Source organism: Xenopus laevis, chromosome 2S, assembly GCF_017654675.1.
Source record: "Xenopus laevis strain J_2021 chromosome 2S, Xenopus_laevis_v10.1, whole genome shotgun sequence".
NCBI lineage: Eukaryota > Metazoa > Chordata > Amphibia > Anura > Pipidae > Xenopus > Xenopus laevis.
The window spans coordinates 124852053-124996231 of NC_054374.1; the positions used below are offsets into that span (position 1 = coordinate 124852053).

The following is a 144179-nucleotide window of genomic DNA, read 5'->3' on the forward strand; positions in this document are numbered from 1 at the left end:
ATAATCCCTTAAGGGCAGATTTACTTATGGTCGAATATCGAGGGTTAATTAACCCTTGTTATTTGACTGCTGAATTGAAATCCTTCGACTTCGAATATCGAAGTCGAAGGATTTACCGCAATTCGTTCGATCGAATGAAAAATCGTTTGATCGAACGATTAAATCCTTCGATTCGAACGATTTTAATCCATCGATCGAACGATTTTTCTTCGACCTAAAGATTGTTCAAAAGCCTATGGGGACCTTCCCCATAGGCTAACATTGACTTCGGTAGGTTTTAGGTGGCAAACTAGTTTTTTCTTAAAGACACAGTACTTCGACTATCGAATGGTCGAATAGTTGAACGATTTTTAGTTTGAATCGTTTGATTCCAAGTCGTAGTCGAAGGTAGGAAAACTCTCATATTATTTTCAGTACCATGTGGTAACCCTTTGATATCAACTAATTTCCATATACTATGGAAATTGCTTGGTTCATCAATAGGAATGTTTGAAAATCTAATTGCTGATGTCCTATATCTGCCAGTAAATAGACTGATAATTGTTCTAGGAACTCCTGGCAAAGGTAAGAAAGATGGCAACACAATGCTGCACTCCATAGTTTTTTAGCTGGCGATTTTGTTTCCTAAAAGGGACTGAATTCACTGGCAGGTGCACCTTTTTGGCTTTAGTGTCTTATTTAGAGTTCATTGACCTGCCTTTTCTCTGTAATAACATAGCAGAACCTTGTACTGGATGTGAAAGCATAAGCATAACTCTTTGTTGATGGTTAAACAATTCTATTTGGGCTTATTAGTGTCTAAATGTTGAAAAATTTAAATTACATGTAATTTTTGTTTACAATTCTATTAAGAGAGTTTCATTTTATAAATGTATATAGTTTATAAAGTTAAAACATCTTATATTATTGGCCCCCACTTTTTCTTTTTTTTTAGGCCCCCAAATAGCTCCTTAAACACCCAGAAGTTGCAGGGTTTGCTGCCGCTATAGTTCTGCCTCTAGAAATAGTAACAGTTAGTAACAGGAATAGTAACACATTGTGTTCTGACAACAGTATCCCTCTAATGGGGGCATTGACCTGAATAAGTTAATGCTAAGGAATTATCTATAAACAGACATGTCAACTTACTGGATTTTTTGGTTGCCCCCACCCCTTACTTGGTCAGCCAATAACACAGCATAGGTGCCAGCTCCTTTAATTTCAACCTGAATTGAAAAGTACTGAAACACACCCAAATATGCCTGAAAAACAACAGCATTGGGCGGACCAGGGAACATATTCTGGACAGGCCGGGGGGAGGGTGCTTGGCTGAGTTGCACCTGAAATATAAAATGCCAGAGTTGTTTTTCTTGCAAACCATGACAGTATATTTACAGATCCTGAGCTTCTTCCTCTTTTCTGTATAAATTCTGTTTTTCAATGTATTTATTTAATATCTTTTATTTATATAGTACAGCAGTTAGAAAGTTCATTCATCATTCCCATCAGTCCCAGTGGAGCTCCAATCTAAGGTCCCTATTGCATTCAGTAAGGTCAGTTTAATCAGAGGCCAATTAACCTGTGTGGATATTTCAGGAGTGTGGGATGGAACACATGTAGACACAGGTAAAAAACAAAATTCTGCCTGAAAAACTACTGGGGGATACTGGAGCAAACTTTGCACTGGTGTCTACAGGACAATAGTTATATAACTAGTTATGCTAATGTACATTAAAAAGGGTTAAGATATTATTGCAGCCATTTAAAAAAAACTGTTGCCATACTTTCTTATGAAAACATTTCTTTTGTTACATGTGAACACAAACTACTGATCAGGTAATGGCAATGCCACCGGGACAAATATAATAGATGCATTTCTTGATTCACTCTAAACTTTTAAGGGCATACTGGGATAAAGCAGCATTTCAGTGGTAGTAAAACATAAAACATTCAACCTCGAAACAATAACTTGTGTGGCATTAACGGCTTTCAATCTTCAATCGTCTGGTCAAAGAAAGCCAGAAAGCAATGAAACAGAACATCGGGTCTGCATACTAATGGCTGCTAGTGACAAGGACTCATTGAATGTCACCACTTCACGCACTGCACACTGTTCACTTATCTTATCTGCATGACCTCCCCCTTCATGTAACTGATGGAAAACTTCGGAATTAGCATCTCTGCTTTTGGGCCACTGACACCAGGAAGGATGCTCAGTCACATACACTTTAACAAAGAAATACTTTAACAGTGTGATGAAGGTTAGGGATGTGTTTTGAAAGAATATACAGTAAATATACTTGACTTTCAGGCTGTCTGGGATGTTAAACCTTCTGTCCTCCAGCTGCTGTTGAGTCTAATACCTAAATATAATACCTAATACAACTCCTGATACTGGAAGGATGCTGGGATTTGTACAGTATGTCTGAAATTGTACATGGGGTAGTTTTCGTTAACTTGATTGTTGACTTGAATGGAAAAAGTCTGAAGATAGCAGAAAATTATTGTGTTGGCTTTTTTAGGTGATTCCTGTGCCTATCAATAGTTGGCTTTTAAGGCCATTTTAGTATACTTAAAAACATGGGGGAAAATTTACTAAAGGGCGAAAGTGACTAACACTGGTGAAAATTCGCCAGCGTGGCGTAATTGTGGTACTTTGGTCGCTGGCGTAACTTCATTAGCAAAGGAGATAGACTCTAGCACTACTTCACACTCTAACGCCAGGCGAAGTTTCGCTCTGGTGAAAGGGCATTACTTTGCAAATTCACTAAGATGAGCATTATACTGAACATTACCTCTTGCGCCAGACTTGCCTTTGCCACCTCAAACCAGGCGAAGTGCAATAGAGTAGATGGGAGTTCCTCAAAAAAAAGTTGAACATTTTTCTAAATCCCAAAAAACGCTGGCGACTTTTCAGTTTTTCAGGGTGATCGGCTGCAAAAGATTGTTTTTTTAGGGTACCTGGCTTCCCTCCCTACATTTCCTTACATATGACACATAAACTATACACTGGGCTCATGTGTAGGGTTTATAACAACTCTATTTTCTGTTATTAAGGTTCCCTGGGCTTGTGTGGTGTAATATATTTGCTACAACGCTGTCAACGTTAGCGCAACTTCGCTTTGATTGCCGAATTAATGCTAGAGAAACTTCGCTTCGTCGCCCTCTAGACGCAACTTCGAATTTTCGCCTGGCGAAGTGTTGCGATGTGATCAAAGCCATTGCTGGCGAATTTTCGCTGTTTAGTGAAATTGCCCCAAGGTGTCTAAAGTGCAAATCACTAATAAGGTAGTTGTATAAGGTAATTCATACTCCTTAACCATTAAGTTTAAATCAAGATTATTACGTTTTTCGGGAATTTAAAGAACTAGTAACACTAAAAGGCATACAATTTCTTTCTACTTTGGAACTTCAAGTGGTTTCTTAATAGCCAAACTCTTGTATTGTAATGTAATTTCCAGCTCTTCTATATTCAGCCATCTTTTAACTGTTATCTCAACTCTTTACAAGTCTCACCTGGTCAATGGAACCTTGGGCTGATGTCTCACTAGGAGTGTTCTCCACATCACTAATGTATAAACATGCATGGATATGTTTGAATTCTGGCCCTATGTGGTTACGTTTGAAGGCACTCTCATTTTCAGACATTTTCAGTTCAAGACCTCCCTTGTAAGTTTAACCTTTGGTCAGAGCCCCCTGGGTTCATAACAAAGTAACAGATATAGAAAAACACTGGCGTATTAGTCATTCAGCCATAAACTTTCATGAATGCTGTATACATCAAATATGTTTAGCCCCATATGAAATTCTAATTAACTTTCTAACTGGGCTTTCCGGTGTATCGAGAAGAACAAATATGCATTGGCCTTCAGGTTGAGCGGCCTGCCAATTATCCAAAGCCCCCAGCACACCATGCGTTATGTACTAATGCCTGAAATCACTGTCTTACACTCAAAGGATTAAATAGCAATCTGAAAAGTCATTTACTACCTGATGCACACAGCACTTTCAGAGGGCAACAATACTTTGAGAGGTCAATTGGCTGATATGCACCAGTGCAATACAATTTCGCTTTCTATCATGCACCAAAAGACACGGCAAGCAAAAAGTCTGCAAATCTGCCTCTGATCTAAATTATACAGTTGATTTAGGGAAGCCACATTTCCAGTCCAGATTAAAACACCTTGGAATCAATTCCACAAACATTTAATCTCCAAGCACTCTCTCTAATAAAAGGGGATGGAATCTCGAAAAAAATGGACCAATGCTTACAGAATGAACAGAAAAGTCTATACATTTTTGTGTGCAATGACTTATAATTAGCAACAATAATAAAGCAAGAATGCACTAAAATTATCTGAACGCTCTCCACTCTACGTTTCTATAAATAGTGCACTGCGTGTTTACAATCTGCAGATTGAACAGTTTTGCTTTTGCCAACCAAGTTCTGCACTTACAGATCCTATTGACTCTTTAAAAATGGAACGATTTTAGTAAATCAATTACCATAATAAGTAGTTGTGTTAAAGGGGTGGTTCACCCTTGGGTTAACGTTTAGCATGTTATAGAATTGTTAAGTCTAAGTAACTTTTTAATTGTCCTTCATTATTTATTTTTTTATATGGTTTTTGAATTATTTGCCTTCTTCTTTTGACTCATTCTAGCTTTCAAATGGGGGTCACTGACCCCATCTAAACAACAAATGCTCTGTAAGGCTACACATTTATTATTATTGCTACTTTTTATTACTCCTTTTTCTATTTAGGCCTCTCCTGTTCAGGCATAAAATCTAAATAACTCTAAATAATAAAAAATGAAAACCAATTGAAAATTGGATATCACTCTCTACATCATATACAAAGTTCATTTGAAGGTGAACAACCCCTTTAGGGAAATTCTATGGTACTTGCATATTTTATGCTTGTGTTATGGTGCAAAAATTAACGCAACATGCATACAATGCAGCAATCAATAAAATGTGCCATAAACCATTTCGCTTTCAAAATTTGTAGTTCTAAAGCGAGAAAGATTCAAAGTAAATCAAAGACTCACTGGAGATTCTCGTTGTACAGGTATGGGATCCGTTATCCGTAAACCCATTATCTGGAAAGTTTCGAATTACGCAAAGGCTGTCTCCCATAGACTCCATTATAAACAAATAATTTTTAAAAATAATTTCCTTTTTCTCTGTAATAATAAAACAGTACCTTGTACTTGATCAAAACTAATATATAATTAATCTTTATTGGAAGCAGAGACAGCCTATTGGGTTTATTTAATGTTTACATGATTTTCTAGTAGATTTAAGGTATGTAGATCCAAATTACAGAAAGACCCATTATCCGGAAAACCCCAGGTCCTGAGCATTCTGGATAATAGGTCCTATACCTGTACTTCCAAAGGCTAAAAGCAGTAAGCAAATAAAACCTTTACTGTATACAGAACAGCTGTAAAACCGTACCAACTCCTCTCACCCCCAGTAATTGTTTATATGTCCTTGCCTATACTTGCATACTGTTCTATGTAGGGCAAACTTAAAAACTATTGGAGTAAACATTGCCCTGACTGAGCTGCTAAAGTATCAGTCTTTCATCCTAGGCCTATTCCTCACTCAGCCCTGTATCATAAAAGCTAACAATCAACCCATTTGTTTCTAAAAAGGAAAATTCCTATAACACATGGACAATAGCTCATTGGTTGCCACTATGGCATGCATAACTGGGGCTGTATTTCATTCTGATCAGGGCACTATCTACAAGAAGTGGATATTCTCCCCATGTCAAAGACACCAAGCTGGATCCCTTTCGATTAGTCATGGGCAAATTTGTCCCGTTTCGTCAAAAAAAATCGCAAAACGCACTAAAGTAAAAATTATTATTTTGACGATGCCGCATTTTTGATGCCGCGGATTTTTTGCTGGAGGTCAAATGCAGAAATTCACACCTGCTGAATTTATTCTCCATCACTACTTCCGATATGTGTGGGTGTTAACAACACCCCAATTCTGTACAGGCCACATCTCTGTTGCACTATAAATAATGAACACTGACAAAAAATACCAAATAAGTGGTTTAATGATAAAGCAATACTTTCCACGTATAGTAAATCCAAATATGTGTCAATAATATTATCATTACAAATAACAATTAATGAATAATCTCTGTGAGGTGATGCAGAATCTGTCAATACTATAGGCATACCAGGTATGGGATCTATTATCCGGAATGCTTTTGAGGTTTCCCACATGAAGGGTTTTTCTTTATTCTGAATCACAAAACTGTGCTTCTACTAAAAAACAGAAATAAACAGGATTGTTTTGCCACCAATATGGATTGATGCTTCTTAGTTACCATTTGAATTCAGAGCTTTCTGGATATCAAGTTTCAGAGATATAAAACCTCAAAAAATAGAACTTTGTCTAGATATACAGCCTTCTTTGCAACAATGATCATTTCTGTTAGCAACAAATGAATTTATGTTTTCTTCCTGCTTATACAAGTGGGGTTAAGGGTATTGATTCATCCATTAAGTAGAATGGTTATTAGAGCACTGCAGTATCTCATTGTAGAAAATGGCTCCTCTCTCTCACCATTGCTAATAATGCTGTGCTACATCTGCAGCCTTAAATAGATCACATACCAAATGAGTTCCAATAATTTTTTGAAACAGTAAAGGCCACATCAACGGTAGGGAATATTTCAGAGCTAAAGCAATAATGAAGAGCACATTTATTAGAATGTAAACATGTCTGATATTTGTAAAGCCCAAGTGTACTGACCTTTGCAAATGTATGCACAAAAAGAGCCAGAAAGCTGTCCCTGCTTCTTATGTACATATTTAATATGTTGTGGAGCTCATAATAAAATGATTACAGTATAAAATACAGACCCCCTTATCTATCAAAACTTTATCTCGAAAAATTCCAGTGCTGGAAAAAACTTGGAAAATCATGAAAATCTTACAGAAAACTTTTTTTTTTGCCTGAAAACCAAAAAAAACTCAAATTTTTCCATGAAACCCAGCGCAGATCAGGATATCTTGGGGACTTTGGAACTGGAACCTCGGCAGGTTTGAGATGCTGGATTTTTGGATTCTGACTTTTTCCATCCTCGGGGTATAATAAATCACGAAAAATTCAAGGTTTTTTTTCACTAATAATTCAGATTTCATAGTAAAAAAAACTTGAATTATACAAGTTTTTGGCATTTGGACTTTAATAAATAACCCCCTAAGTATGTAATTATAAACAATTTTAAAAACTGGTAGAAAGTGGGGTCAAATGATTTCCCTTCTACTCCCAGAAGTGGCCAGTAAAGTATTGTTACATTGTTACTCCCTTTCTCAGCTGGGCCCTCAGGGAAATTCAGCCTGTCCAGTGGAAGCCTCCCAGTATGGTCCTTACATTCAGAAAGATATAACATAGCCACTCCACCTTTCTCCCCAGTGGAGGAAAATACTACCCTTTCTAAACTGGCCTGTCTAATATTCTCCTAGCCTTGTGCTATAACAAACCAATACCTTCACCTGGTTCATGAGATCTCTGCTCCCCAAGTTTTTTAAGGTCCTTGGTAATCCTCTGCTCAAGGCTCCCCTGCATAAGGCTCTACTGCACATCCACCACTGCTACTAGGTGGAGAGGCCAAGCTTCCTCCCTTAAGGCATAGGTTACAGATTTCTATAGTAGTAGAGGAAATAAAGTAATAACTGTCTAATTAAGAATATTATGCCACAAAATAAAAATTTCTTATTTGTGCAAAAATGTTCCAGTATTTTACATTTATTTACGCCTGATAATACAGAACCAAGGCTCTTCAACTTTGAATATCGAAGTGGAAGTTTTTTTTACCCAATTTGACCGTTTTTCGGTTGAAGTAAAATCGTTTGATCGATTAAATCTATCAAATCAAACGGTCAGAAAGATTTGGAAGATTTCAGCGATCGATCGAACGATTTTACTTCAACTACAAAATTAGAAGGTCCCCATAGGCTAACATAGCACTTCAGCAGGTTTAATTTGGCGAAGTATTGAAGTCGACGTTTTTTTAAAGAGACAGTACTTCGATTATCGAATGGTTGAATATTCGTACGATTTTACTTCGACTCGAAGTCGTAGTAGTCTAATTGATGGTCGAAGTACCCAAAAATTTACTTTGAAATTCAAACTTTTCGAACTTAGAAAATTCACTCTAATCCACTTCGACCCTTGATAAATCTGCCCCTAAATAACAGAAATACAAATAAACCACATAATTATTTTTCTCTCTTATAAAAACGACAAACAAAGGATAAAGTCCATGATACTCTATGTCTCTCTCATCTGTCAATAAATATTGATAATCAAAGTAACAAGAAGAGATAGGCAGCCTGAGTACTGTTGTTCTTCTGAAACCTGCGTTAAGTAATGATTAGAGAATGCTTCTTTCCTTTCTAAGCAGAATGATTGCTATACTAAATCCTCAACAGCATCTAACAAGCTGTCTTGTGTCATTGTGATTCACTGAGAGAGAGAGAGAGAAGGATGATCTCATGTAAGAGGGAGAAAAAAATATCTATTCAGCAACTCTATAAAGATCAAATTTTAACTGGAGAATTAATGATACTTTACTACTGCATCCAATATGCACTTCAGCACCGGTACAGAACAAAGGCAAACTAGCCCTTCTTATAGAAAATTGTGCAGAACTTTGCACACTTAGGGCAGAGATACACATAAAGATTCGGGGAGATCGCCTCTTCTTCGGGGCGACTAATCTTCCCACAATGCCTGCCCGCTGGATAGAATCTAAATCGCCGTCGGGATGAGTGATGTGTTTTCCAAGGTCTCCCAAAACTTCCTTGTGAGGCAACTTCAGGTGACTTCAGAAAACAAAGCTCTCCAAGTGCCATACCACCGGCGATTTAGATTCTAGCCAGTGGAAAGGCAGTTCGGGGAGATTAGTCATCCAAAGAAGAGGCGATTTGTCCCCGGGTGACTGAATCTTCCCGAATCTCCATGTGTGTCTCTGCCCTTAGGGTGGTGGCAGAAAGGGAGATTAGTCATCCATCGACAAATCTCCTCTACTGCAGGTGACTAATCTCCCCGCACTGCCTTCCTGCCGGCAAGAATATGAATTGTTGCAACTTTGAGTGTTATTCTTGCTGGCGGGAAGGCAGTGCGGGGAGTTGCCCGCAGTAGAAGAGAGTTCTCACTGGGAAATTAATCTCCCCGTCTGCCACCACCCTTAAGGTAAATGTCCCACTAGAATTCAGAGGGAATGTGCCCAGGCTATGATAAATTATACCTTTGTTTTAAAGGAGAACTACAGATACAGAAGAAGAGGAGCTACTCTTTATCCATATACATTGTAAGCTCTTCAGTGAAGGGGCCTCCTGCCATCTGTGTACTAAAACTAGCAAACACATTTTTATTTTCACTGCTAATGTATAACTATACTACTGTTTGTGGTTATGGCTAGTAAAGCACAGAATACATTTGTGATGCTATATAAATACATACAGAAAACCTTAGAAGAGGTACACACAGAGCATATACACCTGCATTTTTAAATGCATATAAATGAAGTCACAAATATTTTCACAGCCCCAGTATTAATTAGAATATGCTGTACACAAATAACACAAATGCAAATGACTGAAAATACATGAATAAGTATTGGTTGGTGCCATGTGAATAAATGAACCATAGGAGATTGCATCTGAGTCTTGCTGAAAAGGAAGCTTTTGGCATGTTGAATGCTTCAAGCTTTGTCAAGCATTTAGTGTCTAAAAACTACTTGGAGAGCTAGTGACAGCAACAGTTACTTAAGGAAAATGAAAATACTTATGTTTAACCCAACCTAGGATGAAAATGTGTCCTGCTTTATTGTTTTATAGATCATTCTTAGCTTTTATCCTTATTACTTAAAGCTCCCGGAAATTAGCATAATTAATGTAATTAGATATAATGCACATTGTATCAGAATAATTTCCCTTTGTCTTGTTGCTGTGTCCCAGGCTTACAAGTAAGAAGAATCAAATGAAATACCTTCTGCTCCTTCCACAATTGCTCCGGAGAAACACAGCGATGTAGAATATGACAGTGTTCTTCAGTTCCACTCTTCTGCTAAAAAAATAATATAAATATTCATATTTTAAATACAAAACAAGCAATACAGCATTTCCAATACAAGCTTACAACTGCTCTAGGGGTCATTTATAAAATGCATAAAATGTGCGCCATCTACCATTGCATCTTCCACTTTGTTTGGGGTGTTAAGGTGGGCAACAACAACAAACTGTAAATTTGTGACAAAAAATATAAAAGGGTTATAAGTCAGTAGTGTCCCACTCCTAGTCATTAAGAACAACATATATTAAGAGTGGATGCTGTCGTCCCACATAGAGGGAAGACTTTTTATGAGATAGAGATGGAAAGCCCTAATCATATTTTCCATTCTCTCACCACTGTTCCACCCATTTGCTAATGAATCTTAAGATTGCAGGCAAGAGCATTTTACTTGTTTCTCCTCAATATCACATCACTTGAAAAATGTGAGAAATAAATAAAAGTATAAAAAAAAAACAGGTAGTACTAATAGGCTCAGTACAGGGATGCTAACAAGGATACATTTGTTGCATAGTACAAACTTGCACTAGTCTGCCTTTGATTTGTGTTAATAAAATAATTCATGCTGAAATTATATTTTATAATTGTGTCTGAAAAACGATTGCGCTACTGTTCATGAAAGTCAAAACCAATGCAAATCTGCAAAAAATCTGAAAATACAGAAAGATTTTACAATTGGAAAAGGACTTCTACATGATCTTGCCAGATTTGCAGAGAATAGAGATGTAGTAGGCATGCAAGGTGACTGTGCTTCTGCACACGTACATTGCAGCTGCTCATTCCCATTCTCTAAATTCCAGTTTATTTTTAAGCCGACACAGAATGTAATCAAATGATAGCACTGCTTTACATTATGGGGTGGTTCACACCCATAAGCTTGTCCTTTTCCATTAAATATCTAATAGGAAATCGAATTTAAAAAGAACGAGCTAATAATGTAAGTTTTATTCATTCCATAAATAATATTCCATTACTGTGTTTGGATGAATGTGATCCCCACAGTTCAACACAGTTTGATGCCAAATATAAAATAATTTTTTTTGTCCAATTAGTAATGCAAGGCTATCCAATGGCAGAGCAGCCGGCACTACACACCATCAGTTATTCAGATCTTCCTTTCTGGCTATTGTGAAGCACTGGGGTTTGGTTACCATAGCAGTGATGCCCAAAGCGAACGTGTTTTATCTAAGGATGGCTGACTGGAGGGTACTGCTGCTCTAATGTGACCCATTTTTCTTTTACTTGCAGTGCAATAAAGGGAAGATTGTTTTGAAACGCAAAACTTTAAGTATTTCACGTTGGCTGCTGTTTGTGTTTCTATACAGCAAAGGAAGGAAAACATGGGACTTATCAGTCCATGAATTGTCGCTAACATTCACTCAGCTGAAATGACATCAATAAAAAGCAAAGTAGCCAAAGGCAATGATTACATCCACTTTTCTGAACACGCTGTAAGCTGAATCTGTTCCAGTACGTAAAGGCTCAGGAATAGGGTAGACGGCTAAATGTTGCCTCTAAAAAAGAGGAATTGCTGCTGTTAACAGAAATGTACTCGTGTTCCCATGGTCCCCAATGTCAAACTTTAAATGGTAATCATAATACCTTAGTGGGATGTTTAGTATTCTAAAATGGCTCAAAAACGCTTACATTTATTTAAAGCACACCTTTTCCAACAATGGGGCAGATTTACTAAAGGGGGAAGTGGCCATCGCTAGCGAAAATTCGCCAGAAATACCATCTGAAGTTTATCAGAGTGCAAGTCACATTACTGGGGGTACCTAGAAAACAGACAATTTGTCTAGCCCCATGTCAGATTTCAAAATGAAACATTAAAAAATCAGCTTTTTGAAAAACTGATTTCAGTGCAGATTTCTGCTGGAGCAACACTATTAACTGATGTCTTTTGTTCTTAGTCTGATCCAGATGCACAGAAGACAAGCATCATTTCAGCTGTGCAAATAGCAAGCATCTCAGCCTTAGGAATCCTGTTTCATAGTTCATTTGATAATTGTCAATATTAAAGAGGATGTCCACCTTATAATTAATTTTATAATGACGTACAGTATTTGACAACTTGCATTTGTGTTTGCTTTGTTTTTGTTCTTTTTTTTAGATTTACAATTTCCAATTAATTCAAGTTAAATCTGGTTGCTAGAGTGACGGGCCATACACAGAGAGATCCGCTCGTTTGGCGATGTTGCCAAACATTGAGGTGGGCGATATCAGGCTGATCTGATCGTGGGCACCTATGGATGGTAGCATCGCTGGACCGCATCACTGAAAAGATGCGGTCCACGATCTGGCTGGATTGTTACCACTGCCCGATCGTCCTCTGGCCGACCGAAGATGGCGCCCTTGACATCTGGCCAACCGAAGATGGCGCCCTTGAGCTCTGCTGAGCTAGAAATGTGTGATTTAGAGTCAGGATAACAAGCAGGTACCACTTCTTTATCTACTCTTGTTCTTCTGAAATAAACTTAGTTAGTCTAGCATAGGAACATCCTTTTGTCAGCCATGGATTCTTTTCATAATAGATTTTATAATACAACCAATAGGAGGGGGGAGGCATTCAGCCAGACACGATACAGTCTAATTACTCACAAGAGGGACTGAATTCCTGGCACAAAGCAGATGTCAGAGAAAAGATTGGAAGAACCCTTACCAGATGGAATATTGGGAAGACATCTTGCCGCTGACTTTTTTATTGCTTTCATTAGACTGACCCCTTTCACAAGAAAAAAAAAAATCTCAGCCAAACAATGGCAAATAGAACAAGATTTACACAGCAAATACAATGTGAAATAGCGAACAATAAAAATGGCCCCTGGAAAGGTTAAGGGACTTAATCCTACCTTGCGCTAAAATGGAATTTAGTATTGGCTGATTCTTGCTCTTATTATGATACATTTTGTGTAAAAGCTTGATGACTGAAGAAGAGACCTACAGAAAGCAAATTACATGTGATTAAAATGATACTGCTATATTTAGACTTTGCATCTGGGACACCCAACTAGCCCTTTGGCTGCTATTCAACAGCAACAATAACCATGCTGGGAGTTGTACTTCAGGAGCATCTCCTGCCAGCCTCACAAACAGTATTTATAATGTTCCTTTAGCTGCTTCTAACTGCTGTGACTCAAGTTTACTTTTGCTAATGCTTCTAATTTTCACTTGAAAAAAGAAAAGCCTCCAAAAAGAATTCCAAACTAATCGTACTTTAATAAACCTAGCTGGACAGCAACAAAAGATCAATAGAGATTAACCTCCCCAAATATAGATCATCTATAATGAAGTGCTGTCAAATCTTCCCTATACAGTGGCCCAACTGTCTGACATACTAAACATTCATGGGCCTAATTATATCATATAGATGTTGTTATACACAGTTGTCCATAGTCAAGCAAGCAGTCCTAAACTTACGTGGGGGGGGGTCACATCAAGTAATTGTAAGCTGAAGTTCCTAAACCTGACTGTTTTGCCAACCTGACTGTCCCATCTCAGCCTTTCTAATGCTGCACAAATATGGCAACTCCCTCATACAGTAACATGGGGCATCAGACAGGTAATGTAAAAGCATCCTGCAAATACTTTATGACAAAGTTATAAGTAGCTTTCAAAGGCAATATTATGATAGATGTAAAAAAGATTTTAATTTCTGGTGTCAGTATCTCTTTAACCCAGTGCTCCCCAACCAGTGGCTTATCAACCCCTTGAATGTTGCTTCCACTGATCCTAAAGCAGGTGCTTATTTTTGAGTTCCTGGTTTGAAGGCAAGTTTTAGTTGCATAAAAGCAAGATGTACTGTCAAACAGAGCCTCCTGTAGGCTGCCAGTCCACATAGGGGCTACTAAATAGCCATTATTTGGCACCCCCCAGGAACTTTTTTTCACGCTTGGGTTGCTCAACAACACTTTAACATCTGAATGTTGCTCACGGGTAAAAAAAGTTGGGGAACCCTAGCTTAACCAAACGCATATTCACTATCCTCCTGGATTTGCAAAATCAATTAAATATATTATAAATAACTTTCATATCCATCTTCATATTCATTTATTACACCTACAGAATGATGGCCAATGTTCATCTGCTGGGGAAACAGAGGAAAATTGATTGGTACAATATCAAGCCATCGTGTGTGCAGTATAAAACAAAAGAAAGCATCTGCCTTGGAAAATTACTTCCATGACGTTCACAACAGTTTTAAAGCTTCTGCTATCAAACGGTATATAAATTCAACAGAACCAAAAAAAACAAAACCCACGATAATATTTTGTTGTCTAAGCCACATACAGCAGAGATAAATAAAAGGCAGGCTTCATCAAAGCACAGTTCCTCCTGTTCCTGTCATTAGCTTCCATTGCCAGCATCATACAATCTCGGTTTGATACAGGAGTCGTGCTTTGATCCCTGCCAAGGTTCTTTGCCCTAAAACCAAAAACCAGCCTGGCATTTGTATTCAAACACAGTTTCACAGCATTCACAAACTATAACAGCAATCTGCAATATACTATATCACATTTACTTCTTGTCTTTTCTTAAACATCATTTGTTTTTTAATGTTAAGTGAAGGTTAAGTAAGGTTTCTATGTACCCCCGATTCTAAAATATAAGGATATTAAGTTACCATGGCAGTTGACAGACAATGCAAATATAACTCACAGTCCAAACGTTTATGCCACCTAGCTGAGTAATTGGTACTAGACTAAAAAACACGATCTCATTGAAAAATAAAAAAAGCTTTATCTAGCATTAGCAAAACTGCTATATTTTCTCATGTGCTGGAAACACATTAAGGGGCAGATTTATTAAGGGTCGAATTTCGAATTCATGTGAGTTATTCAAAACTCCCATAAACTCAAAATTCGACTAAATCGAAATGTATTAATAAAATCAAGTTTTCTCAGCTCGGACTAATTTAATCGACCCAAAAAACTAGAATCAACCCCGATTCGAATTAGCAAAACTTGAATCGAATTAAAAAAAACTTGATTCAAATTTTTTTCTCCGAAAAGGAAGGCTGCAAACATTACCAAAATGATCCCTTTGACCTATACAGCAATTTGGCAGGTTTTAGGTGGCGAATAGTCAAATTTGAGTTCTTAAAGGGCCAGAATTTGATACATCTCGAAATTTGAATTCGAATTAAAACTCAAATCGAGTTTGGATAATTCGCAATTCGAATTTTTCCTTTGACCCTTAATAAATCTGCCCATAAATGTTTCAACAATGTCATACACTTATGAAAGAGCTTTGTCCAAATATTAAGTGTGTTAACAATACATAAAATACACAACATTTTTACTAATACTGCAGAAATCTGTCAAATTCTAAAATGTGTGTAAATTGTAAAGGCTTTTACATTAAAAGAGATACAACGATAATGCATACCTATCACCTCTGCATATTGAGCAAGCCAATAGCAGAGGTGAAAGGTGCATTGGCATGCTGTCATAGTGCCATAGGAGCTCAAAATAGTGCCAACAGAGAGGTGTTGCTGCTTTGATGGTGAGTTTTTGTGATGTCCAGGGTGCAGGGGTTAGCAGTGCTGCAAGTGAAACTTGTAGGGAAGTAAGGGTCTGGCTGGTGCTGAGTTACCCAAAACAACCATGTCAATAGAAAAGACTCCAGCAACTGCCTGCTGCCTCCCAGTGCTGCACTGACAGGCTGAGACCAGCAAAAACGATTTACTTACTGTTGGGACCCCAAATTAAACAGCTGACTCCTTAAGTAGCTCACAGCTATGTGGCTGTCTAACTGACTGATCATGTTTTCATATATGTGAGTCCCTGCATGTTCATTCCAGATAATATAATAAATATTACATTATTAAACTATAGTTGATCAGTCAATAATCCCACAAACCTGGTTTTAGAGTGATTCAGAAAGCTGCTCCTTAAGCAACAGTTCTTTTAATCCTCAAAACACATGACTAAAATATGTGGCCGCTAACATAAGCCAAAAGCAAACACAATTGGCCTGTGATTGGTCCTACCTTCATACCTGATGTAAGAACAACTCTGCTTTAGCCCTTTCTATTGTGATATGGAATACAGACTCTCTAAACATATATCAATATACATAAAACATATAGTCACTAATAAATATTCAAGGAGAAATACCTGAATAAAACATAAGCTTTTAGGGAATAATTGATTTTATAGGGGCTGGACAGGTTCAGACTATATTTGTGTGTGAAAAATGATCTTATGCTATTGCATTTTACAGATACTTCATTTAACATGCTTTTAATTTTAAATGATACAGTAATATAATTCTCTGCCTTTTTGAGATAGAATATTAATAATTAATAAAGGTACCTATCATAATTAAACCCTCGGTGGAAATTTAGATGCCCAACTTCCCATGAATTTTACACAAAGCCTAAGGTATTATTAAAGTCCAGAGCTGGTATTGTAATTTGATTAAATTAAATCTAATTAAATTTCTCTGCACAGGCAGAGTGCTATCTATATTTTTGGATAATATGTAAAGGCTAATGCAAGGCACTACCGAATTAAGAGCAAGAGAAAGATTAGCATGCCTGTCAGTTGCTATCATCTGTTGACTGCTGCTCATTTTCAATAATGTATGATTAGACTAAATGAACAGATATTGCTGCATGGAAACAACTAGTAATTTTCTTGTTGTCTTCCAGTCATGTGTCTTGTCCTCAAAGCAATGTTTATGGGGTTGTTCAATCAACATATTTGTATATACATGAGGAGAGACACGTGTACTCATAAAAAAACATGGTGGCATATCTGCTGTTCTCGTTTTGTGGTTCCAAAAATGCCTCTGTATGGTTTGCATAAAAGTTTCCAAAACCACATCTAGAAGAATCAGTTGGGCTGGAAAGGGCAGAAACATAGATTTACTAATTGTTTCCCTATGAAGATATGCTGTTTATAGTAGTGTCTCATCACATGTGCTCTTTAATTAAAGTGTTCCATGTTATTAATAGGATTGGGAAAGAATCCTAAAAAGGTACTGTCATAAGTGCCCTGTTAATGCTATTTGAATACTCAGTTACAACCCACTAAAATGATCTATGTATAAAACACTACAATGCATTGCACTATCCAAAGTCTGTCACTGATAAGATTTATGTCACAGGCTTAAAAATGTCTAAGAGAGAAATATCGATCATAAATAAAACTGCAATATTTGCTTACACGAAGAAGGACAGCTTGGTGAGCTTTAGCCTGGGATGAGTGAAGCTCCCCAAACCCAATGCATTTTACTTATGGTGTTTATTAAAATATGTTTATAAACTAATTAAAAACTGTTTATCTTTACTTTTCTGTGTCTCTTTATTCTATAAAAGGAACTGCTGGCTTAGAATCAACGATGCTGACATAAATGTATTTTTTGGCACTGGGCTGAACCAAAGGGATAAAAAAGGGATATTATTGCCCAAGAATAAGCATTGGAAGAATGTGCAATGTTTTGTCAATAGTATTAAAATTGAATATAGCAGAACATTTTGTATGATCAATGGTTTACAGACTGATTAATGTATTGCAAACCTGCAGCCTGGGGAGATAAGCGAAGGCTGAGAGGCAATGGCAGGGCAAATTAGTTTCAATCATCTAATTTAATTTTGTATACACAATTAAACAGTGATGTGAATATTTTTGTTAGTTATGATACAGGCTGGAAGAAAATAGATGCAGGAAGTGGCATAAATTTAGACCACTGGATTCACCCCCCCCCCCCATTGCCTGTGGTCTCCCACAATCACCAAGCCTGATGTAAAAGCGGGGGTGGGGTCCTAAAGGGGATTGCAGGCTTCAGTGTGGCTGGGATAAAGGTTTGTATCCCTTGAGAGGGTGTGAGTTACAGGTCCTCACAGACCTCTCTGGCTGTGGTTCCCCTAGCAGGCTTAAGGTGGCCCTACATGGGCCGTTATAAGCTGCCGACAATCTAAGTCAGCAGTTTATTGGGCAGTGTATGGGGCCCTCCGACAGGCTTCCCGGATTGATATCTAGCTGAACATTGGTTTAAAAATACCATTGGTTCATTAATGCAGTCCCCGGTCTGACCGCCTATATTCTCTGCGTTGTGATCCAACCATTGGGCCCACAATCAGATCAGCCCCATTTTGCCCATCTAGGGTCTGCTGGTAATACAATAAAAGATACATGCAGCCTGCGCCCACTAGTTCTCCATAACTAATGCGTCCAAATGACACACAAGTTACAATTTCAGTGCTGCCTGTATTCAGTGCAGATTCTCCTTCTCCAGTGGGAGCTCACACACAGGAAAGGGTGTGATAAGATGTGGATTAGGTCAATGAATAGTGATCTTGCTGAAGTATACAGCAGATAAATGAGCAGTTTCCAATTGTATGAATCTGTTCAGCTAGACTTTATGGAAGAACTACATGGAGAAAACATTTACAGAAGGGAAAAGAAAGGCTTGTACACATTTGTCATTTTGCATCTCAGTGACACTTTGCATCACATTTTATGACAAGGTGAAACTAGGATTTTGATATATGGTTATGCTCATCATTGTTGTGTCTGGTTTAAATGTGAGGCTCATGCTAAGAATAAAATGATGCCCTCTATGTAACAAGTAGGTGGGAAACCAGTTTAGCTCTGGTATTGTAGAGCATCTTCTGCCCTTTTTAGCATTAAAGTGAGGGCACACTGGGTGTATGGCCTGTTTTTCTCCACTTTTTTTTTGTAGGCAGGCTGAAAGAAGGGGATCCACCCCTAATGCATGTTTTTTGGGCTGATCCTTGCTCCGTGTAAAAGCATTAAGCCTAATGCTGTTTCGTTCAGTACAGCCACAAACAGAAGAGTAGGAGCGGATCCACTTCTCTCTGTGCGCCTACAAAGGCCGGTGGGTCATACGCCTAGGGGGTCATTTTTTAAGGTTCAACTTTGAATTTTTGCCACGAATCAACATTTTTTGAACAAAAACTCACAAATTCAAATTATATTTTCAAGACTCGAATGTCTGGTTTTTATTAAGCAAAGACTTGGTAACTCGAATTTAAAAAAAACGACCGGCAAGTCCATATAGAAGTCAATAGGAGTTGTCCTAGGCAAAATTCAAGCCATTTTTTAAAATTTTCATGAAAGCCTATAAACTCTCACTATTGTATTGTATTATATTACATTCTAATTTTTTTCATAAAAATAGCAAAAAGGTAGTATACAGGTGATACATTTATTTACTTGAAAAAGGAACTAAAATGTTCTGAAAGCTTGCTATAATTATCTTAGTTAGCCAATAAATGTATCACCTATATACCACTTTTTTGTTATTTTTTTGCGCTGTGACTTGCTAACATGGTACAACAACTTTAGCTTGATTCATAAAAACCAAACAAGTTTTTTTTTTAAATCGTGAGTTTATTCGAAGTAGAAAAAACTCTAAACTTCATAAACTCTAATTTTGATAAATAGGCCTCCTAGTGTGCCCAAACCTTAAAGGAATTGTTCAGTGTAAAAATAAAAACTGAGTAAATAGATAGGCTGTGCAAAATAAAAAATGTTTCTAATATAGTTAGTTAGCCAAAAATGTAATGTATAAAGGCTGGAGTGATTTGATGTATATTATGTCAGTCAGAACACTACTTCCTGCTTTTCAGCTCTCTTGGTTTACACTGACTGGTTACCCTGGTTACCAGGCAGTAACCAATCACAGACTTGAGGGGGGGGCACATGGGTCATAACTGTTGCTTTTGAATCTGAGCTGAATGCTGAGAATCAATTGTAAACTCACTGAACAGAAATGTACCATGTGGCCCCCCTTCAAGTCGCTGACTAACTCAGAGTTAGTCCAGCCTTTATACATTCCATTTTTGGCTAACTAACTATATTAGAAACATTTTTTATTTTGCACAGCCTATCTATTTACCCAGTTTTTATTTTCACACTGAACTATTCCTTTAAGGGTTCAAACAATCAGGCATGCATCTGGACATGATGGACAAGCTCTTTTGAAAAACAGAATCTAAAATGTTGAAATAATTGGCTTCTTGGACAAAAAACACTCCCAGGAATCGCTCACGATTTCCAAAATATAGGAAATATACGAGATTTATGGTATAATAACAATACATTTGTCAAAAATAATCCAGAACAATAAATTTGTAGTTGCAGATGATGTTTTATTCCCATCTGCTATTGGTGAACAATTCTTAGGAGAAGAGGTATACCATTACAGGCATATACTTCTTGTAAAATGCAAATAGAGGGAAAGTAATACTTAATGCATGGCTCTGTTCAGTTCTGATCAATATGTCAATATATTTTATAAGATATAAGTATTTTTTACACAAAACTGAAAAGAATATTTATCTTTTATTTAAATTCTAATGGTACTTAGTACTAGAAATTAGAATCATGTACAACAAAATAAGTAAAATTAATGTAATTTGGACACAAATCCCCTAGCTAAAATTCCTCATCAGGTTTAAGGGTTTCCTCAAATGCGACTTCATATCTAAAACAGGGTGGATAGTGTTGCTAACATATTAAATATATCTGATTAATTTTTGTTTGGAGAGACTTACAAGATAGGTTTTCTACCGCAGAACATATAAAATGATGAACTAATATAAAGCAGCTGATTTCTCTTTTGGGAGGCTAAGCCTAATATTCTTCGCCTATGGCAATAGATCAAGACTATGTGCCACTTTATCTTCAAAGCTATGGTGATCTCAACGAAAATGAATCCATCTCATCAAGATATTCTACATAGTCAAGGGACCCCGCTGAAGTCGCCAACATCTCTGCTTCACATATACAGTTAAGCATACGTCAACTGTACCATGTCATCTAAAGTTAGTACTATCATTGTTGTAGCTCGTCTCTTTCCCACTTCTGACAGAGTGTCTGGAGGGGGGGAGGATGAGCTCGTTTCATTATCTTTCTCTCTTCTCTGTTTTCCTCTGTTTGAAAATACCTGACGACACTGCTTGATTGTATAACCTTTTTCTTTTCTTGGAAAATCAATAAAAAACTATTGAAAAGAAAGCTATGGTGATCTATGGTGAGTTTAGTGCTGCCCTGTGGTGCCTTTAACTCACTTCGTTTAATGGGGTGCACTTTGGACAAAAGGATGAGTAGCATAAACTCCAATGTACATTTCCCTTACTGTCAGAAATGACTAGGTAATGACTGCTCCTTTGCCAGATCTAGGAATTAATGTCATTGAACTCCTGAACTCTAGATCTCAATGACAAGTGTACATAAAATGGAATTTTGATGGGCACATACACTAAATGGGCTTTCTACTAATACAGCACATACAAAAAACTTTTATAAGGTAGAAGACACTTTGCATTGCAAGGTTATTGTGTTTGCTGCATTATATATAAGCTGGCCTATCAAGGTGGCACAATTGAGACTGATGCAAGAGACCTGGCAAACTTTAGGGTTAAGACATCTGAAAGAAAGATTTTTAGCAGCAGCCACTTAGGAAATCCTACCTCTAACAGGCAACGCAAAACCAGGGCTCAGTAAATATAGCCTGATGTCCTGGTCATGGAGTGGCCCCATTTTTTAGTTATAATAAGGCACCAAGATTTCCGATGGATATACAGTAACTGGCAAAATTGTTACCTTGGACATATTTCCAGCCAGATAAACTATGGATAACTAGTGCACTACGGGAATAACAGCCAGTCACCAATGCAGCTCATTCACTAATACTAAGCCAATGTGACTTAGGAAAGTTTGCAATAACCCATGGCACCAATTACAGATTTACATTCACTATTCTGTTTGCAGCAGATGAACAAAGGTAATTGCTAAATAGCTACTAGGTGTTACTATACTGGGACAATAACACAGAAACCCAATTCCCACTAACAGCTAAAGACTTCAGAGAAATGCTGGGAGTTGTGGTTCAATAATACCTGAGGGCCTGCAAGTTGAGAGTCCCCAATCTCAAACTTGAGGCCTCCCTTACTGGGGGTACTCTTGTCCATAACTGTGGATTATTTAGCATGTTTTCAAATCAAATAACAAATATGAAGAAGCAGGTCTTATTTCTTAGTTAAAATTATAATGCAATATAAATAGTCTATTCATGGTATTACCCTTCACAACACACACATTAAATCCATTTGTTTTAGAATCCTGTACGATATAAACATTTAGCTTTTCTGCACCCAAGCCTAGATTACACTTTCAGACAAGATTATGACAGCTATTCCCTGGCAATACATATCCTGCAGCCAAGTTCCCTCTGCCGATTCAGTACAAAGGGAAAAACTCTTGTGAGTCATTATGTTGTTTTCTTGGGTTGTCATTTTTCTTCCAACTAGACATAACAATGACTTTATTTCTATATAGAAAGGCCTTCCTGCAGCAAATCTCCCATTGCACACTCCCTCCTTACAATGAATGGAAAACACATATGCATCCAAGTACACTCTGTGACGGAGAAGGAAAGACAAATCTGGGTAATATCTACAGATAGATTTTACCTCTAGACCGGGGACTGAGCATTCCTACAACACTAAAGCTGCAATCCATTCATACTAAAATCCATCATTTGTAATAATGCCATGCACAATGACATTTAGGCAAGTGCTTGACTAATGGAATGAAAGAAAAGCACAATACCATTAGTCTATGATACCCTAAAGGGAAAATACTATAATGATTCATTATACCTTAGCTGCGCTTGCTTCCCATCCTTCAGTTGTACACATTCACAGTTTCAAGCAGGAAAACTATAACTGTGTGTTCAAAGTAAGAACACGTTTGATAATACAAATACCTGCCTAAAGGTGGGAGCACACCAACACAGACTAGCTAAAAATTCCCATACAGGCAGATCAGAATCTTAGTCAGGGTCTGACCAGTGGTGAGCAGCACAGGGCTGAGCACTATCACCTGTACAAATCCTTGCTCTCCCATGCGTATCACAAATGCAGGAAAAAAAAGTTTTGTTTGCATCTAAGAGCAGGGTCTGGCTGGTCTGCCAGAGACCCCAGTGGATCCCAGACAAATATTTCTCTTTCCAAATGTCAACTCCTTCTTATTTCCACCATTGGTCTACATGACATTTATTAAACGTAGAACTGCCTAGAGCTCTTTGTTATAAGACTAATGTTGGTTTCTGGTTCTACCTAAAGGCCCAATCTGACACTGTTTAAAAGGCTCAATGGCAATTTTCAGTAACAGTTACCAGGCTATAATAAATTGCAGTTCTTAACTTCAAGATTAACTGAAAGTTTTTCATCTTTCTGTGTGAGGGTTCCAGTCCATATACTACAGGCAGCATATTGCTTAGATTCCTAGACACTGCATGGGAAACCTTCTCTCTATTATCTCAGCTGAATGAGTGGATTTTGCATAAATGTAGGCATTCTGCCCCTGCTACTAAGTAAGTATCATTACAGTGAAACCTCAATTTTACATACCCTGATTTTTAGTTTTCCTGCATTTTAAAAGGTTTTTCAGTGGTCCACTATATAAAATTCATAATACATTTTCCTGGGGTTTTCACTGTTTTTCTTTTGGTTCCCTAAAAACATAAAATGGGGTTCTACTGTATTAATTTATTTACTCAAATTAAAGGGAAAACTTACCCTATCATTATTTGCCTAATTATTGAGTATATCCTAGCCCCATTGCAAAACTCAAAAAAGTATTGACCATAAAAATTGTGGAAAGTCTGTTTTTGTCAAGAAATAACATAGGGACAAAAATATCAAACGGGGCCATTCCCAAAGGTTTCTGAACCCACTGTTAACATTTTAGCAAATAGTAACCATTGGCATTTAAGTGTCTTGTAGACATGGCAGTTCACTTTTTTTATTTAATGTCTTAATTGTCATACTTCACTTTACAACAGAGCAGAAGAGGAGTCAGATGCTTCTGTTTGGAGTGCCAAATTCTATGGCCTTTTGTTTGATGGGAGACGTAATATAAACCAAGCTTAGTCCTTCATAGAACCTTCATTATTCTTCTCCTGTGCAGATTTCTATACCTAAAGCTCTTTCACTCGTGTAACAGATATTTATATATTATTCAAAAAGTAAGATGTTGAAGAGCTTCCAGCCAGTATGGGTAGTATCACATCATTTATTTAATTTCTGCATTTGCTTTCTTCTAAAAATCTTAGTTTTAGGTGTAACAAACTGCATACACAGATGTGCACATCTAATTTTTCACTTCCAAAAACTGAAAGTCCAACTTGTTACAAAGTACCAACACCTTGACTGTTTCATCTCTGATGGATGATCTTTAAAGGGTTGGTTCACCTTCAAACAACTAGATGTTTTCAGATAGATCACCAGAAATAACAACTTTTTCCAATGACTTTCTATTTTCTATGTGTGACCTTTTTCCTAATATTGAAGAGTAAAGTGTCATTTTTAACTTTCTGCAGCAACTCTGGGAGGGAGGGTCGCCGACCCTGTAAACTGTTCTAAATGGATACATTTAGTAGCTACATTTCTTATCTTTGTCCCTGCTGAGCAGAATCTCTGGATTTCATTACAGGCAGCTGTTAGAATAGATACTAATACTCCAGAGATGCTGCTGAGAAATGTATCAACTCAATGTTGCAAAATTGTAACGCCTGAATTACCAGAAGGGCAAAATTTAATAATAACAGGCTTACTACAGAACCACCTAACTACACTGGCATCAGTCTATGATCCCAACACCTCCAAAAAAGCCTTTTTCAGAGGCTTCTTTACTAAACTTTCTCAGAAGGCAGAGTCATAGTAGGCAGAGATTTTAATACTACACTATATAACAACATAGACAGGTCACAAGGTGTGTTGGAAACTAGAACCCCTAACACCCAGGACCAAGACTCCAAAAACCTAGCTGCTGAGACCTTAGTGGATATATGGAGAGAAAAACACAACCATTGACAGGGACTATTCATACTACTCCGCCATCCATGCCTCATATTGAAATTGATTTCATATTCACCAAAATTACGTTTGTGGATTATGGCCACTCGACTACAATTCATGATATCACATGGTCTGATCATGGAATGATGGAAACTGTGTTCACCCAAATGAGATGAAATAAGAGGACATGGATGCTGGAGACTGAATGAATCTCTACTAAATCTCCAAAACACTTACACAATATTTCAAAACAAACACCCTAGCGGACACATCCACAGCCATCAGATGGGAAGCCCATAAAGCTGTGATATGGGGGATATTTAGCAAACATGCTACACAAAGAAAAGCAAGGAAGAGAAAACCCTGCAACTTTCACAAAGACTATATGACCTAGCCACCACCCACAAACTGAAACCAACCCCAAATAGCTAACTATACAAGACACAAGAGTTCAGCTAATCCAAGTGCTCACAGACAATGCGGCATATACCATGCAGAAAACTAAACATTTATATTACGTATATACCAATAAGCCACATACAATGTTAGTTCGCAAATTAAAATCGCTACATACCTCACAAACTATCCATGCTAGATGTACTACCATGAGAATAATAACAAGTGATACCAAACAAATACTTAAATTTAGAACTTTCTACACAGAACCATATGCAGCAGACAAAGCCCCCGAGGCAGCCCAGGCAAGCAAATCTGAATTTCTAACCAAGTGGACGCCCCCCAACATAACAAGGGAAAAACCAGGAGATGCTAGCTGCACCAATAGCCATAGAAGAAATTGAAAAAGGTGATTAAAGACTCTAAATTGGGTAAAGCACCTGGCCCAGATGACTATACATCAAAATACTACACACGATGCTTCCTAGCTTCATCCATCATGACCAAGTGGGATTTGTGCCAAGACACCAAGTGGCGGACATTGTCTGTAAAGCAATAGACTTAGTTTGTAAAGCACCTAAATTGACCTCACCTTCCCTTCTCCTGTCACTAGATGTGCAAAAAGCATTTAAAAGACTAGACTGGAATTATACGTTAGCTGTATAAGATAAAATAAATATACTTAAACCATTCCTCATAGGTATCAAACAACTCTATACAGCACCCTCAGCACAGATACTTAGCATGGGACTTCTCTCCAAACTGCTACAACTCAACTTTGACTACAGATGGGAAAGAGATTCAGTTCATATCTAGGAATATACCTTACCCCCTCATATGACAATCTATAGAAGGCCAGCTACTCTACACTAATAGATAAGCTGAAAAAGGAACTAATCAAATGGCATTCCTATCACCTTTCTTGGTTTGGCAGAATAGCAGCTGTCAAAATGACACTATTACCTCGACTGTTATACTTATTCCGGACACTGTCAATACATTTCCCCAAAACAATAGCCTCTTCACTCGAAAAAGCTATATCAGACTTCATCGGGGGGGGGGGATCTAGGATTAAAGCAGTAATTATGACTAAACCGAAATCATTAGGAGGATTGGGAGTACCCCATCTATACAGATATTATCTGGTACAGTAATGGTACATATACATGCCCCAACAAGGGAATCCTGGAAAGAAATTTAAAACAACTTTGCAGCCCCACTACACTTAGCTCACCTATTCTAGATACCTAAGGCATCTAGAGACACCCCACCAGATCTCCTACCCCAATCACAACAAGCACTAGATCTCTGGGATGCCATAGCAATCAAAATGAAACAAACTACCCCCACCACCAGATACAACAGAACTTTATTTTACAACAAAGATTTCACACCAGGATGCATACCCACAGAATTTAGACCATGGATAGCAGCAAACCTACTAACCTTACTTGACTTCGCATCTGGTCAGGAAGAACATAACATTCCACATACACAACTCTTTCAGTAGTTACAAATAAGGCATTATGTAGAAACCTCTTTTAAAACTCAAATGAATCAGGCCCTTTCCTACTTTGAAACAATGTGCCACAATCACTGATACCCAACACACTTGATTTCACTATTATACACGCTTCTTGCATCATACAATACAGACATACACCAGCCCTACATGACAAAATGGGAAGAGGCTCTAGATCTCACAATCTCTGAAAAGACCTGGTCAACAATCTGGGACATAGCTAAAAAAAATCCCTATTCACAGTTTCTAGTGAAAGAGCATACAAAATTCCACTGGTACTACACCCCTACACACATCAGCGGACTTAGTTGCAACCCAGATCACTCTAGATGCTTCAGAGGGTGTGGAGAAAGGGGATCCTTCTTGCACAATAGCTCAAGAATTCTGGAGATGCCTATTAGCAGCAAAGTGTAAACAATCCAAAATTACAGGGTAGCAATCATTGATATCGAATATAAACTGGATTAGAGCAATGGAATCCATAAGAGACAAACTACAAGACAGAAGCTAAAAGGGGGAGTGGCATCCGTGGGCCCAGCACCTGGATAACCTGCAATCTAGAGATACCATACGCTGAACACAAGATGTTCCAACCTCTTATTTATCCAGGACCTTACAACGTTCTCCTTTCTCTTTTCACTTTTTCCCCCTACTCTTCTGTTTCTCCTCTCTTTTCTCTCCACTATACCTGAGTCCTCACACCCACTCCAATCTAACCCCCCCCAAATGTATGCTGACTCAGGAATATCATGACAAGGGGAGACTCACTAGATGTATAATAATAAATGGGTAACACACCATCATGTTAACTGGTGATGCAATTAGAACACAGTTATGTATGTTTTATTCAGCAAAGTTAATCCCTTGTTACATTTTTCAAAATTAGTCTTTGCTCTGAAAATTGAAAATAAATAAAAACTTTAAATATCAAAAATATAGACTTGTAAACATACACTATTGCTTATTTTAAAAGCAATGGGCTCTTACACAAGTGTTGTTGCTCACATACTTAATTTTTTATTAAAAGCAAACAGACGCAATCTCATTGCTCTGTTTGTCAGCTGACATCTTTTACCCTGTTTATGCAAAGAAACACTACAAAATGCATTTTTCCCACAGAAACTAAACTGAATGTGTTTTTTCCTATCCACGTTATAATAAAAGCAAAGAGCCTGAAAATATTATTATTCTCTAGGAGATATATGGTTATTTTAATAGAGTATTATGTCAATGTTTATTTATTCATTGCACCGAAATACATTTTTCAATGTGAAGTGTGTTTGTTAATAGCAGTTGGTAAAGACATTTCCTTAATCTTAACAAAAAAAGATATTAAAGATACCATTTTAATATCAGAAAACAAGAATCATTCAAGGATTATTCAATTGACTGGTCTATTGCCAAATGCATATATCATAGAACTAATAAAGATCTAATTTAATTAATTATTCCATTCATAGACTTCTGCTGTAGCAGTATTTTAGCTGCCTGTTCTCTATTTTGTCAGACAGATTAATAAATAAGTATATAGGGCCAGGAGAACATGGTATATTTTCTACACTGGCTGCTCAAAATAAGGTTAATGTCACTTAGGACAATGGAAGTGAATGAAAACATTTGAAAAAACACACTGTTTTAACTACTTGGCTAATTACATCCAAAATTGCTCTATACACACTGCACTTACATTCAAATATAAGCCCCAAAGCATTTTTCTTAAATAATAAACCAAAAAATATATATGAATAACCTTTACATCTTGCTTGCAATGCAGAAAAACAACACCCTAAAAAAATACAATTTGAAAATTAAACATCCCTTGACAATACCATATAGCTATAAACAAGATTCATGAGTATCCTGTAAATTATATCCATACTAGACATTAAGCCCGTTAAATTAACGGGCGCTAGAACATATGTCGTCACATACCTCCCAACATTTCAGAATGGGTAACATTAGTAGGCAGGGCCCCCTTTGTAGCACTGGTGGCCAGGGGGTTAATGCTGGTGCCCAGGGGGTGTTAACATTGGTGGCCAGGGGGGGTTAACATTGGTGAGGTGCTTAGAATTGCATTTTCTTTATTTATTTGGGTGGCGGTGCCTTTCAGTCGGAATGCCAGCAGAGTAGATGCGATTTCCACTGTGTGGCCTGTGCAACTGTCAGACGTGTGATTAGAATGGTCAGTGTGAAGCCTGGGGAAGAAGTGGCAGTTGGATGGTATGTGGCCAGTGTAAGGGGGTAGAACGGGAGGGAGAGTTATGGGGATCAGTCTGGTGGTGGGATTTACCTCTCAGCGTGTTGCCTTCCTTCACTTCGGGGTCAAACTCAGCAGATAAGATCCGATGGATGCCGAACTTGAGGTCTTTGCTGGAGGGCGCTGGCTGGCTGCTCCCGTGCATTCTCGCTCTGCTAGAGACTCCGTAGCCGGTGCGGTTGGTAGTGGGGCAGAGGGGACAGTCTGTGGTGGAAGCCGGACTCAGGGGTGACCGGGGTGGGTCTGAGTGGGGAGCCAGCAGCAGACTGGTATTGGGCCGGGTACATGACCCCCACAGTCAGGGCTGAGGAGCATGGGGGGCTGTCGGGGTCGCCAGCGTGTAAAATGTCAGCGATACAGAAGGAGGGTTTCTTGGCAGTGTCCAGAGTTGCGAATCCCACGGCCCCACTCGCGGCTGCGCCAATGCAATACGCCGGCCACAGGTTCAAGTGGTAAGAGGCGTAAAACGGGGCCAATCCAGTGGCGTACATCTCTGCCCCCGACCCCGGGGAACACTGGGCACCCGATTATCTCTCACTTTGCAGGGGTCGCCGATCAGCTCGGGGCAATTAGATCTGTGGCCAAGTTGCTCTGGGCTGAGACCCCACAGATTCTCTATCCTCAGACTCCGCTAGACTTTGCAGGAACCGGCAAGAAGACAGGCCGTGGGGCACATGCGCAGTAGCGCATTGGCACATGCGCAGTAGCGCATTTCCACGGACACAGGGGCACATGCGCAGTAGCGCATTGGCACATGCGCAGTAGCGCATTGGCACATGCGCAGTAGCGCATTTCCACGGACACAGGGACGGACTGGACGCAGAGACACTTGGATTTTATTATATAGGATGAATGGTGCGTAGTGATGTCATCAGTTATAATTGAGTTCCGTGACCTGTATAAAAACACTTGGCCTGTGGTATTCTGCCTTTATATGATCATGGAACTCTTTGGTGACTTATAATATCCTTATAATTGACAACAAGGGGGCACATTATTCCCCTCATAATACTAAATATTCGAAACAGAAATCAATTAGAGCTTTAGGGATGCTATCCAAGGTTTGTTAATTGTGTTTGTATTAAAGCAGTTGGCTTTAGCAGTCTCAATTTTGTTTTAAAAATGAGTCATTATTGACCTGATAACCAATAAATATCTATCCATGCTCCTTATTTATGATGGAAATTAGTGAATAACAGATACATGAATATTTTGATAAATACTTAGAAATAATAGAAAATTATTTATTCTGATTTTATAGCAGGGCATCTATAACAACTCTTTCAAAGCTAGTTTGCCTAAAAGTTATGATATTTACATAAAAATAGCTAAATGTTTCCTGGTTTAATGACATAAACTATATCTGACTGAATATTTCTGCTTTGTTAAACGTCTTAGTTAAACTGCAATATTAAACTTTATAGTCAGTGTCGTAAAAAGGCCAACTAAACTAAGAATATCCCAAATATGCTGAAAAAAACTGGGAAACATCAACAAAAGCACAGATATAACATATCAGAATTATGAATATTAATGTTGATATGATAAAAAGCCTTTAAAAGTTGCCTTAGTTAATTCAATGATTAGACCTTGATTTTTTTTCTCCCACCACACCTGAAAGGAAAACTATACTCCCAAACAATGTAGGTCTCTATAAATATATATTGCATAACCATATTGCATATGTAAAACCCACTTCATGTAAATAAACCCTCTTCATAGTAATAATAGTAAAAAAATATAGTAATATGCACACAAACTATACATGTTAGGTCAGCTCAACTCTTCCTGTTAGAGCTGCAGCATTTCTGGTCAGGTGATCTCTGAGGGAGCACACAGGCCATTACAAAATGGTAGCTCAATGTGAAAGAGCAATATTTATAATATATATATTCCAGTTTGGTAAAACTATTTAATATGCCACTTAATTTAATGTAAACTATCTGTTACTTAAGTATTCATTTTCAAGTATTCGTTTTTGTTTAATATCTTTCTTCTGGCCTTGAGCAACCAAAAGGTTCCAGGTTAGTGGTGGAAGTTTCTCTGCATATAGCATGTAGGGTAATGTTTAACTCTAGTAAAAAAAGAGAAATTGCAATACAAGCACAACAATGCCAAAGAAAGGAACATTCTACCCAACCTGCACTTCTGCTTGCTGTGTGACAAAAAAAGGTTAAAAAATAAATACTATGAAAACGAGAGTGAGGAACAGGCACCATATACTGTATCTAGGTAACTTTGCCATTGTCCATTACCTATTGTATTCTAGTTTTTTTATGCCCTTCTGCTCTGGTCTGCTAAATACATATATTAATACAAACTTGTGTGTGTGTCTTTTGACTTTCCTTTGTCATTGATCCCGTTTTCTTTCTATTCCTGATATTCTTTAGACAGAATACACATCACAGTATTGTGTCATTTATAGCTGCACAGGATACAGAAAGGTTTGTTTTAAGCCAATGACAGCAGCAATATCAAACATATAATTCATATAAAACAAGCAATCAATAGGAAAAATCTATGCATTTTAAAAGCACACAAGTCAGGCCAAAATATTCACCAAGAAATCTTTCAGTCATACCTTATGGACGGCAAGGATATGAGCAACACCATGGCTTAAACATATGTTCACTGCATAATTTGTGATCTACAATATACATAATATCAATATTAATGTGAGAGCTGTGCAGTTTCCATTTCACAGTCAAAATGAATGTCTGTGTACTGAAAGTGGTCAAGGTCAAGCAACCAATATATCAGTTTTCCTATGTGCAGTCTCTGTATTTTCTCTGGGTTACAAAGGGAATACTGGTAAAAGTAAAACAAATGTTATTACCAGTTATAATGTGTGGTGTGACCCCTATGTCACACCACACATGAATGCCCTTGTGACAAACAAAGTTAAAGGGCTTGTTCACTTTTAAATGAACTGTTAGTATGATATAGAGAGTGATATTCAATTTGCAATTGGTTTTCCTTTTTTATTATTTGTTTTTTTTTTGAGTTATTTAGCTTTTAATTCAGCAGCTCTCCAGTTTGTAGTTTCAGACATCTGGGGGCACATTTACCTAAGGTCGAATATCGAGGGTTAATTAACCCTCAATATTCGACCGTCGAAGTAAAATCCTTTGATTTCGAATATCGAAGTCGAAGGATTTACCGATATTCCTACGATCGAAGGAATAATCGTTCGAATCGAACGATTAAATCCTTCAAATCGAACGATTGAAAGGATTTTAATCCATCGATTGAAGGATATTCCTTTGATCAGGAAATTGTTAGGAAGCCTATGGGGAACTACCCCATAGGCTAACATGGGCCTCAGTAGGTTTTAGGTGGCGAACTAGGGGGTTGAAGACATTTTTAAACAGTACTTCGACTATCGAATGGTCAAATAGTCGAACGATTTTTAGTTTGAAACGTTCAAATCGAAGTCGAAGGTCGTAGTCGAAGGTCGAAGTAGCCCATCCGATGGTCGAAGTAGCCATATTCGACCATTTGAAATTCGAACTTTTTTTCCTCTATTCCTTCACTCGAACTAAGTAAATGGGCCCCCTGGTTGCTAGGGTCCACATTACCCTAGCAACCAAGAATGGATATGAATAAAAGACTGGAATATGAATAGAAGAGGGCTGAACAGAAAGACAAGTAATAAAAAGTAGCATTAATAATACAATTGTAGCCTTACAGAGCGTTTGTTTTTAGATGGGGTCAGTGACCCCCCCATTTGAAACCTGGAAAGAGTCAGAAGAAGAAGGCAAATAATTTAAATACTATAAAAAAGAAAAACTGAAGTCCAATTGAAAAGTTGCTTAGAATTGGCCATTCTGTGACATACAAAAACTCAAAGGTGAACCACCCCTTTAACATTTTTTATTTAATAAATGTGTCTACCGAGTGGCAGACACAGATTAGAGGTTATCTGAATGGCACTTAGAATTTTAAATTTATATAAATAATTTACCTACCCATGGCCTGTATTCATGAACAAGAACAAAATAGTTTCAGACTAGTTAATTTACTATAATTGTGTACCTTAAAGGAACAGTTCCGTGTAAATATAAAAACGGAGTAAATAGATGTGCAAAATAAAAAATGTTTCAAATATAGTTAGTTAGCCAAAAATGTAATGTATAAAGGCTGGAGTGAGCAGAAACATTTTTAATTTTGCACAGACTATTTACCCAGTTTTTATTTATAGACTGAACAATTCCTTTAAGGACATATTAGGTCATAGCCAGTAATGGCATACATATTATGGCCTGACCATCTCCCATAAACCATCTCCATCCAAATTAGGTTTTGGAGAGAGACTAATATCTAGTATTCTAGTACAGGTATGGGATCCATTATCTGTAAATCCGTTATCCAGACAGCTCCAAATTACTTAAAGGCTGTGTCCCAAAGACTCCCTTTTATTATAATAATTAAACTTTTTAAAAATGATTTCCTTTTCTTTGTAGTAATAAAACAGTATCTTGTACTTGATCCTAACTAATTTATAATTAATCCTTATTGGAAGCAAAACCAGCCTATTGGGTTTAATTAAAGTCTACATCATTTTCTAGTAGCCTAGTAGGTATGAAGATCCAAATTATGGAAAGCTAAGTTATCTGTAAAACCCCAGGTCTCGAGCATTCTGAATAACAGATCCCATACCTGTATAGGAAAATAATGTGTTTTCCATAGCAAGACAAAAGATGAAGTGAAGTAGAAAACAAACAGTAACTTTGCACAGACTGTATACATATTCTCTCTGGCTTTCTTTGCCTTTAGAGTAGCTGTCAGATTGCACTAAAAGAAGATAAAAAAAGCAAATCCTGACATTTTCAGGGTTGAACAGTCCAGCCAATTGCAATTGACATGCATGAATTCTGACATTTTCCCTTCAAAATTCTGTTTACTTTGTAAAATAACCTCACCTGCCATTTTTAGTTAGACTTTGCTTTCCCTCCTATAAACCAGCTCTCTGCCCTTCATAACTAATTATCATTCAAAATTCTCTTTTAAATTGATGGCAACTTTGAAAATGTTTAGTATTCCAAAGTACAGAACAAAAATGTGTCTGCCCTCATTCAGAATGATGCAGTTAAGAAAAGTATGTTTAAAAACACAATATACAGTACATGATCTGAACTAAAACTGACACACCTGTTATGTTTTGAGTAGCCGAGGATGAGTACAGTATAACAGTGCTTTATTAGCAGGCTCTCATGCAGGCATTACACAACAGTAACTTTCACTTTTAAGCTGTCAGGAAGTATGCACAGTATAAGTCTGAGCACAGTGACATCTACAGGCCATTTGTATAAACACCACATATTCCCCCTATAGTAGGAAAGCATTTGGGCAAATGTAATAAACAACAACAATGCATCTTAAAGCAATAATATACATTATTCACATCACATAGTCCTGGGTCCATGCAGGTAGTTTTCTGATTCTCTCAGTACGCCTTAGGTTCACTTTCTTCAGGTCTATTGCATTTGACATCAGGAGTAGGAAAATGTCCTTCATCAAATGGAGCTTCTCCAAAGTCATATCTAACAGGAGCAAGATGACTTGCATTCCATATGCGTCCATCAGACAGTTCATATGTGTATGGTCCTCGCTGGCGTCTCACTTCAAGTGGTTTAGTAAATTTAGATTGTCCTTGTTTCAGTATTCCTGGTTTCTTAATTCTGGCTAAAGATCCAGGCTGAAAGTGCACTTCTCTTGCACCATGTTTTCTGTCAGTATAAGCCTTGCATTTGGCTTGTTGACGTTTCACAATGTCAGCAGTAGATGATTTTGTAGGCACAGTATTTTGTGGAAGTTTGATGTCTGCAACATGTAACTTAATGCGCATCTGTCTGCCATGTAATAATTCAGCTGGAGATGATTGGGTTGTTGCATGGCACGTTGCTCAGTAGTTATATAGGAACTCTGTTGTAAATACTTTCCAAGATTTCCCAGTAAGATTTGCTGTCTGTAGTGCTTCTTTCAGACTTCTGTTGAATTGCTCGATTTCTCCATTTGCTTGTGGGTAATACACTGTAGATTTCTTATGCACAATATTCCTCTCTCTCAGAAAGGATTCAAACTATGAGACAAACTGTGGTCTGTTGTCTGATATTAAATCCTTTGGATTACCTTCTCTGCTGAAGACTGTAGACAGAAATGTTATTACTGTAGCTGATGTTATATGAGAAACAATGCAATTTCAGACCATTTACTGTAATAGTCTATCAAGGTTATAGCAAATCTACAATCTATAGGAGCATCTGTAAAAGGACCCACAATATCAATAGCAAGTTTTTCCCATGCTGAATCAGGGAATGGTACTGGTTTTACAGCTGGTCTCAACTTAACTTTATGTACAAAGTTCTTTGCACAACCCAGTGAAGTGAAGCTTTGTGGTGAAATTTTAGACACTGGCTGTGTGTCAGGCACTGGTGCTGTAGTAATGAGACCATCAACTAATTGTAGGTTTAATGCAGCAAATAGATCCCTTCCAAGTATAGCAGTACCCTTATTCACAATGTAAAAGTCACCTTTTGCAGTATTTGATTCAAATTGTACAGTCACTGGCAAGCAACCAAGCACAGGGATTGGATCCTTTAAGTAACTGACCAGTTTCAGGGCAGGTGCAACAAGCGGATCTTTTGCAAAGTATTTCAAGCAAATATCCTTTGGTTGTATAGAAACAGCTGCACCTGTATCAAGCATCAGGTTAATGGAGTGTCCCTTGTCAGCAGAAGCAGTACTGACACTGACAGTGCCTATAAACTTGTCTGGAATAAATGTACCAGCTTTATCCACACTTAATACTGTAACATTTGTAGTAGTGACTTCATGAACATCTTTAGCAGAACTACGGCAGATCTTAGCAAAATGTGCTACTTTTGTGCATTTGTGGCACCGTTTATCTTTTGCAGGACATGCAACATGATTTGCAGTGTGTTGTGTTGAACCACAGCGAAAGCAATATTTTCTATTTGTATTTGCTGTATGGTTTTTCAGTGTAGGTGAATCCCTTTCCTTAGCACTGTATTTTGCCTGTGACTGTGCATTATTAGGCCACAGTGCTGAATTCACAATCTGTACATTCCCAGCATTTCCCCGACTGAGAGTTCTGCCACTGCTGTTTCAATGTGGCTAGCAACTGTAATAACTTTTGCAAGGGTTAAATCCTGCTCTAGGAGCAGTCTCTCTCTAATACGAGGTGAATTTTTTTCCACTATTTGGTCTCTTAGCATTTCATCTGTTAGAGTCCCAAACTCACAGGTAACAACCTGTGGATTCGCCATTACGTTGTCCACGTTGAAGGAATTTATATCTTTCAGCAACCACATTTACTCTTGGCACGAAAAAGTTCTTTATAGCAGTAAGTGCAGTTTCATAAGTCTCATCAGGTAATGGTAATGTATAGAATATACACTGTCCCTCTGCTCCCAGGCAGTGAATAGGTAAAGCACGCTTTCTAGCAGCAGAAATCTCCCCTTGGTCAGCAGCAATAATGTAATTTTCAAACATACGGATCCAAGCAGTAAAAGGTATGGTAGGCTCACCAGGGTGTGCAAGAAAAGGTGAAGGCTGCTGCAGAGGTAGAAGATCCATCTCTTTGTCAATCTGTTATGTTTTGGGTAGCCAAGGATGAGTAGAGTATAACAGTGCTTTATTAGCAGGCTCTCGTGCAGCACAGTGAGCACAGTGACATCTACAGGCCATTTGTATAAACACCACAACACCAGTGACCAGCTTGAATACCCTCTATCCCCCTACAAAACCTTAACTGATACACATCAATAACTGTATCCATAACACTTCCAAATTCACATTTTCCCCATGATATAGTATATATTTTGCCATCATGTTATAGACTCATAACTCTCTCCAAAGCAAACTAAACATTTGTTGCACTAAAAGTAAGCCTCAGCTGGTTCCTTCATGGATTCCATTTGTAACTGCTACCTGAATGCTATATGAGATGGGCCAGACATTGTTTGTGCAACTGACACAAATGGCACACACACATATACAGTACATCATTAATTTTAGTGGAGAAAACAGTGTGGCTATGTGTTATATATCATATTTGCTCTATTTATACACCCATACTGATACTGCTAAATGTATATTTTTACACACACACACACACACACACACATATATACACCCCTATTTATCAATAAAAAATTTCACTACATTTTTTGTGCAACCCAATAAAATTTTGAACAAATCCAAATTGTGCAGGTTTTTTTTCGGATTTGATGCAAAAATTCAACAGCACATCTACCATTTACTTCTACATAATCTTGGCAGATCTGAGTTGGAGTAATTTTTAATTCGTACTTTTAACACTATCAAAGTCTAATGAATCATGAAAAAAACTATTTCCTTTAAAAGTCCTACCACAAAAAAACAGACTTTAATAAATAAACCCCTTAAATATCCAGTTGCCGTTGACATATTTCATACATATAGTTATTTGCCTTTTTCTTCTGGCTCTTTGCAGCTTTCAAATGTTCGTCGCTGACTCCCTTCTAAGACTACAAATGTATTGTTATTGTTACTTTTTATTACTTGTCCTTCTATTCTGGCCTCTCCTATTCATATTCCAGTCTCTTATTCAAATCAATGCATGGTCCCTAGATACCAGATTGTAAATTGAAGAGCTGCTGAATAAAAAGCTAAATAACTCAAAAACTTTCACTAATAAAAAAATGAAAACAAATTGCAAATTGTCTCAGAATATCACTCTCTACATCATACTAAAAGTTATCTCAAAGGTGAACAACCAATTTAACTGATGCATTTTGTAGAAAAAAACATGTTTTCCCATGACAGAATCCCTTTAATTGAGCTCAAAGATGGGCTGCTTGTCCAGCTAATTCCCAGCAAAGACCTTGGCCAAAAATGAAGACTGTCCAGCAAATGATTGGAGCCCATTAGTACTAGCATCATTGCTCAGCAAGAGACTCTAATGGATCTCACATATTTCACTTCAACCCAAGCTTGTCTGGAATATTTAAGATAGTTCACTGGGTATCTACTATTCCTGGCATCTCTAGACAGACATATCTTGAGGTCCCTTTGAAATGCCATTTGAAATGGCAGTCATTTATTTATAAGTGTAATTTTGTTTAATTTATTTTGTTTGATTTAATTTATTTATAACTGTAATTTTGTTTAACATTTCAGTTATAAAGTTTAAACATTTACTATAAACAATGCATAACTGACCTACTCTTCTTGCGCCTCAGGCAACAGAAATTTGATTGTAAACTTGGTCCTGGATTCATGTTCCTGAATAATTCTGTGTATAGCACTGCATATAAATAGCAGCACCATGTAAAAATAGCATAATAAATTTGGCTTCAATAAAATAGTGTTAAATGTCTTCTAGTTAGGCACAGTGATGGGAATTCATCCTGAAATAAAAGAGAATATATACTCGTTGGGAAAACAGGAAAGTCAGATGACTGGAGCCTACAGCAAAGCTTTTTTACTTCTCTTTCATTCGGAAAGGAATCATTCATTATATATATCTCCCACTACAGAAATATATGCTATCTTGCCTTGATATTCAAAGAGGTTTAGATGCTGAAACTGAAAAACACACAAAGGGAAATAAAAATAGATAAAGGTTAAAAACTAGTTCAAAAAATGACAAAAGCCAAACCAAAAAAAAGAAATCTATAAAATAATTCTAATAAATTATTATTATTGTTATGCTATATTTTTATTATGCTAACATATTTCACGGTGCTTTAAAGGAAAACCATACCCCCATGAATTAATACTTAACTTACAGATCTCAAAAAAACCCTGCTTATCACAACATATCTGACAAAAAGAACTAAAAAAAAGGTGGACTAGCTTCCCCTGCCATTATACTATACCATAAAGCAACAAAACTGGACCAGTTTGCAGAACTGAACCTCCCTTTAGGACCCAAACACTGGGTCGACATTGAAAATTTGTATCTACACCCTTGGACCCCAACTCAAATTTTCACCTCCAACAGACCAACCAAATTTTGTAACCTGAGAACTATCCCACAACACCTTTGGTGGATTATAAAGAACTGGCGACTAATACGTAACTCCAAACATATTTCACCATTTCCATCTCCGTTCCTACCACTGGACACAATCACAATGGAAATACCTCTCTTCAACTCAATCATTGGATTCAGAATGGGGCATATTCCCTTCTACAATTAATAGAAAACCAAACAATAAAACCATTCACCTCCTTACAGAAGGAATTTCGCCTTCCGTGAACCGAATTTTAAGAAAATACCTGCAGATCCGCCATTATTCACAAAAATGGATCCAACAAATTGACAGACCACCTACAATGTGGGAAATGTATTTCCAAAACCCAAAGCCCAGGAAGAAAGGCACCTCAACACTGTATGAGCTACTACTAATACCGGATGCTCCCGCTATATACGTATTCATGCAAAAATGGGAAAAAGACCAGCAACAAACATTCACAATGCAAGAATGGAACCAGGCTTTTAAATCGCCACTCCAATACTCCAAGTGTGTTAACCACCTCGAAAATCCTAGGAAGCTACTATACAAATGGTATCTAACGCCACAGAAACTGCCAAGGATATACAGTTCCCCAAACAGATGCTGTAGGAACTCTGGTGGCTCAGGTGGTTTTTTGCACATATGGTGGGCATGACGGCAATACAAACACTATGGAAACAAGTGGAAACTTTAATGTAGAAGATTACCAAAATAACAATTTCATTTGATCCAGCTGTCAGGATACAGGCCTGTAATAGTTAATAAAACAGGTATCATGAGAAATATTTCTGCCAACATCTAAATCAGACACATAACAGGCCTCTTCTTACTATGGTCAGAGGGGTCAGAGCTGTAATGCCCTCCTCCATACCCTGGCTGATAAGAGCCATTCCATGGGGAGGGGGAAGCCCAAGGAGTGAGAACTTAAAGTTCCCAGCAAGACCCTCAAAGGTGAAGTAAAGGTTACATATAATGTATACTCGAATATATTTATCCTTACAGAACCCATACCTGTTGTAACAACAGTATAAAAACTTGATGATGGGTTCAAGGCAATTCCAGATTTCAAACGAGTCCAAACATGACTAGGTTTGGTACTCTGTGTATTAGATGTGAATATCTGGGCAGGGGTAGGTCAAACAGTATTGATGTTTAGTATCTATGGAATCCCTGAGAGAATTAATAACCAATGAATATAATATCATCTCTCTCCTATGTTCCTATAAGGAGTTATGGTCATTATATTCTTGGTCCAGTTCCTACTCAATCTGTGTCCTGCTAGGCCACGCCCCTTGCATTCCTGAGGGAGGGGGGAGTGTGCAGTTACCTGATGCCCTGAAATCACTAATAAATAGTCAGCTCTTCTGACTAAACTTTGGATTTACTTTGGAGGACCAATTGCGATTGGAAGTTATCCCGTTTGTTTCCCCTTGCCTCCAGGACCAGGAATTCTATATCTTTGGAGTTAAGTATAGGTTTTCCATGTTTTCCCTTTTATTTTACAACTGTTTGTAATTGTATTATTGAATGTATGTCTCTTTTTGTAACATCTTTTTGTATTTTGCACTGTTATACCTTTTATAATATTAAAGAGAATTTAATAAGATTGTCTTTGGTGCTCTAAACGAACCTAGCCTGAAAGAGTGTAACTGTGAGCCTTAACCCTCTGCATGCTGAAGTACTTGTTGAGTCAGTAGGAACTAACTGACTATAGTGAGAGAGTGTTTAATGCATTGGTGTATTGTGAGTTATTACCTGTTAAGAGAACGGGGAATAGTCACATTAGGTTTCTATCGCCTGTGAATGATAGATGGTGGCAGCGAATAAGTTTTGTGGGTGTTGGTTGGTGTTTGGGGTGCTTTTGTGTTAGTCTAACCTGTGTGCAAGGTGGGTGAGAGACTGAGTGAGTGACCCCTGATAGCCACACCTAAAGTCACGTGCGGTTGGAAGTACCGTGTTTGTGACAGATTGGTAGGCAGCGGTGGCATATTTTTTATTTAGAGCATTAGTGCTTGGGTTAAGTCATTAAACCTTGCACTAAAGAACTGTAAATCCTTGCGAGGAGTTTACAGTCTTCAAAGACAAACTCAGTGCATACTATTTTTATTAAGACATACTTGCAAACAGTTTCCCTTCCCTTCTTGTTTTTCTTTTCTATCTTTTATTTTGGCAATGTTTTGCAAGATGGCAGCATTTTACAAGAGGCAGACCAAGGAGACCCTCATCAATCTCTGTGAGCAAAGAGGAATTGATGCAGCGAACAAATCGAAGGAAATGTTGATTTGTGCCTTGGTGCAACAGGAGCAGCAGAACTACACACCTGAGTCAGGAGACTATGCAACTCAGGATGTCCCAGTGATGAACTCTGTTCCAGGATCCTCTCAGCGAGAGGACAGTTCTAGTTGCAGTGGGCAGGATGACAGGAATTCATCCCTGCAAGCAGCTTTGCAATTGTTGGGTTCAGATGACCCCCAGCTGCATCTTCAGCTCATCCTGCAATATCAACAGGCAGAGAGAGATGCAGTAGCAGAAAGAAAGGCAGAAAGAGATGCCGCAGCAGCTGAAAGGCAAGCAGAAAGAGATGCAGCAGCAGCAGCAGAAAGAGATGCAGCAGCAGCAGAAAGAGATGCAGCAGCAGCTGAAAGGCAGGCAGAACGACAGCATCAACTGGAGTTAGCAAAGCTCCAGCAACAAAACTCACACCTACCGTCCATGGAACCCAGGGTGGCCCATCCTTTCCATATTTCCCATGACAAATTCCCGACCATGGAGAAGGATGGAGATATGGACACCTTCCTGCGTGGGTTTGAGAGGACTTGTAGACAGTACCAACTGCCCCGGGAACAATGGGCAAAGTACCTTACCCCAGGGTTAAAAGGCAAAGCCCTGGAAGCCTTTGTGGATTTACCACCAGAGCTCGATGGGGATTATGATGCTATCAGACAAGCCTTAATTGACCGTTACAATCTTACTCCAGAAAGATATAGGAAACGGTTTCGTTCCCTACAAAAAGGCCCTGCTGACAGCTATGCAGATATCCTAAGTAGTTTGAAAACTACCTTTAAGCAATGGGTCTCTGGACTGGATGTTACCACAGTTGAGGATTTAACTGATTTGATGGTCAAAGATCAGTTTCTACACATATGTCCATTGGAAGTACGGCAGTTTGTTATGGACCGGGAGCCTAAAACAGCAGACCAGGCTGCCAAGCTTGCTGATACTTATGCAGCTAGTCGGATGCCAGAGCACCGCAAAGCATCTGTCCCAAGCTACAAGGAGCGATCAACAGGAGGAACCGCACACAGCAGTCCACAGTCTGGTGAGAATTCATCTTTTGGGGGGTCTGTTGCAGCTGTGGGGCAGAAGGATACCCGCCGATGTTTCTCCTGCAACCAGATGGGCCATGTAAGGACTGACTGTCCACAAAAGAAGGAACCAACTTCACCTGGACAGCCTGTTGTGATGCTTGTGTCTGGTAAGCCTGAGAATCTACATCATCATATGCAGTCTGTGATTGTGGGGGACAAAGTGGCTCAGGGACTAAGAGACTCAGGGTCTAATTTTTCTCTGGTGCGTCCAGAGATGATAAACACTGGGGACATTATTCCGGAAAAGACTTTGTCCATAAAGGGAGTGGGTGGGAGCTACCCAAAGGTGCCTGTGGCAAAAGTTTTCTTGGATTGGGGTGCGGGGAGAGGTCTAAGGGAAGTGGGTGTAACTAATGAAATTCCTGTAAATGTCTTGTTGGGGAATGAATTGGGTTACATGATAACTGCTTTTGTGCCCTATGACCAGGTCTCACTAGGTCCAGCCGCACTGGAGTGTGGCCACCCACCTCAACAGGTAATTGTAAAAAGTACAATGCAGCAAAGTAACTGGGAGGGAGGACTGGGAGGCAGGAGCCAGAGTCAACCAGTGCCTGAACCAGTGTTGTCCCAAAGTAGGGATAAGAAGGGAGGGGGGGAGGAGAGGTTTCCCCTAGGAGTCTCCCTGGTGCAGCCCGGTAGTGTACCGGCAGTGAGGGATTTCCAGCGTGTAATCCCTGATCCTGTACCCAAAATGCCTGAGGTCTTGAGTGGAGGTCAGCAGCTACGCCAAGCTCAGGAGTCAGTGCAGAAGCATGAGGGACAGGTGGTTAGGACTCAGAGTAGGGTCCTAGTGGATAGTGCCACTCAGACTGGGGAGAGTGATGGTAGTGGTGGGCCAGGAATAGCCCTCATGCCAGAACTAGTACTGAGGGGGGCTAAGGTGGTCAGTACTAAGGAGGAAAGGCTGACAGTACCAGGAGTTGCTCCCAAGTCAGATAGCAACAAAGTAGTTTTTCCAGAAGTCCAGAGTATTAAGGACGAGCCCAGTGGTTTATGCCAACCCAAGACTAAGCAGGTCAGTGGAGACCAGGGTGGCATCAAGGGGGTGGGAGGCCTCCAGCTACTTTCTATGTCTAGACCCAGGGAATGGGAGATTAGAGATAGGCTGGAGGGCCCCTCAGTGAACAAGGTGGGAGGAATAGGTCAGATGCCTGAGGAGAGCAGTGATAGACAATTGCCTACTATGCAAACCTGCACTCTGTCCAGAGACAGTGCAGATAGAGGAAAAATGGGAAGTATACCTACATCAAACCAGTCCAGTACCTGGGATTATACTGATACAGCCCTCAAGGAACAAGACTTTAGGCCGGGGAGGTAGCCTGATCCCTCATACTGTATAACATGAATGGATATTTCGATAATGACCTGGCTATGGTTATGGATTTATGTTTTTATTGTGGCAAGGTTAAGAGTGACCTGTAAGTCAATCTCCCCTTGCTCACTCTAAAAAGGGGAGGTGTCATGATACAGGCCTGTAATAGTTAATAAAACAGGCCAAGGTATCATGAGAAATATTTCTGCCAACATCTAAATCAGACACATAACAGGCCTCTTCTCACTATGGTCAGAGGGGTCAGAGCTGTAATGCCCTCCTCCATACCCTGGCTGATAAGAGCCATTCCATGGGGAGGGGGAAGCCCAAGGAGTGAGAACTTAAAGTTCCCAGCAAGACCCTCAAAGGTGAAGTAAAGGTTACATATAATGTATACTCGAATATATTTATCCTTACAGAACCCATACCTGTTGTAACAACAGTATAAAAACTTGATGATGGGTTCAAGGCAATTCCAGATTTCAAACGAGTCCAAACATGACTAGGTTTGGTACTCTGTGTATTAGATGTGAATATCTGGGCAGGGGCAGGTCAAACAGTATTGATGTTTAGTATCTATGGAATCCCCGAGAGAATTAATAACCAATGAATATAATATCATCTCTCTCCTATGTTCCTATAAGGAGTTATGGTCATTATATTCTTGGTCCAGTTCCTACTCACAGGAGCTCATACTCACTCAATCTGTGTCCTGCTAGGCCACGCCCCTTGCATTCCTGAGGGAGGGGGGAGTGTGCAGTTACCTGATGCCCTGAAATCACTAATAAATAGTCAGCTCTTCTGACTAAACTTTGGATTTACTTTGGAGGACCAATTGCGATTGGAAGTTATCCCGTTTGTTTCCCCTTGCCTCCAGGACCAGGAATTCTATATCTTTGGAGTTAAGTATAGGTTTTCCATGTTTTCCCTTTTATTTTACAACTGTTTGTAATTGTATTATTGAATGTATGTCTCTTTTTGTAACATCTTTTTGTATTTTGCACTGTTATACCTTTTATAATATTAAAGAGAATTTAATAAGATTGTCTTTGGTGCTCTAAACGAACCTAGCCTGAAAGAGTGTAACTGTGAGCCTTAACCCTCTGCATGCTGAAGTACTTGTTGAGTCAGTAGGAACTAACTGACTATAGTGAGAGAGTGTTTAATGCATTGGTGTATTGTGAGTTATAACCTGTTAAGAGAACGGGGAATAGTCACATTAGGTTTCTATCGCCTGTGAATGATAGATGGTGGCAGCGAATAAGTTTTGTGGGTGTTGGTTGGTGTTTGGGGTGCTTTTGTGTTAGTCTAACCTGTGTGCAAGGTGGGTGAGAGACTGAGTGAGTGACCCCTGATAGCCACACCTAAAGTCACGTGCGGTTGGAAGTACCGTGTTCGTGACACCAGCTATAGCTCTACTAGGCATAAACCTGCTGAAATCTGGCAGTATTTAGAAAGCTATCCTTCCCTCTATTAATGCAAATTAATATTAGCTGGTTTAGTCGTAATTGATCAAATAGCCAATCAAATATCACACTCCACACAAATGCTTCTGGCAAAAATCTTTGTTTGTTTTTTTATTATTATAGTGAGATCAATGTTTTTTTTTTTAACTTGAAGGGGCTGGCCACCAATTTTTTTTCAACTTGGGGGGTTGGCCACCAGTGTTTTGTTTTTAAACCTGGGGGGGGTGACCACAATGTTTTTTTTTCAACTTTAATAGGGGGCCTTGGCCACCATTTTTTCCCTTTTTTTTGGGTGCTCTGACCACAAATTTTTTGTACATGAGGGGGAGGGCAGCTAGCTGCCAATGTTGCACACTTATATGTGGACTGCTTTGATTTTTTTTTTGACACTGCTGGTTTTTACTCCCAGTCCAGTCCTGGCTGGAAGCTCTGGTTCTGTGGTTGTGATGTGGCGGGTCTATGAAGCACCATCTCTATTTATTCTGCATATTCTGGGCAGGTATCATGCTAATGTCCATAGATCAGACATTGTTGAGTTCCTGAGTGTATTATATTTTCATCAGGGTTGCTTTGCATCATTTGTGTTGCCATCATCACCAAATACAAACTGATATGCCACATCTCACTAGCCACCGCACCACACATGGCTTACCTTTGCCTTCCATTTCACATACCAGTATCAATATATATCCTGTATATTTTCTCTAAATATCACCCGTTTACTGGTTTACTAATGTTAGTTTTTTAATGTGTACAGTAGAACTAATCCTGTTTAGCTGTCCCAAATACTACATGTTTCCAGGTGAAATGCCTGCTAAAAGCAACAATATTCCCTTCCTAATAGAGCTTCTACTTTTCTTCTCTCCCTTCCCCAAAATTGACGTACTCTTAATATAAAATAAATCTAATTATCATACCCTGCTTACTTCAATTATCTTTTAAATGGTGTTAAGCAAGCTGATACTATATTTTGCATAGACCTATTCCACTTAAAGATGATGCTGAATTGAATCTACAGAATGCACAAACAGCATCAATTATGTTAAACAAGCAAGACATTGTTCGGCAAAACATGCAGATACTTTTGTTTGCAGTCCAGTAGTGCCCTGAATTTACAGCTGTAAACAGAAACCGTCGATAAAATCACAGAACTGTAATTTGCTTCTAATATGCTCAAATTTCTAGATTACTGACTGCTGAATAGAACAATAATTTGGTCCTTTGCAACATAAAATGTTATATTGTATTCTCTAGACTCAAGCATTATTTCTACTGAACTGTTCCATAACACCTGGAGGCTTGGTTCAGTTTAATACATTTTACCCCCACTACACCACAGAACAATAGGCATAAAGTGGAAGCTTTAATGTTGTTGCCACTTGCCAACAAACTGAAGAGGGGCACTATAGTCAAAAACCAAAACACAATAGTCATTTATATGTACACTGTATGTACAGTATATATATATATATATATATATATATATATATATATATATATATATATATATATATATATATATATATATATATATATACACATATACCCTATACTGTAATTTATAAAGATATTATTAGTCACCGAGGAGTTATGTGACCATATAAAAGGACAAGGCCATAGGCCGACTGCTTTTATACATGTCACATAACTCCAAGGTGGTGAATAAAGGCACTTTTGCAGCAGAATTCCTGTGCCTCATGGTATCAATACCCATACACTTTATTTTCTGGTTTTATGCTCTGGATGGGGGCAAGGGACACCAATACCGAATTATGTTTTCAGTAAAGTCTTAATATACCAGTCTTAGACATTGCAATCTACTACTACATATTTAAGGGATACACCCCAATGACCCAATAACAGTGCCAAAGGCAAAATCATCATGAGATTTGGTGACATGCTTACATGCATTTATGAACAAAGCAACTCTTAAGACACTGAAACATCCATGAGAATAAACTTATAAATAGCTGATATAAGCCTCAAACTCAGTTCAACAATCCATAAATTTATGTTTTTCTTTTCTAACCACCATACTATTCTGTTATTTATATATATATATCTTGTACATGGTAAAATAATCAAATCACATACAAAGCCCATGACCTAGTATTTTTCCTGTGTCTGAAAAAATTATGGTCTATGAATGTAATATTCATTTCCATATTTCACATCCTCCGAGGAGCAGAAAAGCTTTTATACGATAAATGGATGGTTGGAAAGAACACACCTTGGAAATGGGAAAGTTGAAAGAAACTGGCAGATTTGATGACTGCTGTTCCAGTGGAGCATGCAACAAAGGAGCGAGGCTGGACAAGGTTAAAAACATAATAGTAACACACAGTATGGGAACAGGGTTAAAGAGAACAAGGCACAGACTGACTGCTGCAAGATCACAATTACATTTTAGAAGGTTTTTTCCTAACCAAAAAGGTTATCAAAAAAGGTGAGGATACATTAAATAGAAGAAGCGATCAGAGACCAGTCAATACTAATAAAATGCCCAGACAAAGACAGGTAGGAGATTGATACAAGGCAGGCAATGGTTCTGAGATGAAGTGAGGATTGAGAGCAGATAAGTAAGCTGCCTTCATTTTCCATGACAAGTAAAAATGCCAGAGAAAGAACAACAGTGATGTTGATTGCAAATCTATAGAAGATACGTTTTAACCCACATTAACCCAATTCCAATTCAATTCAGCCAAACATTTTGTTACATTAATTAGTTCTTCTGTAATCAATCTTTTTCAAAAGGAAGCAAAGATTTTTGCACTGACAAGGAAAACAAATGTAAAAAGAAAAGAGACTAGATTACATTCCTTCAAAGTAATTTAAGTTTTCCTGGTGAAGAAAATATGTAATAAGAAAATCATTATTTATTACCGACATATTTACGGCTCTTGACAGATTAAGTTCAATCGTTCACTTTAGTCCCTGAGCAGCTTACAATCTATTTTCCCTGTTGCGGCTGAATAAAAAACCAAATCCCTCCCTCATTTGCATATTCTTATTAAAATCTGAGCACAGTTGAAGAAACAACATGCTGTTGTCCAGTCACATGGCATCAATTACAATGAACAATGTGGCAGAATAGTTAGAGTCTGGCCACGAACCAAATTGAATCCTGTATTCAGAGCATACTTATTCCATCAGGAGCCAATCAACATAGCCTGTTAGAGAAAAACAATGTAAGCATGGGGAAAATGTTGCCAACCCTGATTTTTTTCTAAAATTGTATATCAGTTATTATGGAATAAAATATATGATTTGAGATATCACCTTTGGCATTTTCTCAGCTGAGGGTTCTTGGCAAACACCCCTTCTGCCAAGCTCTAACATTTATACTCATCTATTCTAAGCACCCTGCTATTACTGAAGCATGGGAAAGAAATGCTATATTTTGTTCCTATGCTGTATCTGGCTTTGCACTTGGAGGGAGCAGCTGGGAAATAGTGATGCTTTAAACATATGCTTCCATACTTGCTGGGGATGTACCGAAACAAAGATTCGGTTCGAGCCGATGTCAAATCCAAGCTATTTTTTGCAGGATTTGGATTCGGCTGAATCCAAGAGCCTGGCCAAACTGCTAGGTAGGTTCTAGTCCAGAGATGTCCAACCTGTGGCCCTCTTGCTGCTGCTATACAGCTGCTAAATAATGGTTATAATGGCAAGACAACATTACAATACATATATCATATATCATGGATACTCTTTTGCTTGCCATATTTAATAATGTATAATAATAATTGGATACCCTTGTTTTAGTTAAAATAAAACAATCATTTAAAGGACAACGTTCTGCCAAATTCTAACAAATTGACACAGGTATCACTCAGTTAGCCTTTATATATATATATATATATATATATATATATATATATATATATATATATATATATATATATATATATATATATATATATATATATATAGTGAATACAGTTTCTCTAGTTCTAATTTATATACAATATTCATTCTATTGCTATTGTATAGCACTTTTTGTTCAGATGTTTTGCTGCTAATCATTTTACATAGAATGATAAATAGGCACCTAGCAGTAAATATATACTGGATATCCTTGTTCTTACTAAACTTAGATCATATTTTATTTGACAATTGTATTCATAGTATGTGTATATATCCAAGATAATGAAAATTTCAGAAAAGAACTTTCTTTTAAAGAAGATTGAGATAATTTGGTTTAGAAAATATATGGTAGAACTAGCGATGGGCGAATTTGCGCCGGTTCACTTCGCTGAAAAATTTGCGTCTGTTCTTTTGGCGAAAATGCGCCGGCATCGTTAAAAAGGATGCTGGCGTCCATTTATTTTTGAATAAATATCGCCCATCACTAGAAATAATAATATAATTTAAGCTTTTTTTATTTTTATATTAATTTAACCTTTATAATGTTCAGGAAATTCATGAATATGTTGTTTTAAAAATGCTTTACTTTGCTATTGAGTCTCACTCAGCTAAGCTGAGTGAGACTTGTAGCTGAGCATTTAGTATGAAGGCTGAGCATTTAGCATGAATTTACCATTCCAGGAGTTGCATTAAAAGAACAGTAGACATTACAGACTCAGTTTCGATTCAGTGTAAGAGGTGGGACAAAGGGGACATGCTTGGGGAAACTGGTGCATGGAATCCCAACAAACTAGAGAAACCCAAAGGACTGTTAGGCTTGCTAACAATAAAACAAAGTTTTATAGATGTAACATTTGCTTAACTTTATAAGACTGTTCGTCTAAAAATATTCCTTGGCAAGAACATAAAAAGTCGATGCATATAGGGCAATAATTTCCAAGACCTCAATATTGCATTACAGCTGCTAGCCAATTTTCTATAATAATATTCATGTCCCTGATTTTGCTTTGGCATTGAGAAGTTACCTATACAGAACACAGCATAATGGATGGGTCTGTGGAGGGAAGGGTTTTGCTTTAATCTGCTGAGGATACACACTGCTGCTACAGTTCAGTTGCTGCACATCTAACAGTATTAGAGATTAAATTGGTGGCTCTGCAAAAAGATTCCTGTCTAGGCAGGCCCATCCGTAAACAACATAACAACAAGGAAGGGAACATTTCACATCATCATTGTACCTCAGGGACCAGCGCTGGGACCTGGCCAGTTTCATGTACTCATTAGAGATACTGCTACTGATTGTCAAGGGAACACATGTCTGTTTATAGATGATATAAAGATCTGCAACCAGTTTAATGACCAAAATACCAATTAATTAATAAATAAAGTTATGAACACTGTGACACAAAGTACAAAGTCATTAATTTATGGTATAAAATAACCAAACACAAATACATAATCTCCCAAAACAGACTAAAGATTTGTACATGGGTAACACTGAATGCATTGCATTACTGCAGACATTTTTAAATCACCAGATTATATTTCCTTTGTATATACTGTACAGTATTCCTTTCCATAAACAAAATTTGTCACAGGGAATCCACAATATTCAACATAGGATGAATTGTTTTTTGTTTTTATTTGTATTTCTAAAGCAAATGTTGATGCCAAGCCCCACCCTTAGATTTTTACTTTTAGCTCAGATGCATGGGGACTCCTGGCCTCTCCCCAACTGCATTGGTGGTGCTTTACAAACCTCAGGACTCTAACATAACCAGTGAGCCTAAAACCTGATGTGACGTGGCTGAACAAAGGAGTATAAGGGAGCCTTTATGGTCTGTGCAGTTTTCACCATGAGGAAAGTTGAGAAACTGGCCTCATGTGACATATAGTCAAAATAAGCAAACAGCCACCCTTGGTAACTTTAGGGGCTGCATTTTACATTACCCATCTGATCCCCCATGTTCCTCTATGAGGGGGCTGCCATATTTGTGCAGCAGTAGTCCATTAGTATTAGAAACTCTAAGGGGCACATTTAGTAAGCTCGAGTGAAGGATTCGAAGTAAAAAACTTCGAATTTCAAAGTTTTTTTTTGGTACTTCCACCATCGAATAGGCTACTACGACCTTCGACTACGTCTTTGATTCGAACGATTCGAACTTAAATTCGTTCGACTATTCGACCATTCGATAGTCGAAGTACTGTCTCTTTAAAAAAACTTTGACTACATACTTTGCCACTTTAAACCTACCGAGTTACAATGTTATCCTATGGGGACCTTCCCCATCAGTTTTCTAAGGTTTTATTGATCGAAGGAAAATCCTTCGATTGATCGATTAAAATCCTTTGAATCGTTCGATTCGAAGGATTTCATCGTTCCATCGTAGGATTTGCGGTAAATCCTTCAAATTCGATAATGGATAACTATCAGCGAAAAACTATCAACATGACTTATAGGTAGTTTTTTGTGTACTGTACTTTATTATTTTCATAATTGTTTTTTTCTGACAGTATCACTTTAAATGTTAAAATAATTTGGTGGGTTTAGTTCTACTTTCAGAAGTGGATATATTTGTTTTCATATGACTTTTTCCAATGCTTTCCATGTAGGTGGAATTCAATTGAAATTTAAGCCTATTCTTGCCACACTCTGGGGGAATGGCCTAACAGCCCAGGGGAAATTACATGCTTACACTAGGGTCATGAGAAGCTGACCAGAACTGTAAATAGACCTCTTCTTACCAGAAACCACTGTCTATGTAATCTTTCAAACTTTACAGAGTGATACCATAAACCTGCTCCAACACAGTTATTCTACTTTACTAAACCTTGTACTGCTTGATTTGGAACATTACTATCTCTCAAACTGAATTTTGCCAACAGCAAGAAAGAATGTAGCAGTAGCTACAAAATGCCTAGTGGATTTCCATATTTTGTGCAGATGACCATGTCTCTGGAAAAGTGAAGACAACAGACCTCATATGACATAGGACTTACATCACACAACAGCAGCAAGTGCAGAGTAAATGAAATTACAAACAAGTTGGCCTTTAAATGATTCTGTAATTGAATAATTGTGTGGATCCTGACCAGATGTGCCTACAGTTAAAATAACAGAATTAGGAAAATTCTCAGATGTTTGCAGTCATATTCAAAGGAGTCCGAATGCTAACAATGTTTTGTATGACAAATTGGATAGCATTATTGTGTTACTTTTCAGTTGATCCAATAGATCAATTCTCTTTTATTTCTGTCACATTCACACACAAGGAAATGCTGTGAGAAATATTGACCTTGTGTTGCAAACAACACATCGATCTTCATTCAGCTTTCCCAAATTGTAAAAACCGCACTGCAGGCCTGATACCCTGATTGCTGTCAAGCCAGGTCTGCTAATAACAAACATCTCTCTCTCTCGTTCTCTGAACAACAGGTTTTAACCTGCAAACCTGAAGTTGGCCCTCATAAGAGAGAACAATTTCTAAGAAAAAGACAAGTCATTAAAGGAAAATAGCAAAGCAATGAAAATACAATCAGAAAAGAACAGTGCCTTTAATGTTCCTTTTCTCAAAAGAAGATTTAGTATCATTCTAAGACATGATTTGGCTGTGCTGACATTTCTCCTTTCCGTTAAGAGTCTCGATGTGAAACTCAGCAAAAACTAGAGGTACATGTGATACATTGGATATATTTTCTGGAGTTTCTTTTATTAATTTGTGAGAAAAATGTAGACTGTGTTTAGGCTAGTGCCACAATGGGCTGCTTCTTAGCCGGCATATAAAAAGCAGGCCAAGAAACAGCCCCTCTGCTCGCATCTGCTTGTGCACTAAAAGAGATGGACACTGCATTGGCTTGGGTGCATACACATGAAGCAGATTTCAGCGTGGAAACATATGAGTATGCCTTTTCACTCCTTGTATCTGCATCCAGTCTGACGCAGTGCCTTGTAAGTGCAGAGGCAATGGAGGGACTGTTTCTTGGCATGTGTTTTTAAATAGAACAAGCTCTGAGCTCTGAGTGGTACTAGCCTTAATAGCTTAAAATACGCATTCATTTCAATGTTGCACGGCATCATCTAGATAAGGAAGAGCTGTGTATTAGGACAAATATCAATACTCCAGTAATTTAAAGGCTAGATAAATTACAATACAATCATGTCACACTGATGTGATGTCACACTAATAAGTTTGTGGACAACATAGGTGGCCTGGGCAATATAAAGAAAAATCCAGAATGAACGTATGGGATCTGTAAACCCATTATCAAGAAACCCCCAAATTACGGGAAGGAAGTCTCCTATAGACTCCAATTTAATTAAATAATTTAGATTTTTAAAATTGATTTCCTTTTGCTCTGTAATAATAAACAGTACCATGATTGGTCCGAATAAAGATATAATTAATCCTTATTAGAGATTAAACAATCCTATTGGGTTGATTTAATGTTTAAATACATTTTAAGTAGACTTATTGTATAAAGATCATAATTACAAAATGGTCTCTTATATGGAAAACCCCAGGTGTCAAGCCTTCTGGATAACAGGTCCCATGCCTGTACATAACTGCAACAGGGCCTCAGTTGTTCATGCCAAATTAAGGCAATGCTCCTTAAAGGTGATAGAAGTGTGCAGTGTTTAAGCACATCTTAAGTCTCACATAATCTTACCCTTTAAATAGGGGGAGAGCTAAAGGGTTAAAGCACAGTAAACATAATACAAATAACCTAGGGCAGATTTATTAAGGTCGATCTGAGAATCACATTTCCAATATCTGATTCTGAGTCAATCCAACTGGCTGACTGATTTTATTGGCCAACACTTGGATTTATTATCCAAAATCAGTAAAAATAAGTGCTAATTAGGGATGTCAAATCACATAGAAATCTGTTGGCAATGGCTATTACTATAATAAATATTGGTACATTTGTATGCATCCTGGAATGTCTAAAAGTGTCACTGGGGGTACAGCACTTGTAGTCGGCAATTTACAAAGTAGGGCCACCATTTGGTATGCCTTCAAAGTCTACATGGAAACTCATCTGTATTTGCCCTTAGATAATTTACTATCATTGCAAATTTCAGGTTAGTTCAATGTGCTGGATGTTCTACACCATCACCCTACTAAGAGATACTCATTCCTCCACCATGATATTCAATCATACAATATGGTACTTTGCACTTGACGTGTAATAGCTTGCACTTGAAGTGTAATGTCACAGGCCAAATTAACCTTGCACAGCAATCACCACTCAACAGAATGATATAGATTTCTCTTATTGATTTAATAATGACATCATAAATTACTGAAGCTAGGGTATTCCATCCAACTTCAGTGCTCATTCATATCCTGATATAAAACAACCTGATTTTACATATATGACAGCCCAGCAGTGTCCAACATATTTCAAAAATGGGACCCATTTCCAAAGCACCAAATGCCCAAAGAAATAAATAGTATTAAAATGAAGATGCAATTCAAAATAGTGTATGAAGCCATTAGGCAGTACTAGCAGGGATATACAAATTACTTGGAGGGTTCTTTCAGACCTGTGGTCCCCAGGCTGAATTGGCACTGGTCTTAACAGGGGTTCTCCTGCCATTAGACAAGGTGAGAACCAGGGAGGAAAAAAAGGTTTACGTTTTTAAACCTGAAATTTGGCTCTTCTGGAGATGTAATGGAGATACAACCCCATCCCCCTGGACCCACTCCGGCAAGAGATGGATGAGATGAACTTTTAGATTGTAAATTCTCGTAGGCAGGGCCCTCCTTAAATCTTGTATCATTTATAACTTTTTAATTAATCTGTACATTAAGAGTATACACCCATTTATTGTACAGCACTTGTAGAATATGCTGGCATACAATTATGTTACTAATACATTGTAATAATAATTCTTAACTCTTTCCGAATGCAGAAAAATTAAATCAGATTATTACAGAAAGTGGGCATCAGAAAAACAGAGAGAATTCCATGATCCTTGGGTGTGCTTACACGACTCCCTGTTATCTTTGCAATTAAAGAGGCAGCTAGATTTTGCAATCTGTCTCGTATAATACATAAAGTCAGATTAATAAAACATGACCAGTATACACAAATCTAGCAACTAAACTTTGAGGGTAGAGTCTCATTGCGCAGTTTCAGCTACAAGGGTTGCCACTGAAACCATGCAGAAAGGGGGGTGGGTAACATAATCTGTGGCAACTGGAGGACATAGCTATTATTATTATAAGGTTATTATAAGGATAGGCCCTGCACTTGACAGCCATGAAGTACCACCCTCTTTAATTTAATTTAAAACTCTGATTAGCAAGAGCTCTTCTCCCTGTCATGGTTTATTAATGCCCTGTCATTGCTTGATACATGCCTTCCTACTTTACATTTTGCAGATTACAATAGCACTTCACAAATGAAGGTTAATAACAAGAGTTGTGCTTTGCTAATTGACTTTGCAGGGCGACTAATCCTGGTATTTCTCCACATGTGCCATTAGATTACTGTCACATTAGTAGATTGGTAGCTGCAACATTTAGCTGGCTATAAACAGGTTGCATTGTTTCCCAATGCCAGAAACAAGGAGCAGCTGCAATTTTCCAGCATTCCACCACTGTGCCATTAGCATTTCATTGTGTATGTTATATCTTTTCTACATAGACAAAAGTATTATTTTCAAATATCTCTGCAAATCATGGGACAATACTTTGGATATCATACTAACAGCTCACACATGGGACAATACTTTGGCTATCATACTCACAGCTCACACATGCGACAATCCTTTGAATATCACACTAACAGTTCACACATGGGACAATACTTTGGATATCACACGAACAGCTCACACATGGGACAATCCTTTGAATATCACACTAACAGATCACACATGGGACAATACTTTGGATATCACACGAACAGCTCACACATGGGACAATACATTGGATATCATACAAACAGCTCACACATGGAACAATCTTTTGAATATCACACAAACAGCTCACACATGGGACAATACTTTGGATATCATAAGAACAGTTTACACATGGGACAATCCTTTGGATATCATACAAACAGCTCACACATGGAACAATCCTTTGGATATCATACTAATGTGCTAGAGGGCCAATGGGTCACGTACTGAGCATTTTTGTCAAATTGCATTAAACTTGACCTATCAACCTTTCAATGCTGGTCATACATTTATTTCCCACAAATCAGTTTGGTTGCACCAGAGATGCTGATTGTGGGGCGTACAAAAGGCTGATATAAGGGTCATATACTTACACAAATGTAAAATGCGGTTTCAAATGCAATTTATGTTGTTTGTTTTTTTACCAATAATGCAGTTTTCTCCCAGAATACCAGGGTAACTGTGGCCACAAGGAGGAGTTGTGTCTGATGCTACTAGGGCCAACTGGCCAAAATGCCCACGAATGTGCACTGACATTTGGTCAACTGCTTATAATTGGTCAGGATCAAGTAATTTATGGCGCTCTGTGCCAAAAAGACACCCGAAAATACTCTATTTGTATTTTGAATTCTTTGAAAATCTGATCAGCAAATGACTACAGACATTTAGTTGATTACACAAAATACTACACAGTTTTCAAACAAAGCCATCAATTAAGGACTCAGACTGTCATATTGACATGTTATCAACACTTTATCTATCTTTAGCTATTAATTCATATGATAACAAAACTGTTCTTAGGAAGAAAAGGACAGACTGTAGTATATGTATCATGAAAATGCCTGGGCTGAATTTACTTTTTAGGGCTAGTCCACACGGGGAGATAGCGACGCGTTTGCGGTCGCGGCGACAAAGCGCCGCGACAGTCGCCGCGACCGGCGCAGGCGACAGTTTTGTATGGGCGCCTATGTAAAAACGCCTGTGCTAACCACACGAGGCGATGCGCTTTTCAACAGTCGCCTGAAAATGCCTCGCCAGGCTTTTTCAGGCGACTGTTGAAAAGCGCATCGCCTCGTGTGGTTAGCACAGGCGTTTTTACATAGGCGCCCATACAAAACTGTCGCCTGCGCCGGTCGCGGCGACTGTCGCGGCGCTTTGTCGCCGCGACCGCAAACGCGTCGCTATCTCCCCGTGTGGACTAGCCCTTAAGTGATTTTTTCAGATTATTTTTTTAAATGGGAACTCTGGCTTCCAAACCATAATTTGATAAAGAGGCCCACATAACACAGAAACCCCTAATATACCCATCACAGTTACCTGTTTCTTCAAAAAGTATGAATAAATGCCATTTTCTATGCTGAAATCCAGCTGTTTAACAGTTCTTCTCTTTCTGCATCATTTGAAATCCTGGCAGGGAAGGAGGAACTAAACACTGATGTTACAAATTGTAACAACTTCTCCACAGCTTACAGACAGCATGCAAGAACTACATAACCCACGATGCATTGCACTGTGATGTTCCTTTCATTATTGAAATCACGTGAGCAGGGAACAGCTGGCTGTTGATACAAAGTAACAGTAGTCAGCCAGCTCAGCAAAGTATTCAGAAAGATCAGCAGAAGAGCAGGGGGCTAGGCTTAGGGAACTGTCAGAAACCATTAAAAAAAAGTCTGCATATTTTTTAATTGATGTATATTGCAAAGTTGCTTGAAATTATGTTTATGTATATATAGAAACTAAAAACCAAAGTAAAGGGCTGTTCTGCCCTGGCCTTGTTAGCATACATATGAGGCGGTAACCACAGAGAAGGCTGTATGGGGGAATGAAGATGTTTTTTGCAAAAGCAAATAGAACTTAAATAAGACATGTACAGTAAGGCAGGGGTGTCCAAACTTTTTGCAACAAGGGCCAGATTTACTGAGGTGAAAATGTGTGGGGGCTGACCATTCAGCATGACATCCATTCCGATGTAGCTAGCTTGTGATCAGGATCATTCACTCCTGGAGATGGATGCGTACACAGTGTTTAGGAAGTGGAGTCTGTTTGGACTTATTCTCCACATCTTATTTAAACAAGAAATCACGTAGCCATAGCAGTAATACTTGGGCTCATGATTAGTGAAATGATCTACCACTTGGTCTATATTGCTGCCTGTGTTCTGAAGGTGTTAGCAATAGACACGTATTGGCACGGAGTGGCGTGCCGCTCTCGCATACGTCTTTAGTTCACTGTACTGGCACGTCAGTATGTTTATTGCAACTTCAGCCCTTAAAAAGTATGTGACGCGTCTCTATATGGCAATTCGTGTCTATTGCTAACACCTTCAGCACACAGGCAGCAATATAGACCAAGTGGCAGATCATTTCACTAATGTGCCCAACTATTACTGCTATGGCTATGCAATTCTTTATTGCACTGTGCTGGGGGGGCCACATTATTATTAATTTCATGATGGAGGATGAGGGCCAATGTAAATTTGAAAACGGCCCGCAATTGGCCTGCGGGCCTGACTTTTGAGCTGAAGTTATGTTTTTTTGGAGTTCCCCTTTAAGGTCTGTTTATGCTTATTGATTATAATGCATGAGTGATATTACTACTTTATTACTACCCTGCGCGCTTTTTTGCTATTTTTAAGCGTCTTCAATAAAGCAGTATATGTTTTAATTTAATGGTTCATACCCGTATTATACTTGGAATCGGTTGAGCCACACTATTACCTCATTCCTTGATGATTATTTTACCGCAGCCAGAGCGGATCGTGTTGCTCTACCGGCAGGCTGATTACCTATGAGGATTCAGTCCCCGCCAGGATAACGTCTCCTTTCTTCTCAATTGATATTACTACTTTAAAATATATATTTTTGGATATGCCTGCAGTAAGGCAATGTTAGGATCCCTAAACCTCTGGTGCAATACAAGCCATGCAAACGGATTACATTAGTTTTTCATTGTATCAAAGGTACCCTGTATAAAAGGGGAGGCATGGCTCCCTAGTCAGTGTAACAGAGTGAATTGGAAACAATAAGCAGTAGTAATTGGATGATTCCCCATGGACAAAGTAATCTTTCACATGAGACGTTCTACAATGACACTATTTAGTGCACGAGCACCTTTGAAGAAAGCAAATACATTTGTGTGGTCTGCAGTGAGTGGTGGTGACAGGTGCCATTACATAAGAATTTAAAACAGTTGGCATTGTTTTTGCCACATGCCTTAATAGTGCATGCCATACATACATTAAAACAAGCTGTTGTGTAATGATCCTGAAAAGATAATGTGCACCAAGGAGCAAGTAAATCTAAAGCATATCATTCTCTATCCCAGAATCCAACTAGCTAGAAGCATACCCTAAAGGGCCCCCAAAGCAAGGGATGTAGACTAGAACTCACTGGCTTACTCACATGTACCTTAAATATTACCCTCAAAAGTAAATGCACTAAAGCAACACATTCTAAACATCCCCTATAAGTAATAAATATCATTAAGGTATCATTCTTAAAGGTCAGTTTTTGCTTTCCACAAAGAGGTGCATTATACAAAGCACAGAACTTAAAAGGATTCTGGCAGATGGGGAGACTTGTCGCCCCGTGTTTAAATCTGTGCTGAAACGGGGAATACATCTACCCAGAATGCTTTGCAAGTACCCTAACTGCAGGGTTAGTATTACAATGTAGTCCAAGAGAAGGGAGCTGTGATGTTCCATTCTTTATTGAAATCACGTGTGCAGGTAATTGTGTGGTTTGGATGCAGGCTAAGGACAGATAGCTGTTGATACAAAGTAAAAGTAGTCAGCCAGCTCAGCAAAGCAGTCAGAAGAAAACAGCAAAACAGATCAGAAGAAGAGCAGGGGGTAGGTTTAGGGAATTGTCAGAAACCATTAAAAATCATGTAAAGTCTGCATATTTTTTAATTGATGTATATTGCAAAGTTGTTTGAAATTATGTTTACTTTTCAAAAAGCTTAAATTATGTTTTTTTGGAGTTCCCCTTTAAGGTCTGTTTATGCTTATTGATTATAATGCATGAGTGATATTACTACTTTATTACTCCCCTGCCCGCTATTTTGCCATTTTTATGCGTCTTCAATAAAGCAGTATATGTTTTAATTTAATGGTTCGTACCCGTATTATACTTGGAATCGGTTGAGCCACACTATTACCTCATTCCTTGATGATTATTTTACTGCGGCCAGAGCGGATTGTGTTACTCTACCGGCGGGCGGATTACCTATGAGGGCTCAGTCCCCGCCAGGATAACGTCTCCTTTCTTCTCAATTGATATTACTACTTTAAAAGACTATTATTATTACTTTACAATTGTGACATTAATCCCAAGGAAAATGAAAGGTAGACTCACTCCTCTTAGAACCAGGCCGCAGTGTCTCTTCAGGTGCCCTAGCATTCTCTGTACTGCCTGGGTCAATGCATTAACAGTATAGAAATTCTTTGCTGGTTTCTGTACCAAGCAAGAGCAAGCGCATGTGAAGCATGGGCACAGCATGAAAAGTACGCTGGGCCAGCACATTTTGGGGGATTTTTCCAGGATTTGAAGTAACCAGCTAAAATCACTGGGGTGATGCCTAACAACAGTGATTCCTTTAAACAGTCCTTTAAAATGATATAATGTGACCTATGTTAAATGGCAAGCAGATTTCAAGTAAATTCTTAAATTACAATACTTGTAACACTTGTTATAAGGGCCTTACACTGCACCTGCTATAACAATGAAACTACTGTCAAAAAATGTGAAGCTTTCGTGAGTTAAAATATAACAGCAATCATGAAAAGCCTATTTTAGCTGAAAAAAAGGTTTATTTGGGGTCTTTGGATCTGTATATATAAAAAAACATTGTATGTATATATTTATATAAATATATATAAAAAAAAATATATATATATATGTGTGTGTGTCACAGCACTCCCATCATTCTTTGTGTTGATTTAATGAGGTTTAATTACATAACAGCAATATATATAAGAAGTCAAACCTTTCTCGTGCACCCTGAAATCCGCAGTAAGTTTCTTTATTCAGTGGTGCTGCCATATAAAAATGTTATATATATATATATATATATATATATATATATATATATATATATATATATATATATATATATATATATATATATAGTGAATAAAGTACCCCCTCTTGTAAAATATAAAGATATTATAAGTTACCGAGGCCGAAGGCCGAGTGTTTTTATACAGGTCATGGAACTCCGAGGTAACTTCTAATATCCTCATATTTTACAACTGGGGGTACTTTATTTATTATAATACACAAATTTCAGTGAGTCATTTGACAGAAATGACATCAGAACTCACCGTTTATAACTGATGACATCAGAACTCACCGTTTATAAGGATATAATTTACAGGATATTCATGGATTTTGTGTATTATATATATATATATATATATATATATATATATATATATATACAGTATATATGTGTGTGTGCACATAAACACCTGAAAACACAAACACAACAGAGTGAGTGCAAGGCACACGGAAGCTGTAAGTATATGATAATACATAGGTGAAAGCTGTTAGAGAACAGAACACAGAGCTCTTAGAGAACAGAACAAAAAATGAACACATGGGAGGTGCATTAGGCTAATAGAGAGCAGAAAGTGATAAGCAGCGTATACTTATACATAATAGATGAGAAATACACAGACACAGATAACTGGACAAGAGAATGAAAAGCCTCATTGGAAGGAGCAACAGTGTAGCAGTCAGAGCCTGAAACATTAGGTTGATACTGAACAAAACCTGTAAGCTGAAAATATAACATTTTAATGTAGATTTAAAACTTTCCAAATGCACTATATCTGTTAGGAATTCACTAGCAATAAAGCAAAATGATAAGGAGAGTTGGAAGATTGACTTTCTTTAAATTCGAGGTAGAGAAACGAGATAAGGGAAGATTACAGGCTGAAAGATTTGACACCAAGGTGAACGTGGATGGCTTGTAGTGGCTTGCAGCGTAATTGTAATAGCACTAGCAGCTTTAGCTTGGATGAAAATTTGGCTAGATCAGATATGTCCTTCCAGGCAACTCAGCGATAATCATGGGAAGACTGAAAGAGATAAGCAACATGTCTGGTACAACACAACATTGCTGAAGGGAAACAATCCCAAATAAATCCAGAGTACAGTATCCTACAGTGTAGATAAGAGATGCCCAGCCTGCAGACCAAGGTGATGTTGTACTGCTTGGAGCTGCATTTAACAATATTGAAAGATTCATAAACCATAGCCCCCTGGACATCTAGAATAGTGTAGTTAAAGCTGGAAATTTGAACGAATATAATCATTAATATCAAATGAATTTACTTTAACTACTGTATATATTTAATTATATACGCTGTAAATTGTGACCAGTCATTATACCAAGAGGAGGTGAATGTTCATCAGAAAGTACCTGTTGCATCAATCAGTATATTTTCCTTTGGTTGTGCAATGCTGTGGAATATGTTGTTGCTTTACCAATACATGTTAATAAAGGCAATGCTAATAATGCTACTCACTTTTGACCTATTAAGGACCAGACAAGGGGTCGTATGAATAAAATACAGCATTCCCACGGCCCCCTGATCTGCATAACAATAACACACAAATTATTACATATTTCCACCTACACACACACCCTTGGCCACCTCTTTATTGGCTCCGCTTTAGAAGAATTCTGTTATGTATTCTCAAGGATACTATATAGATCAGCCATGAAAAATATTAATTGTACAACAAGCATTCTATATTATGAAATGCAGTTGGCTCAGCAGCATTCCAACAAAGCAAATCAGTATGAACAAACATATCTGCAGAGGACATTTCTCACATGTGAAAGACTATTAAGTATGGTTCCCATATATTCATTCGGAACCTTTCAGAGCTTTGAATTTATACAGACATGCACAATTCAATTGCTGGTTTATCTGCATCTATGGTGAGTTTACTGTTCATCTGGAAGTGACACTAAAAGAGATGATATTCCAAGCAAACTGATTTAACTACAAACATCATCTGCATGTAAGCTGCTGCCAATAAAATATTTCAAATATTTTCAGAATAGATAGGCATCTGTTTATAAATGTTAAAAGAAAACCTCCTTTTCATTAGTGCAAATTATATTTGTGCAGTAATTTCTTAATAATGACACCGTGTAGCCTGGGACATAACAAGGAACAGTAAACAGTGGCTTTATCATTACTCTAATATTCAAACCCTGGTTTCAGTTCAACATAAATTTCCCTTTAACATGTGCCCTGAAGTTCTTCATTGGCTCTACAACCCTTCAACTCGTCAACCAATTACCTTGATAAAATATGTTTATCTGGTTTTGGGAACAACAGACTTCTGCAGCATCTCGTTTACACTCCATACATCACAGATAATAATGGTTCACACTCATTGTTGCAATAGTAAAACAATTATAATTATGTGATCATCTAGCAATGTATGTTGTAAAATCTGTACTGTCAATGAACCCATAGAAACCATTCAGAGAACTGCTATGGGTTGCTGTGGGTTACTAGACCTTCAATATTTGCAACTTTTATTAAATAAACTGCAAATGTTAATAAATATCGGTTAGAGTAGTGCTTGGGTTTATTTGAGTGGAGTTTAATTTAATCTCAAACCTGTCAGGCTTTTCATAAATCACTGAGGGAGTGATCTTATATTTTATGATTTAATTAGCATTGCAGATTTATACACAAAGTCAGCCAGATATACTACCCCCACGCTGGATTCAGCAGTTCTAACACTTCAAGCTAGCTGCCAAATTGCACTGTACCTTAATCCTTGCTCTGCCCACAGACCAATTACACATGCCTACCTACTATCATTCTGCTGAGCCCTGCAGCCCACTGTGCAAGTCAAGTGCTTGCCAGAAACAGCAACCTGTGTCAGTGATTAAAGAACAGCACCATTTCCACAAGTGGTAATTTAGTGACGAATGTCACGCATGGTAGCAGTAGGAAGCGGCCAACTAATTATGCAGTCTGGAAATATACTCAAATTATAACATAAAATGGGGAAAAAAATTACGGAAGATATTATGGCACTACACTAAAGTCTAGTTCTCCCAAAAGACCTTAGGTAAATTTTCGAAGGGTAATTTCTCTAAGGGAAAATGGTGCACTAAGTCAGTCTAAGTGCTATTATAGGTCTTTTGTTAGGAAAAAAAATGTAACAAACTATAAAGCAGATTAGTGATACTGCTGGAAGGAGAAAAGGGAATGAATGCTGAAATCTGCTGCTCTGAAGCCTGTGGACCCCAGACTGGCACCCTCTTATGCAACTACTGTTCCCTATATTGTCTCGGCCAAAAGAGCATTTTAGAGTTGAGTCAAGCAACTATTTTTCGCTCAAAGAATACTGTGATAACCTGCCTGGAGTTGAAGCCTTGGAGCTGTGACTCATTGCCCAGTATAGGTGTATTTCTATAAATACTGGGTGCAATTTGTTATTGTTTGACCTTGCCTGTCCCTGTATCGTCTGCCGCCTGTCCTGACCCTTGCCTGAACTTTGACTATTCCTTCGGATCCTACTTTGTACCTCGATATCAGTGTGTTTGACCGTGGCCTGTGACCTCGATTACACTTCAGCTTCCTGATACAGTAACGTATTGTCTGTTTGGTTTTGACCTGGCCTGTCCCTTGACCATGCTCCTTGTTCTCTGTTCCAGTTATACATTATGGTTCCCTTGCCTGCCCAGAGCTTTCCCCTTGGTCCTCTGACAGAAGTGCGAGACTAGACCGGGTCCTTGGGGTTTACTCTGGATTTTGGGATACCATACATAACATTATACTAGGCCAGACATGAACGCTGAAGGAGCAGCTGACTCCTCTGCTTGCAAGAAAGCAACCCTGGCAAATCTCCTCCAGAGTGTCGGGGAACAAGAATCCAAGCGGGTAACTATGCAGTAGAACCCAAGATTCCTTTCCCGAAACGTTCACAGAGGATCTTAGCAAGTTTTCTGCTTTCCGGGAGGCATGCAAGTTACATTTTGTATTCCTACGCCACTACTTTCCCATTGAGGGATCTCGGGTAAATTTTGTTATCACCCTCCTCCAGGGGGATCCTCAGCTATGGGCATTTAGTATATCCCCTATATCCACTGATGATACAGCCCGTCTCTCTAGAGGCAATGGCAATTATTTATGATGATTCTAACCATGACGCCTCTGCCATTGCAGCAATCCGTAACCTCAGGCAAGGCAAACGGCAGGTTGAGGATTATTGTACTGAATTCCGCTTTTGGGCAGTAGAGACAGGCTGGAGTCAGTTCAGAGTGGGCCATTCAGATGCTATCAAAGATAGCCTTGTTAACTTTCCTGCTCCGTCCTCCCTTGATTCCCTAATGCACCTTGCTATTCAAATTGAAAGGAGGCTTACGGAGAGGCGCCAAGAGAGAACACTCTTTCTACCCCTCATGATATCTGCTTAGAATTAGCACCTAAACCTGAAGTCTTAGCCCCTAGGCCTTTAGAGGAACCTATGCAATTGGACTCTACCCAAATAAACAGTATTTGGTCCCATCGGTCAAAGTATTTGGTATTGATGGAAGCTCCATAGGATGTGGGTTAGTGTCTTTCAAGTCTGAAAATCTTTCTATGTCCATGGGTTCTAATCACTTAGAACAAATTTTCTTTTTCGTTATTGACAATCCTGTGATCTTAGGTCTTCCCTGGTTACAAAAACACAATCCCCAAGTGGAATGTGTTAATAATAAGATACTTCATTGTGGAGATGGCTGCGAGGCTTCTTGTCTAAGACCTTTGTCTGTAGAACGGTTTATCTTCATGCTATTCCGGCTCCCCCTGGTTAACCAAACTCAATCCCCAAGTGGATTGTGTCATTAACAAAACCTATAGGCCGGGGAAAAGGCAGATACCATTCCCAGGAGTTTTGTCTCTAGTCCTCAGGAGAAATCCAGAGTGTCTGATCCTCGGGGGGGGGGGGAATAATGGTGGCAGCACTGAGCCCAGAGTTGTCTGAAGCCCAGGTTCATTTACCATCTAATGTTCCTCCAGGCAAGTTCTTTGTTCCGGGCCACAGTAAATTTTCTAAGATTTGTCAGAAGGTTCAAAGCTCCTTTCCTTCTGCAGTAGCTGCCCAAAAGAGAGCTGCTGGTAAGCATCATAAAGTATTTCCCAAGTACCAGCCAACCAGAGCTGCTCCACAGAATTCTCCTTCTTCTATTTCTGTTGATGGTCAGCGTGTATGTTTGGTACAGAGGTTAGTGGATTCCAGAGGTAAATTACAATATCTGGTACACTGGAAAGGCTTTGGTTCTAAGGAAAGATCTTGGGTCCCAGCCTCTGTTATCCCTGCTGACCATTTCAAAACAATTTCAGGTGGGGTTCCCTGGCAGGTTAAGGGTGTCCAGTGGCCCCCCCTTAGAGAGGGGGGTAATGTGACAACCTGCCTGGAGTTGAACCAGTGTTTTTGTGCTGTCTGTGTTACAGCTGCTCTATACAAGCAGACAGCTAAGGCCCTGGTTCACTCCTATGCCTATGCTTGCTATTGCTATGAAGAATTGCTTGTTTCACCTTTTGCCAATTTGGCCACAGGTGATTTGTGTAAGCAATTTGACTGGATAAAAAAAACCCTACCCTGCTCTGACTCATTGCCCAGTAGGAATATTTCGGTTGTTCCTGGATGCGATCTGTTATTGTTTAAGCTGTGTTTGACCTTGCCTGTCCCTGAATAGTCTTCCGCCTGTCCTGACCCTTGCCTGAACTTAAGCTATTCCTTTGGATCCTGCTTTGAATCTCGATATCAGTGTGTTTGACTTTGGCCTGTGACCTCGAATATGCTTCAGCTTCCTGATTCGGTACTGTATTGTCTGTTATTGTCTGGTTTTGACCCGGCCTGTCCCTTGACCATGCTTCTTGTTCTCCGTTCCAGTTATATGTTACAGTTTGCTTGCCTGCCCAGAACTTTCCCCTTGGTCCTCTCGCGTTAAGTCCTGGTGGCTTCTGAGTAGCAGAGGGCTCCTCCTGAAGCCAAAGGCAGCTGCTTAAGGCAGAAGTTCACATCTTCTTAAATGCCAGTCCTTACCTGCCAGCTAAATTTTATCTAAGCTGTAGCCTTGCCTCCTGGCCACATTTACCCTTTATTCTGGCCACTGCAACTTCTTCTCACACCATACATCTGCTCTAATCCTACCCAGTCACTTCTTTATGGGAAATCCCACCCCTTTTCATTGTAGCAATTATGAATGGAAATAGTAGTTTAAGAACTGCTGGCTGCAGGCAGGCTCATAAACAATGGACCATAATATTTTGCCCGGGAACCACTATGGACAGGACTGTATCTGTAAAATTTTGTATTGAAGGTGATTGGCTGAGAAAGAATTTTTTCTACTATATGCCAGAGAAGATGCAGTAAGAGTTGCTTCCAATGGGAATACATCTGTACAGACAACCTTCTAACAATTCTTACCCAGTCAACTGTAAACTTGACAGCAGAGTTTTCAGGTGGGAATTGGGTGAAAATTTGTAATGACTTTTGAATGTGAGTCATACAGGCTGCAATATTGGGGCAGTTTCATTGTTTTTCAAGTTTTGTTTTGTACAAAGGGGGGAAATGTGGTGGCAAAATAGCAAAATGCCCTGTATTCAGTTGCTGTTAGCTCATTAAACTCACTCTCTGTAACAACCCACCTGTTTCAGCTTCTTTTTTCCTTGGCAGTAGTCTTCAGCGATATCACAGACCTATAAACAACAGAGTCTCATTAAATGAGAAAAACATAGTCGTGTTTTTCTTATATTTAGAAGCTAATAGTTTAGGTTAATATGTATCACATTAATTACTTTGTACAATGCCCTATTTGCTAGAATGCCTAGCCTAATTGTTACTTCTCAAGGAACCGATGCATAGAAAAGAAAGTTCTAAATAAAAATGCAAGTTGGCTTTGTTGGTTCATTCTAAGATTAGAAATATTCAGTGTTCATGGAGTGTTCACAATAAATAGCATATATTTATGCTTGTATCGGCCTTTAAGGTCATTCAAATAAGCTACAAGCAAAGACAATAAAATGTTTGGCCCAGATTTCTTTCTTATCAGCAGTCAATCTGCAATGCCAGTCTACCAGGTTAATAGGGACAATATGAGCAGCTCAGCCAAACTCTAAAACAAAGGAAATCACTATTAAATAAAGAGAAGCTGAAATATTATAGCTACCCTTCAATCACCTGACAAGGCGAAAGCGATTTCTATATAATCACTACCTTGATATAAGCTGCTACAAAAAATATCATTGCCTCCTGTGTGCAAATTATCATGTGTTCACTTTATTTGGAGGGGCGCTGAGACTAAAATAGCCTTTAGTTAGTAAATGCCTCTTTGCTGCTTGAGGGGGGCTGCAATGCAATTTGACTTGACAGTCAAATGTAGAGGAAGAAAAGGAAAACGAGTTTTTATTTCACTGTTCTGCCGAAAGAAGGTACAAATGCGAGATATTTTAAGTTACTACTCTTAAATAAATGTTACATTGGCTTCATTCTGATGACCTCTCTTGGGCTTGGCAGTTCCAATGTAACAGTTTTATGAGCACCTGCTGCTGTCCAAGGGTCAAATAACATTGCAGCCTTTACGTTCATTCCTTCAGCCGGCAATTTAACAATGCACTGCATTTCCCTAAGTGAATCTCCAGCTCTCAGAACTAGCATCTAGTTAAATTATTTACAGTCTTTGAGCTTCAAAAGGTGACATAACTTTCAATGCATCTTGAAGAGTGGGAAAAGAATCTGGAGAAATTAACGTATTTGTGCCATTAACTACTCTTTCTAAATTTTAACTCTTGTCTGTGAAATGTGAAAGCCACAAGTTCATACAGTATATACTGGACTCAGACCTTGGGTATAGGGAAGCATTAATTGAGAATACATTATTTGTGGTGCAAACACTGAATATTCTGCCATTAAATCACAATCACCTATTTTATTTTAGTTATTACAGTACATATTTAGTAGTAATATAATAGTAATACTGAATGAAAAATATATTCTTAAAAAGGCTGCTGCAGTAATAATATTTGGATGAGATTACTTTTAGCAATCACCCATTCCCTGTAAATGCTTCCAATATGCATCCCCCACAAAGAAAAAGAGACATTTGGAGTTGGGACAAAGATACATCTCTGATCAACTATCATCCTTTTCTACTAAAGAAAGATACGAATTCCTCAACAGCTGCAACCCATTGGAAGTCTGTGAACGAAGGCGAAAGGAGATATCACAGATTCACTTTATGAGCCACTTATCACACATATCATATACTGTACATGATTTTGACAGAGGTGCTGTGAGAATACAACTTAACCAGTTACATAAGACTTTGACACTGAAATCAAATTAGGTGATTTAACTATTAAGCCTCTCTTTTTTATCAAGGAAGGTGTGCCCTGGCTAAGGTGTTATCTATTTTTAGTGGCAAAGAAATCTCTTGTGATACATTGCCACGGACAATGTGATTACTTTACATTGAAAAAAAACAACACCCATTCTCATGTTTTATTGTTAAATACCTGGAAGGAGGACATAATGGAGCAATATGTGACAATACAGGGCAGTCATGGTCTACTAATCACTTCCTCAAGCTCTACTTGTATATCCTGATCCAATTTTTGGGCAGCCCTGGATTAATGTTATTGCTATCACACACTAGAACAGAATGCTGGAGTACAAAGCCCAGGGGCACTTTTTATTGTTCATAGTATACTTTTTTGATTACAATATTCTGTGATATAGCTATAAAGTTGACCACGCATGGCCAGATTTGGTTGGGGGTTTGCCCATTTTAGACCATTCTACAGCTACTTCCTAGCAAAGCCTATCCTATCAGATCCCTATTAATCCGTATCTATCCCTACCATATCCTGCCACTTCCCAGTCTGTGCCTAACTGGCCTAAACTTTGGTGATATTATGATCTGGCCCAAACCCTTCTGAAAAACATCACAGGTAAGTGAGACGGTGTGATGATGCCACCAATGTGGAGGGGCTGTCTGCAACTGGATTCATACTAGCTGCTTAGGGCACCATTAAAGCCACCAATCTGGTTTATAATAAAGTAGAAAGAGTCAAAAACCTAATCCAGCATTAGGACAAGGCTGCCAGTGATTCACTGAATCATTGCCAATCTCACATCTCACTTAAAATAAAGTCTTCGCTTGCTAAGCCAGACCTCACTATTGGCTATATTGAGCTAGAATAGATTAGAAACACTCCAACCTGGCTGGACTGCAGTCCATAATGAGAACCATTCCTTCGCTTTTTGTCCATTTTAAACTTTTTAATCACGTTGAATAAATACACAATATACTGTATACTGTATCTCTATTATCAACTACGTCATGTAAACCAAACAAAAGCTGGAAAAATGAAAGTGTTCTTCATTATTCATTTATTGGAATGATATTTTTATATCACAATTAAGCAGGATTGAGCTAAAAAAACTTTTTAAAATGGTTTCAGAGTTTAATAAGTGTCAGAGGACACGTTTCATATGGAATTGATAATGTATATTGATTTGAAAAGAGCACGTGGTGCTATAATGTAAGCTCCCAATGCATTTTTATGTTGCTATTTAGGGAAATAAAAATCAAAGCAAATGGCAAGTAATCGTAAGAGACACAATATAGATAACTGCCTTGGCCTTCCTACTAATTAAAAGAATATAGTAAGTAACTGTAATTATTCTAATAGATAGCATAATAATGACACATATACATTATTTCTATGATTAGGGGAGCATGTAAATGACTAATGAGCCAAAAGAAGGTTTTCCGAGTTGATTTCATTGCTTCCGCACATCAAAGTTTTGGGAAACACATGTCTTGGCTACGCTGCAGGCCAAACTGGCACGGGGGAACAATCTTAAAACGTGCTCATTCTCACACCCTAAGTGAGGCATCCCAAGGTTGTTTTTGTGCTTGCCATTTATTATATGAGATGTTTTAAATTGCTCATCTGCTGCTTAGGCAGAATATCAAGCTGCAGTGAAACTGAAGCTGAAGATATTTCAAGTTGGTATAAGCACAACTTGTTTCTATAGCATATTTATTTTTATTTGCCTGACCCATGGCTATGAAGGGCTTTGTGCATTTCATTTAATAAACAAGATTACTTAGCTGTTGTTAGATGAGTGCAATTTGCTTCCACTACTGTAGAATTAAAACTCCCATCATTCCTCCTCCCAAAGCTCTGAATTCAACCTATTACCTTTATAATAAATAAATAAAAACTTCAGCAGGGGTCACGTCTTAACAGGATAACAGCATGCCCTGGTGATCCCAAGTACAGGAATAGTTATGTAAGTGTAAATTCTGCAGTCCCCCTGCTAAAGAGTGACAGGATCCAGGAAGATGCCAAAAGCTGTGGTTCGATAATAAAGTATATAATAATAATAATAGAGCATATATAAATAATAAAGCATATAATAAAGAATATATCATGTGTGCACAACACATTCCCACATGCCTGAATTAAGTCTTAAGACAGGAGCTGCCATGTTCATTGCACTGAATTACCAATCAAGTTGTTATAATTACATAGTGATGATTAGTTCTGTTATGTGGGCAGTGCCTCAGCCTTGACATTCAATATGGTGACTTAAAGTAAACATTCATGGGTATATACATATTCAAAACCCTGTTTTTCGGATGCAGACACATTTTTTTTTGGTTTTCACACACTTACAGCCGATCCTCAAAACAATATTTAATTCGAGTATCTATTTCTTGCCAGGACTTTCTGACCAATGAAAGTGAGCAGTCATGAAGCTTTTCTTTACTTTACAGTATGTGTGCTTATCTTCAAGAATAACGCTATTGCCAACATTAGTTCTTTTACTTGTATGGATTGCTTTAAGACACTGCTCCTGCTAGCTTGCTGGACCTGCTCTCGATATAGATAGATAGACCAATTAAACCGCAAGTCAATACGACCAATAAAAATCTTGGCTGACGTGGACAAATGGTGACTTTTTTTTTATCTCAGCATCATTTGCAGATTGGAAGTATGAATAATAAAAGTATAGAAGCATCTCATGAAATGTTCTGTGCTAAGGAGAAGCTTTTCAGCAATCTAAGCAACCTGTGAAATATTTAAAGGTCTGTAATGTGAATCTTGAGCAGAAATCCCTCTGGAACATGGTTATCTTGCTTCCTTTTATACTGTGCAATGTTATCCAATTGCATGGAAACTGCAGCATATACAGGGCAAGAAATATCTACCTTGCAAAAAACGATGATTTAACCTAAACCAGTAGACCAGTCCCAGACCAAAAATCACATGGGGATGTGACAGTGACAGAACTATTAGACAAATGTAACTATGTAACAGGTATGGGCTCAAAATTAAGCTGTTTAAGTTGGGTCCCCATAACTAGATAATTATATCTTGGATCTCAAAATAGAATCCCTGATTTAATCTGGATCCCATTCAGAAAAATTTAACAAACCCCATTATAGGGGCATCAGTGACTTAATCGTTTTATTTGAGTGTAATTGTTCCATGACTGCTGATAAAACCACAGTGCATTTCATGCATTGACGTGCAATTAGAAACATGCTTCATGACAGCTTAATCACTGATTGCTGTGCCATACCTGTAACCGCTGATTCTCAGATTTGCCCTCTCTCACGCACAGAGGGAGAAAATACCTCCCAGACATTTCCAGATATCCATTATCCATTAGTTTCTAATAGCACAGGGTGAATTCAGCAAGTGAAATTCTGGCTTATCATTTCTCATGCACAGAAGGAGAGAAAAGCATCATCTCTCTATTCAGTGTGCTCCTACAGTATACCCACGCAATCATAGCATAACAAGAAGCATGTTGTGCTTTTAAAGAAAGACAAATTGGTGAGTCTCATTACTGTGGGCTAGATGTGGGGCTTCCTCATAGACGGACAGATATTAAAAAGAGCATTATTCTACAAAGTAAGCTCCTTATGGACCTACTGCAAAATCCTCCTAGATGGATTTACTGCTGAATAAAACTTATGCAATCAATGTCTTTGTGCAATACAAACATTTGTCGATTTACTCCCAGTGTCCCTGGCATACAACATGACACACTGGAGTTGCAGTTCCAGTGTAGCTGGAAGGCCACACATTAGCCTAAGCGCATCCCTATGCATGCCACAAGTTTGTCAGGTACTATGTGGGTTTTCCAGTTTATTATGAAATCTGGTTTGGGTGCTACAGCAATAACATCTGTACAAAAAAATGAATTGTCCAGTTTATTTAACATGGCCCTCTGTTCTGCAAAAGTGAACAACGTACAGTCACGTATGTCACCAATTAGAAATCATTGGTGCTATTTTTTATTCTCTATTTATAGAGGACTTATATATTCTACAGCACTTTACAGAAATGATACGTTATTCACACGAGTTCCGGCCTCAGTAGAGTTGACAATGTAAGGTTTCTATCACCCTTCTCTCATGCACTGCCTCCTGTATCTATGAAATGTAATATATTCGTGAGAATATGACAAAGATGCATTCTAAATCCCATAACATACACCAGTGCTGTAATTAGATCTCTCCATATAGTGTACATAGTCACACCTCAATTTTACATTCCTAGACTGCCCCATGAATTTCTTGCAGTCCCAAACGCACAAATCTTGTTTAACTTTTCAAAAATGTATTGCAGTTTTTAGCACATTTACCCTGGTAACCCAAGAAGTTTAAAATCAAGGTGCTACTGTACCCCTCCCCCTCCGTATCACAGAAAGATGCACTGCGGTGATATTAATTTTATTTCATTCCACTGCTTTTATATTTAAGAAATTATTGCTAAAATATGTTTACAAATGTATTCCTGTTATGATGAGTAGGACTGCAGGCAAACACAGCTGTGCCCCATCAATCTCACAGTACCAACGAGACTGTTCATGGCAAATATATCATTTTGCTTAGCTAGAAACAGAAAAATACTCTGCCAGGCTTTAGAGGACAAATATACCCAATTATTTACCTTGCTTTCCCTGCATACTGTATCTTATTTCATACACCAAACTGCTTCTGTTTGTGTCATTTATGTATTTGAACCGCTACATACTAATGGTTACCTTTATTCCTTGCCTTATCAGAGTCATTTTCCTTCTTTTGACTTCAATGAAAAGCCTTGTAAAAATGCATTAGCTGAGATTAGCAATAGGCAGCTGCCACCAACATATATAAGCAAATATGGAAACAAGGTAATATTTCCCACAAATACCTTAATGTCCAGTTATTGAAACTAATACATTGGATTCTTTTTAGCTCCACATGCTGAAACAATACCTATTATCTTTGTGCAGTGTTTTGTGTGATATCAGCAACATTTGCCCACAATAAGGGTCAGGCCACACAAGGCACTTTGGGGAGATTTGGTCGCCTGGCGACTAATCGCCTCGTTTTTGCGGTTTGCTTGTGAGGCAACTTCGGGTAACTTAGGAAAACGAACTGCCGTGTGTGATTTCTGCCAGCGTTTTTTCATTTTTTTAATTTTTTTTTCCCTGACTCTGCCGGCGCAGAGTCAGGGAAGGCATTTGGGGAGATTGGTCGGCACAAAGACGAGGCGATTAGTCGCCAGACAACCAAATCTCCCCAAAACGCCCCGTGTGGACTTACCCAAAAAGCTAAAGCTGATCAAACCCTTCAAGAGTCCCTTATCTCTCTTGGGACACTTGACCAGATTTGGTGCACTGGATAACTAGGTAATTCACTTAGCAGGTGACATGATGAGATTTGAAGGAATGCAAAAAAAAAGAAACTAGAAAGCCACATAATAAAACATATGGACAAGACAGCAATAGATTTTCTGCTAGTCCATCGTATTTCCTAAGAGTTGGTCCATGCAGGAATTACAGAGGGTTCCATCTTTATAGATCACTTTCAAAAATCCATAATGTGTTCCAATGTTGTCTCTAATTCCTTCTTGGCTATGTGCGTCAAAAAAAAAATATTTTACACTTGTATGCACATTTTTAAAAACTGTGTGAGCAGGTCAGAATAAATGCAAAACGTATCTTCACACACAACACATTACTTACCTGCTGAACTAACTTGCATCTAGTGAATCATGCTAATGCCATGCACAAACCTGCACAAGCTTTATCAAAATTATTGGTTATGGGTAAATTGTGAGCAAGCTGAATATTATTTTGCTGGAAGTCTAGGAAAAATGCTGCATTGTGGATAACAAAAAAAGTATGTTAAAAAATGTAAAAATTTAAAAAAGACCTGCACTGATCTGAATGGGTAGACTTGATACCTTTTAACCTGCAAACAGCACAGAGCTCTGCAGTTTGCATTTTTATGTGCCCAGACTCGCTACCTGATCTGAACCACAACCCCACAAAAAAAACAAAGGTGACACCTTTGTGAACTGTAATTGACTTCATTAAAGACATGTAGGAAGTGAATAAGGAGTAAAGAAAGAGGCTGCTCTGATGTTCTTCTGCTTAGGAATACAATTAGAAACCTTTCTCAAATCTTTCCTAAGCAGAAGAACATCAGTGCAGCCTCTTTCTTTTTCCTGACAACTTCCTTGACTACTTGATGGTCAGGCTGGTGACCAGCAGGTTCCGCTGTTGTAACGAAATCCATTCATATTAACAGTACATGTATCTCTTAATATCTTGGAATGAAAAAAGAATAAATAATGAATGTAATTTACAAAAGTTCTTAGAATAGCACCCCCATTCATTTCACATTCACTTATTTTAAGGGGCCGATTCACTAAGGGTCGAATTTCGAAGTTAAAAATACTTCGAAATTCGACCCTCGGATTGAAATCCTTCGACTTCGAATATCGAAGTCGAAGGATTTAGCGCTAATCCTGCGATCGATCGATCGAAGGATTTTTCGTTCGATCGAACGATTAAATCGTTCGAATCGAACGATTCGAACGATTTTAATTCAACGATCGAAGGAAAATCCTTCGATCAAAAAAAGATTAGCAAACCTATGGGGACCTTCCCCATAGGCTAACATTGACTTCGGTAGGTTTTACCTGCCGAAGTAGGGGGTCGAAGTTTTTTTTAAAGGGCAAGTACTTCGACTATCGAATGGTCGAATAGTCGAACGATTTTTCGTTCGATTCGTTCGATTTCGTTCGAATTCGAACGAATTTAACCAATTCGATGGTCGAAGTACCAAAAAAATACTTCGAAATTCGAAGTATTTTTCATTCGAATCCTTCACTCGAGCTTAGTGAATCGGCCCCTAAATGTTTACTTATACTTTGGATAAGTAAACCTTTAAAATAAGTGAATGTAAAATTGATGAGGGGTCTATTCTAAGAACTTTTGTAATGTACATTCATTATTTATTTTTCTTTAATGCTAAGCGTGATCAAAGATAAAATGTATCCACTTTGGGAGGTGACAGGGTTATGACCCCTTTGATAAACCAGGACCCTATGGGAATTATTTATCATTATTAAAAGTCCGAATTTATCTCAATATTTTCTGCTACAAACTCCGGTCAAATAGGCTCTGTTTTTTCACGCTTATTTATTACATTTTCCCGAAAATCAGGTTTTCATAATTTTTTCGGATTTGTCATCAGATTTTCACGATTTTTTCGGATTTTTCACCCAACAACTCAGATTTTTGCCCGAAAACTTTGAGGTATTGCACGAACCAAACCGCATATCAAAACATCATTGGGACTTCTCCCATTGACTTATATGCAACCTGAACAGGTCTGAGATGCCGATTTTCTGATTCTGACTTTTCCATCCTCTGGGTTTAATAAATTCATGATTTTTTTAAAAGTCTGATTTTATAAAAAAAAACAACGAATTTTTCGTGATTTTTCAGTAGAGTACTTTATTTAGAAAAATCCATTTGACCTAGTTCTAAAGATTTAACATTCATGGTATACAGTAGTCAATTGTGTGTAACCTTTAGCAAACTCTAAGGACAATCAGTTAGAAATGCTTCTCAACTATACAATAAACAGTCTAAGAGGTACAGAGAAATAGCTAGTCTTTCATTAGTCACTGCAAATACAAATGGTCAGCATGCAATCTACTTATGTGGGAGGACAAACACTATAGAGGGGGCTGACTGCTGTTTTAAGATATAGAAATAAACTAAGGAAAAAGCATTTGAAAAGCAATTTAAATAGAAGCTGATTTATAATGTGTAATTTTCTTCTTTTTTCTTGACCAATTTAGCTTTCATTTTATAAAGGGTCACAACACAATTATAATATACCTATATCAGAGTCAGCTACTGTGCAGTGACAATGTGGAATTGAAAAGGAAGTATTACAGACCTCCAGATCTTTGTTATTTTGTGCCACATGGTCTTACTTATGCTTGGTCAGAATTGGAAGCGTTGAAATTCTTCTAATATTCAATTAATAAATCCTATACAATTATTTAAAGAATAGTATAAAATTAAAAGACAAATATGGTATCTGAACTACAGACATGTCCTTCATTGCCGCTGATATCTATTTGGAACCTGCATAAAAACATTAGGAAGGTCAAAATTTTGATAGGAATGACCGTTGGCCATGAACCGTGGAAATTCTCTTCTTTTTTGTTGGCTAAAGAAAAGGGTAAGTTATGACCACAAGTGCAGCAGGCTAGGTGCAATTTTGAGTATGGTACAATTATTTTTTTACTCACAATGCAGCATATCAGTTTACACTGATAATTTTAGTGTGATTTCTGGCATTCGCCATGAGTGGCTTGTGCACTCTTTTCTTACGGTAGAACTGCAGTAATCAATGCAGGCCCATGGGGGAGCTAGAGCTACAACCTGGTTTGGAGATGGAGGTAGCTCCAGGATTCCTCTGCATTAATAAATGCAAGTGTGTGGAATTCGGTATAAGAGAAAGACAGCAGTGTGGCGAATTTTGTGGCCGCTCAACTGCACTTGGTCATGAATGTTCCCTAGGGTGTTTTGATTACAACTGCCATCGAAGAAGACCAAAAGACACAATTGATCATCATCAGCAGACAAAATGCCTCTGTTAATCTGTTATTGCTCATAATTATTTACGAGCAAATCTGACCCGCCAAATAATTTGCGAAACTGTAAAAAAATTCCAAATAAATTGAAGTCTATGGGCATCTTTTTGCTGCGAAACCTGGTGAAATATTTTGCTCATAACTACTCGTAATAATATTGAATAAAAAGAACCCTGGCTAAGGCACACAACAATAACAGGTGGTCCTCCTCACAAAAACGCTTAAGAAATCAAAGGTGCTTTCCATGAAATAACATTAGAAGCAACAATATGCGGACAGGGCGTTTGCCACTGTTTGATATCAGCAGTAAAATCCCTGTGTGTGCCACAAACCTCAGAGAGACACGTATACAGTCTCGCTATTTCTTTATCTTAAAAAAATGCATTTACTTAAATATCTACAAATATTTCCCTTTAAATGACTGACCACCAATAACATGCAGATTATAAATATTCTTACAGGGGCAAATTCACTAACCTCTGAAAATTTGCCAGCGGCGGCATCGCTGATAGCGTAACACTTCGCCAGGCGTAGATTCGCCAGGACAACGCTAATTCACTAAAATCCGAAGTTGCGTCCAGGGTGCTTAACACTGGCGAAGTTGAGCTAGCGTTACTGGGCCAAGCGAAGCGGAGTTGCACTAGCGTTGGCTAATTTGCATGTGGCGGGAAGTTAAAGTTGAATGGACGTATATGTTGCAGCAAATACATTACACTACACAAGCCCGGGAAACCCTAATAGAACAAAATAAAGTTGTTATATTGCCCTAGACATGAGCCCAGTGTATAGTTTATGTGCCATATGTTAGGAAATGTAGGGGGAAGCCGGTTACCTCAAAAAAAATTCACACTATTTTTCAGTCTATCACCCTGAAAAATGTTCAACTATTTTTTGAGGAACTCCTATCTACTCTATTGCACTTCGCCTGGTCTGAGGTGGCGAAGGCAAGTCTGGCGCAAAAGGTAACGTTCAGTAAAATCTGCATCTTAGTGAATTTGCGTAGTTACGTCCATTCCAAGCCAATGTGGAGAAACCGCACACCTCACAAACCTAAGCAGAGCTTCCTGGTGCTCGGCGGTAGGGGAATCGGCAACCACCCAGTCAAGGTACGTGGAAAGATCACCTGCACACAGGAGTTTGTCGACTCCTTACGTCCATTCGCCAGAGCGCAAATTCGCCAGGCGTTAGACACTTCGCTCCATATATCCTTCGCTAGCTAATTTACACCGGTGATCGTTAGTAAATCGGTGAAGTACAGAAATGACGTCACGCTGGTGAATTTTCGCCCGCGTTAGTAACTTCGCCCTTTAGTAAATTTGCCCCTTAGTTTGCATGATAAAAGCTGATAAGCAAAGTAAGTAAGTTATACTTTCCTCACAAGAAAGCGAGAATTAAAATAATGTTTCCCCACAGGCACGAGTACAAGAAGAGCTTAAAGAGTTATTGGATATCACAGATACAAATCAAGAAGCCTAATATTTGCCTTGGTAAATTCTAGAAAACGGAATTTTTCAGAGAAAAAAATCTAACTGAAAATTAATAAATAACAGAAGTAAAAATACTGCAAGATGGAATTCATATCTCTTTAAGTATACAATTGCTTTGAAATGTTTGCCTTGATAGTATAAATTCCTCCTTCAACACTTGTCACTGTGCTATATTTATCTTAGATAAGATGTTTTCTCACCCATCTTTTATTTTAAAAGCAACAGTAACCAAAGTGATTATTTCACATCTCAGCAGTAATTTCATTCATTTCTGGTGTAATATATTTTAAGGCTTTGTGCCTTGGGCCCACACTGACTTATTGAGTCCCCAACATTTTTTACCCATGAGCCACATTCAACAGTTGGGGAGCAACACAAGCATGACAAAAGTTCCTGGGGTACCAAATAAGGGATGTAATTATCACTATATATTTGATAGCCCCCATGTGCAGTGACATGCTTAGTATGGCAGCACATCTGGTTTTATGAAAGCAAAACTTGCCTCCAAGTCAAGAATTCAAAAATAAGCACCTGCATAGAGGCCACTGGGAGCATCAGCCAAGGGGTTGGAGAGCAACATGGTCCTCACAAGCCACTGGTTGGGGATCACTGCTCTAGAACATGGGTGCATGCACATGCTATGACATGTATTCTTATTTAATCAGTTTTACATGTCCCTAGATATAAGGCCACACATAAAAATTATAACAGCTAATCATTCAATTAAAAATACTCCCATGTTTAGAGGAGACAAGACTCTATCATGCTGTCTATCCAACAAGGAAGTACCCCAAACAGCTAATCAAATGGTCCAAACAACACACACGCACACCACAGTCAGTACATGACATAACTTAATGGTTTAAGGTTTGCAGTTTTCTAACCCACTTGTGGCACCACTGCTCCCATACATAGTGTGAGTCTGCCACTTTATAATATCACTGTGGTGCATAAGCAAACACACTCTTTGTGGCTCTTTGCTGAAAAAGGGTGATGGCATGAAAAAGGTTTGTTTATCTGTTTGTGCTCCCAGCTCCATGAAATTTTCAATTTAATGAAATAAAAAAGAAGCAACAGAAATGATTATGTGCTGTTAACTTATATCATAGGCCCTGACATAAAAAGCTGTTATGCCTCTGCCATGTTGATTTAGTAACTGGCACTGCAGATATTTTCTTACCTGCTTTTAATGATGTTGACTAAAACAGGCATAATAGGATCAGCTCCCCAACTGCCAAAGGGGAGTGTAATATTTAAAATACAAATAAAAAACACAAATGTGTTTCTACTGTATATTCCTAAACAAGCCCAATCTTTGCAGATAATGATTATTATTGCACCTAAACTTTATGTTGAAGGATAATGTTCAGTGTGTTTGTGTCATATATTGATATTATCTTATGACTAAATATGTCATGAGTCTCTGTAATTGTGGCTGAATTTCATGTACTTAAATAAGTTTAATCTGTAACCCAATAGCATCTGCCATTTGCCAATGTAGGGTGAAGAAAGCAGCCTAGCCATCACAGTGTACCTGTGGTTATCTTTGAACAGTATGGTATATTGCAAAAGATAAAGTTGACTTCATCCAATATATAAATAAATTATAAAGCGGGGGTGCAATGAGGGGGGTTACAAAAAATTATTTGAATAAAATTGTGAAAACACTTGAAAACCTCTTATTCTTTTCCTTCTGCATGAGATAAATCCACAGAGTATAATCAAGTATAATCAAATGAACATGTATTAAGATAGAAAAGCTGACTAATAGTGTCTTGTGTGTGAGTGCTTCCTCCTTGTGTGAACTAAATTCAAAATTCTTTGTAAATTGCCTTATGTCAGTACTGTCCACTAACTATTCCATCTGTGATCATGCCTCTCATGACCTACAAAAGAAATATAGCAGAAAGGGCAAACAACTTTATTGGGTACAAGTATTGTTGAGTGCAGGCACACCAAATGTTTTAGGGACTTCTCGTCGTCTTCCTTAAACATACAATGCACACATGCCTCCTTCTCCTTACATGGCATATGTAACTAATATATGTCTATAGGGATGCATATATTACTGTTAAATATGTAGGGAATAATGAATTCCCCAACAGTAAACTTTACAGCGTTATCAGTCATGTAGCATTTGAATTACCATATAAAGGCACAAGAAGGGTTGCCACCTTTTAGCATGTTCTGGCCAGGAGTCAGGTCTGTGAGGAGGTGGGTCCTTGACAAAAGGGGTGGGACAATTACATCAGCATGATGCTGGGAGCTAGGAGTAGTTATTAAATATTTACAGAGAAGTAAATTGCTGTTAAATCTGTAATACTGGACCCTGCCTTGGCTGGTAGTTTACTGGCTAGGCAACCCCAGACAGAAGGCTATGAGACCAATATTTTTAAACATAGAGTACTGGCTGAATAACAACCTGGGCCACTAATCAGATCAGCACCAATTGGCTTAAGGTGGCCAAACACTGGCAGACGAAAGCTTCCGATATTGGTCCTTTAGACCAATTCGGCGGCTTATCTGCCTTTGTATGGTGGCTTCCGATGGGTCTTCCCGATCGATATCTGGCCACAATATAGATCGGGAAAGTTTAATTTTTCAGGCCCATCTGAGCCCATTGCTCCTAATGGTAATCCAATCGCTCAGCCCTAGGTGTTGCCTAAACGAGCGGATCTTATAGTGTATGGCCAGCTTTAGTGTCTAAATGGCCAAGCTAAGCAAGGATCCACTTGCTAAGTGTAGGATCACCTTTATATTTTCTTCTATTGTACAGCGCTGCAGAATTTATTGGCATTTCAACTAGTCATGAGACACAATCGGCATCACTAATTTCTATTAGGAACTGACACCATCATAAAGCACCATTAATCACGATATCTTTTACAGGTCAGTCTCGCTTTTGTGTGCCAATTATTTATACAGACACATTGCGTTATTGCAGTAAAAACAGAGACTTTTCTGGCACTTTTGGATACAACAGTTTACTTCCATGTTTTGAGCACATGTACCAGCATGGAGAATAACTGCCCAGATAGTTTATACCTGCATGTGATTTGCATCTGGAAACAAGGATTCAGACAGGTGATAGCACTCATTGATGCTAATAAACAGCATCGAGCACTATCACTCCATCACTCAGAATTAGTTTGATTGCTCAAAGCAAATACATTCTGATCAATTTGACAGGATTAATACAGGTGTCAATTTGTTACAAAAGTTCCTAACTGTCAGGGAAGTGTTCTGAAGTTTTTATACATGAGAAAAGCTCCCAAACATCAATCTGCTGTGTGAAAATTGATAAATAAGCCCCTATGTATATTTGAGTTTATTTAGTATCTATAGCAAAGGGAAAACAGTGAGTGCTTTAATTCCCTACCATTATAATATAAGGTTACATTCATAAGAAAACTGTATTCCCTGCGCTACAGTATGCAGCCTAATTAGGAGTATGGGAAGACTGATCGAGCAATAGAAGTAGAATTACAAAAAGTGCATGTGAAGCTGTGAATCAGGAGAACAGCAGTGCATATGTATCACTTTATTTTTAAGGCTCCAATAAGAAGCAGTAATTTAGCACCCTGCAGAAATGCTTTCCTAAACAAGAACATTTTAAAATCTGAAAGCACTGGCTGTTTGCCAGGCAGCAAGGCCTTGGGAGCTATAGAGATATGGTACAGTGATGCTGAAAGGCTGGAAATGTAATTAAGTTCAAATGTCACTTTTGGAGTTAAAATAAGACTTTGGTATGGCATAAAGTATAGACCAAAGACTGAAAGCAGACATTGTTGCATTAAATAGAAGAAACTGTATGTTTTAGCTTATTTAATTGCAATAGTGGTAACTTGTAAATTCCAGAAGCTGTTGGACTATCTACTGTTTATGGTCTTAAAGCACCACTATAAATCTATTTTTATGTCTCATTTCTATCTAAATAAAGGTAATAACAGACTCATAAGTATTTATTCTTTCCCTTGTTCTTCCTATTTTTTATGAAGATGAAGCATTCTCATATTGCAGTTAATCTTTCCTATGCTCAGCTTGGGCAAATGGTATTTGACTTGAATACCCACTGTCACACCTGTATAGATTTCAAACAACACCATTGCTATTTTATGCACTGTAAATTACAGAACTATTTCTCCTGATGAAGTGTAAGAAGTCTTCTAGCTGGTATTATGGCTTTTTATGAATGGAGCATAGCTATGCCATTAACAAAATAGGTTCACACACAGAAGCATAATAATACACAATATTTAAGATTTAAACAAATTTAAAAATTTAAGATTTAACAGATTTTAAAGACTGTTAAGACTAGAACAGAGTCTTTTATTTCTGAAAGTGACTGATTTTTTTTGGCAGACTGTACCACTTTTCACCTGTTGTCAGTAGCAGGTCCACATGCAGCAAGAGAAGATTACCACCTATGAATAAGCTAACGGCAAAACGCTGATATTTAAAATTTGAACAAAGAAAGCAGATCACAAAAAAACTGCATTCTAAGGCTAAGGTCACTTTTTTCTCCCCCGAAGACGCACTAGATATTAAATAGGTGCCTCATGACAATCCACAGATGGGAATATGCAAAATATCATGTCAATCAACTTGCTGTCACTGACACATTGTCAATGAAGAAGATGAACAGAGAAGATGGCCAGACAAATGGATCTATTCCTGATATGCCCACCTTAGGTGGGTGATATTGGGTTGACCAGATCACTTATTAATACAGGTCATCCAATGGGAGTTTGGATTTCCTGCCAGGGCCCATACAATGGTCAATAAGCTGCTGACTTGGTCTGTTGGAAGTTTATTATCTTCCTGTGTATAGCCATCTTAACTTATATGAAGGCAGGTCTCTTTCTAACCAAAAAAACGATGTATCTTGTCTGTGTAAGTACTACAACCTTAATAAATTAACAGTTCCCTCTGTTGGACATACCTGTATAATCATGAAAATGGCAGAATGTTTACCCAGCTTTATAGGCATTGGAAATGTCTCTGTTTCACATGCACACCCTTATTTCATTCATCAAAAAAAATAAAAAATAGAATAAAACATATATACAGACTGAAATTAAAAGCAGCATTGATTCTGACTATTGAAACTACAGTACAGTAGCACTAGTCAGTTCTCCTCAGCTGCCTTCTGCTAAATTGTTCCAGGAATTAGAAACAGGAAGGCAGAGTATACAAACAGATACAGATGTATATTACAAATAACCTTTTTGCACCACAATTGAAATAATTTAATTAACGTATTTTGGAAAATTGCTTAGAATTAGATTTTCTTTCAAGTCAAGTTTAATTGGAGTGTGTTTCTCTCTCTATAATTCGAAATTTAATTAAGGGAAGTGATATCTTATAAAGAAAGAAATCTTGCTTAGTGCCTCTTATTATTAATTTCAAGGAAGATCTCTTATAAGAAGGACAAACATTAAGCTCTATCATGAAATGTAATTATCTATTCAGAGAAGGGAACTTACAGATTGTTTCCAACTCCCCTCACTTTTACACTGGCCAGTTAACTGGATTAATGGTACAGTATATCTTAAATAGAGAGACACAACAATCAGAATAGTGAGAAATACTTTAAAAATGACTACTCCAGTGAAACTTCTTTACTGGGGATTATCGTCTGGCTGAGTCAGAACAGCAAACCACTTAAAGGAAAACTATACCCCCCAAACAATGTAGGTCTCTATTAAAAGATACTGAGTAAAACTGCTCATGTGTAAAACCCTGCTTCATGTAAATGAACCATTATCATAATAATATACTTTTTAAGTAGTATGTGCCATTGGGTAATCATAAATAGAAAATTGCCATTTTAAAAAATATGGGCCGCCCCCTGAGATCGTACGATTCACTGTACTCACATACAAACCACATGTAAGGTCACATGAGCCAATTAACAGACAGAGTTCTGCCTTTTGCTTCCTCACTTCTTCCTGTTACAGTTAGTGTTGTAGTATTTCTGGTCAGGTGATCTCTGAGGCAGCACAGATAGAGTCACGAAATGGTGGTTCAAGGCAAGAGATGTAAAAGGGCAATATTTATGTAAATATATATTCCAGTTTGGTAAGATTCTTTAATATGTCATTCAATTTGATATAAACTATCTGTTGCTTAAGTATTCATTTTGGGGGTATAGTTTTCCTTTAAGATTTTCTGTTATTCTGTACTAGATGTATGCTTTTGTTTGACCTATGCTTGCTCTTGTGAATACTACTGTATGTAAAATTACATGCACATATGTGCTACACAAACACATCTTCCCTTCTTCATTTAAAGTGAAATAAACCAAAATATAAAATTTTGAACAATGAAAGCAAATGTCATTTTAAGCAACACTCCACTATGCAATCGTTTCAAACGCTCAAGTAAATGCTATTGAAAAAGTGTCTGCCTGCCTTTTGCTGTTAAAATACTGATATGCACTTGCATACATATCATACACTAAAATAAATTTGTCTACTACAACACTTTTAACAAAAAGTGTTATGTAGTTAATGAGCTTTATTTTTGCATACTGATGAAATGGAAAAATATACACATCTCTACAGTTTTATGATGTGCTACATTTGTGTTATTATATCAATATTAGTCCCTATAGCCTACTTCATTTGGCAATACATTATCTTACAAGAAGTCTGCAAATTGCTAAACAAATAAAATCCAGTTAAGTCATGAGAGTTTAGGATTATACGGCAAGCAATTTCTTACTGAAAGGCACAGTCACTAGAACAGCCAACAGGAAAATCACAGAAACAAGAATTGTAAGGGATCTGTTAAATTAGGACCAAGGGTTTCCAGATAAAAACAATAGCATTTTTGCCATCAACAGGGTACTGACTTATTATTTCACAGAGAAGGCAAATCAGTAAATGATCAAGAATTATTTTCTTAAAGGGATACTGTCATGGGAAAACATGTTTTTTTCAAAACACATCACTTAATAGTGCTACTCCAGCTGACTTCTGCACTGAAACCCAATTCTAAAAAGAGCAAATGTTTTTATATTCAATTTTGAAATCTGACATGGGGCTAGACATATTGTCAGTTTTCCAGTTGCCCTAGTCATGTGACTTGTGCCTGCACTTTAGGATGGAACTACTTTCTGGCAGGCTGTTATTACTCCTACTTAATGTAACTGAATCAGTCTCAGTGGGACTTGGCTTTTACTATTGAGTGTTGTTTTTAGATCTACCAGGGAGCTGTTATCTTGTGTTAGGGAGCTGCAATCTGGTTACGTTCCCATTGTTCTTTTGTTTGGCTGCTGGGGAGGAAAGGGAGAGAGAGTGATATCACTCCAACTTGCAGTACAGCAGTAAAGAGTGACTAAAGTTTATCAGAGCACAAGTCACATGACTATGTCTAGCCCCATGTCAGATTTCTGCTGGAGCAGCACTATTAACAGATGCATTTTGAAAAAAACATGTTTTCCCATGACAGTATCCCTTTAAAGAGATTATGACACCAGAAATTAAACATTTTTACATCTATCATAACATTATCTTTGCATGCTAGTTATAATTTTACCATAAAAGTATTTGCCCAATGCTTTTACATTACCTAGCAGTTCCTCTATGACAGGGCTGCCATATTTATGCAGCAAGAGTCCATTAGCATTAGAAGCTATTTCTGACAGGTTGAGAAGGGACAGTCGGGTTGACAAAACAGTCAGGTTTAGGAACTTCAAGTAACAATCACTTACAAAAGCAGACCTATTAGTGATGGGTGAATTTGGGCCGCGAAATGGTGAAAAATTTGCAAAAAGCCTCTGGCGGCTTGTTTTTGACACCGGCATCTGTTTTTTGACACCGGTGCCCAATTTTTGATGCCGGCATCTAATAAAACGGACGTCGGCGTCCATTTTTTTAAGCCAGCGAATTTTCGCAGCAGTTTCGCGAATCGCGCAAATTCACGCCTGCCGAATAAATTCGCCCATCACTATTAAATATGATAAACATGACCTATAGGCAACTTTTAATGTACATTAATATTTTGAAGAGTTGCTTTTTAGTGTCAGCATCACTTTAAAGAGGAAATGGCAGTTTTCAGTTATTTGTATATGTATAGCTATTGACCGCAGTGTCTGTCTGTCCCTTTCTATTCTCTGCCCTGATGGCTCAGACTGTTGAAACAATGTAAGACAAGGCAGCTGATTAAAGGAGAACTAAACCTCCTTGCTAATAAAAACCCCTACTCCTTACCCTCCATAGTCCCCCCTCCCTGCTGCCTCCTGCATAGGTGTTCACTCAAGTAAATGCCCCCAAGTTTATAATTACCCGATATTGCAGAGTCAGCGCTGCAGAGCTCACTGACGCCATCTCGCGTGATTCGGGAATCTTCGGGTCCCTTTGGCAATTTCCATGGCTTTTGGTGCATGCGCAGTTGTTTGGGACTGGAATATTAGGACAACTGCATTTGCGCCGATACGGCACTTACTTTCTGAAGATTCCCGAAGCGTGAAGTTGGCCCCCGTGAGTTCCGCTGCACTGACTCTGCAATGAGGGGTAATTACAAGCTTAGGGGCATTTACTTGTGTGAACACCTGTGTGGGGGGAAGCAGGGAGCGGGGACTATCGAGGGTAGGGGTTTTTATTAACAAAGGGGTTTAGTTCTCCTTTAACAGACCTGTCTGCTGGGAAACTAAGACTTTTGCAACATTGTTAAGGAGTTAAGCAGATGCTGCTTTCAATAGCAATTGTTTTTTATGAATAACTTTAACAGCACTGAAAATTTTGAATAAATGTATTTTGGAAAGTTGCTTAGAATTATGTTTTATTTGATTTGGCAATTTCTTTTATTGGGTTGACATGCCCTTTAAAAATATGTCTCTAACCACATTCAGAGGGGGATATTTTATATAAGCAGGTACTGAAATATTGGCTAATTTATAATTACTAGTATAGACTATATATACAACACAGTGGCTCAAGAATATATGGCACAGACCTAACATTTCGTAATACATTTGCGTCAGAATTTCATGACACAACTGACTTAGTAATATATAACATAATGGTCCCAGCATTTTGTGACATAGAGACTCCAGCTTTTCATGAAACATCAACGCGAGTGATATATGACCAATGGGGCATCAGCAATATCAGAACAGAATGAAAAAACACATCCTGCTTTCAATTGCAAATTAACTTTGAAGCCACTGTGAAATTCCATTTTTTTTTAAATTTTCTTTTATTTAAACCAAACATTCAGAAAAATTATGATTTAAACCTCTGCATATGCAGTGTTTCTTTTAAAGTAGGATTACTTAACATTTTCCCAGTTTTTTCTGAGGTAGTTAAAATATGTAAAATGCTATTTCATGCTGTGTTGGCTACTTGCTAAAAACAGAAATAGATATTGTATAAAAAAATCCTGTTTTAGCAGCAAACTTTTTGTTGAGTCACTGGGAAATAAATAAAGATGCAATCGCTTAAAACATAAAAAGAAGACATCAGTGACAAAGGTTTGTTTCATTTAAAATTCATTGTGGTAATGTACAGAACCAAAATTAGAAAAAAAAAGTTGTCTGCCCAAATATTTATGGACCTACCTGTAGTTAGTCGTCATGACCAGGGACAGGTGGGCCAGACTGCGTGAGACTAGGCATGGGAGACAAATGAGGAAAGAAATTGTTTCTTCTGTCACTGCTTGATTCTAGAAATCTTGAGTCTCTGCATGGCTTACATGTATCTATATGTGTTATGTATCTACAGTGCATCTTTCTGATGCATTACAGTCATCAGCAAGTCAGCTTCTAAAAGGCTATATTTGCAGGCATTATATTGTTGTAAGAGTGTTGTAAGGGTTACATCAGTTACATCAGTGTAGCCATACCTCATAAATGTATTATACTATTCACTTTATTTGTATTTAAGGAAAATAATGGTGATGAACACAGTTTTGCATTACTTTAAATGCAGTGACTGAATTTTGCAGGGGCTACATAAGAGCTAAAATAAATTCTTTAAGTATGCCAGTCTCATTCCTATAGCACCTGTTTTATATAAAGGTCCTATGATTCCTTATAGAAATGAAAACAGGGACATTCCTTTCATTAAAGATGAAATCACAAAAGCAAAACATTAATAACCTGCTGGAACAGGGGTGTCCAAACTGCGGCCCAAGGGCCACATGCGGTCCAGGATGCATATGAATGCGGCCCAGCTTTAAACGCTTGGTTCCCGAGGAAACGTCATGTTGCAAAGGATATTGGAGGAGGGGGGACTCTGCCCATTGCCCAGTTAGTAATAATAATAAATCCATTTAATATCCAGGTGTCCCATATTCCAATGTATAGCTCCATCAGGTTATCCAACTGGCATTGTAGTTCTGTGTATTTCCTTTACTTTTACAAATCAAACGTGTTTTTGTATTTCATATGTGGCCCAGACAATGTTTCTTTTTCCAATGTGGCCCGGCGAAGCCAAAGGTTTGGACACCCCTGTGCTGGAAGAATATCAAGTGGGAAATATTATATTGGTATTTGTAAACCATTAGCCATTGTTCTTTTTAATACTCATCCTTTACAGAGACAGATCTTAAAAAAGACTAAAAAGTTACCAGGGTAACCCATGGACCTGCCCTTGCCAGAGCCAATGAGAGGATGGAGTGATGTTAGCATGCATTAATCCAATACTTGCTGGCACAAAAAAGTTATACATTTCAATGTATCATGTTATGTGATGTAGATTCTACATTTGTGATTCAGTAAAAGTCTATGGCAATGGCTCCAGAATGGCATGATTGTGCCAGCAGGTAAAGATTAATCAAGGAAGTCCCTACAAACAGACAAAAGGTGAGCAATGTAAACAAAATTGGGACAGGTCTATAGCTAAAGCTGGCCATAGACGTGCAGATTTTATTATTTGAGTGAGAATGGTCATTCATTTCAGTCTAACAATCTACTATTATCTATTCAGAGTAAAATAGGTAGGAAAAATAACAAATCAGATGATGTTCTGGCCAATAATTGACAGACAGCAACCATACAAAAGTCCTACCAAACAAATAGTCTGTAATACATGCAGAGATCTTATCAGTAGCCAATAAAAATCTTTTAACTTGTCCAATCAACTAAACAATGGATTGTCATGGGTCTATGGCCAGTTTTAGTCTTCTTTTTCATTTATGGTGTTACTTTTCTGTAACATTTGCCCCAGCAGTAAAGCATAAGGTACAGCATATCTTCCAGGCCACTGCCCTGTACTGCTATTTTAATGACTAGAAATGGCTCTGTCAGAAACTGCATGTGACAAGAGAATGGTTGTAGTTTTGACTTTTCCCAAAGGCCCTTGAAATGAGAACAGTCATTTTAACTGCACTTGCATATAAAGTAGATACATGTGTCAAGACTTAGGGGCCCATTTACTTAGCTCGAGTGAAGGAATAGAAGAAAAAATACTTTGAATTTCGAATGGTTGAATATGGCTACTTTGACCATCGAATAGGCTACTTCAACCTTCGACTACGACTTCGATTTGAACGTTTCGAACTAAAAATCGTTCGACTATTAGACCATTCGATAGTCGAAGTACTGTCTCTTTAAAAAATACTTCGACCCCATAGTTCGCCACCTAAAACCTACCGAGGCCAATGTTAGCCTATGGGGAAGGTCCCCATAGGCTTCCTAACAATTTTCTGATCAAAGGAAAATCCTTCGATCAATGGATTAAAATCCTTCGAATCGTTCGATTAGAAGGATTTAATCGTTCGATCGAATGATTATTCCTTTGATCGTTCAATCGTAGGAATAGCGGTAAATCCTTCGACTTCGATGTTGAAGGATTTTACTTCGAAGATCGAATATCGAGGGTTAATTAACCCTCGATATTCAACCCTAGGTAAATGTGCCCCTTAGGGTAGATAGCACCCTGTTCAAGTATTACAATGGTACACCTTTAAAATGAAATAGACTTCAGTATTAAAATGTACATGATTTCCATGTAGAATAATATCCTAGAATAATATCTGGTTTCCTATGAATTTACAGAAGTAAGACTCTCATGGGGGAATGTAATGAATGTAGCAAAGAGTAAGACATTTTTATTACAATATATTAATCTAGTGCCCATTCCATGTGGCACCCTCTATAGCAAAGAAGCTCAAAAACCCCAAAGCTTTTCTCCACTAACCTGGATTATGTCACAATCTGTTTTCTGTTTACTTAAATAAATTTGAAAAAGGCTGACTTGGCATAATCCTCTGAGTAGTCATTAGTGTCTCCTGAGGATGGGTTTAATAAGAGCATCTTTCTGTAATTTAAAACAGTGTAAATTACAGGAACCATCTTTGTATTAACCAAATACATCAGCAAGTTCTAAGAGCTCCTTTTGCTGAATCAAGACTATCAAACAACCTCATCAGCAAGTGCGCTGTAGGTACAGTAAATACTGAAACGTACACCTGATTTATGCACACCCTATTGTTAGATTGGTCATAAATTGAAGCACGAGCAATCACTCAGGGATTCTGGAAAAGCTTCTTTGTCCACTAATATGCCTTAAATGTGCTATATATTTCATTATTTCTATGTATTATTGCAATTGTTATGTTACAAATAGACAAAAGGTAACTGGTACAGCAGTTTTACCTTATTCTCTAGTGATAGAATATAATGGGCCCAATGTCCCTGTGCTTGTCACCCAGCAGTGTGATGAGTCTGCAACACAATAACAGAGAAAGTGTGATTACCAGTGTACAGTGCAAATCATATCTTATTAGGTGCAATCAGGTTTAAGCCCAGGAGTTCACCCAGCAGGGCTGTAATTTGGGCTTGGTTAGAAATTCTAATAATTACCTGACAAACTTCATTTTCTTTAGGAGACTTTTCCTATGAAGGGAGCTGATGTGATCATTTTTAGAATGGTGATTTAAAATGTGTTGGTTTTTTTTTTTTTACTTTCTAACAGTCTAAACAGTTGCTAAGAAACCAGAGTTATAGCTGAGCCTGGCAACCAGTCCAATACCTTTTGAGCCCACACTGTCAACAAACGCAACACATCTGCAACCACGCTTAAGAAACGACATATGGAGCATGTGCACAACATGTCTCTGTGCTTGCACTGATTTCAATAGAAATATATAAATAAATATATTCATTTCAGGGAGAAAAAGTAGAAATTTGAGGCAAAATATAAAACACATAAACATAGCATTTCACTCCGTTCTTGTTGATTAAACAGTATGTGGGAACAGCATGAGTCTTTCAGCATAAATACTCGCATAACATAAAGATGCAGAGAGTATATAGCATTTTTATTACTACAGAGGAATGCTTTTTTTTCCCTAAGAGGTATGGTGGTTTTTAACACAAGTGCCAAACCGCTAATGAGAATATCTGATAGAAGCCCACCATGGTTTCCAAGAAACGCCTGCTAAATATATTCAGGTTGCTCCTTGTATAGATCTGTTGCAGAACCAAAAACCCACACACAGGGACTTAAAGTGATAGTGACACTAAAAGACTACGTTTTAAAATATCAATTAACATGAAAAGTTACCTATAGGTCATGGTGATTGTTTTTTGCTGAGAGGTTTATTTTTGTAAGTAATTGTTAGTTGACGTTCCTAAACCTGACTGTCCCATATCAGCCTGTCAGTTAAAGGAGAAGTCAACCTGTAGGAAAAAAAACCCATACACCCCAGGTAGACCCCCCACCCTCCTTTCCCCAGGCTAACTGCCCCCCCCGGGGAAATGCCCCATACTTTATACTTACCCTTGGTCGCAGATTCTTCCAGCAGAGTTGCGCGTATTCATCTTCTGGCTCCTCGGTAAGATGACTGAGAGATCTGCAATTTCCGTGTAATTCCGCGCATGTGCAGTTGTCACAAACCGGCAAACTGCTCCAACTGCGCATGCGCAGTCAGCTTACTGAGCAGCCGGAAGATGGATGCATGCAACTCCGCTGGAAGAATCTGCGCCGAGGTGTAAGTATAAAGTATGGGGCATTTCCCCGGCGGGGGCAGTTAGCCTGGGCGGAGGAGGGTGGGGGGTCTACCTGGGATGGGGGGTACGGGTTTTTTTCCTATAGGTTGAATTCTCCTTTAAAGTTTCTAATGCTAATGGACTCCTGTTGCACAAATATGGCAGCCCCTCATTGACGAACAGATCGGGCATCAGATAGGTAATGTAAGAGCATCTGGCAAATACTTTATGGCAAAATTATAAGTAGCACACAAAGCCAATATTATGATAGATGTAAAAAATGTATAATTTCTGGTGTCAGTATCTCTTTTATTAGGTGACCAGTTGTATGTGAGTGATACATTACCCTGACCATGTAGTATCTGCTCTTGGAGCACTGCCTAAACTCTTGTACAAATTTATTGATAGGCAGGGCTGGTTAATTGTATAGCAGAAAGGGCACCAGAGAGATGTCAGGGTCAGACAAATTTACCAACCACACCTAAGTTGCTTCTAAACTGTACCTAAATGGGACTTGACTTTATAACTTGTACCTGAGTCCTGGACAATCCACCTCCAATGATGTCACCGATAAAGGATGGGGGGTAAAGGATTAACACAGCAAGGGCAGGCTTTGGCAGAAGACATCATAATTGTTTAGGTTTGTCCCACCACCATAGTAACCCATAAGCGTGGCTCAGTTTTGTTATCCAATCCCTTACTAGCCACTGGTTTTGGCTGGACAACCCATCACTAGTCTGCTGGTCTCCTTCTGTTTAAACTGCAATTCTTTTTCTGCAAATGTTCAGTAATATATACATATAGTAAATATGTATAGGTATTCTTAATTGGTGTTTATTTATGACTGTAAGCCCAGAACTGTTTTAAACGTAAAAAGATACTTACACCAGAAAAACTGTTTTTATATATCTATCATAACATTGTCTTTGAGTGCTATTTATAATTTTGCCATAAAAGTATTTGCCTGATCCTTAAAAATTAACTTTTTTACCCCCATATTGCCATAAAAGTATTTGCCTTATGCTTAGAAATTAACTTTCTTACCCCCATATTGCAGTATGAGGGGGCAGCCATATTTGTGCAGCAGTGGTCTGTTAGCATTAGAAACCCGAACTGACAGGTTGAGAAGGGACAGTCAGGTTAATAAGGAACTTCAAGTAACATGACCTACAGGTAATATTTAACATAGATTCATATTTTGAATACAGCATTCTTACTGTCAGTATCACTTTTAACAATAAACAGTATAAAATAGTGACCTCTACAGGTAAAATGTTCATAAATGGAGGAATTGTTTTGCAAACAAACTAAGCCTTTAACTGTAGGTTGTTAGTGACCAACACAGCTTTAAACCTCCCACCTCCCCAGAGGTGCCAACCACAAATTTGGGTACCACTGGTATAATTTTGTCACCCTTTTCACTGGGATTTGCTTTACTGCTTTTAAGATGAATGAAACTAGGGCTCTGGCATTTCTGGTATATTATTTCTGGAGTAGCATTGATAGCTTTGTCATATACAATTCCATAGAAGTCTAGCTTTCACCCCTTCTACTCAAGGCAAATCCTTTTCATTCACTGCAATGCAACCCACAATCATTCACACTCCAAGCAAAACAATTCTGAAATGTAATAATCTTGAGTGTGTTAAATAGAATGCAAAATTGTATTCTGACTAACACTTCATAATAAATGCACACATTTTTGTTGGTAAAAATTTCAGTATCCACAGACCATTTGAACAGTGAGCTCAGTACATTTAGGGTCAGCCTTAGTAATTAATCAAAGTAAGACAGAGTTCTGCAGAAGTATGTTTTGAAAAATGCTAGAGACCTTGAGGATTACCAAGTAGGGATGGGCGAATTTGAGCCGTTTTGTTTCGCCAAAAATTTGCCGCCGGCTAATTGTCGCTGACGCCCATTAAAGTCTTTTTTTTTGGACGCATGCTGCCATACAAGTCTATGGGCGTCATTTCCACGGCGAAACAAGGCGAAAAAATTCGCCCATCCCTATTACCAAGTCATACAGATCTGAAGTGTGTCGCCAAGGCATGCCCTGGCATTATACAGACTGGCTAATTGCTATATCAAGTTACTGAGCATGGAGCCACAGTGACACAGAAGACACTGTATTGCTGCAGTGCAGAAAACAGAAATATTACATGCTTTGGTACAACAAACTTTAAAACAAAGTTCCCTCTTCTTTCTGTAGGCCCATGCTTTATGTAGGTTTTATGCAGGTTTGAAAAAGGGTTTCACAAAGTGGAGTGGGCGCCAGCTATTCTACAACTCCATAAGCCACTTACATACAGGGCTGGTAAATTTTCTTGAAAATAAAAATCCAGCCACCCAACTTTGATCTTTGCCTCCCAGTTACATAAATGATCGTTTTTAAAGGTCAGGCCAGTAACAGCCCGAATAAGCAGCAGCCAAATATGAATTTCAATTGTTATATTGTACCTACAGAAAGCAAACACTAAAACATTTATCTGAAATTAGATCTCAAACACATGGCACAGAAATGATGTAGCTTTAAATTTAATCCCACCAGCGCTAAACAGTTATCCCTTTGTGACACTTTAGTGACTGAAAGACATAGTCAGTGATGATGAATGAACAGAAATATATCGGACAGGTGAAACAAGGTAGATAAAAAGTCTTAGGTCAAAGGCAACCACTGTTTATTTATATGTGTTTTAAAGAATTACTCCCCTCCCTGTCCCTATATCAAAGGGTTACCTTTAGCAACCAGACTATTGCACTACTGAAGTTTTACCTTCACATCGCGCTGAGCCGCCAATGCAGAGCTTTTCATAGGCTGGAGAATTATTAACATCTATACTCCAGCCTATCAGAGCTTTGCACTGCAGCCCAAACTCCAATGTAATGGAAATATTTATAAAGCCAGTCCTGGCACTGTAAGAAGATGGTACCTGTGGGAGGCACTGTTAAAAAAATAAAATAAAAGTTCTCATGATGCTGTATGCAGCTGTGTGATCAGATCCTGCAGGTCAGATAAAGTATGAATCACATAATTCTCTCATGTTGCCCAAGGGAAGCAGTGCCTAGATTTTAAAAAAAATACATTACCCTGAGAGAAAATGTTACAGGGCAACCCCTTTTGAAATAAAAAATAACAAAAGTGGTATGAAGGTAATACCCTTATTGGCTAACTAATATAATCATAGCAAGCTTTCAGAACATTTTAGTTCCTTTTTCAAACTAACAATGAAGCTGTGGTGTTCTCTGGTATACATACAACATTCAGCTCATGGGTCAAATGACCAACAAAAAGGAATATCAATCTGTGTGTAAGGTGTCAAAGTCATTTACAAGAGGATCTGCAAGAGACAAGCAGATAAGGTACAAGATAATGTGGGTCAAAAAGGCTGAGAAATGTTCTCAAAGCTTGCTATGATTATATTAGTTAGCCAATAAAGGTATCACCTTTATACTACTTTTTGTTTATTTTTTATTTCAAAAGGGTTGTCCTGTAACATTTTTACTGGCTAACAGTGTACAACAACTTTACCTGAGAGAAAACAGAATTCACATTTAACTGAGCAATACCCATTTCTCAAGCAATTGTTTAAAAAGTCTCAATGCGAAGTATGCAGAGGAATTACTAAAAAGTGTTGTTTGTCAGCAATGCTGGGGTCTACTTGTCACCAGCCCAAGATGTACTGGTAGATCCCAATCCTCTGTTAAAGGATATCCAACATTACACATATATTTGCCAGTCAATTAAGTTCCTTTTACTGCAAAAGGAACCTTACTTATCTGTGTATTGAAGTTTAAGCAGCTACTGTCACTCTGAAGAGACAATCGTATGCAAGCACTCTAATTAAACAGTGCCCTCAAGTGGCCAGATCATCCTGAAGAAGGCAGAATGCTTGCTTGCATCTGCAACTCAATAATTTCTGAACTAATCATATTTCAGAAACAGAGGTATCCTTTTAATAACTCACTAAATGTGAAAAAACATGGCTATTTTCAAAGCACTAGGTAAAGATCTCAAACAGTTCGTTTTCCTTTAAGTTCCAACAGACATATCAGTGTCAGAATCTGTACAGTTGTTTCATGGGCATGCTTACTACAGTATACAATGTGTGCACCCATAATACACTTTTGCACCACTATGTGCAATTATATTCAATTGTTTAAAAAAAAAAAAGCCTTCTTTTGAACTGCTAGAATCAAAGCAAATGCAATTTATTGGCTGATAACAATCCCTGACGTAAGTGCATATTTCACTTTGGAGAAGTTTTCCTGTTCCAGATCCTACTCTACCAGATCCTAAGTTTTACTGCTGCTGGAAATGGGAAACCTGATGCTTGTGGAGTGAAAGAGGCGAGCAAAACTGATTGAGATTGGATTAAAGCAGATAACCGACCCTCTATATAGGAGCCTAAAAAGAGCTTGCAGGCAGGTTACAGATAGGTTACAGAGAGGAGCATTTCAATGCATTGGAGGAGCATTTAAAAATAGCCACAGGTTTTCAGCAAGGGAAAACAATGCAGGAATGAGAAGTGCCAACCATGCCAATCACGTATACTTGCCCGAAACACTTGTAGCTGTGCAATTTGCCAGGTCACAGACTAACTGGTCAGTTGTACAGCTGTCAGCACATTATAGAGCTGTATGTCAATAGCAGCAGCACCTCTGCTTGTCAGCCCATCTACCTACCCCTACTGTGAGCCTATATACTCACCCCTACTGTCAGCCCATCTACTCACCCCTACTGTCAGCCCATCTACTCACCCCTACTGTCAGCCCATCTACTCACCCCTACTGTCAGCCCATCTACTCACCCCTACTGTCAGCCCATCTACTCACCCTACTGTCAGCCATCTACTCACCCTACTGTCAGCCCATCTACTCACCCCTACTGTCAGCCCATCTACTCACCCCTACTGTCAGCCCATCTTCTCACCCCTACTGTCAGCCCATCTACTCACCCCTACTGTCAGCCCATCTACTCACCCCTACTGTCAGCCCATCTACTCACCCCTACTGTCAGCCCATCTACTCACCCCTACTGTCAGCCCATCTACTCACCCCTACTGTTAGCCCATCTAATCAACCCTACTGTCAGCCCATCTACTCACCCCTACTGTCAGCCCATCTACTCACCCCTACTGTTAGCCCATCTAATCAACCCTACTGTCAGCCCATCTACTCACCCCTACTGTCAGCCCATCTACTCATCCCTACTGTCAGCCCATCTACTCACCCCTACTGTCAGCCCATCAACTCACCCCTACTGTCAGCCCATCTACTCACCCCTACTGTCAGCCCATCTTATTTATCTTGGTGATGAGAACACAAACATTAAAGGGCAGGCTGCTGACTTGTCAGGATGAGTGGCACAGTTACCCACTGTAATCTCCTCATCTGACCCTTTAGTCCTTAAAGGGATGAATGGGGTGTTTGTATATGGCACAATATAGGTAATGCCTATCCATACACACACACCTAGAGATCTATAGAAGATGAATGAGAACTGGAGAGCCCCCAGTGAATGAAGCAGAACAAGTGACATGGGAGCCCAAGGTGGCAGAGGAAGGACAGAACTTTTGATGGGCAGGAGGGCAGCTGGACACATACCTGTTACTACTTGCCAAGTAGGAGAGGAGACAGTAAGAGAGGGAATGAGCAGACACAGATCTCTCTCTCTCGTACCAAGGAAAGTTTGTCCCAATCCCCGCCCGGGTAAAAGAGATCGCAGGGAGAGGAGCAAAGAGGCTGCCGATGTGACAGCTGGAGCAGTAGCATCTGTGATGCTGGAGGTGAAATGGGAGGAGGAGGAGGAGCAGGCACCTTGTTACCCAGCTCCATCTGCAACTCCCAGACTGACCGGGGCGGGGGAGAAGCAAGGAGAGCCGGATAGTGGGATGCTGCTGCTGCTGCTGGCAGTCCTACCTGTGTGTGCCAGTCCCGTCTCTCCGAGCCTGAAGAAAAGGCGCTCGTCCCGGTCCCTGAGAGCTGGAAATACTGCAGACTGACGCCCCGTGGTGGGGAGCCTGGGAGCAGCCTGCTCACACAGAAACAACGGAGAAGCCAGAGCGCCGTTCGCCGGCTCAGGGAGACACGAGCAAGATCCAGTCATAAACAAAAGCAGCAAGGGGAGGAGGAGAAAAGCCTTGCCCGACTGGGAAACGGAAAAAGAAAGGCAGGAGCTGTACTTACAGGCAAAAGAGTCCGTCCTACACTGTCTCTCCCTGCAGAGAAGCAACTGTGGGGATCTAGTGCTCTCCTGTAGCCCTTTGCCTACCTCTCACTCACCATATACATGTACTTGTGCTGTTATCAAGCAATAAATATATATATGTTTATAAATTAAAAAATGTAGTGCCTGGTGGGCAACGATATGTATGGCAGCAGCTTCAGATTCTCTCAGTGCATTATATACCAGTTAAGACATGTTGTGAATCCATGCCTTGGATAAGAATCTCATGACACTGCGTGGCCCCTAAGAATTTCATGGCCGACACAGTGTGCCCCCTAAGCATGTCATGGCCGACACAGTGTGGCCCCTAAAAATTTCATGGCCGACAGTGTGGCCCATAAGAATTTCATGGCCGACACAGTGTGGCCCATTAGCATGTCATGGCCGACATAGTGTGGCCCCTAAGATTTCATGGCCAACACAGTGTGGCCCCTAAGAATTTCATGGCCGACACAGTGTGGCCCCTAAGAATTTCATGGCCGACACAGTGTGGCCCCTAAGAATTTCATGGCCGACCCAGTGTGGCCCCTAAGCATGTCATGGCCGACACAGTGTGGTCCCTAAAAATTTAATGGCCGACACAGCATGACCTCTTAGGATTTCATAACAGACACAGCGTGGACCCCTGAGTATTTCATGTTTGCGCATGCTCAAAAACTCATTTTTAATATATAAATATATATATATAGAGAGAGAGAGAGAGCACAAAGGCTTAAAGGTTTATGGCAAAAAGGACAGATTTATGGGGAAAGGGGGGAGTACCAGGGTTCCCTGTGTTATGGGGGTTTGTGAAACATGTCTGCCATATTGTATTACTGACATCAGGCTGGATCAGGGTTGCCAGGTCTAATTTTCAAAACCAGCCCAAAACTGGCCAAAAAGCACTTCAAAAGCAGCCAAAAAAGAGCACAATATGCACAGCGAAAAAAACTCTAACAAATATGATATGTGAAAATAAGCCTTTTGAGAATAGCGAATTTTCACTGTTTCACTGTTTATGAATGTGGTTGATATTGGGGGAATGCTCTATGCTGGATTAGTTTTTGGGTACATCTCTGTCCAGCTTATGAGGCATTCTTTTGGAGTGGGTTGGGGGTTCCTGCTAAAGTGATGGAGGAGTATTGTATTTGTTCTTGCCCCCACAATGACATATTCTATTGCTTGCTAGACCAGCTGGAGCTGTGAGGGGCAATACGGAAGGCAGGGGCAAGTTGGGTCACCCCTGCCCCTGGACCCACAACGACCCCCCCGCATTTCATATACTCGGATGTAAATAACAGTCATGTCTTACCCTCGGGCTGAATGGTCTTGCCCCACAGTTCAGCCATATCACAATAAGAGCGAAGACCATCTTCCTTTCCACCCAGTACTGGTGCATGGAGTCAATCATGGATGGAAGGGAGTGCATGTGAAGGTCACACTGAAACAGGGTTATGTGCGGTTCTAAAAAGAGAAAAAGGAATCTTGCTTATATAATATCTGAAGAGCTGAGGTTACAGAAATCAGGACTAGGAACCCTGAGGCTATAGCTGTTGAGTTGAAGGTCATCAAAAGCTGGAGGCCACAAGGTCAACCCTGCCCCTGGACCCATGACCCCCCCCCTGCTCAGTACCAAAGGTCACATGGACATGAGAGCTGAACAATAACTTTTGGCCAAAGATTATTAAGCCTGCCACCATGTCAAGGTAGACTCTTTAAGCAGGTTCCTAAGTGAGCCTAAACCCCACTTAGTAGTAGAATCATCCTGTGTTTCTGATGATGTGTAACTAAGAGCCAATTGGTTAAATCCATTGGTTAAAAAGTAGCCAGTCCTAATAAGGGCAATGGGCATTTTTTGCCCATGTGAAAATATGTGCTACTGTCAGGTGGCAATTCTTATGAAAATAGCTTCCCCTGTTGAGGTGTTAAGAAACATTGGTGGTCCAGGGCCCAAAGAGTCTTTATAGGAAGATGTGTTCATCTGTGTATTCACTCCTTCAAAAACCATCATAGAGGTGAGCAGTTACGTTGTATCTTGGTATGTGTTTATCCACAAACAGAGAAATAACCTGGTCTGACCATAGCCTAATGATCACAATTTTGAAGTTTGCTCAATTATGTTAATACAAATTATCAATAAAGGTTCACACCTTTGTTGCACCACCCTTTCCCACAATTTTAACTGTCTACATATAAAATTACTCAGTGAGACATATACCACTGACCTACATTTACTATTATTTCTTTATTAGTTTGTGTATGTTTTCATTTTTATTGCCCGGGTGCCATGCCATTTGCTAAGTGAGCCTATTTATCATACTGCGTATATATCTTAAGCAAATCTTATTTCTTATATTTCCAACTATATCTGATAACATTTTGCATGAAAATCATATTTGATCCCATTATGACATTGACAATCATGTTCAAGTTGCATGCAATTTTAAGTGAAACCATATTCTGTAGGAGACATAACACAGGTGTGCATGAGACCCATAAAAATTATAAAAATAAATGCAATAAAATAGGTTCCTGTTGTTAAGTAACAACTGCACAGATGAGCAGCTATAGTATGCTACTGGGAATCTGGTTTGTGCATGTGTGTCACATGGCAGGGGAATGCAAGAGATTGTATTAGAATTTGTTTCCATCCCTGAAGGGCCAGTAACTAATTTGATTTCCTTTGAAAGATCTTCAAATAAACTATACTAAAATAACAGATATATTTATATATTATGATGTTGATAGTGGCAACAGTCTGGTCACAATTAGATATATACCCCAAGTGTTCATACCTTTCTGTACCCGACCCCAGGCAAGTGTCTCTCATGACAGAAGGTATGATGTTTCTGACTCTATGTAAATTGCAGTAATGGCAGGGTCTTGTCTTCCATGCACAAATAATGAAGTAACTATACAGACATTCAATCAGGGGATACAGTCTATACAGCCAAAAGGCATATTTTCAGATATTTTTTTTTGACAGGTTCTTTCATATCTGCCTAAGCACCACTGTCACAGTCTCATTAATGAACCTAGAAATACATCAGAAGATTCTTGATTTTAGAGAAAATTGCTTAGGGGGTTAGCATAAGGAGAGTAAAGTCTTAAGTCATGAATACACATTTCTGGTGTTTGGACATAGTAACATAGTAACATAGTAAGTAAGGTTGAAAAAAGACACATGTCCATCGAGTTCAACTTTTTTTTTTTTTTTATTAACTACCTATCTGCCAGTTGATCCAGAGGAAGGCAAAAAAAAAACCCATCTGAAGCCTCTCCAATTTGCCTTAGAGGGGGAAAAATTCCTTCCTGACTCCAAAATGGCAATCGGACTAGTCCCTGGATCAACTTGGACTATGAGCTATTTCCCATAACCCTGTATTCCCTTACTTGCTAAAAAGCCATCCAACCCCTTCTTAAAGCTATCTAATGTATCAGCCTGTACAACTGATTCAGGGAGAGAATTCCACATCTTCACAGCTCTCACTGTAAAAAACCCCTTCCGAATATTTAGGCGGAACCTCTTTTCTTCTAATCGGAATGGGTGACCTCGTGTCAGCTGGAAAGACCTACTGGTAAATAAAGCATTAGAGAGATTGTTATATGATCCCCTTATATATTTATACATAGTCATCATATCACCCCTTAAGCGCCTCTTCTCCAGTGTGAACATCTCCAATTTGGCCAGTCTTTCCTCATAGCTAAGATTTTCAATACCTTTTACCAGCTTAGTTGCCCTTCTCTGTACCCTCTCTAATACAATAATGTCCTGTTTGAGTGATGGAGACCAAAACTGTACGGCATATTCTAGATGGGGCCTTACAAGTGCTCTATACAGTGGAAGAATGACCCCCTCCTCCCGTGACTCTATGCCCCTTTTAATACAGCTCAAGACCTTATTTGCCTTGATGCTGCTGACTGGCATTGTTTGCTACAGCCAAGTTTATCATCTACAAGGACTCCAAGGTCCTTTTCCATAATGGATTTGCCTAGTGCAGTCCCATTAAGGGTATAAGTGGCTTGGATATTTTTACATCCCAGGTGCATGACTTTACATTTATCAACATTGAATCTCATTTGCCACTTAGCTGCCCAGATTGCCAGTTTGTCAAGATCCTGTTGCAAGGATGCCACATCCTGGATGGAATTAATTGGGCTGGATAATTTTGTGTCATCTGCAAACACTGACACATTACTTACAATACCCTCCCCTAAGTCATTAATGAACAAGTTAAATAAAAGTGGACCCAATACTGAGCCCTGGGGGACCCCACTAAGAACCTTACTCCAAGTAGAGAATGTCCCATTAACAACCACCCTCTGTACCCGATCCTGTAGCCAGTTTCCTATCCACGTGCAAACGACTTCATTAAGCCCAACAGACTTTAGTTTAGAAAGCAGTCGTTTGTGGGGCACAGTATCAAACGCTTTGGCAAAATCCAAATAGATCACATCTACTGCCCCCCCACTATCCAGAATCTTACTTACCACATCATAAAATGCAATCAAATTCGTCTGACATGACCTATCCTTCATAAAGCCATGCTGATTGTTGCTCATAATGCCATTCATTAGGACAAAATTTTGAATGTGATCCCTTAACAAGCCTTCAAATAATTTGCCCACCACAGATGTCAAGTTTACTGGCCTATAATTGCCAGGCTGAGATCGTAATCCCTTTTTAAATATTGGAATAACATCAGCTTTTCTCCAATCCATAGGCACCATACCAGATGACAGTGAATCTGAGAAAATCAGAAATAAGGGCTGGTCTAAAACTGAACTAAGCTCTCTTAGAACCCGGGGGTGTATGCCATCAGGCCCTGGAGCCTTGTTTACATTAATTTGTATTAAAGCTTTTTGAATCATATCCTGAGTCAGCCACTGACTAGATTGAGCTGAACCATTCGTGCAGTTATTAAGTGAGCCTGTGAACCCAGACTCCTCTATTGTATACACTGAAGAAAAGAACTGATTTAACACATTTGCCTTATCTGTATCTGTTACAACCATACTGGTACCATTATTTAATGGAGCAACACTCTCAACCTGCATCTTTTTACTATTAATATATTTAAAAAACTTTTTAGGGTTAGTTTTCACCTCCACCGCAATTAACTCTTCATTTCTTTTCTTTTCCGGATTGCTGATTTACAACATTTATTACAGTGTTTATATTCATTAAATGCAGCTTCTGTCCCTACAGATTTGTAGTTTTTAAATGCCTTTCTCTTCTTTCCCATTAACATCTTTACCTCTGTATTAAGCCACACAGGATGATTCTTAGAGCTTCTACGTTTAGTCCTTAAGGGAATAAATTGAGAACAGTAATGATTTAATATCATTTTAAAGGACAACCATTTCTGTTCTGTGTTTTTAGCTGAAAACCTAATGCCCCAATCAATGCTCTGTAGGGCAGCCCTCAAGGCACTAAAATTAGCTTTTGCAAAATTCATGGTTTTTGTTGCCCCAGTATATTTTTGTTTTTTGCACCAGACATTAAAAGATATAACATTATGGTCACAATTACCCAGGGGTTCAATGACTTGCACATTTGCTATAAGTTCTGGGTCATTTGAGATCACTAAATCAAGAATAGCATTTTTTCTGGTAGGCTCCTCAACAACCTGTGCTAAAAAATTGTCGTGCAATAAGTTTATAAACTTGTCCCCATGGTGTAGCCAGTGCAACGTTGAGCTCAATTGCAATGTTTTTTTGCTACAATCCCAGCATTGATATAATCAACAGGGAGAGTTGCACCTGTTGAAATCATGGGTCATGGCAACAAAATTAATGTAATTGAACAGGCACTTTGACATGGTTCTGAGCTGGCAGTAGCTCATGTTTCTTTGTATCAATAGGTGAAGAAGTGCTTATTTATAAGAATTAGGGGCAGATTTATTAAAGGTCAAAGTTAATTTTCAAATTCAAAAACTTTTAAAAGTCAATACTACAGTTGCACACAAAAGGTAGAGCACTCCGCCAAAAAGAGTTTCGACAGAATATTGCTAGGCTGCTGCGCTGAGATCTATATTCTGTACAGAAAATGGTGGAAGGGACAGTGTGTGGTTGTTAATGGCATTGGCATAGCAACAAATGAAAAGATTGCTGGGAAGAATATCAAGCCCTGAGTAGATAAGAATGACTGGATAAAAAAACAGTGAATGGGCTGAGAAAACTGTTATGAGTGGTAGTAGTACAGTAGAATAACATAATCAAGGGAGAGCAAGAACTGTATATGTACTTTTAAATATATGTGGAGTGTGTGTAGAGGGAAGTCTTGGGGCCTCACATGCCTGTCAGATATTCCCAGTCATGCCCCAATGCACCCAAAGCCACCCTAGCCACATAAACCCTGCTCTCTTGGCATAAAGCCCACCTCTTTTGCAGCAGAAAGGAGTTACAGTATTTTGCACATCTCTTGGTATCCTGATGAAAGGTAAGGTTGTTCCCCCCCCGGGTGGGTGTTCCCCCCCAAAACCTTGAATGTTTGTGGGTCGGTGTTCCCCCCCAAAACGTTGAATGTTTGGTGGCTGAATAAAAGGGGATACTCCCCGACTGCATTAACCAGTGTGTGTGCGGATCCGTTTTCTATACACATTCGTTGCTAAGGGACCCGGCCGGGTCAACGGAAGAAACGCACCACCAGTTGCAGGATTGGTGAACTACAGGTGTGCAGTAGGAGAAATTACATTGTAACCAATGCACCCAAAGCCACCCTAGCCACATAAACCCTGCTCTCTTGGCATAAAGCCCACCTCTTTTGCAGCAGAAAGGAGTTACAGTATTTTGCACGTCTCACATAAGTGCCAGTGGATAATCCTAAATATAAAATTGGCATTTTTAAGTACTAAGGGCTGCCTCCTAGGATCCTACAATTCACGGTGCACACAAACAAACCATATATGTTAGGTCACATTAGCCAATTAGGCTAGGGCCACACAGGGGCCAAAATCAGCTAGCCAAAATCCATTGGGTGATTTCAGCCCTACTGTGGAAAAAAGCCTCCTCTCATTTCCGCATTAAATTGGCTCATACTGAACAGACTTTGGCAGATTTCAGCTCAAATTGCGAAGTTTGTTTGTGACGAGCCAATTTAATGCGGAAGAAAGAGGATGTTACTGCCTGCAGTAGGGCTGATATCAGACAGTGGATTTCAGCCCCTGTGTGGACCTAGCCTTAATTTAAGGGACAGATTTTTATCTTTTGCTTCCACACTTCTTCCTCTTACAGTTAGAGCTGCAGAATTTCCGGTCAGGTGATCTCTGATGCAGCACAGAGAATATCATAAAATGGGGGCTCAAGTGAAAAGATGTAAAAGGGCAATATATTCTTAAAAATATATTACAGTTTGTAAGATTCTTTAATATGTCACTTAATATGATGTAAACTATCTGTTGCTTAAGTAATCGTTTGGGGGGTATAGTTAGCCTTTGACGTAACAATTACAGCTGCAAATGTTATCATGTGTTATCATTGCTGCAGTGAGCTGCAAATCCTACTATAGCAATCTTTTTCTTTTTTTTTTTTACAGATAGAACCACATGTTGGGTGTAGCCAAGTAAGAAGGGTCTGGTCTATTAGCCACCATTATAGACAGTGTCAGTGCAACTTTCTACTACTACAATTTTTCACAACTTGTTCCCAACTCAGAACATGTAAAAATAATTAAAACTCAAATCTGAAAATCTTTATGATTTGTTTTACTTCAGCAATTTGTTTTTTTGGTAAGATTTATACAAAACAAGATTTGCCATTTATTTAATTGCTTCAGGCTGTCTCTGTCCCCTCCAAGTAGGACTGAAATAATTGATTCCTTCTCTATTACTGTTGCTATATTTATTCCATTGCAAAATAAAAATATGCCAGATTAATATTTGATTACAGAATGTTACTGGATGAAAGTATTGCAGAAACACCTTCTCAGTGTTTGACCAGTTTTTGGTTGGGTACTTGGAGTCAAAACTCATTCTATCATAGACAAGGAAACATGGATAGACAGATTCACTGGGGTGCCAATATGTTAAGCATCCCCCACTAATTCTAACTTATTTTAGGGAAAAAATGCACTGTCCCTGAAAAAAAATGAGCTGAATTCTACACCAGCATATAGTTACATAGTTACTTTTCGTCTCAAACATTCTTTGTGCTAGTTACACATACATATGTACAGTAAGGTAAATTAGATTTTACTGTGCAAGCTCATGAAGATGATACCTGGATATAGAGGAAGATGTCAGCGCTGCATTTTGTTCATTTTTTACTCAGGACAGTGTATTTTCTTCCTAATAGAAGCTCAGGATCGTGGAAAAACACTGCAGCAATTTAATTTATTGAGGGAACCTAACATTTTTTGTTGAATTTCTGAGTTGTCATTTAACATGAAAGTAATGTAACGAATGAACCAGAAGAAAAGTGGAGTCATCTGGGTTTACTAGCACAGCAATGGAATAACTGAGTGAGTCTGTTGAGAGAAATATGTGTGAGGGTCAGTGGCATAACTAAGATGGACCAGGTCCCTAAGAAAAAAAAATCTCAGTTGTCTCACACTCCTCCTGCCTGTTTATTCACCCGCTTGTCAGCACACCCACCACAAATAAGCAAAATTAAAGCAGCAGAGGGAGCTGGTGAGGGACACTACGTTGTATTCTACACCACTAGCAAAAGCATTTGCTCCACATGAGCACCTTGTCTATTGTTATTTTATTGTTATGTTAATCATCTGATGATCATATTCTCTTGTTGACACAGACTGGAAGGGATAATAGTTTCAAACTAGTTAATTGAAAGAGGCATCTTTGCATTTTACAATGTTTGTAGGGTTTTCAAAGTGTCAGGTATAAGTGCATTATGGTCTGTCTTTTCTACAACTCTCTGAAGAACGTATGGCTTTGAATCAAGATTTAACAAGATAGTTTTGACTCCTGCCTTCTTAAAGGGGTTGTTCTTCTTTGAGATAACTTTTAATATGATGTAGACTAGAGAGTGATATCCTAAGACAATTTGCAATTGGTTTTAATTTTTTATTATTTGTGGTTTTTGAGTTATTAAGCTTTTTATTCAGTAGCTCTTCAATTTGCATCTTAACCAATCTGGTAACTAGGGTCCAAATAATCCTAGCAACCATGCATTGATTCGAATAAGAGACTGGAATATAAATAGGAGAGGGCCTGAATAGAAGAATAATTTAAAAAAAAGTAACAATAGCAATACATTTTTAGCCTTACAGAACATTTGTTTTTTAGAAGGGAGTCAGCGACGCCCATTTGAAAGCAAATAGTCAGAAGAAAAAGGCAAATAACTATAAAACTATAAAAAATAAATAATGAAAACCAATTGAAAAATTGAAAAGTTGCTTAGAATTGGCCATTCTATAACATAATTAAAGTTACCTTAAAGGTGAACCACCCCTTCTATCCAAAGCCAGGCCATGTGTGCAGACCACGTACAAATCTCAACTGCTATGGCAATTATACACAAGTGGTGGATTTTTCTGACAATGACCATCTAGAAATCAATCTTAGAGCAGTATTGAAGAGCACATTAGTTTGCAGTCTTTTCTATCAGAGAATTATTGCTTAATTATATAAAGTTATTTATATTCTAAAAAAAAATGCGAAAAAGGCCCAATGAGCCTTTTTCTTAATTGCAAAGCTACATTCAGTACAGGAGTGTGCAAATATGCACGCAATCTATCTTTTGGTGCATGCCGCAATATTATAGACCCCAATGTCTGCTTTCTGGATTTAGCAGGTAGCAGAATTGTCATAATCAAGATTTATTTTCAGTAAGACACAACTACAGCCCTGTCTCCCAGCAGCGCACATTCCGCCAAAGCGACCCCCCCAGCGATCAACCGGACTTCTTTGCAAAGTTGATGGTGACAGAGAATTGCCAAACGGATTACTATGTGCATTGTCCCACTACCATGTGCAGAGGGTGCTGTGTGATATTGCCATCACTGTTAATCTTTCATATAACCAACAGAGGGCGCTGTGTGATATTGCAGTCTCTCCCCAAGCGAACTGTTGGTATAGGAATGATTAAAAGTGACTGCAATCTGCCCACTGACTCGAGTATAAGCCGAGGTAGACTTTTTCAGCACATTTTGGATGCTGAAAAACTCGCCTTATACTCGAGTATATACGGTATATTAATATAGATTGTATTTATCGTCACTTCCACTAGAATAAATAGCTGTCTACTGATGTCTGCTCAGAATGTATATGCGATAACCTGCCTGGAGTTGAACCGAGACCTGTATTACCACTGCTCTATGCGAGCAAACAGCTAAGGCCCTGGTTCACTCCTATGGCCATGCTTGGTAATTGCTAGTAAGCATGGCTTGTTTCCCTTGTTTCCAATCTGGCCGCAGGTGATTTGTGTAAACCATTATACTGGATCTAAAACCCCTTACTCTGCTCTAACTCATTGCCCAAATTAGGTCTATGTTCCATAATTCTGTTGTTTTTAAAGAATCTCTGGTACACTTATTAGTATGTTTTCTCAATATATTATAAATACATGCTTTGCCATTATGCAGAGATGCACACTGGAAGTCAAGAACCCTTTTTTTCCCTGCATCTACAAAAAGAAGTCAAACTGAGTTCCACTGGGATAACAGGCCCTGCTCTTATTAAGGTTTTCCGAATATATTAGATTTTTCTAAAAACATTTCATGAATTTGAATCTGTTACATGTAAATTCATTTTTCATTATATATGCCTTTAAAATAAAAATTACGGCATGCGCTCTTGCTTGCTGGAGAAGTGGGTACTGAAAACAGATTACAAGTGAATTTACAAAAGTAGTGGCAAGAATTCTATATAAGCCTTTTTACTGAAGCATGAGATGAATATAAGTAAAAACCAGTCAAATGCAGAATAAACTATGTTAATATTTTGACTCAGGTTGCTTTCTTCTAGGGAAACACAATTTAACATGTAGAAAGAACTGTAAAATGCTTAGTGAAAGAAAAGTGAATTCACTGAATTGAAAAGATTACAGCAATAATTTATTTGAATAAAGTAATAATTATTAATCATCCCCCAGTCAGCTGAAATCTGAAAACAAAATAGTATTAACAGTTTTAAAGTGTAATATCTTCCTTCAACTTCAAATATAGTATTACCGTATGCAGAAATATTTTAGAACAGAATTGTTATTTTTTAATAGCACTGTCAAGGGGGCCCGGCTCTTTCGAAAGTGCAGCACTGGCGTGCCCCCCTTCGGGCCCGGTACCAGTGTCGGACTGGCACGGTGGGACAACGGGAAAAAACCCAGTGGGCCCCAACCCCTCATGGGCCCCCGCTGGGCCAGACCCCCTCTCCCGATGCTCAGGGTTTTTTTGGTTTTTTTTAAAAAAAAAGGATTTTCAGCAGCGTGCAGCACTATGGGGCAAATTCACTAAGTGCCGAAGCGCCGAACGCTAGCGTTAATTCGCTAGCGTTTGGCATTTTCGTTACTGCGCAAATTCACTAACGAACGCTGGCGTAGATTTGCTAATGTTACTTCGCACCCTTACGCCTTGCAAATTTTCGCTACGGACGTAACTACGCAAATTCACTAACGCGCGCAGTGTACTGAGCGCTACCTTTTACGCTAGACTTCCTTCGCCACCTCAGACCAGGCAAAGCACAATAGAGTAGATAGGGATTGTTTCAAAAAAAGTCAAAAATTTTTCTAAGTCCCAAAACACGCTGGCGTGTTTTCTACATTATGGGTGATAGGCTGAAAAAGATCGAAAAATTTTTTGGGGCTCCCCTCCTTCCCCCCTACATTTCCTGACTCATGGCAACTTACCTATACAGTGGGCACATGTGTAGGGCAAAATAAAAATTTTATTTGATGTTTTGAAGGTTTTCTAGGCATTTGTAGTGCTGATACGTATTCCTCCATTGAAATTTGAATTTGGCGCCGTATGAAATTAACCTTCGCTAGCGTAACTTCGCTTCACTTAGCGAATCAACGCTAGCGCAACTTCGCAATCGTACGCTACCCCTGTGCGCAACTTCGGATTTTAGTGAATTTGCGGAGCGCTGGCGAAACTACGCCTGGCGAAGTGCGGCGAAGCGCGGCGAAGTTTTAAAATCTTAGTGAATTTGCCCCTATGTGTGCATGCACGTCGAGTGCGCATGCGCGCTAAGGGGTGCCTTGTGCGCATGCGTACCTTCATGCACGGCAGTCCCGGGAGGGGGATGGGAAAGCGGGGGGTTGGAAGGGGCCCTAGTCAGCTGTCCCAGTGGGCCCCCGGCCCCCTAGTCCAACCCTGCCAGGGACACCTGTACCCAGGCCCGGATTTGCAGCAAGGCCGCATAGGCCCGGGCCTAGGGCGGCAAAAAAATAGGGGCGGCATGCCTCCCAGCCGCATTATGGGGACGCGTGCGTCCCCATTCATTTACAGCAGCTGCGCCAGCGTTTTTTCGCCGGCGCGCTGGGAAGGGGAGGTGAGGTGGGCGCTAGGACCTAGGGGCGCTTTGTCTTCTGTTTGGTTACTCTGACGTACCCTTGGAACTCTCTCCCTTGGTTCTCCAAATAAGAGTAATAAATGTGTGTGTGGATATATCTTTGTTGCTCAACTAGAGTTTTTCACATTTAAACCACTCTTGTCCAAGCTTCATGAAAAAAGGTGCTCTGAAGTGACCTTGTAGCGCAACATATCATTGCTCACCTATATGTCTGCTAAAGTCTAATATGCAGTTCATCATATTATTATTCATAGAGGTTATTCATATAAATATTTATAAATATATATTTGTCATTAGGATTATATGTAATATGGTCATGTTTGAATTACATTAATGTTACTAAGTCTGGGAAATGAACCTGGATCTTCACTAGAATTCTAGCTTGCTGAAAAATAGCACCTTTCAGAAATATTAGCGCAGTAGAAGAAAGGTGATAAGTGGAAGCTCTAACAGAAAAGTGTTGAACCACAGGATTTATTTGCCTGATTAAAATTGACTAGCAGTTGGCAACACAGACAGGGAAATACATGGAACCAGCAAATATACAGTATATTCATTTTTTTAATGCTTCATTTTTACTTTAATTTTGTTCTTTCACATTTACTGTTTCATGGGGTGCTTTGTACTTCAAGCCAAGTCTTAAATAGCATTCCTTTATGCAATGACATTGAAAATATTTTATTTCACTAAACATAATGGTATAATGCCATTAAGTAAATGGTTAGCTTGTGCGAAAGGTCCTTTGTCCATGTGGCTTTCATTATGCAGAGGCATTTGTCTTTCTTGTGGTGGTAGAAATATAGGGCATAAAAAGTGCTGGAGTGGAAACATTACAGAAAAGTTTTTTTTAGAGTGTATAGAAAGCTAATTTTGCATAACAAACCAGTCAACATATAACTCAGTTTTTTTTTGTGTTTTTCATCAGTACTGAAGCAAAAGAAGCTGCATTGCAGTAGAATTTAATATCACATATTTTGATATATATATATATATATATATATATATATATATATATATATATTCAAGAAAAATGCTGCTGCACACCAGGATTTATTGTGAAACAAGTTAATCCTTTATTTGATCGACGTTTCGGTCCTCACCATGGACCTTTATCAAGATGCATCAACAGACAAGTGAAAATAATTTATAGACTCACCCACCATACACCCACCACCAAACCACGCCCCTGTTGCAGGTGTGTGTATTAATCATTAAGTGAACCTTCAATCAACTGACATGTGATTTCCGAAACGTCGATCAAATAAAGGATTAACTTTTTTCACAATAAATCCTGGTGTGCAGCAGCATTTTTCTTGAGTGAATATTGCATCCCTGTATTGCACCCAGGTATGTAACTCCTTATGTGTGTGCCCTAGCCTTCTAGCTCCAAAAGGATCCGCACTCACAGGACTTATAGATAAATGATAATAATTTTATTTTAGAACTTCAAACTGACGTTTCGGCCCGACCCTAAGCCTTTCTCAAAGTACTAAGATAACAGTGAACATTAATCTTAATCCTGCATTTTGGTGGGAAAAACAGCAGCAATCAGTGTGACGTATTAGCATAATCATCATATATCACTGTAAATGATCTAGTATAGTACATACCCAATAAACAAAATATCAACAATATTACACAAAAAGTTTAAAAAGGAAGTGTTTAAAAACAAGACACTAAGGGGCAGATTTATCAAGGGTCAAATTTCGAGGGTTAAAAAACCCTCAAATTCGACCCTCGCAGTAAAATCCTTCGAATTCGAATATCGAAGGATTTTAGCGCAAAATGTTCGAACAATTCGAACGATTTTAAGCGCTCGATCAAATGATTTTAATATGATGTAAAATATCTGTTGCTTAAATATTTATTTTGAAAGGATAATTTTCCTTAATTGTTATAGCACTTATATTTTGCTTCCTCAACCCCCTATATAATCAATTTAGCAATGCTCCTTATGCTTATCTTATCTCTTATCACTTGTCTCTCCTGATTTGCATCTCTTCTAGAAATATCTTTCTCCTGGAGCCAGAATACATTTTCTATTCAATATAATCCTCGTCTTGTGTTGTTTAATGCTCTTCACTGTCCTGAACTAGTGGTTACATTTCATTCCAAATTGTATCCTTTTTCTCATCTTCTTAATGCTTCTGCTTCATTTATATTTCTGCAGGGACAGTTATACATATATGAATAATTTAGTACATTACAGCAGTATATATTACGTTACAAAGTATAAGCATAGATCATATATATATATATATATATTTTTTTTTTTTTTCTCAGTTTGCTTGAATGCTGCTGTGATTGCTAGAACAGAAAAGCAAATTGTGGGTTAGTCAGGGTGATGCTAGGAGTTATAGTTCACCAGTAAGCTGAGAACTGAATCAGCATTACTTTAGCTGGAGTAGCATTCTTATTTAATGAGAAATGTTTCACACGAGTGTCCATTTTCTTCTGTTGTCCTGAAATCCTTGACAGCATTTTAAGTATGAATGATGCATTAGCTGTAGATTATAAATGACAATGAACCATTGATTGGCTCTGACTTCTTCAGGGACCTGACAGGTACTTCTTTTTGATAAGTTTTTGGTTTGTTTCTCGGATCAGCAATTTACTTTCACCATAGTGGGGAATGCCAATAAACCATTGGTTGTGAACATCTTCAGCAGTACATGTTGCTAGGGGAGCGGATGTAATTTAAAATTATCAGCACGCATACAGTATAAGGAAGCTTTCTGAATTCCATCACAATAGGAGCAGTCGTTTTCCATACAGGGTCTCTGCTTCCCCAGTAGCTTGGAACTCTATTTCATTTTTTTTTTTTTTTTAAAGTTCCACTGTTTGTACTAAAATCTATCTGCTTTATTTACGCATATATATCTAAAATACTGGATCAATAAAGCCCAGCCATGAAGAAGTCCATTATGGATTATCTGTGCACTACCTCACAAGAAAACATGGAAGAGCTTTAATTTCCCCATTTGAGCTATTTAGCTCAACAAATAATTAAAAAAACATCAATACTACAATGCTACAAAGGTTATCTGCTGACACCTCAAATTTAGACTGTAAGATCCTGCATGGTTCACACCTGTAAATACCCCCGCATTGTTCACACCCTAAAAGCCCTGTACTGTTCAGACCCAGACTGAAATTTCCCACATTGTTCACATGTTCACACCTCATCAAAACTGCTAAAGGGGCACCAGCATTTGGTCACTGTAGGTAGTGCAATATGAACTGTTCACCTTAGAGTGGTCCTGATTGGTTTCCCTGTCTCCTGATCTATTCTGACTTCCCCATGCTCAGTGTGTGCTGTACCTTGTCTGACCTATGCTCTTTGTGCATGTCATACTCTACCTGACCTATGATCCCTGTGTGTGCCATACTCTGCCTGACCAATGCTCTCTGTGTGTGCCATACTCTGCCTGACCTGTGCTGTTTGTGCCATACGTTGCCTCCCCTATGCTCCCTGTGTGTGCCATACTCTGTCTCCCCTATGCTCCCTCTGTGTGCCATACTCTGCCTTCCCTATGCTTCCTGTGTGTGCCATACTCTGCCTTCCCTATGCTTCCTGTGTGTGCCATACTCTGCCTCCTGTATGCTTCCTGTGAGTGTCATATTCTGCCTGCCCTATGCTGCCTGTGGGACGTGAGCCAGTATGGTTTTTGTGGGGGTTATGTTAGCATTTGGAAATTGGGGGCGGCATATGTATTTAAAGGAACAGTTCAGTGTAAAAATAAAAACTGGGTAAATAGATAGGCTGTGCAAAATAAAAAATTAGTTAATAGTTTTGTTTTTATTTTGAACAATTCCAATTATTATTCATTTCATGATGGAGGCTGAGGGCCAGTGTAAATTTGAAAAAAGGCCTCAATTGGCCCCTGGTCCTGACTTTGTACATGACTGCTTTAAGGGTATGTTTTAATTAGACTTACATTTTCACATATTAGTGATGAGTGATATCCCTGCAGTGAGTACCAACTATTTGTTTTTTTAATGTGCTACCAACATTTATGTGGACATAGTGTTAAAAGATCTTGTGCTAACATTGTTGCGGTTTAAAGTGGGTGTGGTGTGTGAGTGGTCAACACCGGCTTCCATTATCAGCCCTCCACCACGTAGACCAGAAAAATTCCAGCCCTCCGTATCACAGAAGTTGGACAGGATCTCCTTTCTGGTAGTCTTATTCCTTGCCACTGGGTGGTATGTATTGTACACTTTGTTATGCATTTAAGTAACACTCTGCAGACTTTTACATATTTTACCTTTTTGTTTTGTTGCCTTTCTCAAGTAAAAATGAGTTGTTAATTGCAAAACAATACTGCGTTTATGTATTTATTTATCAAGAACACACGAAGAATCATTTATAGACTGTAATGCAGGAGAGTAGTGCCATCTAGTGCCTTTAAGTAGAAATGTAATGTTCATGTGAAAAGGGATTTGTGGCAGTGAAGCATTAAATTCAGCACCTGGTTTGCTTTTAGCAGGCAAATCCCTGCGGTCATTAATATGCAATTTGCAACATTATGATATTTCGGGGTAAATTAGGTGACCTGATGGAGTACAACAGATCTCTGCTTGTGCATAAATCACATATTATTGGTTCTGAGTGGGCAAATAACTGCAGGCGAGTACACACCATGGATAATTTAACATGGTTCAAGTGGATAGACAAAGGTTTACAGTTTAGTAAAATGAGACAAAGAGACTTGAAGAGCAGAATACAAGACAAGGATATAGAGCTATTTGATTTTCTTGTAGGGTTGTCTACCAGCAGCTCTTATAGTATGTTAGACAATTTACTTAACTCTACACATGGCAAAAAAAAAGTGTTATTATTTTTACCTATGGTTAAACATTTTATGTACATGAAGTAGCGCACTTGGAAGTTGCACCCATGTTTGTGCAATTTACCAACCTGGGCAAATTGTTGCACATCGTAAAGAGCTTAAGTTGTTCCCATGGGGTGCATGATCTTGCTCTGCATTCCTCAGATTCCCATGGATGGAAAAGAAGAGGGAGAGTCATGTGGTGCAGAAGATGAAATCGGTTTAAGTGGAGAACTAGACTAAAGTCATGAGCCTCCCAAGACAACCTTACAGATAGCTAAGATATTGTGTAATTGGCAGGCCTGGATTTGTGGAAAGGCCACCTAGGCCCGGGCCTAGGGCGGCAGGATTTTAGGGGGTGGCATGCTGCACAACCACATCCACATTTGTTCAAAAACACTGGGGATGCGCTGGAGATACAATAATTTTTTTAATTTCCCGTGCGCCAATGCCCATTGCTCCTGTCACCCTGGAGGCCACAGGGGTGACAAACAGTAGTGGGCCTAGGGGCGTCCACTATGTAAATCCGGCCCTCGTAATTGGTTTTACTTCAGTGTCAATAATAATATGGATATAAAATAGGTGTTTAAACCAAATCTCACCTTAACTGTGTAGATCCTAGGAATTATTAGGAAATAGGCAGTTACCCAAAATATAGCTGGCCTTCCTGCCCCCATACACTGGTTTGGACACAGTATGGAGGTCTCATAGTTAGGGTTTTTTGCCGTTGAAGAAAAGAATAGTTGGCAAAACCAGATAGATCCAGATTTGCCCCCAGAGGAACATCACTGAGCTTGTTGTTTCAAAAAATGCACAGCATACAGTGGCCCCAAAATCAGAAAGCCAGCAATATCCTCAACCATGCAATATTCAGTATATTCTTTGTTGTACCCAGGCACAGAGCAGAGAAACAGAAGTTGATTTGCAGAAACACATTTATTGGTTTTTAAAACAAGTTTATTTCCATAATTTTCCTTCCCCCATCCTTCCTCATTCTTTCGGCGCTATATAAATAAATGATGATGATGATTCTTTTCCCAATCCATACCGCCTTTCTCTGGACAATCATTTGTATCCTCTCAGCTAAAACATCCAAGCTATGTTGCAACAAATGGTCAGAAAATAAGATATACTGTACAAGTCTATCAGTGTGTTCTAATCCATGCTCTTTTCTTTGTTTATTAGTACTCAACATGGAAGATCTGTGTGGGAGGCCAAACTATTGCTAAAGCCACCATTCCTAGCGTCATAAAATTTTCATCACACACTTCGGATAAATGCTGGACAGTTAGGCACACAATACACATGGCACAGCAGGGAAGCAGGAAGTCACATGACACTGCAGGTAGCTGTGTGCTTGCCAGCTATATAGTAAACACTGTCATAATTTGATTCTAAGAGGATTTTTTTTAATCAAATTTAGCTGGAACTGAAAATAGCAGTGTATTAGTAAGTATGTGTATAAACAGGTCATGCAAGTGGGGCTTAGCTGCCAATTTGGGACATTTAAATAACATTATACCTTTTCAAAGAAATAGATTGTTCCTGGAGTAACTACAGAGGAAGCAGACCCTGTGGCAGGGGGCCCAGGAGGTATAGGGGGCCCAGATTAATGATAAATATATATATATATATATATATATATATATATATATATATATATATATATATAAACCTCTTATATTGTATATATACATATGTATATAGTGTGAAAGCTGCACTCCCTAAGTTCTGGGTGCCCAGAATTGACAGAACTAAAAAAGTCCCCAAGCAGGAGCCCGAAACATTGTGTAATTTATGGAATAAAGCACTTTAAGAAATATGGATATTTGGAGTGAGGACAATGTGGATATTGCCATTTATGTAGTAAAACATTGCTAAATATAGTTTATGGGCTATCTCCTACCTTGAACGCAGCTGTAACATAATAGTTGTCTTATATCTGCCACAGTTCCAAATGTCAGATGTAAAACTGACAGGGTTAAGGGAAAGTAAGCAGAATTATGGGTTTGGGGATTCAACATCTCCCAAATTAGACATGTGGAGAAATAAAAATAAGCAGCTAATTGACAACCATTTCTCTGAGCAGGCACTGTGAAACATAAACACTTGGGATAAACTCTGTGTAGAAGGGTTTTTAAATGGAAATGTAATAAAGGCCAACACATTCATTAAATTCAATAAGGTCTATCGAGGGGTATAAGCAGGTCTATAAGTAATTTGGCAAGGATTACTGGGACTGAGCCTTTGACATTATACAATGGCCAATTGCATGCAAACACTTTACAATCAGATTTCAGACTTGCCAAACTGTAGTTCATTTACAGATTTTGACAAATCATTTCCATCGCAAAATTAGAAAACAAAGACCTATACTCTTACTAATTATTAAAAAAAAATAATAGGCATTATTGCATTAAACAATGCAACGTTTTAATTGCAGAACAAGTTAATTTACAGCCTGTAATAAATATCACGGTAAACAATGCAAGTTACACAACAAGAGTCCCTTGTATTTTCTAAACTGAAAGTTGATATATTATGTTTGAAAATGTCTCCCTTAGCACCAAGAAATCATGACTAAAACAAATACAGGTCTATGATATGAAAAATGAACTTGTTTTATTGTAAGTAAACATCATTTATAATGTGCAAGTTGGTCTCATGGGCTTTCCACTTCAGTTACAGACTTGATAAAGACATTGAAATCATAATTTGTTGAATAAAAACATGAACAAAATCAGTTTCCTTATTAGTAAAAATGGGTAATGTAAAAGGTACACACTTTGATTTACTGCAGTTGCTGAAAAACACAACCCTTTTGTTTACCTGGGATGGTTTTTATATGCATTAAGAGTATTGTACAGTCCACAGGGATAATGAGAAACAAGAATAATTAGGTTAATATAGTTTTGATGGTATTGGGATTTTATTGAAGAGTTTATCATTAGAGTGAATGGAATGCTAACAGGAGTAAGCAGTGCTGAAGGTATGGTTTAATAGCCATTATACAATCATCAACTTTTACAAAACTAGCACACAGAGCTACAGTAGGCAATTTTTTTTTAGAACTTTAATCCTGAGAACAATCAATATAACAAGGGACTGGTATTTAGGTGGGAAAGTAACCCTATTACATGGGACTAACTGGGTGCTGCATGCATCAACCTTGGTGGGTGAATACATACAAATATAATCAAACTGGTGTATTGGATAAAGGAGGCAAGGCAGTGATGCCATGCAAAGGGCCACACATAGGGGTAGCTGCATTGAGCAAGGCATAAATGCAACTATGAATACAGGTTTAAAATACATTTGCTCTATTTTAGTGATTTTTTTAAAAGAATGTTTCTTCTCTGCATAAGAAATGGCTAAACAAGCTTCATCAATTACCGAAGTGGGGAAAGAAATGGCACAGCAGCAACAGACAAACGTTTCTGAAGCAGAGAAGAGCAGAAATGTGCAAGAGTAAAGAAAGGGTGACCCTTTGTCTGGCGTTAAGCTATTGCCCTAGATTTCATCATTTTCATGTATATTTGACCACTCAGAGAAAGCACTATTAATAATGACTGTGTGAGTATTTTCATTGCATGATTACAGTGGCAGATACCCTAGACATGTCTAGTGCTATAGCTTTGTGAACAATATGAATTTAATATGAATTTGTCATTAAAGGGATTCTGTTATGATTTTTATGGTATACTTTTTATTTCTAATTGGCACAGAGTTTCCCCTGCAAGGGTACTATTCTTACATCTACCACTGGTAGTGGCATCTGAGCACATTTAGCAGTGTAAAAATGTGAGGTTGGGTGATACCTTTTATTGGCTAACTGAGTAAGTAAAAAATACAAGCTGTCGAGATGATAGTATCTTTCTTCTGGCTTAAAGATGTACATCTTTAAGCCTGATAAAGAGAGGTAATATTAATCACGAAGAAGAGTTGTAATACTATCATCTTGACAACTTCCATTTTTACTTAGTTAGCCAATAAAAAGGTATCACCTAACCTCACATCTCTGCAATTTCTTAATGGCCAGAGGGTAAGCCACTAGACCACCAAGGTAACTTATCGTTACAATTACCTTCATAAGGACAGCATCGCCTGTCACTGGCTAGACCAGTGAGCATGCCTTTTAGTCTTTTAACAAAAAATATGGAAAGAAGATACTATGCAGGTCTATAGAGACATATGGTAACACGTTTTGATGGTATTGGGATTTTATTGAAGAGTTTATCATTAGAGTGAATGGAATGCTAACAGGAGTAAGCAGTGCTGAAGGTATGGTTTAATAGCCATTATACAATCATCAACTTTTACAAAACTAGCACACAGAGCTACAGTAGGCAATTTTTTTTTAGAACTTTAATCCTGAGAACAATCAATATAACAAGGGACTGGTATTTAGGTGGGAAAGTAACCCTATTACATGGGACTAACTGGGTGCTGCATGCATCAACCTTGGTGGGTGAATACATACAAATATAATCAAACTGGTGTATTGGATAAAGGAGGCAAGGCAGTGATGCCATGCAAAGGGCCACACATAGGGGTAGCTGCATTGAGCAAGGCATAAATGCAACTATGAATACAGGTTTAAAATACATTTGCTCTATTTTAGTGATTTTTTTAAAAGAATGTTTCTTCTCTGCATAAGAAATGGCTAAACAAGCTTCATCAATTACCGAAGTGGGGAAAGAAATGGCACAGCAGCAACAGACAAACGTTTCTGAAGCAGAGAAGAGCAGAAATGTGCAAGAGTAAAGAAAGGGTGACCCTTTGTCTGGCGTTAAGCTATTGCCCTAGATTTCATCATTTTCATGTATATTTGACCACTCAGAGAAAGCACTATTAATAATGACTGTGTGAGTATTTTCATTGCATGATTACAGTGGCAGATACCCTAGACATGTCTAGTGCTATAGCTTTGTGAACAATATGAATTTAATATGAATTTGTCATTAAAGGGATTCTGTTATGATTTTTATGGTATACTTTTTATTTCTAATTGGCACAGAGTTTCCCCTGCAAGGGTACTATTCTTACATCTACCACTGGTAGTGGCATCTGAGCACATTTAGCAGTGTAAAAATGTGAGGTTGGGTGATACCTTTTATTGGCTAACTGAGTAAGTAAAAAATACAAGCTGTCGAGATGATAGTATCTTTCTTCTGGCTTAAAGATGTACATCTTTAAGCCTGATAAAGAGAGGTAATATTAATCACGAAGAAGAGTTGTAATACTATCATCTTGACAACTTCCATTTTTACTTAGTTAGCCAATAAAAAGGTATCACCTAACCTCACATCTCTGCAATTTCTTAATGGCCAGAGGGTAAGCCACTAGACCACCAAGGTAACTTATCGTTACAATTACCTTCATAAGGACAGCATCGCCTGTCACTGGCTAGACCAGTGAGCATGCCTTTTAGTCTTTTAACAAAAAATATGGAAAGAAGATACTATGCAGGTCTATAGAGACATATGGTAACACTTTTTTTACTCAAACTCCTCCTATAAATACAGTATAAACATGACATGATATGATAGAGACTTCAGCAAAGGTATCACCTTGCACAAGTGTATGCAGTTGTCCTAAATGCTGCAATTTTCAAATCATGGGCTTTACAGCATGGTCCAGACTGGCCAGCAACACAACATTCGTTATCTGCATAAGTATATACACATACATTTTAACATAATTTCATTAATATATTCTTAATATATAGTAGTATTAACTGTAACATTAAACAGGCACACTTTACTTGATGGTTGGAGAAACACATGATCATTTTGGACTAATGCGAACGCTACTGGCTGATTGCAATGTGTAAATACTGAATGATATCACAAAACTCTCTTAATCTGTTTCAGACTAAAATAAACGAGCTTCAAACAGACCTGAGATCAGTTTTATTGGAAACAAAGGCCAATGAAAAAATAGGAAAGCACAATAGTGAATTTAAGATGTCGCTGTGGAATAATAAAGGCCCAAAATCACTCAATTTATGCTGAGTGTATTAATTAGACTTAAACTCAACTTGGAAACGCAAAAAGAAGATTTGGAAGCTATCTTGTCAAGAAATAAAGCATATCGTGCAAAAATGGAGGATAATATCAGATGCCTTTTGAAATATATTGCCAGCCATGGCTGAACTTATTAATAAAAGAGACATGCTCAGAATGCTTAGGAGGCAGAAGGAGAAAATGGTTAAAGACCTACATAACCCAGAGAGCATAGCAATAAAACAAGTGCAGGTTTGAAATTGATTTTTTTAAAAGGCCATTCCTGACTATGCATTCATCAGTCTGATGTTAATCTTGAAGGAAAAACTTTTTTACCTAAACATTAAAGAAATATTGTCAGCTGCCTCACTAAAATAGAAGCAAAATCAGGAATTAGAGTGCGCCTAAGATTTTATGTGTTATAGGACATACTCCTGCTTCCCACATCATTCAGTGCAAGGTACTGTATTTTTACTGTACACTGAACAAGATGGCACTAAACTTTGTGGCTGGCTTTGATTAATGGCAATTAATTTGTAGATCTAGCATCAAACTACAGTATTTTTACAGAAGATAAGGAAGCAGAGCTGACCGGCACTCAAACGGATCCACAAGACCAGAGATGTTCAGTTAAAAAATAAATGAATTGGTAGAAAAGTTAAAACTATAGCTGCATCTCCATCCACCCTACACGTTTCACACCCCTGAGGGTGGAGATGCAGCTATATTTTTAACTTTTCTACCAATAAATTTATTTTTTAACTGAACATCTATGGTCTTGTGGATCCGTTTGAGTGCCAGTCAGCTCTGCTTCCTTATCTTCTGCTGTACCGCTCCCTAAAGCTGGGGGTCTGGGGCTGGTGCACCCGGACCACTTTCACTGTTTGGTGAGTTACTTTACAAATAATTCTGGGAGCACCTTGTTCTCCCCTAACCATTTGTACAGTATTTTTACCACAATATGCATTACTGTATATATATATATATATATATATATATATATATATATATATATATATATATATATATATATATATATATATATATATACATTTTAAAAATATTAAATGGATTATATTACCTCCTAAAAAAGAATACAATTTTCCATGAAAACTGATGTTTTAAAGCTATTCCAACTCATTAAAATAAGGAACTGTGTGAGCAAAGTTGGCAAACTATTTTCACAAACACAATGCATACATTCAGTAACTATATTGGCACAGGAAACTTCATATAAGGTATTAAGTACATGGTCCAGAAAAAAGTATGTTTTAGTGGGAGCACTTACCGGACACTGAATTCAAACGTGCTGTACAGCTAGCCGCCATCCCACACGGTCACGAAAATATCAGCAACAAGAAAAGCGAAGCACCGGGAGAATTCAGTAAAATGTAAAAAAATGAAATTTTATTCAATAGACATGTAAAAACCAGTTACAGCAGCAACCCGTGGCTGCCCGCTTAACGCGTTTCGTGGCGTCCTGCCACTTCATCAGAAGTTTCGCTTTTCTTGTTGCTGATATTAAGTACATGGTACTTGGTACCCACTCGTATAGCCAAATGGAAACGGAGAGCTAATCCTAATTATTTTAGAGGATGTGATACTTAGGCACAATGCTGCATATATTTTGGCAATGTAGTAGGGTACAATGTTTATGGACCAGAGTTTATGAATTAATATATACAGTATTACAAGTAAACATACCTAAATGCCCAGTAGAAGCATTATTGAATAAACCAATAGAGGCAACTAATAAGTCGCACCATAAAATAATTACGCATTTTTTCACTTTAACTAAGCAGACTATTGTAAAGGCCTGGCTAACCCCACAATTGGCCTTTTCAGAAGTCAAAAACAGAACAGATATATCTTTATTATGGAAAAACGAACTAGTATAACACTAGATAAACAGGAACAATTCACAAAAGTTTGGGACCCATGAATTCAATATCGCTATCCCAATAGATTTGACCGAAATGCTTTAGCATATTAGCTGGCTATGAGAGGGAACAGAAAGGGAATGCTACGGTATTGCTCTAATGATAATCTTCTTATATAATGCTAAGTGCAGTGTATGGAAGAAATATACCCCCCCCCCCCCAATTTTTTATCCCTTTTTTTTCTCTTTATTTCTTTACTACTTTAATTTTCTCTTTTTCTCCTCCCCCCTATTTAATCTCTGTTGAATGATGTTGTATAACTTGTTTAGCATAGAACATAACATATTTACATCCTCGGAAGCTAATGGAGCTAAATAATGAGTCAGACAATTGAGCTATACAGTATATTATGTTTATTTGCAATCCAACACATTCAATGGCTATATAAATGTACATACAAAATGTATGTTCTGCAATTTGCAATAAAGAAATATTAAAGAAAAAAGAAGGAACTGTGGATTCTAAAAATTGTTTTATTCCGTTATTGCGCTTAGAATGGCTGAAAATAGGTTAAAAGCACATTTGCTACAGAAAAATAATATAATCTAAGAATCTAAGAATTTTAGGACAAACAAGACTTTGGGGTATATTTATTAAAGAGTGAAGTTAGAGATCCCCACAGTCCGCAGAGTGAAATAACGCCTCTCTCCATTCATTTCTATGGGATTTTTAAAGGCGTATTTATCAAAGGGTGATAGTGAAAGTTCACCGTTTGATAAATACGCCTTTAAAAATCCCATAGAAATTAATGGAGAGAGTATTTCACTCTGTGGACTGTGCAGATCTCTATCTTCACTCTTTGATAAATCTACCCCAAGATTTTTAGTGCAGATAAGGCAGTGAATTTTGAAACAATAAACTTTAAACAAATTGTTTACTAGAGGTAATCGTGTAGAGAAGATCTATATAACATATATGTTCATTGAAAATACAAACCCTTCCAGTAGGTTTTCAAATAACATTGTGCACCTGTTGTTTCCCTCCTTGTTAAGTGAAAGGTCAGAAAGTAAATAGGTACAGTATCCTTTTGTTTAACTTTTTTTCAACTTCGGCGAGTGTCTTTGATGTTATGGTATCACAAGGGATTCAAATTAAATCAGTAGGATTGTAGGATTGTAGTAATTTATTTGTCTATGCATGTGTCCTATATTAAGCAAATGACCTAATACATTTACAGTTTACCCTCTTATATCAATCTTTTGTAAAATGCCTCAACTCAATCTAGTCTGATCTAGTCTGATTCATAACTATTATTTGGATCTTTCTTGACCATGAAACTACACATATGTAATTCAGCAAATATCCCAGAACATGCATTGTATTTTTAGTTTGTAGTTCTTTTAGTACACTTTCAGCAATGGACCCAGTGATAAACTATGGGTCGTGCACAGTGGATAGCGTGCATTTTATCCATTTATTATTTTTTATCTTTAACAGGAAGAAATTGCATATTTAGATGAGAAACTAAAAAAAGTAATACAGTGCATACCCTTAAAAAACAAGGTTTATTACGAAAAAAAATAAAGATTTGGTGAACTTCAGAAAAATAGAGGCAAGAATAATTCTGAGACTGTATTTTGCATTTTCCCTTATTGGATAATTCCCAGTAGCAGTATAACAGTATATAAGAAAGTATTGTTTCATTACCTTACAATCTGTAGTAACTAGTTATGAGCTGTACCACATCAAGTCACATCATAAGTTGTATTTATCCTGGTTTTATTTGAAAGCAGGAAAGAATGGCAGCTGCTTGCTGCAGTGCAGGCTTAATTGTTCTAATTCCTTGGCCTCTTGACCATAAGTCATGCAGATTCATTGGAGATCCTTCTCTGACCACTGCCTGTATTTTAGGTAACTACACTATAGATGGAGAGGGAGGCCAGTGGTCAGGCAGCAGTTGTAAATTTAACATTTATAGCAGGCTAAGCTGGTGAAGGGTTTATTAAGAGATTACACTGATATTATATTTTGGAGAACAGAATAACTTAATTAAAGACAAATGTTGCTAAGCAAATTGCATATTTTACAGTAGAGTAGGATGTTGTACACTGATGTTGAGTAGTTGTGCTCTTATATAATTCTGCAGATGCTTTGATACAGTGCAACATACGTTAAACTATGGTTGTGTTGGTAGGGTACAGGGATAACAACCTGGCTAAACTGAGGGTAGAAGGCCACTTTTATAAAGGGGCACATCTATCAGTGTTCAATAGGTTCTCCTGTAGCTCTTCCACACATTCCACGCATTTTCAGGCCAGAACATCTTGGTAGTTTAGAGGCACCAAGAACGATTCTATTCAATGGGGCGCATTAGCATTGCTGGATTCTGTTGTGGAAAAAAAATATGTTTTTTTTTAAAATGTATCAGTTACTAGTTCTGCTCTAGCAGAATTCTGCCCCAAAATCCATTTTTCAGAAAAGCAAACAGATTTTTTTATATTTAATTTTGATATCTGACCTGGAGCTAGACATGATGCCAGTTTCACATCACATCACATCCCACTCTTTCTCCCACCAGCAGCCTATCAATAGAACAAGGAGAAGGTGACAAGATAACATCTCCCTGACACAAGATACCAGCTCCCTCGTAGATATGAGAATAGCACTCAATAGTAAAAATTCCACTGTGACTCCTCTAGTTACACTGAGCAGGAGATACAACAGCTTATCTGAAAGTAATTCCATTCCATAAAAACAACCACTCTTTTCTGCCTGCTGTTGGTTGACTTGCACCACATTGTAGTCAACTTAACTAAGGTCACTGCTCCTGGGAGTTTTAAGCTAGTAGCCCATTAAGGGAAGAAAACTTGCAATCACCACCAGTACTGTTAGCTTTCTGCCCCAAAATGCATAATAAAGCAACACCCCATTATGTCACGTATTCTTCCCATGATGCCAGGAAATATGAAAAGAGCCAGGAATTCATATTTCTGGTTTTCTAATGAATTCAAACACCTGTTTTTAAAACACAGGAAGAAAATATTTAGCTACAACTGGCTGGTTTGGATGGCCTGATCACTGTGTGTGTGTGTGTGGGGTCCACTTTAGAAAGCTAGGAAAAGGCCAACCTGAAATGGTATCTTCAACTTACAAATGACTTCTAGGAATTGTATAGAAATCTATTGAAAGTACTGCCCCCATACAGGGATGAAATCTGTTATCTGGAAACCTGTTATCCAGAGAACTCTGAAATATACAAATTCTATTCCCTATAGTATCTGTAATAATACAAACACTAATGGCTCCTTGTACTTGATTTTAACTACAGTAAGCTATCATTAAATCTATGCTTTATGTTCAAACGTATTAGTGGCCTTAAGAAATGACGGTGCTTCACATTACAGAAAGGCCCCTTTATCCAGAAAACATTGGGTCCCTTGGATTCCATATAATGGATACCATTTACAATTCATTTTAAGTCTGTTACATTATTGGTACCTGCTGATGGTGCTTTTTTTTACATGTCTGGTGCTTTACTAGTCTGTATCACTAGATGGTGCTCTAAAGCAAAAGATTTAAACAATATGATTTAATAGTGTAAAGAGCAATAATGCCAAATATGTTTTGTAGTTTTTTTTTGTCAGAAGCACGAGTGTAAGACAATGCACTGAGTAGGGTTATGTGAAGCAAAAGTTAAGACTTTAATATTAGAAGAAGGCATCATAGAGTATGTGATACAGGTATTGTGATAGAATAAAGTAAACAATATAGCCCCACGCAGCAATAAGTGCTGTATTTTACATCCCTTACAGGAACGTTTAAAGAGATCTGTGCAAATGAACTTTCCTTCTTTTTAGAGACTACCTTTCTCCATGGCTTTACTACAAGAGCAGGTGGCATCTAATATGTACCAACACTCAGCTCCTTAAATCTCTTTAGCAGCTCCAAGAGGAGAGACCTCAGGGAGGTGGTTGCAGAGAATTTTCGTTAGGCAAAGCTGCAGGGTTTGATCCAAAGACCTATGCCTCTGTGAAGGTAAAATCACCTTATTGGCTCCTACTCTTTGGAATTCTGTTAGGCAGACAATCTGCTTGCAGTTTGAAATTGAGGATGCCGATCCCTCTATCATTGTGCACCAGGTAGCACTTGTAATTGGGACGGTAAGGGTGTGCAAGGGCCCGCCTAACTCCAGTCCTCCTACTCTTTGGCCCAGCTAAAGTAAATAATCAAAGTGATGCCATAACTCCCTTAAAATATTGGTAAGTAATCATTTTAACATGGGCACACCCTTAGCAGAAAAAGATGTATACTGTAGTTTACCAAATCTGCAACCTGCAGCTTGTTTTCTGAATGATAGAATTCTGTTAATGATTATGTTTTTGTGTTAAATGTAATATGTTTTAAACAGGCATCAAAATAGCAGTACATATACTAAATTGTGTGCATAGACCATCTCTCTATTGCTGCTTTTCTTTTTTACATACTGCATGAATGGGACCAGCCATATAACTTGCTTCAGCACTGCTAAGCTTAAACATTCTCTTTGGGTACCCCTATCTAAATATGGGGTGTGATCAGTTTAATTGAACCATGCTACACATCAATTGCTACTTCTCAGTTTTCTTTCTCTTTAACTATAGGTTGATCATGCTAGTGATGTTTGGATCATGGGTAAAAGTGACCCAGACAGTTACGATGAAATAGTCACTAACAAGAAAGGAGTCACAATTGCAGCACCTGTATCCCAATGCTGTTTTGTGGCCCTGTCCATACAGCATGTGGTGCAGCTCATTATGGTATTATACTGTATATATATATATGTCTGCCATTTTGGTCGATAATAGGCTGGAAATCCACAGACACTTTATCCAATGCTTAGTACATAATTCAGGTTGCCCTTTAGTTTATTAAGATTTGAACCAGTCCTTGTAACCAGGCACCCCATTGTTGCCACCCTCTAGTTGGATTTGGTTTAATGCTAGAAGCAGCCATTGTGCTGACTTACTCTTTGTAATTATTTAATGTTTACTTTCTGGTAGACTTAAGGTATAAAGATCCATATTAGGAAATATCTATAATCTAGAAAGCCCCAGGTCCCAAGCATTCTGAATAATAGGTCCCATACCTGTATTTCAAAGAATATCCTGATGATCTCTAATGATAATGGCATACAGTGTGCTCTGTCCATCTCTACCTTCAGAGGAATACATTAATATCTACATGGTGGGAAAGGGGCATATTCTCTTTGTGTAGCTGCCAGAAAGATCAACAAAGAATTATAAAATGAGAGAACCAAGAGTAACGTTACATTCTATTTAGTGTTATTATGTGACTGAATATACAAAGCAGATCAACTCCCCCCACTAGACATATTCTTAAGTGTGTCCAGCTTGATAAGGAAGTCAGGGAGCTAGGAAACAGAAAATTCCCTCCCTTTCACATGTGTTAGTGCAAGATAAGGTGTTAGCACTCACACTATCCCAGAACTGATAAGGAATTATATGTTCTAACACAGCCCCAAGTATCTCTTCTGTCTGCACTTTTTTTGAATTGACTTGAACATATTTTAAGAATGAGAAGCAACAGAGGAGAGCAGGTCTGCATTTATCCAGGCCATGATATATCTAGTAGTGGCACTGGATGTGCTGGATAATGTGGAATTTTTAACCATTCAGCTAAGTGACTGAATTACTCAGCAAAATAAAATAGGAGTGGGGAAGTTTCCATGAGGCCCTGGAACAGATCATTTGACTCACAAGCTCTTTATATCCACATCCAGAGCCGGGTCAGTGCCCATGCTAAGCAATATACTATACACTATCACATCATGGCTTAGCTGCCCCTTTCATTCAGCTGCTAATAAACACATGATAGGAAGATATTATGTATGTATGTTTGTATATTTTTATTTGTATAGCGCTTCTTGAGGGCAAAGCACTGTACAGCAAAACCATAAATTAGTAAAAACAAACAAGGGGTCATTGAAATAAAAAGTAACAATAAGTGCATTATTAGAAATACAATTCACATAAATATAATACAGATAAATATAATACAGATTAAGTGCTCAGTGTCAAGGAAACAAAAGGCTAGAGGACCCTACCCTGTAGGGCTTACAGTCTAAATGGGAGGGTAACATACAGACACAATTCAGAGGGGTATTAAGGTCCTGCAGGTTAGTGCCAGTTCCCAGTTCAGGTGTTATCCAGGTGCTCCCAGAGGTAGTCTTTGAGTTTCATTTTAAAAACACCGAATGAGGATTCTCTCCTGAAAGATTCAGGAATGGCATTCTAAATATAAGGAGTAGCAAGAGAGAAGGGTTTGATACGGGAAACAGCAGTAGTAGTGGGGGGTACAACCAAGTGGTTGCTCTGAGAGGAGCGGAGGTTTCGGGCAGGAACATATAGAGAGACCAGAGATGAGATGTAGTTAGGTGCAGAGGAATGAAGGGCTTTGAAGTTTATGAGGAGGACTTTATAAGTTATTCTTTGTTTTATAGGAAGCCATGATAAGGACTTCAGCAGTGGAGGGGCCTGTACCTTTTTGGATGAGAGGAGGATAATTCTGGCAGCAGTGTTTAATACAGACTGTAGAGGGGAGAGATGGGAGTTAGGGAGGCCAGTTAGTAGAAGGTTACAGTAATCTATTCTGGATAGGATGAGAGCATGCGTGAGCGACGCGTCTTGGATGTATGAAAGGAAGGGACGGATTTTGGCAATATTGCGTAAGAAAAAGTGACAGGTTTTGACAGTGGTGTTAATATGATTAGAGAAGGAGAGAGAGGAGTCAAAGATTACCCCCAGACAGCGAGCTGAGTTGACAGGATTAATGAGCATGCCATCAATAGAGATAGTAAATAGGGGAGTAGGACCAGGCTTAGGTGGAAAGATGATAAGTTCAGTTTTTGTTAGGTTGAGTTTCAGGTGGTGCTGGTTCATCCAATTTGAGATTGCTAGGAGGCAGTTAGAGATTTGAGCCTCTGTTTCAGCTGTTAATGAATAAGTGGATAAATATATTTGGGTATCATCAGCATACAGATGATAAATAAAGCCAAATGAACGGATGAGATCTCCCAAAGACAGTGTACATGGAGAACAACAGCGGGCCAAGTGGCACCCCCACATTATGTGGAACTGGAGATGAGGTTTTGTTATCATAGGAGACAGTGAATGATCAGTTAGAATGGTAAGAAGAGAGCCAAGATGCAGCCTGGTTACGGATGCCAATCGAATAAAGAATCTGCATCAGGAGAGACTGATCAACTGTATCAAAAGCAGATCATAGGTCAAGGAGGAGAAGGATGGAGAAGTGACTTTTGGCTTTGGCAACCTGAAGATCGTTTGTAACTCTGCACAAAGCAGTCTCAGTAGAGTGACCAGGCCGGAAACCAGATTGCAGAGGGGATGCCCGAAGGTTGGGATTCAGCATGTCGCATGTTAAAAAAAATGCAATGAAACACACAAAAAAGCAAATGTGAATGCACAAGTACAAATAGAATATAATTCATGTATAAAACACAAAAAGCCTCTTTATGTTAACCAACCTTTAAGGGATTCCATTTTAAAAGAAACATTTACCATACAGTATTGCTAAACACTAGCATAGCTTATTGTGTTCAGCTACAAGATATGAATAATCATCTATAAAGCACCACCAGTATCTGCACAACTGTCGGATATTTGGAAAGGCACAACGAGTTCAGCACAGAATCAAAGATAATATGTTACATTATAGCATGCATATGTTTTATTATAGTGTGCTACCAACCTGGTGACCATATGCTAAATGATTTATATTCCAGCAGGTGGCGGTGCAGGCTCTTGCTCAGTCACAAACCTACTATAGGTATGGGACCTGTTATCCAGAATGCTTAAGACCTAGGGTTCTCCGAATAACGGATCTTTACATAATTTGGATCTTTATCCCTTAAGTCTTTTAGAAAATCATATAAACATTAAGGGGCAAATTTACTTATGGTCGAATATCGAGGGTTAATTAACCCTCGATATTCAACTGCCGAATGGAAATCCTTCGACTTCGAATATCGAAGTTGAAGGATTTACCGCAATTGTGGTTATGCTATATTTAAAAAGGCGTTAAATAATACCTCCCAACTGTCCCGTTTTTATAGGGACCGTCCCTCTTTTGACAGCTCAATCCGCAGTCCAATATTCCGTTTTTCTCTGCACTGAACAGCCAGAAAAAGAAACTAAAAGTTTCTAACTTAATTGACTTTTGGCGCAGAGCCCAGAACAGCTACAGCAGAAGATATGATACATTTGTAACAATTTCTAGATAAGCAAATAAGTAATTGTAACAATATAAGATAACAGGTCCCTTGGGAAATGTCAGACTCACAGCCTAAGGCTAGGGCCACACGGCGCGATTTTGCCGCGATTCTGCGCTGGGCGAGTTGCGAGTTGCGAGTCGCTGCGGTTTTTAAGCCGAAATAGCTTTGTTAACTTTGGCGCTGGCGTCAATGCAAATCGCGGCGAAATCGCTGCGCTAATTCACACGCGGCGATTCTTTTTCTACTGTCGCCTGGAAACGCCCAGCGAGGCAACTTCGGGCGACAATAGAAAACGAATCGCCGCGTGTGAATTAGCGCAGCGATTTCGCCGCGATTTGCATTGACGCCAGCGCCAAAGTTAACAAAGCTATTTCGGCTTAAAAACCGCAGCGACTCGCAACTCGCAACTCGCCCAGCGCAGAATCGCGGCAAAATCGCGCCGTGTGGCCCTAGCCTAAAGGGCAATTGGTGTTGTCAAAAAAACAACTTTTTTGTCCCTCTTTTTAGTTCAAATATGTTAGCCAGCCACATTAAGAACTCAGCGTTCCTGCACTGCACTCGCATGGGACCATGCAAGGGCGCAAGGACCACGAGACCTCAGGCGCTGTGGATACAAATCCGGCCCTGACTGTGTTAAGGTGTGGCATATGACAAATGAGGCTTAAAAGGCCTGGAAGTATTCACTATTTTTAATAATAAAAAATGGATCTTGACTCAAAAACTTTTTTTTTTTTAAATCCAACTAGGCCCGGACAGTAGTGATGTGTGGGTCGAGTAAAATCTGATCCGCACCCAACCCTAACCCACCCTCCCTCAGCCACGCCCGACCACGCCAGACTTCTGGGTTTCTTTTGTAGACCTGCGCCCAACCCGCGAGCAGGCATGCGTCTATAAAAAGTCTATAAAAAAGGAAGTTGGAAGCCGGTAGTGCCACCCACAAATGGGGATGCGAGGTCGGCCCGAACCCGCCCGGTAAACCCGCAGGTATCGGACCGGCTCACACATCACTAGCGGACAGGCAATCTGCGGATTCTGACAGATGTTAGAAGGGCTACTGTGAGTTCCCATAAACTATTTAGTGGGCTGAAATACTATTTTGCTATGGTTTTAAAGTTATTTGTAAAAGTTCTTGCTACTGAAAACAGTGTTTTTAAATCCTCTTCTGTTTATTTCACCTTTGCAGAATATTCAGTATCATAGCACTCATCATATTCAATTGCTAGAATACATTTATTACAGTATAAAGGTATTTCTGTTCTCTTTTGCCCCCAGGCAGGAAAGGGAGCTTGCCAGGAGTTGCAATGGCTACAGTTAATGCAATGGTGTCTGAGAATGCAAGTTGTATTGAGGACATATTGGTTGTGCTGGGTCCTTCTGTTGGTCCCTGCTGCTTTACACTGACACAGGAAGAAGCCAAAGCCTTTTATGACTTCGACCCCCAAACCAAACTCCTATGTTGACACAAGAAGAACAAGGTGAATCTGGTGCTAGTCATTTCAGCTTCTTGTGTTACATTCAGTGTCGGACTGGCCCGGCGGGATACAGGGAAAAAACCCAGTGGGCCTCGACCCTTAATGGGCCCCCGCCGGACCAGACCCCCTCTCCCGATCAGATTATAAAAAAAAAAAACATTATCTGAATTATTTTAAACTCTAATAAACTTGCTTATTTAAGAAAAAAATGTTACGTCTAAAATTGGGAATGAGGGCCCGAAAATTTGAATCATATTTGAATTGAATACGAACACAATTCGAATTGAGTTTTACTCTGAAAAAACCTCAAATGTCAAGATGGCTATTAATATCTTCAATATGGTTCAAGGGACCTCTGCCATTGACTTCTACATGAACTCGCCAGGTTTTAGGTGGTGAATATTTGAATACAAGTTAATTCCAGGGTCGAGGTGTACTAAATCTTGCATTTAGTTTTGGCCAAAAAACCAACTTGGAAATTCAAACCTTAGTAAATCTGCCCCTTTAAGTCACCAAGAAGTTCCATCACCATATAAAAGCACGGGGCCAAAGGCCGAGTGCATTTATAGAGGTCATGAGACACCAAGGTTAAATCTATATTTTCCAACAAGGGATGCGTTATTTAGTATGATACACAAATTTTAGTCATGTGACAGAAATAACATCACTAAACATCATTTTTAACTGATGACGTCACTAAGAGCCATTTATTAGAATATAATTTACAGGCTATTCATGGCTTTTGTGTACTATATAGTGAATAAAGTACCCCCTCTTGTAAAATATAAGGATATTTTAAGTTACAGAGGAGTTTCATGACCATATAAAAACACGAGGCCGAAGGCCGAGGTAACTTCTAATATCCTCATATTTTACAACTGGGGGTACTTTATTTATTATAATACACAAATTTCAGTGAGTCATGTGACAGAAATGACATCAGAACTCACCATTTATAACTGATGACATCAGAACTCACCGTTTATAAGGATATAATTTACAAGATAGTCATAGCTTTTGTGTATTATAATTATATAACCGCATGCTTTGTTCAACTAATTTCTTTATGTGTATGTAATGAGCATATATGTGTATTTAATGCATATGATGTCTATAATGAGACCTAATTATTATTTTGGTTAGCAAGCTTTGGACTGCAAGGTATTGTAAAGGTATTTTTTGGCCACCCGCTGCTTACTTGTAGGGGCACATTTACTAATGGTTGAAAATCGAGGGTTAATTAACCCTCAATATTCGACCCTTGAAGTTAAATCCTTCGAATATCGAAGTTGAAGGATTTAGCGCAATTTGTTCGATCTAACGATCGAAAGAATAATCGTTCAATAGAACGATTAAATCCTTCGAATCGAACTTTTCAAAGGATTTTAATCCATTTTTAATCCGATTTTCCTTCGATCCCAAATTGGCTAGAAAGCCTATGGGGACCTTCCCCATAGGCTAACATTGGTGCTCGGTAGGCTTTAGGTTATCGAAGTTTGTTTTAAAGAGACAGTACTTCGACTATCGAATGGTCGAATAGTCGAATGATTTTTAGTAGTCGAAGGTCGAAGTAGCCAATTCGATGGTCGAAGTAGCCAAAAAAATACTTCGAAATTCAAATTATTTTTTATTCTAATCCTTCACTTGAGCTAAGTAAATGTGCCCGTGGTGTAAGTGATTAAGCATTAAATGTATCTGTGACACAAACGAGCAGTGCATAATCACTTACTAGTACAAAATGTACAATTAATATGTAACCAATGTTACCACCAGGAGCCCTGTGTGTAAATGTATTTTACAAATGTTATTGCTGTCACACGTGACCAACCTGGACGTTCTGCTTCATTAAATACAAATGATTGATTCACAGCATGTTTAGCAGGTAGCAACTGACTTTTCTCCTTTTTTTTCCCCCTCTCATTACATCAAGTTGTCCAATATTTTTCTTACAAAACAAGGGAAAAACAATAAAAGGGTCAAGAACTTCACCTTAAATAGAGAGAAGCATTTTGGAAATGAATTGTGATTATGACCTTTATGGTTATGTGTGAAAATGATGCAAATGGTGTAACTGTTACTGTTACTGTAACTATACCTTCAGAATGAATATTTAACCAACAGATACAGGTATGGGACCTGTTATCTAGAATGCTCTGGACCTGGGGTTTTCTGGATAACAGATCTTTCTGTAATTTGGGTCTTCATACTTTAAGGGGCAGATTTATCAATGGTCAAGGTGAATTTTCGAATGAAAAAAATTCGAATTTCGAGCTAGTTTTTGTGTACTTCGACTAGGGAATAGTCCAAATCAATTAAAATTTGAAAGAAATTCAAAAATTCAAATATCGAAATTTATCATGTATCATTTATCATGTATTCAAAAATTTGACTTCGACCATTCGCCATCTAAAACTTGCTGAGTTGCTGTTTTAAGGTCCCCATAGATGCAAAGATTTCTCTTGCCGAATTACCAATTTCAGCGAAGTCCGACCAATCCTTTGAAATAATCGTGCAGTTAGTGGGATTCGTACGATCAAACGTCTTACGATTTTTCAGCCGACATCTCTCAGGAAATTGATCGTCAGGTTAAAAAATCTTTATCGGTCCCAGTGCAATCTATCTATATTTGCAGGGACAAGCAGGCAGCTCCCCTTTGTTTTCATGGCAAATTAGTCTTTTTAGTTGATGGACAATTCGTACAATCGTACAATCGTTCCAGATAATCGTGGTCTCACGATGACGATCAGATCTTTTAAAAATCTCAACATCTATGGCCAGTTTTAGCCTATGGGGGACCTCCTAGAACCTATTTTGAGTCAATGGTGGACTTTGAAAAAACAAAGTTTTTTTTGGAAAAACTTAAAATCGAATTTGATCGAATGCGCTATTACTTTGATTCGTACAATTCGAATTTGGCCGAATACGGACCCATTCGATTAAAAACTGACCTATTCGACCAAAAAAAACTTCAACTTAATTTCGGTTGCTCTTTTTGAATTAGAATTTTGAAGTTTTTTCAATTCGAAATTTGACCCTTGAAAAATATGCCCCTTATTCTACTAGGAAATTTCATGTAAACATTAAATAAACCCAATCGGCTGGTTTTGCTTCTAATAAGATTGATTATATCTTAGTTTGGATCAAGTACAAGGTACTGTTTTATTATTACAAAGAAAAAGAGAATCATTATTAAAAATTTGGAATATTTGGATGAAATAGAGTCTATGCAAGATGGCCTTTCTGTAATTTGGAGCTTTCTGGATAACTAGTTTATAGATAATAAATCCCATAGCTGTAATTTATCTCAATAAGTCATGTATTGAAGAATCTTACCATATTGGTATAAAGTGACATGAAAAAGCAATTTATTTTATGCTTATTTGCAGCACTTACCTGATGAGCCACTGGGGGCTCTCAGGGCTGATTCTGAACTCTGGTGTGTATTGTTTTCTGTTATCTGCCATTCACAGTCCGTTTTCCACCCACCTCGTTTACCCTCATGTGTTTCCCATTTCCTAATCACCTTCCCTTTATAAACCCCGCCCTGAGTCATTGATTGTATTATGTTTGTTCCTGACCTGCAAATCTGAATCTGAATCTGAATCTGAATCTGATCCTTGAAAACCTTGTTACCTTGTTTCCTGAAAACCTTGTTTCCTGAGTGAGTACCTTTGTTCCTGTGTTCCCCATTTTTCCCTCACCATGTGGATTCCTCGATCAGCCATTTTGCTTGTTCCTGCCTTTTGTGTTTCTGTGTTCCGACTGCAATAAACCTATTATAACTTCATCACCATCATGTCTTTGCCTACAATTACCTATGGCTACACCCCTGGGCGTCCACCATATCCACTCCCCTTGGAGTGGCTATCCTCAGTTACAGCGGTTCCCCGTTGTGAACGTTACAGAATGACTCAGCCCAACTACAGGAAGCCTTTGGGAAAGCCCTCCATGCCTTCTGACTCCGTTGTTAAACTGCAACTCCCTTGGGATGGAGAGGATAGGGCAGAAGACGCCATCCATTTCACTGATGATGTCTGGCAGGATTTTGTCTCTGATGATGACTGGGAGGATTCAGTCTTCGATGAGGACTGGGAGGATCTAGACTCTGATGAAGGTGAACTACAAACTGCTATTTGGCCTGTGTCAGATCGGCCACTTCCAGTTTTTGGGCCCTTGTCTCCTTCACAACCTTCTGCTCCTGTGGCAGCTACCAAAACCAGGTCACCCTCTTTTTCTCTCAGACCTGAACCCCAGTTTATTAGTATTTCTACGGTTTCCCAGCATCCTCTCCAGTCACCTGCTCCGGTGCCGGCTCTCCAGTCACCTGCTCCGGTGCCGGCTCTCCAGTCACCTGCTCCGGTGCCGGCTCTCCAGTCACCTGCTCCGGTGCCGGCTCTCCAGTCACCTGCTCCGGTGCCGGCTCTCCAGTCACCTGCTCCGGTGCCGGCTCTCCAGTCACCTGCTCCGGTGCCGGCTCTCCAGTCACCTGCTCCGGTGCCGGCTCTCCAGTCACCTGCTCCGGTGCCGGCTCTCCAGTCACCTGCTCCGGTGCCGGCTCTCCAGTCACCTGCTCCGGTGCCGGCTCTCCAGTCACCTGCTCCGGTGCCGGCTCTCCAGTCACCTGCTCCGGTGCCGGCTCTCCAGTCACCTGCTCCGGTGCCGGCTCTCCAGTCACCTGCTCCGGTGCCGGCTCTCCAGTCACCTGCTCCGGTGCCGGCTCTCCAGTCTCCAGCTTTGGTGCCGGCTCTCCAGTCTCCAGCTGTGGTGCCGGCTCTCCAGTCACCTGCTCCTGTGCCGGCTCTCCAGTCTCCAGCTTTGGTGCCGGCTCTCCAGTCTCCAGCTTTGGTGCCGGCTCTCCAGTCAGTCCTCTCTCCTGTGCCGGCTTCCCAGCCAGTCTTTGCTCCTGTGCCGGCTTCCCAGCCAGTCTTTGCTCCTGTGCCGGCTTCCCAGCCAGTCTTTGCTCCTGTGCCGGCTTCCCAGCCAGTCTTTGCTCCTGTGCCGGCTTCCCAGCCAGTCTTTGCTCCTGTGCCGGCTTCCCAGCCAGTCTTTGCTCCTGTGCCGGCTTCCCAGCCAGTCTTTGCTCCTGTGCCGGCTTCCCAGCCAGTCTTTGCTCCTGTGCCGGCTTCCCAGCCAGTCCTTGCTCCTGTGCCGGCTTCCCAGCCAGTCCTTGCTCCTGTGCCGGCTTCCCAGCCAGTCCTTGCTCCTGTGCCGGCTTCCCAGCCAGTCCTTGCTCCTGTGCCGGCTTCCCAGCCAGTCCTTGCTCCTGTGCCGGCTCCCCGAAAGCTGCCTGTGCCGGCTCCCCGAAAGCTGCCTGTGCCGGCTCCCCGAAAGCTGCCTGTGCCGGCTCCCCGAAAGCTGCCTGTGCCCGTTACCATGCCAAGGCAGCTGGTTCCAGCCTCCGTGCCTGCAGCCCAGCCGGTTCCAGCCTCCGTGCCTGCAGCCCAGCCGGTTCCAGCCTCCGTGCCTGCAGCCCAGCCGGTTCCAGCCTCCGTGCCTGCAGCCCAGCCGGTTCCAGCCTCCGTGCCTGCAGCCCAGCCGGTTCCAGCCTCCGTGCCTGCAGCCCAGCCGGTTCCAGCCTCCGTGCCTGCAGCCCAGCCGGTTCCAGCCTCCGTGCCTGCAGCCCAGCCGGTTCCAGCCTCCGTGCCTGCAGCCCAGCCAGACTCCGTTCCCGTGCCAGCTCCCAGACGACTGCTTCTTCCTGAGCCAGTTTCTGTACTGTTTGCCCTGGCCTCCGGGCCTGAGGACCTGCTTGCCCTGGCCTCCGGGCCTGAGGACCTGCTTGCCCTGGCCTCCGGGCCTGAGGACCTGCTTGCCCTGGCCTCCGGGCCTGAGGACCTGCTTGCCCTGGCCTCCGGGCCTGAGGACCTGCTTGCCCTGGCCTTCGGGCCTGAGGACCTGTTTGCCCTGGCCTCCGGGCCTGAGGACCTGCTTGCCCTGGCCTCCGGGCCTGAGGACCTGCTTGCCCTGGCCTCCGGGCCTGAGGACCTGCCTGCCCTGGATAGTGCCACTTTCCCTGCTACTGGACCTGGTAGGGCGGTTAATCCTGTCTCTATCAGGTCTATTGCTGTAGGTGGTGGTATTGCTGTCCTGGCTTGCCTCTTCCTGTTTCTAACGGGTGCCTGTGCTCCTGGTCCGCCACCTGTGATGGGTGCCTGTGCTCCTGTGCACCTGTGATGGGTGCCTGTGCTCCTGGTCCGCCACCTGTGATGGGTGCCTGTGCTCCTGGTCCGCCACCTGTGATGGGTGCCTGTGCTCTTGGTCCGCCACCTGTGATGGGTGCCCGTGCTCTTGGTCCGCCACCTGTGATGGGTGCCCGTGCTCTTGGTCCGCCACCTGTGATGGGTGCCCGTGCTCTTGGTCCGCCACCTGTGATGGGTGCTCCTGGTCCGACACCCGTGATGGGTGTCCAAACTCCTGATCCGCCACCCGTGATGGGTGCCTGTATTCCTGGTCTGCCACCCGTGATGGGTGTCCAAACTCCTGATCCGCCACCCGTGATGGGTGTCCAAACTCCTGGTCTGCCACCCGTGATGGGTGTCCAAACTCCTGGGCCGCCACCTGTAATGGGTGCCTGTATTGATCTTGTCTGTCTTCATGTCCTGGTTTCCGACTCTGGCTGTGATATCTTGGCTCCTAATTCTGCCAATGTTCCTGTTCTGGCTCCTGACCCCAGCAATTTCTTTGTTTTGTTTTCCAATCCTCAAGAAGCTCCTGTTCTCGTTTCTGGCGAGGCTTCGGCCCATTTCCCCAGGGTTTGGACTAAAAAGGATGGGGGACCATTTGATCCTGGGATCGCCCGGAGGTCGATCCTCAAGGGGGGGGGTAATGTCAGGATCAGCCCGGGACTTGAACTCTGGTAGTGCTGTTCTGCTTATTTGCAGCACTTACCTGATGAGCCACTGGGGGCTCTCAGGGCTGATTCTGAACTCTGGTGTGTATTGTTTTCTGTTATCTGCCATTCACAGTCCGTTTTCCACCCACCTCGTTTACCCTCATGTGTTTCCCATTTCCTAATCACCTTCCCTTTATAAACCCCGCCCTGAGCCTTGCTCAGGGCTGAGTCATTGATTGTATTATGTTTGTTCCTGACCTGCAAATCTGAATCTGAACCTGAACCTTGAATACCTTGTATGTCTTGTTCCTGAAAACCTTGTTACCTTGTTTCCTGAGTGAGTACCTTTGTTCCTGTGTTCCCCATTTTTCCCTCACCATGTGGATTCCTCGATCAGCCATTTTGCTTGTTCCTGCCTTTTGTGTTTCTGTGTTCCGACTGCAATAAACCTACTATAACTTCAACACCATCATGTCTTTGCCTACAATTACCTATGGCTACACCCCTGGGTGTCCACCATATCCACTCCCCTTGGAGTGGCTATCCTCAGTTACAGCGGTTCCCCGTTGTGAACGTTACAAAAACATCTTCCCTTCAAGTCAAGGCAAACCGAGTCAGTGGATTACCTAAAGTGGTGGTCCCAAACTCTGGGCTTATGTTTGGGGACTAAAAGACTGCCAAAGGGAGCCCAGTCTTATTCAAAGTCTTGGAACTATGACTAAATGAGCAATAACGGCAATGATTTCTTATATCTGTTATATTTAACTGGCCCTTACCAAAGGTTAGCCTTCCATATCATGTTACAAACAGCCTTAACAAAGATTGTCCTTAGCACTGCTCTACAGTAGCAATAGAAACCTGTGAAGGTTACTGCTGCCCAACCGAAATATATACAATGATCTGGGACATCTAAATCTGTGTGTGTAATAACATTGTTTATATTACACCCCCTCCAAACAGGCTGCTTCATGCCCATCATCCCAAACTTCTCATTTCCCCTAACTTATTGTCCTCTCCATTCACTTTCATTGACAAAGCCAATTAAAAAAGTTTCAGGATGTTTAATCTTTTTTGAAAACATCCCTTGCTGTGTATATTTCCTCACTTTTAAAGGGATACTGTCATGGGGAAAACATTTTTTTTCAAAATGAATCAGTTACTAGTGCTGCTCCAGCAGAATTCTGCACTAAAATCCATTTCTCAAAAGAGCAAACAGATTTTTTATATTCAATTTTGAAATCTGACATGGGGCTAGCCATATTGTCAATTTCCCAGCTGCCCAAAGTCATGTGACTTGTGCTCTGATAAACTTCAATCACTCTTTATTGCTGTACTGCAAGTTGGAGTGATATCACCCCCCTCCCTCCCCCCCCCCCAGCAGCCAAACAAAAGAACAATGGGAAGGTAACCAGATAACAGCTCCCTAACACAAGATAACAGCCTGCCTATTTATATATAAACCATAGGACCTACTTAAAATTCTCATGCATCTACAAAAAAGCGAGCATTCCCATCATGGAGTTGCACATCAAGCCATACAATTATTATTATTATGACCTTTTATTCTTATAACAATTTTGCAAAGCCTTATAGATACTAACCAGCTCTCTCTGATGGAAAGTCAGCAACTGTAGGGTTAACTGACTATACAGGAAGTACATAAAAAGTCCATAGATAGTTTAGATCACTGTCACGCTGTCCTTCATAAGGAGCTGTTGAGCCAAAAGCAGGGAATAAAACTTTCTTAAATGGCAAATATCTCAGAAACCACTAAAAACAGAAAATATATTTAAATTGCAAACGAGGAGTGCATTTACATAACTTTAATCTTTGGATTTAGATGTCCTTTAACAGATCCAACACAATACAGTTGTAAAAAAAATTAAATGAAAATGGAAAAAGACTCAATACATATTTTATACTAGTGTATAAGTTCTTGTCCGTTGCCAGATCATCTCAGTTACACAAATGTTAGGTTTTGGTTAAAGAGACTCAAGAGAACCAGCTATATAATCTCAATAAAATGGTTCAAGGATTAGGAGTATATTTTGCCCTTTTTTGTATTTTTGCCTTTAAATGGCAAACATCTGCTAATGCTTTCACCTACAAAGGCCTGTGTGGATGATGTCATGTTTTTTTTTCCTTTGGCAAATCTATATATTAATAGTTACGATTACAATACCACAAAATCAGTGCTACAGCTGCATGTTTATATATGTCAAGCAACCAAGGTTGTGGAAGTGGACGGGGGCTGTTGGCTAACAAAGACCCATAATCTTCATCTTAGTTTTCCTTCTGTTAAATAAAATGTGGCTTTCAGCCAATCACAACAGTAACCTTTAAATGATTATAACAGGGCAGCAAGTAATTTTCAAACAATTATTTGTATATTTAAACCAATCCTATCATCAAAATAAAAAGTAATTTGTACTCACTTTCTAATACTTTGTTTATTACTTTGTGTATTTTACAGTCGACTTAGTTCATTACTGAATATTATTGACCTCCAGTAATAAAAATCAACATGGATTCTAGTGAGTAGAGTTCTGGGATGTGCCTGACAACATAATATTGGCAGGCACATCCTAAAGGTTTTAGACACCTCATGGGTCCTAATGGGGACTTGTGTCATTGTTCTGCTTATGTAAGCCCCTGTTGTTCTCACAGTGTACTGTAGATGGCCCTGTGCTATAGTATAAAGGTCTAGCTAGTCTTATTAATTTA

The 144179-nt window shown here is 39.0% G+C and overlaps 1 long non-coding RNA gene and 1 pseudogene across 1 annotated transcript; one reads left to right on the forward strand and one right to left on the reverse strand.

The window, feature by feature from the left end:
• Positions 1–9349: 9349 nt before the first annotated feature.
• LOC108709789 lies at positions 9350–99649 on the reverse strand. The gene is made up of 4 exons (XR_005965894.1): positions 99389–99649; positions 92135–92203; positions 67721–67771; positions 9350–10081 (listed from the first exon to the last, which is right to left on the reverse strand). It is a non-coding gene; the product is annotated as an uncharacterized LOC108709789 (long non-coding RNA).
• Positions 99650–126660: 27011 nt separating this feature from the next.
• On the forward strand, positions 126661–134703 carry LOC121400799 (annotated as a pseudogene).
• The last annotated feature ends 9476 nt before the right edge of the window (positions 134704–144179 follow it).